At 45.2% G+C, this 143,144-nt stretch overlaps 2 protein-coding genes across 6 annotated transcripts; one reads left to right on the plus strand and one right to left on the minus strand.

Annotated features, from left to right (window-relative positions):
* The first annotated feature begins 3,670 nt into the window (after nucleotides 1-3,670).
* PRKAR1A (protein kinase cAMP-dependent type I regulatory subunit alpha) lies at nucleotides 3,671-25,123 on the plus strand. 2 transcript variants are annotated; one of them, XM_045984272.1, is made up of 11 exons: nucleotides 3,671-3,823; nucleotides 7,101-7,283; nucleotides 12,400-12,570; nucleotides 13,394-13,485; nucleotides 13,688-13,749; nucleotides 17,421-17,467; nucleotides 18,388-18,546; nucleotides 19,812-19,872; nucleotides 21,018-21,139; nucleotides 22,253-22,334; nucleotides 22,622-25,123. In XM_045984272.1, the coding sequence occupies exons 2-11, from the start codon at nucleotides 7,107-7,109 to the stop codon at nucleotides 22,792-22,794; spliced, it is 1,146 nt and encodes a 381-aa protein (XP_045840228.1). In that variant the 5' UTR covers nucleotides 3,671-3,823; nucleotides 7,101-7,106; the 3' UTR covers nucleotides 22,795-25,123. The 2 variants fall into 2 exon arrangements, with proteins under 2 accessions (XP_045840228.1, XP_045840227.1); XM_045984271.1 differs by lacking the exon at nucleotides 3,671-3,823 and adding an exon at nucleotides 4,032-4,188.
* On the minus strand, nucleotides 21,025-76,324 carry FAM20A (FAM20A golgi associated secretory pathway pseudokinase). 4 transcript variants are annotated; one of them, XM_045984269.1, is made up of 11 exons: nucleotides 75,271-76,324; nucleotides 38,598-38,782; nucleotides 37,814-37,864; nucleotides 36,390-36,468; nucleotides 34,367-34,459; nucleotides 33,461-33,576; nucleotides 32,739-32,919; nucleotides 32,136-32,245; nucleotides 31,677-31,758; nucleotides 31,227-31,286; nucleotides 21,025-21,161 (listed from the first exon to the last, which is right to left on the minus strand). In XM_045984269.1, exons 1-11 carry the CDS (start codon nucleotides 75,663-75,665, stop codon nucleotides 21,134-21,136), a joined length of 1,380 nt encoding a protein of 459 aa, XP_045840225.1. In that variant the 5' UTR covers nucleotides 75,666-76,324; the 3' UTR covers nucleotides 21,025-21,133. The 4 variants fall into 4 exon arrangements, with proteins under 4 accessions (XP_045840225.1, XP_045840223.1, XP_045840226.1 ...); XM_045984267.1 differs by lacking the exon at nucleotides 21,025-21,161 and adding an exon at nucleotides 28,574-29,819; XM_045984270.1 differs by lacking the exons at nucleotides 21,025-21,161; nucleotides 75,271-76,324 and adding exons at nucleotides 28,574-29,819; nucleotides 39,231-39,374.
* Between the last annotated feature and the right edge of the window lie 66,820 nt (nucleotides 76,325-143,144).

Below are 143,144 nucleotides of genomic sequence, written 5' to 3' on the forward strand. Positions count from 1 at the left end.
GGACCCACCCCTGTTTTTGTTAAGCCCCATATTCATGACCTATTGATATAAAGTTAACATTAGTTAAAAATAACATAGGCATAGGAGATGGATGTCCAGAGGAAGAATATTTAGAAAAGAGACAAACGGGTATCTGGGCCAGACTTGATTCATGCTTATGATTAATTTTACATGTCAAGTTGGCTAGTCCCTGGTGCCCAATTTTTGGTTAGATGTGAGTCTGGGTGTTGTTGAGAAGGTATTTAAGGTATTTTCCAGATATGATTAACCTTTAAATGATAGACTTTAAGGAAAGCAGTTTACCTTCCGTACCATGGGCGGGCCTCACCCAATCAGTTGAAGGTCTTTAAATGAAAAGATTGAGGCTCACTGAGGAAGGAGTTTGGCCTCCAGGCTGCCTTGACACTCAAGGCTGAAACAGCAAGTTCCCGGGGGGTTTCTATCCTGCTGGCATACCCTGCAGACATTGGATTTGCCAGCCCCCCACTATTACCTGAGCCAATTCCTTACAATAAATCTCTGTACCTTACTTAATACAACTCTCTCTCTCTCTTTCTCTCTGTCTCTCATTGAAATTCATGGATTTAAATGCACTACTTTGGATAAAGCTATGTTTTGGATGAAGCTGTTTTCACTTGGAAAACTCTTTCTTATTAGACCCAGGATTGCCACTCTTCTGGTTTAGTGATTCATTATTTTCAATTAATGCTCAAGGTAAACACCCCTCCTGAGTTTACATAAGCATTTGTCAGTGAGAAAAGCAGGAAGACTTGGCATTTGAATGCTTGCTGGATTGGGGTTATGTTTGAAATCACGACCTTGGGTTCTTTCAGAAGCACAAATACTCAGCCCTCCTGTGTACTACAAATAGGAATTTTTTAGTCTGAAAAGTTCTCCTTGGAGATCTGAACTATGTGGATCTGTCCTGAGCCACTGGAAACTAAGCATAAGAAACAGGAAGAAATGGGCTGCCAAAATATTCCTTCCTTCTACGTATGGGCTTTCTCGGTTCTACTGCTGCTTCCTGAATGGACCACTGATATTTATTTTTTTTTAAAGATTATTTATTTATTTATTTGACACAGAGAGAGATCACAAGTAGGTAGAGAGGCAGGCAGAGAGAGAGGAGGAAGCAGGCTCCCTGCAGAGCAGAGAGCCCGATGCGGGGCTCGATCCCAGGACCCTGAGATCATGACCCGAGCCGAAGGCAGCGGCCCAATCCACTGAGCCACCCAGGCGCCCCTTTATTTTGCTTTTAAAATTGTTTGCAATCATTTCGCAAACATTGTAATGGCAACTAATGGGTTTTTCTCTTTTTAAAGAGAAAAGTCACTGCCTTAGAAACTGATTTTGTTGTGTTTTCCAGGGACACAGGCCAAAGGAAAGGCTGACAGACCTTGGAATCAAGGGCAAAAGGCCTCTGGAGGAGGGAAAGTGGCACAGAAACTATGGTGGGACAAGTGTCACTTCCGAAGTGTAATTTACAAGTTGTTACTCTCCCAGCCTCGCGGCGTCACTGAAAGAGCATTTGCACGATTTGGAAACCACGGATGCTGTTTGGTTTTTCAGGACAGCTGTCTCCGTGACCTCTCCCCAGGCTCAACTATCTACTGCCCGTTTCCCTTTCTGTCTTTTAAAGCCCCAGCATCTGAGGATTTGGCAGCTTGAACAAGGTTGAGCACCACTGACACAGGAAATGGTCCATGGCTGGACTGGTGCCTGAATGCAGCTGAATGGGGACACACACCCATGCCTTAGCAAGGAAGCAGCTGTCACTCAAAGCACTCAGCGGCTCAATGTCACCAGCTTGCTCATTTCCCTGTTCGAAGTGTCTTGACTGTCTTAGGAAGGTAACAGTAATGGTGGGACGCAAGATAGCTCGAGCTTCGCCTTGTAGTTTGGGTGGCTCTTTGGGTGGAAGAGAAGAACGTGGGAGGTACACTTACACTTCTTCGTTGTATCCCACACTGCGCTGGGCAGTTAATCGTCTATGATCTGCAAAGGCTAAGATCCTTGCCGGGGCGTGAGCCACAATAGCTGTGCGGTCTTGGGCATGTCACTGCACTTCTCTTGGCCTCATTTTCCTTCTGCAGCACAAGCAACAGCACCTGTACCACTGAGTTATTATGAGGACTAAGGTAATTATCACGTGTGAAGCACTTAGGGCAGTGCTGGGAACACGTGTGCCATTATTAGCTTTCTTGGTTAATTTCAACACAGCCCTGCTCATTCATTTAAGATTGGGGAAACTGAGGCTCATGGAGATTAAGTCAGTTGCCGGAGATGGTAAAGCCTGCAACCAACCTCAGATTTATCTGCCTGCGGTGTTTTCTTCTCATAACATGACTGGGCCTGCTCAGTGCTATCGAATTCCCTCTCCTGCCTGCCAGCTCAGCGTTCAGTTTATTAAGCCGTTCTCTGTACCGACAAGGGTGAAATCCTATATGACTGAAGCTCTGTCTTTAATCTCCCATTCCACCCATCCCTGGTGAAAGGCCAGTGGTCACCCAGTGGGGGCCCTGCGGGGGAGGAAGACACTTTCCTTCTACATTTCCCTCCTCAGCAGCCCTTTCTGATGGTGCCTATGCTGCCTACGATTTTCTGAAAGCAGGAGTAGCCGTAACTGAATAAAAGACATATTCTGATGAGCAGCACCCTTCCTTATCAGCCTGGTGGATTTAGGAGAGCAGATGGCCCAAACCAGAACACACACACACAAAACACAAAAATAAATAAAAAGTAATAAGCAGAGGCGAAATTAATTTTCATACTATTTAACCTAGTCTATCCAAAAGATTACCATTTCAACCTGGAATCCATACAAAAATTATTGAGATCTTTGTATATATTGTGTCAAGTGTTAAATCCACTGTATTTTACACATAACAGCCCTAGAGCTATATACCATGTGAATACAACAGGTACCAGACACAAGGATACGTGCTCTCCAAGGGCCTTCTTTATCCATTTACGGATTTTATGTCTAAAACTGCCTCCTGCTCCCCCTTCCTTTCTCTCCGGGCAGATACCCCGATGGAAAACATGGCTGAAGCGGTAAAGGAGCCGCCTTTTCAGCCCCCTCGAATCCGAATCATCCTTGATGAGTGGTTTTTGCAGGCAGCTGGGATTTCTCGTGGGTTCACAGAGGGGGGTGCGCCTATCTGCTCCCCTTGTACGGGTCACCATGCCGGGTCAGGCGTCAGGATGGGGGCAGTTTGGGTTCTAAAGTACCCTGACAAGTCCTTTGCAGTGTCTCGGGCCCACAGGGACGGCGAGGCCTCCACTGGCCACAGCACCCCGGAGGGGAGAGCGGCCCGATCGGCCAAGCGGACACTTGGCAGGGCTCGGATTTCCTGGACCGGATGGCGGGCCCGAGCCCGGAGGCGGGCGAGGAGAAGGCCGGGCACAGGATGCGCGGCAGGACGTGCGCATCCTGGGCACCCGCCCGCGCTCGGCCTGCGGCGCAGCTGCCGCAGATCCGCCGGGGCCGCCGCCTCCTCCGGGGCCTGGGAACGGCAGGAATCTCTCCCCCACCCCGGCCCCGCGTCCTCCCCCTGCAGGGGCCGCCGGGCGGAGTCGCCCACCTGTCATCCGAGACGCCCCACGTGGGTCGGCCCGGCTTGGGGGGAGGGGCGGGGGTTGAAAAGGGAGGGAGAGACGGAGGCAGAGGCGGCGAGGGAGGAAGGCCGGAGCGAGAGCGGGGCGGAGTGAGGCGTGGAGGCGAGGGGCCGGGGAGAGCCGGGGGCTCCCGACAGCCGCACCGAGAAGGGGCGAAGAGCAGAAGGAGGGATAAAGGGGACCTGCGGCGTCCAGGGCGGAACTGGTAAGGGGGCAGCGCCGGGCTGGAGAGAGTGGAAAGGATGAGAGGCGACCGAGAGGAAAGGGCTGAGAACAGGGACGAGGTTAGAGGAAAAGAAGAGCAGAAGAACGCTTCTAGGGCGTGGAGGGCCGGAAGGGGAGCTCGGGCCGCCGTGCCTTTAAGGTTGCCAAGGCGACGGCTCTGGCCAGAGCGAGGCGCATTGACGTCAGCAGCCGAGCGCTGATTGGCTGCGGCAGGGTCGTTTCCGGTGGAGCCGCCGCCGAGCCGCTATCGCAGAGTAGACCTGGGCTGGGAGGGAAGCGCTGGGACAGCTCAGCTAGCCGCAGCCTCGCACCCGCTGCCCCGTGTCCACCGCCGCCCGTCCCCAGGTGAGTGGTGTCGCTGGGGAGCCCCGACGCGCCCCGCTTCGCCGCCCCGCCACCCGTTCGGGGGCGCTGGACCGATCCAAGATGGCGTCACGGGGAGCGACCTGCAGGGGGACGGCCGCACCCCCTGCCCCTTCCCGGCCCCGGCGGGCGCCTCCCCGCAGGCCTCACACCCCGGGCCGCGCCCCCGGCCCCAGTCCGCGGCCCCGAAACCCCCAGGCCGCCGGGGCTACTCCGGTGCCGGGCTCACCGCCGCCCAGGCCGTGCGCCCTCCCCGCCCTCCCCGCCCTCCCCGCGCTCAGCGGCGCTCGGCCCCCGGCCCTCTGCGGCCATCGCGCCCCTGACGCCTCCGCCCCCGCGCGCAGCGGCCTCTTCGCTCGCCCTCCCCCATTTCCTGAAGGACATCAGTTCGATTTTACTGGAATCCGCCATCGTTTTCCCCGGCCCTGCTGGCTGGTCTTGAGACTCGGCTGTCGTCGTTTTTCTTTCTAGCGTCTCCTTGTCATCTCCAGCAGGGGCTTCGCCTCGCCTTCGTGCGATTCCACCCCCATCCCACCCCCACCCCCGTGATTTTAGCCTGCCTCCTAAATTTCTTTTCGTCCCTGTTCATCTCCCCTTTCCCGATCTACTCCTCCCTCCCCCCACCGTTCCCCCGTCTTTTCGCCATTGTGGCCTTCGCACTAGAGGAGGATGAAGGAAGGATAGGCCTCCCTTCGTTTTGTAGCCATGACTGTGGCAGGAGTGAAATGAAGGGCACTCTGCTGTCCTTCCTCTCGAAAATAAGTACGTGGTACCTCTTAACCCCTGCGGCGCAGTGCAGGTGTGACACCAAACCGCTGCTCTGAGAGATTCTCGAGAGACTGGTCTTTCTGACCAGAGGAAAGAAAAGAGAACAGGTCCTGGGGATGACCCAGAGGAGGTGTTCCTGGCAGGTCTGAGGGGCCGCGGTCTGAATCAGCACGTTTCTCGAAAGTGTGCTAGGTATTTCCTCGCGTGAAATCCCTCTGCAGCTGATTTGTATCGCAATTGAATTTACCAAAGAAAAGATCTGAGTTGTTTTCTTATGAGTAGATAGAACGCAGTGAAAGTTTCAAAGTAGTTAAGTAATTTTTTGGGGGTGGGGGAGAAGCTAAAGTGTTGGGCTCTTTAGTTTTATGAACAAGTACGGAGTTCGTCTAGGTATATTCGGTTAGAAGTATTAAGTCTGTTAAATTTGGATTAAGGGGTTCACGTGATGACTGCGTTAATCTGGGGGCATTTTTTGTTAAGGTGCTGCCTTAAGAAACTAATGTGTTCTTTTTTTAATACTTTAATTCTGTTTCAAACAAAAAGCCAGTTTCACTTCTTAGACACGGTTCTCTCATTTCTACCAGCCCAAAACCTGATCTTTGAACGGTTTCTCTGATCAGTTGAATAAATGTATTGGTATTCCTGAAATATGGCAGTATTTTGAAGCATAAGAGATCTGATTCATCATTGTTCTTGTTGGGCTTTGGTATGTGAAATGCAGAAAATTCTACTGAAGTGGATTATCAATTCATAGGATTGTCTGACCTGGAAAAGTGTCTGGTATAAATCCAAAGTAAATGAACCTTTTTTTTTTTTTTTGATTGTATATTTTTGAAGTAGCATGATTCTTTTTCTGTGGCTTTTAGTTTAGATGCTTGTCAGGGAGCTACAGACTTTCTCATAGTCTTTTAGTCTGTTACCACCTTTATCATGAAAGTTGTCAAAACAAAAATTAACAGTATAGCACTTCGGCTTTTGACTCTGGTATTTTATATCTTTTTTCTTTCAAATTTACAATTCATCTCTGATTTGGAGTGCATTGTATTTCGAAAAGACTGATTCGTATTGAATTCAGTTAGGGGGAGAGGACCTCACTTTTATTTTCTAATCTCAGTTGCTTAATAATTAGAAGTTGGAAGGAAGATAATTTATGACTGTTAAATTATTATGTTTTTAATTCCAGGGTAAAGTCTGCTGCTCACTATTCTAATTTCAACTTATTTTACTTTACATCAAGGTAGTTTGAATCCTCTAAAATTCATTAAATGAAGTTTATCTGTTGAATCTTCATGGAAATTTAAAATTTAACCTATTCTAGCATTTTTCTGTCCAGCTGAAGAAAATGTTTTGATATTTACCCGTCCAAATCTTTTATGATTTACTTGGTAAGGTTTTTTTGTTTGCTTTGTTTTGATTATTTATTTATTTATTTTGTCCTGTTAAGGATTTTTTTTCTCTTACCAGTGTGTTAGTGTGCTGTTATTTAGGGCTGGAATTTTATAGAAGAGTCTGGAATAAAAGGCTGCTTTTAAAACTCATTGGGGGTTCCTTTTGTGTTTTAAAAATTTTTGATTACGCTAGTAGTTGGCTAATCAGATCCTTTGCTCCAGTGGTTTGCTGGGTGACAGTGGGACACTCCCCCCAGGATAGGAAGTACACACAGCGAATATCAGATGCTCTTCATTGTGCTTACTTGCTTTCACTTGGAGCTGGCTTGTGTGCCCTTGTAATTCTCTGTCCTGTTTACCATTTACACACTTCCTACGTCATCATGATTTCTTTTGCAGGGGGAGAATTGAATGAAATTCCCTTAAGGGCCTCACTCCTCAGCAGTTCACCTCTGCAGGGGATAGTGGCTCATACTTCTTCCCAAGAGCTCAGGTTCTTGCCTTTTACTGTTGCTGCCTGCAGAACCTAAGTGAACCCCTTCTTTGGGAGAATGCTGTTTTCCTACGTATTTTCGTATTTTATTTCTGAGCCCCCACTTCCATGTTTGAAAAAAAATCTTCTTAGAAAAAAAAGTCCTTGTGAATCAGTTGGCTGATGAATTTATTAAGCCAAAGGCCAAATCGGCATTTGCTCTTTATAAATAGTTCACACAAGCATATGCGTTTTTTTCCTCGTAGAGAACCATGGCGTCTGGCAGCACCGCCGCCAGCGAGGAGGAGCGCAGCCTCCGGGAATGCGAGCTCTATGTCCAGAAGCACAACATTCAGGCGCTGCTCAAGGATTCTATTGTGCAGTTGTGCACTGCCCGACCCGAGAGACCCATGGCATTCCTCAGGGAATACTTTGAGAGGCTGGAGAAGGTAAAAATAAATGGGGGGAGAAGATGACCCTGGCAATTGTTAAGCTCGATGCTGTAGAATGTCGCTAGTCTGTACCATTTGGCAGAAAAGGAATTCTGGCCGAATAAGAAATCTTAAAACAGAATTTGCAAAAAGAAATGCAGTTAAGGCATTTGTAGTGACTTTTAACTTTGTGATCAGTAGAATTTATCAGAAAACAAACCCATATGCTAAGCTTCGTTGGGTAACAGAGGGCTTCTGCACATAGTTCCTTGTAACTATTTTAATCCATAAAATTGATTAAAATAACTAATTAGATACAGTTGATCAGAAGTAGCAGTTGTATGACAAGAAATTCTACAGTACTTGAAAGCAGTGAATGCAGCAAAACAAGTAAACCAGGTAAACCTTATCTCACCTTTTAAAACCAATGTAATGAAGCATTTGAGTCCAGTTTTTGACTGATACATCAGAAATTCTGAATTAGAGATGTCCATATTAGTACAGATACCAATTTATCTCAGACGAGTCCGCTCTAAGGCAGAGATGTTAAGATTGGTGGTTGTCAGAATTTTACTTTATTTACGGTTTCGGTCAGGACGTGATTCCTCTTGAAAAAAAAAATTAATTCAGTTTTTATTCTTTGTTCATCCTCATTGTGTGTCTGTCACTGTGACCTAAGCATATAGTCTATGCTTTTCTAAGCAAAATGATAATCAAGAGCAATGCTTTAATTCACTTCCCTTAAGAAATGATGAAAGAGAAAGTCTGGGTAGTTTGATTTGTTTTTTTGTGAATCAGCGAGATGAGTTCACAGGTTTTCTTATACATATTGAAGTTTTGATGTGGTTCATAATAATTATGAACCAATTGAGATGCATTTCTTGGTATATGATCATTAATTATCTAATTGTATCATAGAAATGTTTGTAATACATCCGTTCTGTTTGGAGAATCTTTTAAGTAGCATACTTTATTACTGAAAGAATCTGTTTATACTAGGATTTAAAAAATGTTTGGGTAGCTCCCTGATCAGACGTTTGCTAATGTTTTCTTGAAAAGCTGTTTGTTAAAATTGGTGTTTAGTACCATGATTAAAATAATTAACAACAAAAAACAACTATTCAGACCCCGTAAATGTAGCCTTGCTGTCTTAGAATTGTGGTAGAAAGTCTGGTTTTCTCCTTTTTAAGCAATTTCCAAATAGTTGGTGAAATCCTGTAGAGCCAGGCTGCAGTGGGCGTTCCCTGTTTTGAAACAAAGTGTGTTCCTGGAGATCTGGTTCTGAAATGGGTCACTGTAAGGTGATCCCTCTTTGCTTCGGACATCAATAGAAACCATTAAATGAGGGAATGAAGTTGGTGAGACATTAAGTGTGTGTCTTTTTATAGGGAGTGTTGAATGTGTGGTGCTAGTTTCAAAGCCTGGGCTTACCATAGCGCTGTTTAAGCACTAACCAGCAGGGAAAGCAAGAAACTGTTATTAAATAGTTTTTTTGCACATGGGATTTTTAGATTTAACATGTTTTGTTTGGCTTCTCTACCTTTTAACAAAAGTCAGAGCTGAACACGCTTTCCTGTAACTCAAGGGTCTTGATTCACTCGCACACATTCCTTTAGCTGGGCTTGAATGTTGCTATCTGGGCTTTCAAGCAACCAGATTTTAAGCTTTTCAGCAGATCATTGTTCTGTACATTAGGTGTTAGGTTTATAGGTCTGAAAATATACAGTCCCGTTCTTGGCCCCTCCTTTCCTGTGTTAGCCATGGCTCATGGACCCTCAGCTACTGAATAAGAAATGTGCCAAAAAAGTCACAGTTGGTCCATTGAAAGTGTCTGCATTTTGCTTCAGGCTTTCTCCTGGAATTTAAATTCTCATTTCCTCATATATTGGCACCTTACCTGTCTGATAGATCAGAGGAATTTTAATAGCTGTGTCCACTGAGTGTCTCCTGTGGGCCGGGTACTGTCTGAAGTGCTTTGCATACACACACACTCATTATTTCAAATGTGTGAGGTAGGTGATCACCACCATTTTGAGAGGTAGCAGGTAAAACTAAGAAAGGAAGTAATGTGGCTGTGGTCTTGCAGTGTAGAGTTGGACCTTGTGGCAGCATACAGCCCCCCCCCCCCCCCGCCGTTTCAATGGCTCACTACAAAAGACCTTATTTCTGTATCATGTGTAGCCCTTCTGGGCTCAGCCCATCTTGCCTTCTTGACTCCACAGGTCTTGTTCTGGGGCTGAGTGGAAGGAGCAGTCGCTCTATAGAGCACGCTGTTGTCAAGGCAGGGAAGGACCAGAAGCTCGAGGGGGCAGACCATAGAAGGGGACACAGTGTGGCATGTCCGCTTATATTCCATGGCCAAGGCAAGTCATATGGCCAAGCCCCAAGTCCATTTGGAAGTTTATTTCATCTACAGGGTAGAGTGGAATGGCAATGGCAGAGAGGAAACAAGTAATTGTTGAGAACATGTTAAGTGAGTATTGAGGGGAGTGTGAACTTAGAACTCTAGAACTTCAGAAGGGCCAGTATCTAGTTTGTTTTGTTTTTTGTTTTTTTATTGCTTTTGTTTTAATAAGTGGGACAACTAAAGAGGGAAGAGACTGACAGCCAAATGACAACAGCAAGGAAAAGGATATAAAATTGAAAATTTTATACTTGAAAATTATTTTAAAAATTCACTTAGGTGTAGTTCCAAATGAGATGTTATTTGTGTAATTTTTCATGAAATTTTTATGAAATGCCAATGCCTGGTTTTGGGGGGTAGAATGTGTTTTACTTATGGTCTTAAACTAAATTTGGGGAAACTGGATTTTTACAGCTATAGCTATAGTTTTAGAGTATGAAATGGGAAAACCTTACTGGTGTTGGCATCACCAGCATGTGAAAATGAAGTGAGTTTTCTGAAAAATGTATTTTAATATATTGGTTACATATTTGCACATGGTTCAGAATTTTACAGGCACAAATAGGATGGAATATATGCAGTGTACTGCCTTTTCTATTTAACTGTGTTAACTTGGCATATAATATGTGAGATATGTTTTATATGTGTACAAATTTTACATTATTATATAATAATATATAAAATATTTTAAAAAGTCTCCTTCCCACTCCATTGTCTTCTTTGAATGCAGCCAGTTTTCCATAGATTATATAAAGGCATTTACCTACAAATTCAGTTATAAAAGAGCTGCTTACTTTCCCAACAGGTGCATGGCATTCCATTGTATGGGTAGACTATAGTTTATTTAATCACTCCACTGAAGATCATTTTGTTTCCACTGTTTTACTATTATAAACAATGATACGATGAATAACTTTGTATGTATCTATCCATATCTTGAAATAAATTTCCAGAAGTAGAATTAATGGATTATTTGGTCAAAAAGTAAACTCCGGCATGCCTGGGTGGCTTAATCGGTTAAGTGTCTGCCTTCAGCTCAGGTCATGATTCCAGGAACCTGGGATTGAGCGCTGCATCAGGCTTCTGATCAGTGGAGAGCCTCCCTCTCCCTGTCCCTCAGCCTTTCCTCTCTGCTTGTGTGGCCACGCGTGCGCTTGCTCTCTATAAATAAAAATAAATAAATATCTTTTAAAAAAAGAAGTAAATGCATTTGTAATTAAGTAGACAAACATATTAAATGTTTTATTATATCTTTTTCTTACGGTGGTTTCTTTTTTTTTAATTTGAAAATTAGGAAGTCCAGAGAAAAGAGAAAAATAAATCCAAACCTTCCTTCCAGAAAAGAATAAAAATCAGGCATGATTCTACTAATAGAAACTAACATCATTAATACCTTAATGGTTATCATCCTAGACTTTGTTGCTGCATGTTTAAGTTCTTTTCTTTGTCTTGATGCCTAAAGCAGGACTAAATACCATGTAGGAGAAAAAGTAAGCATCTTAATTTCTTTTATTATTATTATTAAGTTTTTTAAAAAAGACTATTAGAGTGCGTGTATACAAACCAGGGGAGGGGCAGAGAGAAAGGGGAACCAAATTTGTGGCTGAGCAGGGAGCCCACATGAGGGGCTCGGCCTCACAACCCAGAGGTTATGACCTGAACCCAAACCAAGAGTCTGATGCTTAACTGAGAACTGAGGCACCCTTCTTTTAATTTAAAAGAAATTAAAAAAAATTTTTTTTATCAAAACATTTCCTGAAATTATCAGTGAATGCTAATAAGTTCATTTAGAATTTGTGGTTTAGAAATACTGAAGAATGAGTTAAGTGAATGAGAGTATAGTTGAGAACATAGTCTTATTTATATGAGGCATAATAACTCATTCTTTATTGCGGAGTTAAGAGGAATTTCTAAGCCCTGGATCTGGAAAAATAAGAATGTTAGAGTTTATTTCAGTTTTTATATGAATTGGTTTAATGATTTTGAACACAAGTAAACTTCTCTTGGTTTTAATTTGTCATAAACTCTGATAATAAAAAAGGCTTCCAGTTCTCTAGGAGAAGTATTGGTAGATCTGATCTTATTTAAATTCTTAGTTACCATCACATCATTTCATTGTTTGTTTCTCTTTGAGACTCCTACAAGAATATAAATTCCACAGGCTTAGGACTCTCTGCTGTTGGTTTTGACTCTTTTCCTAGCATAGACTTGACATGGCAGATCTAGAGACTCCTTGCTAGTTAATGAAGTAACCCGGTAACCCCAATGTTCTTGTATCACCTTGCTGTAGCTTAGTGGTTGTTTCTAGGTAATTTGCTTCTAGTGTGTGTGTGTGTGTATGTTTGGGGGGGTTCATGCGTCATGCTGTCTGTAGCAGCGTACAAAACCCCCAAGATTTTGTTTTCAGTTTTGTTACTATTGTGTACATTACAAAGCCTTGTTGTCAATCTGTTACCATAACAAGTGTCTCATTTTTTATTTGTGGGTTGTGTCTGTATTAATGGCTTTTCATTAAAAAGTATAGTATCTGTCACTGTCTGAGGAAACAGTATAGTCCTTTCAGAGTATCTCTTTTCAAACTTGACTCACTGTTTTTGCATTTGGAATTGGCATTTCCCCCTTTCACATCGGAGGTTGGTTCTTACTGGGATAGGAGAATACCAGATTTACATCCTGAACGACCTCGTTTTATAAACCAGCAATTTAAAAAATTTTTTTTTTTTTTTTCAGGAGGAGGCAAAACAGATTCAGAATCTGCAGAAAGCAAGCTCCCGTGCGGATTCGAGGGAGGATGAAATCTCTCCTCCTCCACCCAACCCAGTGGTTAAGGGCCGGAGGCGCCGCGGTGCTATCAGCGCGGAAGTGTACACGGAGGAAGATGCTGCATCCTACGTTAGAAAGGTAGGCTTGCCGCCCACGCCCTGGGGAGGCTTGTCCAGGACCCCGCGGTAGTCAGCTGACCTCTGTGGGTGAATGCAAAAACTGTTTTGAAGAGTAAAGCGCGGACAGGATGGGCTGTTCTTCACCCTTCACAGTTCTTGGGAACTGGCGAACAGGCTTGCTGTAATAACGTGCCATCTGAGCAAGGGACTAACAGTGATGGTCAAACAGTGAGTAATGGCATTTGGGGGGTTTTCCTGTCCACGTGAGGTTGCAGCAGCAGAAGCAGGCAGTGCTCTTTTTTCCTCTGGAGTCCTGGTTTGTTCTTTGACATCCTGTAATTCATGTTGTGACTTTTAACCTTTTATCCTCTAAGTTTCATCCTTTTGACTCTTTTTAGAGTTAGCCATCCATTTTGAGTTACGGTGTTAAATGGGGAAGAGAATTGTGCTGGCATGAGGCTTACGAAGCTGGTAGTACATGATCATGGTTAAGAAATGGCTATAGGTATCCTAAAATGCGTAGTGTTGCCTCAGAATAGTGACCTTGGTTAAGGTGCCGATGGTTTGTTTATTTGTTGACTGGAACCCAAACATCAGCCTTTAAATACAGGCTTGGTTGTAGGCAAGGGGATTAATTAGTCAATATTTATTGAGTACTTTAATATTGAATAAAGTATTGAGTGCTTTATAGATCAAAGATACTACAAGTGTGTAAAATATTTAGCACAAAGCGGTCTTGTTTAAATACTGTAATGTATCTTGACATTCAGTTGAAATGCGTGTTCAAACATGCTCTGCTTTTGATTTATGGAATTGTTACTGGACCTTCTATTCTTTTCTAGGTTATACCAAAAGATTATAAGACGATGGCTGCTTTGGCCAAAGCCATTGAGAAGAATGTGCTCTTTTCTCATCTTGATGATAATGAGAGAAGGTACGTGCAGGTTCTTGGTTATTTCAGTACAGTTGTGGCCCCACACTACTCGCATCATTGTTGCAAGTTTTAAGACTCTTAATAATTGTTTTCCTGAGGACAGTCCAGGTTGAAAAGCTGGGTGCTTTAAGTCTAAAGTTAATGTTTGCAATCCGTAGAAGACGCAGATGGGCTGTAACTTGAGGCCTTCTCTCTCTTGCAGTGATATTTTTGATGCCATGTTTCCGGTTTCCTTTATTGCTGGAGAGACTGTTATTCAGCAAGGTAAGGGCTGCTGCTCTGTGTCCTCTAGTGCTGCGGGAAGTTTGTGTTCCTCCTTCAGTCTACCATTTTCTTCTGTCTTAATACTACTGGATTTTCCTATTTCTTTTTCTTTCTTTCCCTTTTTTTTTCCTGTGAGTATAGTTGACACAGTGTTATTTTAGTTTCAGGTGTACAAATTAGTGGTTTGACAAGTTTATACATGATGCTGTGTTTACCGCATTTATAGTATCATCTGTCCCTTTATCGGTGTTACAGTATTGTTGGTTGTATTCCTTATGCCGTGTCTTTTATTCCTATGATTTATTCATTCCATAACTGGAAGCCTGTACCTCCCACTCCCCTTCACCCATCTGCCCAACTCCCCACCGCCTTTCTCTTCTGGCAGCCATCAGTTTGTTCTCTGTATTTAAAGGCCTGATTCTGCTTTTTGATTGTTTATTCATTTGTAGGTGTGTGTTTTTGCTGTTGGTTTTTTCTTTTTTTAAGATTCCACTTAGGAGTTAAATCATACGGCATTTGTCTTTCTCAGTCTGACTTACTTTCCTTAGCATAGTACTCTTTGGGTCCATCCATGTTGTTTAAAATGGCACCATCTCATCCATTTTTATGGTTGTGTAGTATTTCATTGTGTATATACACCAAGTTTTCCTTGTCCATTCATCTATTGATGGACGCTTTGGTTACTTCCGTATCTTGGTTATTGTAAATAATGCTACAGTAAACAATAGGGGTCCATTTATCTTTTCAAATTAGTGTTTTCATTTTTTTCTGGTTAATACCCAATAGTGGGATTATTGGATCATATGGTATTTCTATTTTTAGTTTTTTCTTTTTTAAGATTTTATTTATTTATTTATTCATCAGAGAGAGAGATTGAGAGTACACGAGTGAGTATACAAGCAGGCAGAGGCGGAGAGAGAAGCAGGCTCCCTGCCAAGCAAGGAGCCCGAAGGACCCTGGGATCATGACCTGAGCTGAAGGCAGCAGCTTAACTGACTGAGCCACCCAGGCATCCCTAATTTTTTGAGAAACTTCCATACCTTTTCCACAGTGGCTGTGCCAATTTATGAGGGCTCCTTTCTCTCTGCATCCTCCCCAGCACTTCTTATTTCTTGTCATTTTGATTTTAGCTATTATAACTGGTATTAGGTGAAACTTCATTGTGGTTTTGATTTGTATTTCCCTGTTGATTAGTGATGTTGAACATCTTTTCATGAGTCTGTTGGTCATGTATGTATCTTTGGGGAAATGTCTGTTCAGATCCCCTACCCCATTTTTTAATCAGATTGTATCTTTTTTGGTGTGGAGTTTATAAGTTCGTAATGTATTTCAGATATTAACCCTTTATTGGATATATGATTTGCACATATCTTCTCCTGTTTGGTAGATTGTTTTTTTGTTAGTGGTTTCCTTTGCTGTGCAAAAGCTTTTTATTTTGATGTAGTCCCTTGCTTTAGGAGACATACCTAGAAAAATGTTGCTATAGCCAATGTTAGAGAAATTACTGCCTGTGTTACGCTCTCTTAAAGTATTTTTATGGTTTCAGGTCTCAAATTTAGGTCTTTAATCCATTTTGTGTTTATTTTTGTGTATGGTGTAAGAAAATGGTCCACTTTCATTCTTTTCCATGTAGCTGTCCAGTTTTCCCAGATCATTTTTTGAAGAACCTGTCCTTCCCCCAGTATATACTCTCACTTCATCATAGATTAGTTGGTCATATACTTGCGGGTTTGTTTCTGGGCTCTCTCTTCTGTTCCATTGATAGATGTGTCCCTTTTTTTGCTCTACTATACTATTTGGATCACTACAGCTTTGGAGTGTATCTTGGAATCTGTCTGGTATTGTGATACCTCCAACTTTGTTTTTTTTCCTCAGGATTGCTTTGGTTATTTGGGATTTTCTGTGGTTCCATACAGATTTTAGTATTACTTGTTCTAGTTTTGTGAAGAATGCTGTGTTGTATTTTGATAGGCATTGTATTGAGGCTGTAGATTGCTTTGGGTAGTAGGGACAGTTTAACAACATAACTCTTCCAGTCTATGATGAAATATCTTTATTATTGTCATCTTCAATTTCATTCATTAGTGTTTTATAGTTTTTGGGGTATAGATCTTTCACCTCTTTGGTTTATTCCTTGGTATTTTATTCTTTTTTGGTGCAATTATAGATAGTGTTTTTAAAATTTCTCTTCCTGCTTTGTTATTAGTGTATAGAAAGGCTATTTCTGGCTTTTAATTTTGTAATCTGCCACTTTACTGAATTCATTTATTACTTCTAATAGTTTTCTGTTGGTGTCTTTAGGATTTTCTATGTATAATATTGTGTCATCTGCAAATAGTGACAGTTTAAACTTCTTTACCCATATGGATGCCTCATTTCTTTTTCTTGTCTGATTGCTGTGGCTAGGACTTCCAGTACTGTGTTAAAAAAAAGTGGTGAGAGTGGACATCCTTGTCGTGTTCCTGACCTTAGAGGGAAAGCTCTCAGTTTTTCACCATTGAGTGTGATTGTTAGCTTAGCTGTTCATATATGGCTTTTCATATATGGCCTTTAATGTATTGAGGTATGTTCCCTGTAAAGTTCATACCTCCTCAAACTATTCCAAAAAGTAGAAGAGGAAGAAAAGCTTCCAAATACATGCTATAAGGCCAGCATTACCCTGATATCAGAACCAGACAAAAGACACCACAAAAAAAAAGAACTATAGTCCAATCTCACCGAGAATGTAGTTGCAGAAATCCTAAACAAAGTAATAGCGTTAAGCAATACATTAAAAAGACCGTTCAGCACAATCAGGTGGATTTATTCTGTGGATGTGAGGATGGGTCAGTATTCACAAGTCAATCACTATTATACCCCACATCAGCAAAATGATAAAAGTCATATGATCAAACTAAGTGATCCTGTTATTTTAAGTTAAAATCCTTTGAACTAAAAGGTACAGTTTCCCTAAAAGACTACTATTTTTCTAATATCTGATACAGTTTTGTTTATACTAACTCTTAAAAAATATTCTTCATTTTAATTTTGAATGTCGTGTGGGATTTCAGAACCATATGTCTTTCATATATTCTTTATATTCATTATTCATTATTCAGCAATTACAGAGTGGAGTAAAGTCGGAAGTAGCAAAGCATTTGCATTCTTACTCACACAGCCCATCTGTTTGTAAGGTTCTGGGCCTTCTCCTGATTCTTAACCTTTTTGCCCTGTATACGGACATGGATCTAACCTTATGGGTATCTGCCTGTCCCCCTCCCCACCCCAGCCTTTTAAAATGCCTTTTAAAATTTATTCTTGAATATTTTCATTACGGGTCTCCATAATCCATGTCTTTCCCAGGTTAGTGACAGTCTGATGTTTTCTTACTTTCTGAGTTGTTTCTTGTTTTGTTGTTACAAATGACGTAGCAATTAAAATATTTGTACACCTGTAGCTTTTTTTTCCCCCAGAGATATTCTTCACTAGGAGATGACTAAAAATATTGATCAGTTTTATGGCTTTAAAAACATATTGCTGGACTTTATTTCCCCTGAAAGGTTATGTTAATTTATAACACACTTTTTCTCATCACTTGTATAAATTTATTTATTATTTTACATTAATTTGATAGTTCTGATATATGTTTCTTTAATTTATATTGTACATCTGACATTTTTACTCTCTTTTAGGTGACGAAGGTGATAACTTCTATGTGATTGATCAAGGAGAGATGGATGTAAGATTTAATAATAGCAAAAATATATTGATTATTGTAGAAGTTAATGTGTTGATATTTATTACTATTAAGAGTTTCTGAAGGTCTTGTATAACTCTTATATGTCAAATTCCATCAACATCTTTTGCTAAATATTTTAATGACACAGAGAAACTTTAAACTACTGAAGATACTTTCTTTAGCTAGACATTAGGTTTTTTATTATTTTTTTTGGAGAGAGAAAGCATGCACGCATGCTTGAGAGTTGGGGGAGGAGGAGGGGCAGAGGGAGAGAGAGACTCTTAAGCAGACTGCATGCCCAGCACCGATGCGGAGCTCTGTCTCACAACCCTGAGATCATGACCTGACCAGAGCTCAGGAGTCAGACGTTGAACCAGCAGCCACCCAGGCGCCTCTTGGTTTAAATCCTGCTGGAGTCACAGTTGAGGTGTTTGTGTGTGCTCTGTGGTAAGACAGATGGGGGAGTCTCAGTCCTACGTGGTCATTAGCTCTGAGACTTGGTACAGCTTTCTCGAGTCTGTGAGTCTTGTTTACAGGTGAGACGCGGGTAATGCCAGCACTGCTGTCGGGGGTCATTGGACAGTCCAGTGTCTCCTGCAGGTGAGGTGCTTAGCACAGTCACGTGACACAGCACTCTGAGCGTACGTGGTGGTTAACGCGGTTTGCCTTTTTGTCCTGGTCTTCCCTGTGGGGACCTTTTTCTTATCTGGTAATTAAACCAGGTAATTCACAGACACTCTGGGTTTATTTAATTCACCATCAAGCAGCAGCTGCTTTGCTGTGCTTTCTCAAAAACATATATTCTATTCTTTGAAACAAAGTTCAAGATTCTGTGCCCTTAGAAAGTTTTGTGGATTTTTAATAGTCCTCTGTTTGGTGTGTATGTGGAAAAAACTCACTCTTTGTCATTTGTGTTTTAGGTCTATGTCAACAATGAATGGGCAACCAGTGTTGGGGAAGGAGGGAGCTTTGGGGAACTTGCTTTGATCTATGGAACACCTAGAGCCGCCACTGTCAAAGCAAAGACAAATGTGAAATTGTGGGGAATTGACCGAGACAGCTATAGAAGAATCCTCATGGTGAGACAGCATGGATTTTCGAGTGCAATTTAGGATTTCAGTCTATGTAACTGATGTTTCAGTAATATCACCAGATCTTGTAGAACGAATGTCTGGCCAGAAAAAGGATAGGAAACAATTGTGTACAGTTGTGTATTTGTAATGGCAGGTCCCGTTTAGAAGTCTGTCCATTTGCCGAACTTCACTTTATCTTTGCACTGAGATAGCTTGATACGTGTTACTTCTAAGTGCATAAAGTGACTTAAAGCCAGTCAGAAGTAATCCGTCTCCCTGAACTGCGGGTGGGTTATCTGTAGTGCAGATGTCCCCTTTCACTGAAAGAGTAAACAAAATAATAAAACCACTGGAACATTCTGCTGATGTAGGCAGACTTTTTGAGAACTTCTCAGTGGATTTATAGAGTAGCTGTAGATTTAAGTGCCAGCTAATGGCATGAGTCCTCTTGAGTGATTTCCGTAAATTTGCGCAGTGCCTGTCTGGCTGTTTGACAATATGCACTTGGATGTATTCTGAACACTTTGTGTCTTTGGGGAATGTGTATAGACAGTTAAATATATACGTGTGTGACGACATTACAGAGGGCTGTGTTTCCCTCTCACCTTCCCCCAGGTGTATCTAACCTCATAGATAAGACAGCTGGGTTAGGTTGGGTGACGGCACTGTTTTTGGCGGGAGGTCTAGAAGTGGTAGCGGTTTTATGTCCTCACTTCTGTGGAGGGTTGGGTTGTGGGGAAGAACCCTGGGCTGGAAATATGTTCAGCTATAGTCACACATATAACTTGTTTTTTTTTTTTTTTAAAGAACTGATTGTTTATTTGGCATTTCACTAATTGGTGATTTTAGGCGCTTCTTTAGCCATATGCCTGACGTTATACTTTTTTTTGAGGAGGGGAGTGATGACGGGTAAGGAACAGGTAGAGAGAGAATCCCAAGCAGGCTCCATGCCCAGCACACAAAGCCTGACCTGGGACTCGATCTCACAACCCAACATTATGACCTGAACCAAAATCAGGAGTCGGACTCAACTGAGCCACCCAGGTCCCCCAGCTTGGTGTTACTTTGAAGAATGAGTTACTGAGCTTTTTATTGAGCTGAACAGAGGGTTTACCATCACCAACCAGAAGAAAAATAGTCATGTATCAAGAAGCAACAGCAAGTGTTGACTATTTTTTTAAAGTTTACTTAGTACTCAATATTTATTAACTCACAGCATTATGTGATAATTAACACATTTTTTAGATGACTTTTATTTTTTTCGTTTATAGGGAAGCACTCTGAGAAAGCGGAAGATGTATGAGGAGTTTCTTAGTAAAGTATCTATTTTAGGTGAGTTTTGGAAGATTGCACAGAGAATCAGTAAATTGAAGTGTTGGTGATAGTTAAGAAGAACCTATAGCATTTCATAAAAACTGCTCTGGTTATCAAGTCCCCTTTTTTTTTGCTAATAGTAATGAAAAACACGTGGGATACAAAGTTGGAAGTTTGACTAAGTTAGAAGTAATTTTACAGCGTATTTAATTTGCTAGTATATGACAAACCTCTTAATTAGAAATGGTGGGCCTGAGAAAAGCTTCCTGGAATTGTGTGCTCCACATTCGTCTGGGAGAGGCAGAGAGGCTAAAAGTGTCCTCCTTTGACAGTGGACACTGGTAGTCGTTCCCCCTGCGATGTCTGTCTCCCTCGCTCCATTGGTGAGTTTATTGATAGATTCAGGACAGTGAGTATTGCTAAGAATGCCTTTTCCCTGTAGAAAGATTAGGTGCTGTTTTTTGGCTTTTCTCTGAAAAAGTGCTAGAAGTGTGGTGAGGTTTAAAGCAGGTTAACTCAAGATAATTGTGTATATTTTCTTTGTGGCCTTAGGATGTGGTTACAACTTGTTCTTTCCTGGGAGGGGGGGGAGGGTGCTGGTTCTTAGGTAATAGTCTTCTGTCATTGTTTTGTTAGAGCAAATGGACTTTTCCCCTTATTTTTCCTTTCTCCGAAACGATTTCATTTACTTAGTGACTTGGGTTTCAGTTTGGCCTTTGAGAACTAATATTACTGTCAGTTCTCCTTGTTGGCTTCATAAGTAAATTCAGCTTGGGATTTAAATAGATAAGTTATTTCCGTGAACCTTTGGAATAGTACAGTTGATGATACTCTCACTTCTGGGTCTTGTAGGTTAGATTTGCATTGATGGTGTTCATTAGGAAGACTTCATGATTACATTTTTCTAACTCCTTTACCATTGAGTGCAGTTGATACAAATGAAAATGGCCACTGGACTACCGAAGTAAGGGTCTGAGGGTTGTCTATAAGTAAGAGGAGGATCTGTCTGAGATTTGAGGTAATTGAAGAGAGGTGCCGTGTTTAATCTGTAACACTGGGATATTGAATGGGCATGGCTGTTCCATTGATTCTCTTTGTAGTTTATTTTTTGACATTTTTAGCAGTGACAGTGTGGAGAAATTCTTTTGATTCTTGCCTTTCAGAATCTCTGGACAAGTGGGAACGTCTCACGGTAGCTGATGCACTGGAACCCGTTCAGTTTGAAGATGGGCAGAAGATTGTGGTGCAGGGAGAGCCAGGGGATGAGTTCTTCATTATTTTAGAGGTAAAGGCATCTGTGTTTGATGCTTTAAAGAAAAAAAAAGAAAAGAAAAATAGTATAGCATAAGACAGAAAAAACGGCTTAATTCTGATTTATAGTTTGATTTTTTTAAAAGAATACCTGACAGTTTTATTTAAAAATTATCTTTCACTTTGAACTGGTACTGTATGGTTTTCTCCCAGGTTACTGCATTTTATTTTCTTTATTAATTTTTTAAAAGATTTTTAAAAATTTTTTTGAGGGGGGGAGCCTGATGTGGGGCTCCATCCCAGGACCCTGGGATCATGACCTGAGCTGAAGGCAGACACCTAACGGACTGAGCCACCCAGGTGCCCAAGTCTCCCCATTTTAAATGAGTTTGAGTCAGAATTCTGGAAGGGCTTTTCATGAAGTAATAGCTAAATTCTGGCCTACTCAGTCCTTATGCAAGCTAGACGAAACTCAACCATGTAGCTTAACTCTTAAGGATCTGTACCATCCTTGTTAAAATCCTGTGTCTGGGCTGTTTGGCAAATAAGGATTAAAGGCAAGTATTTCAGTTGTAATAGTTACTATGTTTTATATCTTCACAATTCATGGAAATGTGTAACAGTTGCTCTTGTCTGCCAAGCAGAACCAAAGAGCAGATTTTCCGTGAAAGTGGCTCAGTGGGCGCTAACTGGGTAATTCAGGAGCCACACTCGTTCTCTGAAGGGCCGGTTGGGAAGTCTTCGAGGCTTTTGTGAACCTTCGGGTTTGTGGTGCAAAGACTCAGCTCTTGTCATAGTGCAAAAGTGACACAGACGGTGTGTAAATGAATGGGTGTAACGTGTTATTTATAAGAACTGAACTGGAGTCTGGCCCTCTGGCTGCAGTTTGCTAACCTGAGTCTGAGCCCTCTGGGTTCGTCCGTGTGATGAGGAGACCCTCCCAGCGGGGGCTGCTGGGTGGATGGGGCTTGACAGCTCCTGGTGTGACTTTTCGCAGTCGTCTTTTATATGGACGGGAAGATTGAAATCACTGCTGAATCCTTTTTTTGGATTCTTAAAATCTTTTTAACAAAGTCGCCCAGATTGCGTTGGATATCGTCACCGTGGTTTTAAAGTATTTGTTTTGCTGTTGGCGACTGTACTGTAGGGTTCAGCTGCTGTGCTGCAACGTCGGTCAGAAAACGAAGAGTTCGTCGAAGTGGGAAGACTGGGGCCTTCTGATTATTTTGGTATGTGGATTTCCTTGAACGCGGTATGTAGTTAAGTCCCTTTCTCCCAACGTTTATTTTTTAATTGCAGTCTCTCAGAGAGATTTTGGAGTGCCTGCCTTTAACCTGTTAATTCTCAAGTTACTGATTGTCTCCTGTCTACCAGGTTTTTTACTTTTTTTTTTTTTAAGTGCAGATGTGTGGTTTGTCCTAATTTACTGAGTTATTAAGACGGATAAGCCTTGCTTTCTCACTGCCGTCGTCTCCTGTCGATGCTCACCGGCCCCTGTGTCTTCTCCCCTCGCCAGGTGAGATCGCGCTCCTGATGAACCGCCCTCGCGCCGCCACGGTGGTGGCTCGTGGCCCTCTGAAGTGCGTGAAGCTGGACCGACCCAGATTCGAACGTGTTCTCGGCCCGTGCTCAGATATCCTCAAACGAAACATCCAGCAGTACAACAGTTTTGTGTCTCTGTCTGTCTGAGATCGGCCTCCTGTGCCTCCCTTTCCTCCTCCCTCCTGGTCCGGGCTTCACCCCTGCAGACTGCTTTCTCTTCCTCTTCGCAGCGCCACGTGGCCGCTGGTACCGCAGCTTCTCGTCTGTTTCTATTCAAAGTTGCTTTTATTGCACCGTTTTTAATTTGGAGCATTGATCGAATGCTCAGGCACAGTTAAATAAATAGAAAGAGTTCTGTGGAGACCTCGCTGTTACCGCTTCTCTGTGTGCAGTGTTAGTGTTCCACCTAGGCAGCGCGCGCCCTGCTTTCCGGTGAGGGTGCATCCCTGCGCCGCGCGGAGTACCGTAGAGTAATGGTGTCCCAGTGCAAGATTTGTTTTTTTAAGTGACGTGATTTTCCAGCTATCATACGCATATTTTAGACTGTGGCCATGTATGCTGTGTTTCTTTATAGAATAAATGATTTCTCATTAAGCTCTGAGGATTAGGAAAAACAGATCTAGACAAATCTTAGTATAGTAGAAAGACATCTGCCTGTGTTTAAACTAGTTTAAGGGTGGATAAGTGCCCATTTTTGCTAGTTATCGGATGGATAATGGTCCGTTGAGTTTTGTTTTTGTTTTTTTTCTCTGAAACAGAATTTTTGTCAAGCTCATCCGCCTGGTTTTGTTTGTCTCTTGTTAGTGTTCCCTCCAATTCTAAATGTGTGGGTGTGGCTATCTGTGCCTGCCTTTGGAGTTTGAAACCAAATCATAGACTGCAAATACTGAGTTGTGATTTAACTGCGTCTGCCTCAGCTCAAAAATTGCGATTAGACCTTTATCCAGCTAGTGCCAAATATTGATCACCAGATGCTGAATCAGGAGTAAGAATTTGAGGTCTACAGTCTAGGTTAACTTAGAGCTTTGGCTGAATGTATGATGTCCTTCAGTTGGCTCCAGGATTCTCTTCTGTGCTCCCTGAACGCTGGCTGCCAGAGACGGAGTCGGCTGGGAGTAGACAGGACAGATGGAACAGACGTCCCAATAGAAGAATGGAGGTGATGTTGGGAAAGGAGAAATGCCAGGGGGACAAAGTTCAGTGTTGGGGACTCTGTCCCACTAACTTCATTGGGACACGAGATTTGGGAAGGGTTTTATTTTGGTTTTCCCTTTTTATGTCCGCTAGAATTTGTGGTGGGTTGGGGGCGGGGGCGGGGGTGGGTGTGTCTGTGTTGTTTCAGAGTGGTCTACAAGGCCATCCTGCTGAAAAGGTCTGCTTTTCTATTTAGCGTTTATTTTCTCTGGCAAACTTTTTTTGTAAAAACCTTGTGTTTTGAGTCTTAATTGTTTTCCAGTATTTTCCAGCCTTATCATCCTTATACGTTACATTATTCCATGTGCACCAATGATACCCAGCAGTTTATTTTTATTATTGTTGATTTTTTTTTAAACAAAATTTCACCGTTCTGTAATGTTAGGCACTTTTATTTTCATTGTGATTTATATATAATGTAGGGGTTATATTTGGGAGTGACTGCAAGCATTTATTTCCATTTGTGTGCAACTGGCTCTGATTATTAATCCTCTTTCCTACCCTGTCCTGGGTCATTTAAATTGGTCATGATAGATTTGTTTCATAGGTTTGAACAGTTTTATGTTGTTAGTAAGTTTGGAGTATAGATCTGGGAAAGAGGTTTTATTTACATTTTAGTGTGAGGTAGAAAGCCACCTTATTACAAATTCTTTTATGTTTCAAAATAATCTATATTAAATGAGGGTTTTCTGACCTGTACTTTGTGTTTAGCTACCTTTTTCTATTTAAAAAATTAAAAATAAAAGTTATGTTCTTACTAGCTTAAAGCTTGATTTGATCTTTGTTTAAATGCCAAAATTGTACTTAAATGAATTATTTAGAATGCCATAAATTTGCACAGTTCTCATATGTGTATATAATCATGTTCATGTATATTTAGATACATTTAATGCTTTCTAAATGAGTTTTGCTCTTAAATCATTTGGCTTGCTGTTTACTCCCTTTTGTAGTTTTTAATCTAAGGAATTTTAAGTCTAAATTTAAAAATTAATCACATTTAAAGCTTTCTCTTTGTGCAATCTAAGAAAATGTGAGAAATCACAATTGGCGTAGTTTGTCTTAGTTGATATTCAGGGCTTTAGAAGTCATTATTTCTGGGCGTGGTGAGTAAATTTAAGAGATCTACTGCTCTAGAAAGTATAGATGGCCAAAGGACCATTTTGTATCGTTTCCTGGTTACTAGTCTGATTATACTGTGTGTGCTAATATACTCTATTCTTTTTGTTATAGATTGTCTTAACGGTAGGTGAAGTAATAAAAAAGATTAATTTAAATCCTTAAATGAATCAGTTTTTCTTCCCCTTTTCTTTCTTGTCTTCTTCCCCTTCACCCCCAGAAACTTTGAATCTTATGGACAAGAATGAAAATCAAGAGTGAATTATGGGGTTAGTGTTTTGAAAGAATGTCTGTTTTCAGTGTTTTCCAATCCATTCCAAAGAATGAATCTCAGATCCTTACTAAAGTGTGATTGAGTTGAAGCAGATCTGTTTACTGAGTAATGGAAGGAAAAGATTAAATCAAAAGCCAAAAGAGTGCCTTTTTATTCCAGATGGACTGGTTCTCTGGTCTCAGAACTTTCCCAGACTTCGTGGGAGATGTCATTTCTGGATCAGCATACTCTGTGGTTTAAAATTTAATACACGCCTTTGGGTATTTAGGTCTGTTTACTTATGTATATTTTACATTCATGAATCTTACTTCTGATAGTCCTCATATTTCTGAGATGATTAAGTTTTACTCACTAGTTTGTTGGTATTCATTCCTTCATATCCAGTGAAGTTGGAGGTGTGTCATATTCTAGAACATTCTTTAATTTGTGCTGCTTTGTAACAGATGTACTTTTGTCCGGATTCAGTAGCCCCTTCCCTTAGCCCCACTGGAGGGGAACATTGAGAGTCACCACAGAATGTAACTGAGGAGAACGTCCTCAGATTGACTGTACTGGTTCTAATTTCATTCTCCTAGAACTCTGGCTCACATGGAGTTGTTTTTTGTTTTTTAATGACTTAAATATTGACATTTATTTATTTATTTTTAATATTGACATTTTAAAATTGAAGTAGCATGGTGTTCATTTCCTTAGTACTGCTTTATCTCCATAACCACAAATTAATAACTGAACCTTTTTGTATTTTTGTTCTGCCCAGGCAGCGTATTTCTAAATGGGCTAGGACACCATCGAGAGGCAGTGGCCAGAATACCATTTAATGTGTCCCCCAAAGTCATATCAGACCCCTGTCAGTGAAGGCTGCAGCTAGGAGATTCTGAAAGGGAGTCTTAAATCTCCCTTCTAACCCTGTGCAGCTTTCACGTAGAAATCAATATTGTGTGTGCATTTAATGTTAGAATTTGTTAACATTGAGTTCAGAGCTGTGATTTCATCTTGAGTCGACCTAAACCTCAAACCCCTAATGAGTTTAATTTTTTCGTTTTGTGACAATTTCTGCCAATTTAGCTCAAGTAGCTTTGTGATTCTCAAAGTCACCACTAGATGGAGAGTGTTTGTTTTTATCATCTTGGTGAATGTGAAAGGAGTTACAGTTCATCCTCCTCATTCATGGTGTTGTCTTTGCGAATTCTGTGAATTTGTCTACCTGCTAAAATTTATTAGTAACCCCCAGATCAGTACTCTGGAGCACTTTCCCGGTTTTCCCAGATGTGGGCGGAGTGCCAGAGACTTTGATTCTCCTGACATGACATGCGCGTGTCTGTCTGCGCTCCAAACAGCGCCGCTCTGCCCTCTGCTTCCGGCGCTCCTGCTGCTGTCGCGTGTCCGCCTCACGGTCTGTCTGGTGCTACGCCAGCATTTTTGCACTTTCTGTTGGTGATGTCAGTACTTAAAGTGGCCCCCGAGTGTCATCTAAAGTGCTGGCTAGTGTTCCTAAGGTCAAGGAGGCCATGATCTGTGTCTTATAGAGAAAGTAAGTGTAGTAAGTAGCTTCTTTTAAGGCCTGAGTTATGTTGGCTTCAAGGTCAGTGTCTAAATCAGCAGTACGTAGTGTCGTGTCTTGAACACACCGTAACACCTCAGACAAGGTTATGTACTGATTTATGGACAGAATTTAACTAGAGTCTCTCCTGAACCTCAACCCTGTATTTCCTGTAGGCGGACTAATCTGGTTCTGTCTCCACTAATCTGGTGTCGGTGGTGACTTCACAAAACCGCCACGAGTAAGAGAACCCACCTGCACTTTTTACAGTCTTCAAACTCAGATCGTCCTCCTGGCTTTTGGGCGGGCACAGCTGAGTTCCTTCATACCCCTTTCCCTACCAGTTTTTGTACTGACCATTCCCTTTCACTTTTCATTTCATTGTCAGTAGTAACGTGAAAAGTCTTATAAAGAGGAGAATTTTTATGTGATGGGCAGTTGAACGGCGGTCCAGAATGGAAATGTTGGAAGAACCCGATAGTTCTAAGAAAGGAGTCTTTTGTCTCCCGGCATTTTTAACAAATGATAGAGTCTTAATCTTTGCATTATTGAAAAATAATGGAGTATTTAAGTAAAAAATTAGGTAACTCGGTACCTTACACATTGTGGTCAAACTCCGTTCTATTACTCTTTGCAAAATACGCCACAGTGTTTACTCTAGGCCATGTGAAAGCCAGTGCCTTGTCCTCCAAGTGGCTGGATTTGAGACAGAGCCGTGGCTTACCTTCCTGTCGTTAGGCTCAGCGGTTGACACCCCAGGCCACTCTGTGCCGTTCTTTGAACATCTCTGCCTGAATCTTTTTCTGCCATCCCTCTGTGCAATTACCTGGTCTCTCCACCCGAAGACAATAGCGTCTGGAAGTAGGAGACCGTTCCCGGAGTGGGAAGCCCTGATTCAGCGGCAGAGCCCGCAGGTGATGGAAGTCTCGAGGGGAAGGTTCTACCAAAGGGTTGAGTTTTTTTTGTTTGTTTGTTTTGTTTTTATATAAACCAACATAACTTCACAGACTGATTGACGTGCTGTTGGGTTTTTGTAGCACAGTGGAAAGAAAACTTGAGCGTACGCTTAAATCATTAAGTTGTGCGATTTTGTGAGACCGTTTTTTCTGTGAACCTTGGAGGTCAGGGACTCGCTGTGTGTGGTGGGGAGGCTGGGAGGGCTGTCTGCCGGCACCTGGGAGGGCTCCGCGGAGGGCACTGGCGTTACTGTCCTGGAGTTGTAGGATCAGCGGTAATGCACCAGGGATGTGGGGTACCACCTGGGTCAGAAAGACTCGTGTCACTTTCCAGGGTTTAGAGGACCTCTCTGCTCCCTGACCTGGCAGCCCCCTGCCTCACGCTTCTAGAATTTGAGCTGCTGGCCTTTAATGGGGAAGTGGATGTGCTGAAAGCAACAATTTTTACTGGTTGACTGACGAGTCACTCCAGAGTATGAAGACATTCCTATCATTTGGGTTTTCTGACATGAATCACAGGATAAGAAACAAAGCCTCCTATGAAAGGTGTCTCAGTTGCTGGCAGGTCAGTAGGGAGAAGGCGAGAGGGGATGGGATCCCTGATGTGTCCGTTTTTAAGGGAGGCTTCAAAAGTCAACTTGAAGGACGTCTGGCTGGCTAAGTTGGTGAAGCATCTGCCTTCGGCTCAGGTCATGATGCCGGGGTCCTGGGATCAAGTCCCCCAGTGGGCTCCCTGCTCAGTGGGGAGGCTCCTCTCTCTCCCTCTGGCCCAGCTCGTGCTCTTTCTTTTGCTCACTCTCAAATAAATAAAATCTTAAAAAAAAAAAAAAAGTCAACTTGAGTCCTTTTTTGATAAAGCAGCTGAGGGGAGGGACATCTAGAGTGTCAGACCTCTTCAGAGAGCCTCCTGCTGCTTTTGGGGGCAGGTGGGTGACCGTTCCAGGAACTTAGGGGAAAGAGGATTGTGGTGGGTGGGCAGTGGGAGGCCCTGGCTTTTCTCCTGCCCGAGTCCAGGCTCATGCACCTGCTGGGCCCATTCTGCTGTTCCACCTTCAAGACTACTGGTTTTCCCTCCGGTACAGTTCTTTCTCTTGTTGCTGGAGGCTAAATCTGACATTGTTGTTTTGGTTGGTATTTAAATATTCTTCAGATTGAGAAAACATCCCTTTCCGGATATTCTGAGCAAATTCCTCTGTTATTTTTACCCCTTGTAACAATGTTTCCAAGAAATTACTTTTGGACGGTCAAGGGATTACTGTATTCAGCTGGGCCACAGTGACTGGGGCAGAAATAGAAAGGGTGAAGTCTACTTTGGACCAGTTTGAGAGCTACCATATTTAGATTTTTTTTTTTTTTTTTTTTTTTTGTCTGCTCCTGAGATGCCAAATGTTTTATCTGGGTCAGAAATTATCCTTGTAAAAAAATTAAAAAAAAAAAAAAAAAAGAAAGAAAGAAATTATCCTTGTAGATACAATAAGGATCTGGAGGTCAGCTAGGCGTCCATGGTGTCCTTTAATTTTATTTGTTTTACTCTTTCCTGGGACAAGGCTTCCAAACCTTCCAAGCCCAACTCTTATCCAGATTTCCCAGTGGACTCAGGACATGGTCTGTAGCCTTGATGAAACAGTACTTTCTGGGAAAGAGGGAGCCAGGGAGGAAGTTCAGTGGATCCCTCTTGCTGTTGTGAAATTATCCCAGCGCTCTCTCTACCTCTTCCAGAGCTCCTGACCCAGCCCCTCACTGACGGGGCTGCGAGGCAGCAGCGGTCCGCACCCGAGTACATGGTTGGCTCCGGGGTAGTTCCTGAGGTCTGGCTTCACCCCGCCCTTAGCTTGTCAAGTTAGCCTGGCTAGAGTCTGGGGCAGACTGTTGTGCTGGGTCAGTGGCTATGACATTCTGCTCTCCGTGGGCCTCCACGCACCCCTCCACTGTCTGCAGGATGATTTGGAGTCTCCGGTCCAGGGCCAGAAGGTGGGGCTCTGTGAGGACGGGGCTGAGCTGGTCTTCTAGCAAAGACTCCCGCATCACGTCACTGAGTCTGTATTCGGCCTGGGCCAGCAGCTGCAGGTGCAAAAGCGTTTTCTTTTTGATCCTGGAAGGACAGAGCCATCGGAGGCAAATGAGTAAATGTGAACAGAAGAGCTTGCCTGAACTTCTTCCCCCACAAACGGCTGTCGTAGCTGATGTTCTGGGAGCCTTCTCCCCCAGTGTCTTCTCAAGCACATGTTATTGAAAACCAGGGAAAGGAAATAAGTGACAGTTAACGACATTTGAGGGAGATTTAAAGCCACCGAGAGAAGTTTCTCGTAGGCGAGATTATGAAGAGGTTTGCCATCTCAAAAGCCATAGGCACCCTCAGCCCAAGTTGTTTCTTGCCAGTTTTATATTTCCCTGTGCCAGACTCTTAGAGGGATGGAGATGGGGTGGAGCCAATCTCGACTTTAAGATTTTGATTTCTTTTTTGAGACTCTGACTTGCACTCAGATCTGTAGCAGCGTAAGTGTCCGACTTGTCATCTACAACCACTGCCTAGCCTACTTGTAGCGGCGGGGCGCTGGAGGGAGGCACTTTAAATGAAGCAAAGAAGCGGATAAAGAACATGCTTTGCTCAAGACTTTTCCAGCTGGAAATGAATGAGGCGGTTTTGCTGGGCGTGCATCCCGTATTTCCAGTTAGCTCTGGAAGCCGCAGCTGAGCAGGCGGACCCATTCGCCAGCCTGACTCCCGACACCAGAGAGGTGTAGAAGTGGGCTAGACGTTCTCTAGAGCATGGAGGCCACGCTAAGTCCAAGTACTTCCTTTCAATCTGACATGAGTTTATAGGGCTTTTTAAAGATTTTTTTTTATTTTTTTAAAGATTTATTTTAGACGGGGAGGGGCAGAGGGAGAGAGTCTTAAGGAGACTGTGCACTGAGTCCAACGTGGGACTCGATCCCACAAATCCGAGATCACGATCCGAGCCAAAACCAAGAGTCAGACATTGAGTGGACTCTGCCACCTGGGCGCCTCTAAGGATTTTATTTTTAAGGGATCTGTGTACCCAGCATGGGGCTCGAACCCATGACCTGTGGTCAAGGGTTGCCCACTGTACTGACTGAGCCTGCCAGATGCCCCCAGTTTATGGGACTGTAATCAGGATTTTACTCGGATGGTGAACAAGTGGTATTTATGAGCTGCTCTGAGTGCTGAGCAAAACAGAGCTCTGATGAGTCGTGTCGGAGACAGTCAGCCTCTGCAAGGGTGAGCTCTTTTCTGGGTGGGTTCAAGATACAAGTTAGCGACTGAAGGGTTTAAAAGATGAGGTCCTCATTCATCCTGTGCGGCCCGATGGAAGAGGGAGGTGTTGCTGGGGAAAATTCTGTAGGTGGACAAGGAATGAGGTCATGCCTGTCTCCCTGCCCCCTGGGGTCCTAGACCAATGAACTAGAGGACCTCTGGAGCCTAGTTGCAAGTGGGATGAAGGGCACAGTTGCCACCTGCCCTGGCACTGGGAACTCACCTGCAGCACTGGGACAGCGGCGACAGGATGGAGAGTTCGTCCTGGGAGTGTCGTCCAAACCTGGAAGGGGAGACGGGCTTTCAGGGTAATCCCCTTGCCTCTACACACCTTCCTCCGAATGGTTTCCTCTCTCCTCTACCTCAGCCTTGTTCTGACTCACAGCGGGGGTAAAATGCCAGGGGTCAGCCCCCTTGTCCTCAATCAGCTCCCCAAAGCCGCTGTGCAAAGAGGCTACCACCAGGCATCATTCGTTCAGGACTGAACCACAGAGTGAAAATGTGGAAAACTGTCTGTCTGACTAGCAGTCTCAGGAGAATCCACCGTTACTTGGCAGAGATCCGGAAAAAAGGGAATGGGACCGTGAAAGGGCCTCATCCTCGTGGGCTTCCAGTTGGCCCCGAGCAGCCGCACCCGGGCCACGGCGGGGGACAGCGGTGTTGGGACACTTACCCTCTGGCATTGTCAAGGTGAATGAGGAACCCATCATCCCCGAATTTGGTGAACATCTCGTAATGGTGCCGGTCCATGTTTCCTGCAAAGGAGGGCAGGTACGTCTGATCTCTCCATGCTCCCCGGGCCCGGAGGCCTGTTCGCAGTTGAGTTGGGAGTCTGAACCCAGGGCCCTACGCCGTTTCCCACGGTTATTAGTGATGGTGCAGCGGGAGAGCAGATAATCCCCCATGTGGATGCGTTTCCCACTGCGTGCCCGCCTTCTGAGTGAGGTCCTTTCTAGAGAGGGGAACGTGTTAACCTTTGTCTCCTGGGACCCCCACCGCTTCTGAGGCTGTGGGCCATGCAAGGTTGCACAGGTCTCATGGTCCAGGCTCGAGCTCATGGCCCAAGGTCACGGCGAATCCCAGCCCCACAGCCGAGGCCGCTGCCGCCCAGCGCCGGAGCGTGGGGACCTACCTATCAGGAAGTCGAAGATGGCCATGTCGATGATGTTGAGGAGGCGGTTGCTGCTGTTGTACGGGTAGATCTGCTTCACGGTGTCGCAGTAGAGGGGATTGACCTCCCACCTGAGGGGGAGAAGAAGTCCTGGGGCTGGAAAAGCCAAGATGGCAAGGTGTTGGGGGCCCTCCTCACACCTCCCTGCACCGCCCCCTGAAACCCTGCCTCCCTGATCCCGACTCGGGGGCCTGGGCTTCCCAGGGTTTACTCAGGTGGAGCAGGTGTCCCTCCTGCGGGCCCCCCACTGCTTCCCTGTACTACAGCAAGCGTGACGCTGTGTTTTCATGATCGGCCTGCTTGTCTGACCGTCCCCCTAGGCTGGGGACGCTTGTCTCCATACCCCCAGCACGTGGGAGGCTGTTTGTAACTGAATGCGTGAACCAAAGGGGGAGAACAGACACCGCCGGCCCTAGGATCGGTGTGAGATCAGGAAATGACTGGGGCTTGGGGGTCCACGAGCCAGGCTGGCGGCAAGGCCTCGGTGCAGGGGTGCAGCTCCTCTCCGGGACCAGACAGCCGGGCCGTGGGTGTGGCATCGTGGCCGGGGTGGGGGCAACTCACTCCTCTTTCCCTGCCAGCGAGTAGGATCGGATCCAGGGGTTGGGCACCGACAACCTGGGGGCCAGGTTGAGGGACGGCAGGAACGCGGAGAGGGAGCCCTCCAGCAGGTGGGGGTTGCCGCAGACGGCGTATTCAGTCTTGCACATGTACGGGCACTTGGCAAAGAAACACACGTTGCTGGCTGGACGGGAGGAGAGAGAGAGAAGGAATAAGAGAAGGAGCCAATGCCATGTTCCTGTCCCCACCCCACACCCCGGGAAAGTCCTCCAGGAGGGAAGGGAAGGCCTCAACTCACAGCTCGGGCACAAGCAGCAAGGAGAAGACAGTATTGCCCTCCCAGATGTCGGGGCTTGCCAGTGCTCTTAAACTGAGCATCCTGGTACCGATTTTTCTCATGTCTCGGAGCAGAGAAAGTGTTGGCCCCAGCCTCCCATCCGGATGATGAGAATGCTGTGCTCGCCTGGGTGACATCTGAGTCTGGGGGAGCCGGCCTTGTCCACGCCCACACAGGCTACATGGCGTCTCACCTGCGACCCTTTCCCATTCCCAGTTCATCCGGTGTGACGCTCGGGTGGGCCGGGGTGGGAGAGTCTGACGGCAGCATAGACCCCCCCCCCCCCCCGCAATGAGGGCTGGCAGGTGCTCAGATCACTGGGAACGCATCGGTGGCCACAGGGGCCGACCCTCCTACACCCAAAATGTCGCTCGGGCCAGTACTCTACCTGGAGACACGAAGAAAACACTCTGCAGGATTTCATTCTTGGTGACCTCTAGGATTTCCTTGGTGACATTGACTAGCCTCCCCACCGTGGGTGGCACCCGTCGGAAGTCCAGAATCCTGAAGGAGAAAGAGCTCTCTTCACGTCGGGGGATCGTTGGAGGGTTGGATGGTCGCCCCTTAGAAATGGATGGGCGTTCCTGACCACCCCCAGCCCAGGGCGCCCTGCAGTTCTGAGCTGACGGTGCCCAGGGCAAGCCTGTGTCTAAGGGGCTGGGAGCAGGGGTGGCAAAGGAACCCCGATTCCAGCCAGCCTCCTGGACAAGCCTTCCCTACAGTCCATGCTATGTTCAAGGTCAGAGCTCTTCATACATCACTGGGCGTACGAGTGAGCTGGGCTCTCCTTCACGTGCAGGCTCTGATTCAGACCGGCCAGGGTGAGCCCCAGCTTCTGGATTTCTGAAAAGTTCCTGGGGTGGGGCCCCGGCTGCCGGTCCTTGGAACACACCGTGAGGAGCCACAACGGGCACATGGGAGGGGAGGAAGTTGAGGAAGGTGCTTTCACCTTTGGGGGCAAGGGGATCTATGGGAGTGGAAGCATTCTCCCTGTTCCCAATCAGGAAACTAGAGCGAAGGGCAAGGTCAGGTCCGAGGTGGCAGCCTGAGCAGCCTGGCAGGGTGGTTAGCTTTCTTCTGGGTCATTCTTTTCACTACATGAGAGGCCTGGTGTTTTTCAAACATGAGGTTGAACGGGAGATGTGTTGAGTTCAAAGGCATCACTAAGGTTCGTGAGGAAGACAGGATGCGGGAAGGAAGAAACGCCAGGGAGATCCCACCTGAGGTTCTGCCCAGCGCCCGTCGGGCCGTTGGCCCTCGAGGTCAACGCCATGCCCCTGGGGCCCAACCCTACCTGTCCAGGTGGAAAGCTGCGATCTCAGCATTGTGTCTCTGAAAGTCGATGAAGTAGAAGAAGTCGGCGGGTGTCTCCTCATCTCGCTGCTGTCTGGAAGGAAGGGAGGACTCACGTCCTGGACCCAGACTTGGTCGGGAGCCTGAGCCGAGAGCTGAGAAGCATGACCGGAGGGAGAGGAAAACAGCCTTTCATGCTTTCAGTGTCCATGTGTGCCTGATGGAACGACCCGCCAGGGACAGCCATTGGCTCCCATGGCTGGGAGAAGATTCTCGGGGTTCCTGCAAGACCCGGTCCTGCAGATGCTCCCCAGACCATGTCTCTCCTCTGAGCCACTTTCGGGGACAGTGGCTTATCCTTTTAAAGGGTAGGTTAGTTGGGAAAATACACAGACATTCCTGGGCAGGTGTAGACAGAAGAGAAGCACCTTCTGGCCAACCAAAGGGGCAGAGACCCAGACGTCCAGAGTTAGAGGTGGGGGAGGAGGTGGGCCCTTTCTAGAAGGGAAAGCTTCCTAGGGATGCAGTTTAATACAGCTGATATTTGAAGACCAGAAGTGGTCCAGGTCTTAGGGTGACGGGGTGAAAAAAGGAGCCTGTCCCTTCGGAGCAGCCTCAGCTGGGTCCCGAGAGTGAGCCCAGCCGGAGGCTCGAGGGAGGCTGGTTCAGAGGATATTTATTTATACACATTTTAAAATCGCTAATGGATTCCTGAAAAGCACCAGGCCTGCCCGAGTGCGACGGGGCTGCTGGGTATGAATGTTCAAAAAGGTGCCTCCCAATTCTTCAGGGCAGCGTGGCCTCTGGCCCTGAGCTTGACTTGCTGTGAACACCCGTGCAAGAGAGATCAGCCCTGGGGGACAGCGTGAGGACTGCAGAAGCAACTCAGATGTAAATACGCATAATGTTGCCCAAAGCTGTAAACGGCTCCAGCGGTTGAAACAGTGACGTGCACTTTGCCAGAAAACACACGTCCTGGAAACCCCGGCGAGGCGCTGCCAAAGCAGGTGTCCTGTTTTTAAAAGGTGCGGCCACCTTGGAAGGACAGGCCTCCGTGTGCCGGCGTGCCCCTCTTCTGCCCGGTGCTGGGGCAGCAAGGAGCATGTCCACGGGGCCCCATCTGCACGTTTGAACTCCTGAATTCCATCCATGAGAATCCACCATCTCTCTGGCACCTTCCAGAATTTTCTAAAACATCATTTCCCCGTTTCTGTATGGCCCACCTACATGGGACTTCAAATTTGAAAATCATTTTTACATCAGGGCTTCTCAGGCTTTGACAAGGGTTGATGCATTTCTTAGTGTCTCTGGTCCGTAGATTACATGAAAAATACGATCTCTACTTATGGCCATAGTTTATATTATCCAAAGATAAACTTGTACTTTCCCTTTTTAATAAGGGACACTTGTTTGTTTTTTGTTTTTGTTTTTACTTTAAATGACGTATAGGAAAAAAATGCATATGCTTTTCCAAGAAATATTTTAAAATGATGCTTTTTGGCTTTGGATGAAATTTTATACAAAGGCAGATTAAAGTTTGTGTTATGGCCCCAGGATAGACAAAAGGGCTTCTATGACCCAATGCTGGAAATTTTTGTATTCTATCCAGAGAGAAAACCAGTTGGTTTGGACAGTCTCTGCAGGTCGTTTGTAAGTGACGAGGTAGAGAAGGAGGAGGGGCCGGAACTTCCGGTCCTCTCCCACACATAAAACTGGCCAGTGTGAGTGGTTTTCCTGCCCACATATGAAAAAGGACAGTAAAGCTCCCCGCCGTATCATTAGCTCTAAGTTTTAATAAAAATCATTGCCATCCTAAGGAGCCAGATAAGAATGTTCCACAGAGAATACAGCCCCCGGATCTGGTGAGGGGTGGCGACTGGGTGAATGTGTAGATTTATTATTGTTTTTATGCCTGAATGTAAGAGGAGGTCCCCTCCCCAGTCTGCCCACATTCACTGACTTTTGGTCCGATTCCCTCCCGGCTGCCGCAGCTGGACGCGGAGGTGAGGAAGGCGGTCACTTACCTCATGGGTTTGAACATGGCCTTCCCGAAGTCTGAGAACCTCAGAACCAGCTTGAGGTGGACCCCGCTGGGTTTCACAACTGTGAGGGGGGAGAAGGGAGAGTGAACACTGTCTCTGAGCCTAACCTCAAGGCTGCGACCTTTTGGTCCTTCAAAAAACAAAACAAAACAAGACACCAGCTGCTTTCTTCTTTTTCTTATGGGAAGAGGGTAAACGCTGCAGGTTTCCCGAGATAGACCCTCATTGAAAACCCTAAATGATGTTTTCCTGAGAAGAACTGGTATCACCCGCTCTGTGCTTCCCAGGGACCCCTATGGATTCTGATTCTGCACCTGTTACATGGCGTTGGACTCGTTTATCTGCATCTCTCTCTAGTTCCGACCGCACACCTGGGCCGGGGCAGGGTTTGGGGACTGACTCACCTGTGGTGCCCCTTCCTCACCCCACACTCAGCCCTGCCTCCTGACACCTTGTGTTCTGGCTGCTTCACTCGCTTTGCCCCGTCCTGGCCTTGCTGTGAGCCCCTCGAGGGTTGGGACAACACCTTACTCACCTTTGTGTTCTGTAAAATGGCAAGTGGTGGGCAGGTGCTAAGCCAAAGCAAAGGGAAGCCCCGGGCCCTACAAACGCTCTTTCGAAACCTTACCATCACGGCACATACGGGAATTTCTATGTGTGATCAGTGTATTGAAGTAAATGGATGAGGTTACTCATCACGGGCAGTGACTTGCCAATGGGTGTCACTGTCCAGGCCTGGCCTGGCCACTCTGAGGGCTGAGGGGCTTTGTGTCCAGGCACAACTGTACTCGACTCATGGCACCTGGGAGCTGCTCTATCTCCTGCCTGTCTTTCTGATTCTATTCTAGTCATCCTTTACCCCAGTGGGTCTCAACTTCAGCTGCGTTGGACTCACCTGGAGGGCTTCAGAATTCTGATGCCTGGACCCACTGAGCTAAGACCTCCTAAGGTGCAGGACAGTCCTCAGTACTTTCTAAAGATCTCGAGGTAATTCTAGAATGTGGCCAGCTTGGGAACTGCTTCCCAGGGCAACTGCTTCTGAAACCTACAAATGTCCTCCAACCCCTTGAGGATTTGTTTAAAATCCAGGTTCTGATTTGGAACATCGGAGTGGGGACTGAGATTTTTCATTCCTAATAAGTTCCCCAATGATGCTGATGATGAAGGAGACCACATGCTTTCCAGCAGGGCCCTAGGAATAGCCCCTTCCGAATGCCTTTTCTTTTGTGTGGGTGGAGAGAAATGTCCAGTTCTTAGAGACTGGGCAGAGAGACTCATGCTCCTTCAGCTTCCGACCAAGACCACCACAGAGTGAATGGCGGGTTCCTCATGTTGCCGCCAGGTCCCGGGCTTCACAGGGCTGTGGTGGTGAGGGGGCTGGACAGAGGCAGGGTTGGGCCACTTACTCTGGGTGCAGTCACATGCCCCAAGCAAGGCCTTCTCGTCCTGACTGTAATCTGCAAAGGAAGAGAAGGGAGTGAGAATGTCCAGCCTTGCTCCTAGGAGAGCTCACCACACAGGACCCTTGACTCTGGTTCAGACCACAGAAGGGGAGATGGTGAGGCAGCCTGGGGCCCTTATCCATTCAACAGGGGATGGCTGGGGCCCCCAGCTGGCTGCAGCCTCCACCCTGCTCCATCCCAGGCTCCATGCCCTCTAACCCTTCAGTAGATGCTCCAGCAGCTCCTGGTGTGTGATTGAGGCCAGTCTGGTCCTTGTCAGTAACTAGGCTGTTGGAGTGCTTGAGAACACAGACGTGGGACGGTAAGACTGTGTTTGAATCCCAGTACCACCACTGGGTCTCTGGCTAGGTTGCTCAACCTCTCTGAGCCTCAGTTTCCCCACCTATAAAATGGCCATGATACTATCTATGTCATATTGTGATTGTATAAAAGAGAGTTTCCAGGTTCTTGAGAAGCTCACAATAAATTGTAGCAACCACCATCCTTAATGTGTACAGAAACGCTTTCTTCTGGCTCTCGGATGCGGTGGTGATGAGATTAGAGTGATAAGATCTCATTCAAAGGGAAAAAGATCAGGGTCTGTTTTTCTTCTTATGGTCCTACCACATGTCAGAGCCAACCCTTTACTATTTCACCCTAGAATAGGGTGAAATATTAAAGATGAGATGGTTTATGCAGCTTCTCTGGGAGAAAGTTAGTGCATCCCGCCTGACCCAGTGCGTCTCACCAGCACTGATGGTGGGAAAGTGCGTCATGTCCTGGAGGAGTTGGCTGACGACAGGACTGGACCGGGAGTACAGCCCCTGGCGGCTGATCCCCAGGTGGAACTGGACCCAGCTGGCCTCGAGTCGGAGCTGCAGGGGAGCGTCATTGGAGGTGAGGTTGAGCTGCTCTTTGTACATCTTGTGTCGTCTGAAAGAGCAGGGAGAGTTTTGTTTTGTTTCCATCGGGGCTATAAGAAATGCAAAGGCTTGCCAAAGCCCCTTGTATGGACTGTCTATTCATTCTTTCATTCATTCAACAACAGTAGTCAGCACTTACTTGGCACCTGGCTTTATGCTGAGCTTAGGTATGAGGCTCAAAACAGGCATATGTCTCCGTTGCCCTCAAAGGGTTTATAATCTAGTGAGTACAAAAGGCTCGTAGATGCACAATGCCATCCACAAATACATAAATACCTAACTACAAACCATGACCAATTCATCAGAAGAAAAGGGCAGATGGCTAAGAGTAAAATTAGGGACCTCATATAATCTGGCATCTGGATCTCTTTGTGCACTTTTCCATGAAAATGTCTGTTTCTTATACTTCCCACTATTTTCTGACCTATGGAGTGAGGAGATGGGGGACAGAAAGGTACCTGGTGAGAAGGAAGTGGTTGGAGGGTGAGGATCCCTTCAGTAGCGCTGGAAGCCAAGTAGATTAAACAGTAAGTCATATAGGAAAAGAAGAATCCATTAGCCATTTACTGTGTGTCCTGCTCAAGAGCCTTTTCTGCTGGGGTACAAAGAAAAAAGTAAGAAAACAACACCAGGGCTGTATAGAGGCTAAGAGTCTAGTTTGGGAGACAAGTTGTAGTCTCTGAAATCGTCAGAGCAAAATATAAGGCGGTTGTAGTTGATGGCTAGATAGGTCATTCAGACCAAAACACCCCAACATTTTGGAGAAGGCGACGATGCCTACACGATGAAGTGGTCAGATGAAGACAACCATAGAGGAAGGTGGGCTTCAGCTGGGTCCTAAAGAATGGGTGGTGTTTCGATGGAATGGGGTGTTACGAGGGTACTCCTGGGCGGGGGATGGTATGAGTGCCGGGAGAGGCTGGCAGGGGACTGATGTACGTGAGAATCAGAGAGGCAGGTGGGGTAAGTAGGCGATTGAATAGAAACATGGAGGTCTCCTGGAAGGCAGAGCAGGTGAGCGTGATGTCATCTGGCGAGATAAAGCTGACTGTAGGGCAGGTGGGCTTGTGGGGGGAGGGAATGGGTGGGTGTTCCTATCCAGCTGTGTTTCCCAAACTGGTACCTTGCCTCTGAGGTCTGTGATGGGATTGAGGTAGTGTTTTTTTTTTTTTTTGTTTGTTTGTTTGTTTGTTTTTGCTATAATTTTTGAATTCTGAATCTATCATTTTGAATTCTGCTAAGCATAAAGTATCTCATAATACCACCAAGTCATTGTTGACTCATTGTTTTGTAAATGTTTAATTAGATATGAATTCGTTTGGTTTTGGGAGTTTTCTTTTTCGAGCCAATACGTTTTCTTTGTTCAGGTCTTGGAGCATTTTAAAAGCTCTTGTGTATTTTCGGCACTGTGTCCATGTTGCTAATGGATAAAGACCCCCAGTCTGCTGTCTCCATCGGCTCAGGACGCCCAAGCCAAACACCACTTCCCCAGGGAGCTTCAACACCAGCCACTGATTTTCTCACCCTCCTGGAGGCTGACGGTCCAAGATCAAAGTGTGGCCGAGTTTGGTTTCTTCTGGGACCTCCCTCTCGGGCTCGCAGACAGCTGTCTTCTTTCTTGTCTCCTCACGTGGCCTTTTCTGGGGTGTCACTCCCTCTTCTTATAAGGATGCTAGTCTTATTGGTTTCAGGCCCATTCTACGTAGGAATCTTAGGGGAACACTTGCTCACCCACAAGCTTTGCTGGTAGTCACTGGGAGGGTCCACTCCAGAAGACTTTCCTCAACCCAGTCCAGGGGGTCAGGAGAGAGAAGATCTGGGATGGCAACTGTACATCGCTGAGGTTCCTGACCTGAACACATTTCCGCCCATGTATGGAATTTGATGAGACTCATTGCTGTCAGGCAGGGCTGCATACTTCCATTCTCTCTTGAATCAGCTTCTCTGGGGTTCAGAGAAGTACTTGGTAGTAGTCTGCTCGGGCTGCCATAACAAAATACTACAGATCCAGTGGCTTAAACAACAGACATTGATTCCTAGTAGTTGTGCAGACTGGGAGGTCCAAGATCAAGGTGTGAGCAGATTTGGTTCTACAGGAGGGTTTACTTCCTGGCTTGTGGATGGCCACCTTCTCACAGGGTCCTCACGTGGAGACCGAAGCAGCTCTCTTGCTTTTCTGATAAGGATACTAATCCCATCATGGATCCCTACCCTCCTGACCTCATCTAAACCTAATTATTTTCCAAAGACCCCACCTCCAAATACCATCGCATTCTGAGGTTAGGGTTTTGACATAAGAATTTGGTGGTGGGAGCAGAGAGGAAGGGAGGACTCATAAGTATTCAGGCCATGAAAAGATGAGCCTGTTTTTCCACCCTTCACTCATCTGTAGAGAACACTTACTTAACATGCGAGGGAGAACAGACTCCCCATCGAAAGGGGACAGCTGCTATTAAGTTTCGGCTAACAGTAGTCATGCCTTGTCAGGGCTCATTCATTTATCCATTCATCAAATATTTGTTGACTGCTAGACACTGATCTCCATCCTGGAGCTAGGGCTGTGTACAAAACAAACTCTGTGTTGTCATGAAACTTACGTTTCCTGGGAAATCATTTATTCTGAGTGTTCAAGAGAAGCTGGAAATCCAGATCTTGGTCAGACTGTAGAATCTTCCTTTTTAAAGCACGTTGACTTAAATCTAAAAACACCCTGTATCGGCTGCCTATACACACAAAGGAAACAAAACCAGTATCTTGACGAGATTCCTACACTCCCACGTTCATTGCGGTATTATTCCCAACAGACGTGGAAGGGACTTACTTGTCTCCCAGTGGATAAGTGGATAAAGGAAACACGGTATATATACAAAGGAATATTATTCAGCCTTTACAAAGTAGAGAATCCTGCCATTTGCAACATTGTGAATGAACCTGGAGGACATTATGCTAAGTGAAATAAGCCAGACACAGAAAGACAGACACAGCATGACCTCACTCACATATGGAATCTAAAACGGTCCAGGTCACAGCTGTAGAGAGTAGGATGGTGGTTGCCAGGGTGGGGGCTGAGAGGAAGGGGAGATGGGGAGCCATTTATTGGTCAAAGGGTACAAAGATTCCATTACACAGCATGAATGCCTTCTGGAGATCTAACATATAGTAGTGTCACTACAATTAACAATACGGTATTATATGCTTGAATTATGTAAGAGAGTAGATTTTTAGCGTTCTCCGTACACGCACGGTCACTACGTAAAGTGATGGATATGTTAATTAGCTTGATGGTGGTAAATTATTTCGCAATCAATCCAAGTGTTAAGTGTATCAGGATATTGGGTTGTACACCTTGCAAACAGACAGCTATTGTCAATTGTACCCCCGTAAATCTGGAACAACAACAAAATAGCCACTCATTCATGTTCCATTCCCTGTGCTGTTAAGGCAGACTCTAATGTGATCTGAGTCAATGCAGGGACATATTAAGACACATGTGGTTCTGAGGAAGTCTGTGCACAGAGGCGACAAGGTAAGGCAAGGCAAGGGAACTCTCTCTTAAGTCTTTGGTCTCCAAGAGCAGAAGAGAGACATACGGCGGAGACTTCCTTCTCCCAAGTCAGCGAGCCCATGGCAGCCATCCAGCTAGGGGTGGGGAAAGATTTGAGCTCTCGGTATCGTTCTTTAAAATGACACACTGTTGAACTGCTTTTATGAAAATCAGGGGAAAGGACAACTTGTTGACCAGGTCTGTAGGGCTCTTGCCAACTTTTCCTTACGTTATTAACATTTATTTTTATTTTAACAGCGAGTCGGGCCAGGCTCTTGTTCCCAAGCCTACTTTGAGGTTAAAGCTAAGTGACGGTTAACCTCTCTTGGGAGTCTGGTGGAAAGATCGTACAGTCCCGAGCTAAGCCAGTCACCCTGAACTAGAGCAGTGCCCAAAGCAAGTTAGGAGGAGAAAGAGGCATTGGGGAGGAGCTGGCTTTTGGCAGAAGGGGTTGGGGGGTGGGGGAGGTTCTCTTAAGCGGCGCTCTGAGCTGATGAATTCCAGCTACAGCGGCAGTCTGGGATACAGCATCCAAAGGAAAAAAGACACATGTGGCAAATTGAGTGTCGCTTCTGGATGAGGGCAAATTGCTCTTCAAGGCATTCGCGTTTACTGCGAGGCGGGGGACACATGACTCTCCGGCTAGCTGTTCTGCCCTTGCCGGAGCCAGCGTGACAACCTTGGGGAGAGGGTGGGGAGGAGAGAGAAAGGTATCAGGTACCCTTCCTCCTGGCTTTTTTTTTTTTTTTAATGGTTACGATAGAGCTGTCAAGACTAATTTATTTCCGGTTAGAAACTTTGTGTGCCCTTGGTTCCTTGGGGACAACCAGAAGGGCGTGCTGGACCTGGCTTGGACGGGGAGCTCGGGATTGGAACTGGTGGGAGCTTTGACACCATGGCAATTGGCAGATGTGACCTACCAGGGTTTAAAAGTATAAAAGTGTTGAACATAGAATTTACCCACTTTCTTTCCTGTTTGCGATACTTAAAAAAAAAAAAAAGTAGTTTTCTAAAAGAGCAGCTCGATAGGGCAATGGTAAATACCATTATGTTGGGGGCGCCTGGGTGGCTCAGTTGCTGAAGTGTCTACCTTCAACTCAGGTCATGATCCCGGGGTCCTGGGATCGAGTCCCGCATCGGGCTCCTTGCTCAGCGGGGAGCATGCTTCTCCCTCTCCCTCTGCCCCTCCTCCCTGCCTGTGTTTGCGCTCTCTTTCAAATGAATAAATAAAATCTTAAGAAAAATACCACAATGTTGTTAAAAAGCTATGTGTATGTGTGTGTGTATACATATATCTCTCCCTCTCTCTCTAGTTTGAGGGCCTGGGTACAGCCGCCATGTTTGGATCATCTCATCGGGATAAGTCCCCTTCTTCTTGGGGGGTGGGTTGGGTTTCCACCACTTGCCCTTTGAAAGCCACAGATCCCGCCCCTATGTATTGCATGCTTGCTCTGGCTTTGGGAGATGGGGTCAGGTTCCCTGTACATCGTCCGCACACACTATAGAAGATAGAGCCTGGTCACCTGACCCCCAGGTTCCAGTCAGGACTCTGGAATTCATTCCTCATGCCCACAGTTATTAGGGACATTTTTTTTTAAAAACTGTAAACAAAACCACTTCCCCAATTCCATCTTATATGTGGATGATCTGATAAGTGCCTTTCTCAGAACCCTTATTACTCAATGCCTAGTTAAACCCTTGCTTCATTTCCAGACTCCGTTCTTGGCTTGCTTGCTTGGTTGTTTTCTCGATAACCTTAAGTCCCTTCCTAACGATGCTTCCCAGACTTCCAGCCCACTGGGACAGAAACCTTCAGCCGCAGAACTCCTTCAAGCACCATCTCCAATGCCCTCATCTCCAGAGTAAACATTTCCTTGACTTTCCCAAATAAACAATAAACATAAGAGCAAAACGCGAGGCCTGAACTGCTGGGTAATACTGACAATGGGAAAGTTCTCTCCCTGCTGGAGTGAGATGAGTGCGTCCCTCAGACATCAGCACAGTGAAGCAGACCAGCAGCTAATCTGCAGTGCGACAATAGAAAAGGACAGAGACTTTTGTGTCATGAGGACCTGGTCCTGCCTCTTACCTGCAGAGTGAGTGACCTTGAGGACCCGGCTATACCCACAGGACCTCCTGTGAGCCTATGACCAGTGCATGAGAGACCTATTCTCATCCCCAATTCACAAATGAGAAGACTGAGAACAGGGCATGGCCTTAAAAAAAAAAAAAAGTAGTTTAAGCCCTGTGAGCCTCAGTTTACCTATTGTGGAAAATGGGCATGCTGCATTGAGCCTCACTGTGTTGTAAGAATGAAGTGTAGTAGCTATCCAGCCACAGAGAAGGCATTAAAGAATGGTTGCTTTTCTAAATGATTATTATTACTGTTTATAAAGACTGGAGATCAGGAGTGTAGGTTTTCAAAAATCCAGCTGTAGTGGGTAAGTAGAAACAGCAGCTTTGCAAGCCAGAACGAAGTCCTTGGAACGTCCTACGGGCAATGGAAGGACCTCTAGGTCATCTATTGTATTAGACACCGCCAGGGGCACGCTCTTGCCCATCTTTGAGGTCAGGGACCATCCATGACACCTCAGAATTCCTCTGTACTTTGCAGTCTTGGGGTACAAACGGAGCCCCAGCCAATGCACCTTGGAGGCATTAAGGCGATACATTGTGTTCTGTCTTCTGAGTGTTCAGGCAGGTCTGGCCTTGGGACATTGAGCTCAGTGGAAGCCTGGATCCGCCTTTGCTTGCCGGCAGGTGGGGAGACGACATGTGGAGGGTGCCAACCTCCCCTGTTTGTTCTGAGATCCTGAGGGCACAGCCACCTGGGGCGGGGGGGGGGGCGGCGGTGTGGGCGCGGCATTCATTAGCCAGGTGCTGAGGGTGGGTCAGGCAAGGAAGGGAGACAGCTGTGACTCAGAGGACTCAGGGAGGATCTGGAAGGTTCTCCGCGGCTTGGGTGAAGTCCCCACGCTCCCAGTCACTGACCCCATGGCTTCAGATCTGAAAAACCTTCCTGGTGCCTAAAGTTCCTCGTCTGGAGGAAATGGAAGAAATAGAATTCACCACCTTGACCTCCGCCAAAAGGCATAGATGCCTCGATTATGTTTACAGAGACCCCGTGGGTTGGGGTCAAGTGCTTCTGGGATAATTTTGGCACCAGGCCATACAAATGCAAATAATACTTTCTTTTGGCCGCTGCAGTGGAGAAGCCAGGGCGACACCAGAAGGGAAATTTGAGGCCCTTGTTTATTCTCCAAAAGCAAAGAGCAAGCTATTTGTCCTCAAATTTACCACTGGCAAAGCCCAGGCTTCTGAGTCCTTTCCCCTCCAATTCATTTCCAAAACCTATAATGTTACCTCCACAGCCTCTAAAATTTCCCTTTTCTACCTGCTGCCCATGCCAGCGCAGCCCTCGGACCTCTGGGATGTCCTCTCCCCTGATACTCGTCACTCTGTCTCCCCCCTGCCCTCCGTGGCGCCCTCACAGTCAGACGGACAGTAAAACACAGCTCCAAGTGTGTGTCTCCCTACTAAATCCTCCCCCTAGGTCTTTACTGAATCCTTCCCAGCCTTCTGGGCCAACCCCCCGCCCCTCCCGTGGAACTTCCTCTTTGAAGCTTTTCCAGTCCAGCCACCGGATATGATCTCTCTTTCTCGTGCCCACAAATGTCCACTCAACTCCCATTTCTTCTGCTGCTCTTGCCATCTTCTGGGTAATGGTGATTTAGACACATTTCTCATTCCTTCTAGCACATCGCGGACGGGGGGCAATGCCTTGTTCGTCTTTATGTCCCTTCCGAAACACAGCATAGCCCCTTGCCCATGGAGGACACTTCACATTTATTATGGATAGAAGTCAGAAGCTCTCAGCTACCACCAACACGAGCTATGCCTTGAGTATATTTCTGGGGTTAACATGCTGTAACATGTTTCAGGGATTCGATGTCTCTAGTTCGAAATGAATCTGGTCTTTCCTAGATTATTTTACCCCAACTGTCCACAAAGAAAACTTTCTAACTAAGGGAACTCCATAGGAGTGGGGCAGGGACATCCCGGAGTTAGGGAGGGTAACTAGCAGAAAGGTGAGTGAGGAGAAAAAAAAAAAGGAAAGAAAGTTGAGTGAGGAAGGGACATCTCTTCCTGAGTTTCAACATCACAGCATCATTCATAACTAAGACCGGGCATATGGGGATCTCTCTCTGTTTTTAGCTTAATTGGGCCGAACTAACTTCCAAACAATTTTTAAAAATGTATTTATTTGAGAGAGAGACAGAGAGAGAGCAGGGAAAAGGGCAGAAAGAGAGAAAATCTCAAGCCAACATCATGCTGAGCACAGAGCTCAATCCCAGGACCCCAAGATCATAACCTGAGCTGAAATCAAGAGTCGGAATCTTAACCAACAGAGCCATTCAGGCGCCCCTTCCGAAGAATTTAATGCAAACTCATTTTGAAGGTCCTGGAGAGAGCACATACATGTCTTTTGATGGATGCTTTGAAAGGCTGATTCTCCAGAAGAAGTTCGATATCCCAAGACATAAAAATGAATGGGTGGTACAAATGATGTTTTCCTGGTGTTTAGAATTTTAGGGAGCTCGCTGGGGTTTCCCCGACCTTTCTGGTCTCTTGGTCTGGTTCCCACTCAGCCTTCCTTGATCCATCATGAAGTGCTAGAATTCCAGAAGGCTCTGTTCTGGTTCTCTCCCTCTAGCCCCACCTTTGATATCCTTGTACCCACACCCATAGCTTTACTTCCCACTCGTATGCCGAGGGCTTCCAAATTCCTACCTCCAGCCCTTTGAGCTGTTGGCCCCTACATCCAGCTGCGTATTTCTATAAAGGACCAGACAGCAGATATCTTGGGCTTGCCAGGCCATGCTGTCTCTGTCTCGACTATACAGCTCTGCCACTGTAGCGTGAAAGGAGCCTCGAACAAGGCAGAGACGAATGGGGGAAGCTGCATTCCAGTACTTACTCTATTGATGAAAACAGGTGGCCACGGGCCAGTTCGGGTCTGCGGGGTGTCGCTTGACAAGGCTGGTTTTAAAAGCATCTACAGTCCACAAGTTCAAACCAAACTTGTGCTCTTCCCTCCAGCCCGGGTCCACCGCTGTGGTTTCTACCCCCAAGGGCTGCCTGTCAGGGGGAAGCTGACCCTGGGCTTTGGGTTTCCGAGTGGACGATGGGCTAAGGAGACGGCTTGCTGGAAAAGCAGCGGAAGGTGCGTGGGAAGCAGGACGGGGGAGGAAGAAGCCAGACAAAGGGGTGATTTTAGGGGAAGTCCCCTCCATCCATCAGCCTCCATCCGAGGCTGGCATGGGCTCTGCAGCTTGTTATATTCTAGAAGCTTGTCCTACAGTGAGAGGCGAGGGAGCCAGGCTTTTGTGCTCTTAACCCGGGTCAGTCACTTGCTCCCAGGGCAAGAGATTGTAGGGTAGTGAGGCAGCCAGAACAAAGCACCACAAACTTGGCAGCTGAAAACAACAGAAATGTATTCTTCCATATTCTGGAGGCCAGAAGTCCAAAATCAAAATATCGGCATAGCGGGTGCCTGGGAGCAGCCAATTCTTGATTTTGGCGCAGGTCATGATCTCAGGCTCCTGAGATGGAGCCCTGAATCAGGCTCCAGTCTCCGTGGAGGGGGGAAGTTTGCTTGAAGTTCTCTTTCCCCCTCTCCCTCGACCGTCCCCTGTCCTCTCTCTCTTTCTCTCTAAAGTAAGTCTTAAAAAAAAAATAGGGGCGCCTGGGTGGCTCAGTGGGTTAAAGCCTCTGCCTTCAGCTCAGGTCATGATCCCAGGGTCCTGGGTTCGAGCCCCACATCGGGCTCTCTGCTTGGCAGGGAGCCTGCTTCCTCCTCTCTCTCTGCCTGCCTCTCTGCCTGCTTATGATCTCTGTCTGTCAAATAAATAAATAAAATCTTTAAAAAAAAATATTGGCAGGACTGCACTTCTTCTGAAGGCTCAAGGGATGAAGGCTTCCTGTCTCTTCCAGCTGTTGGTGCCTGCAGATGCTCCTTGGCCTGTGGCCACATCGCACCAGTCTCTGTGGTCACGTGGCCTCCTCTTCTCTCTTCCAAGGACACTTGTGACAGCTTGTTGGGCTCAATTCAGATAATCCAGGATTAGCTCCTCATCTCAGAATCCTTAACTTAATCACATCTTTGCAAAGATCTGTTTTCCAAATAAGGGAGCATTCAAAGATTCTAGGGATTTGGTGTGGCTATCTTTTGGGAGCTATTTTTTTTTCTACCTCATGCAAAGAATGAAACTCTCAGGGACTTCTGGTCCCTCCTAAGGGTGAGGCTGGAAGCAAAGCGTGCAGGAGCTGGAGGTTGGGTGCAAAGCCGGAAGGGGTCCAGCTCTCTGGACTACACCGCTGTCCATCTGGATGAGCCAGACTCCTAGGAACCATTCTAGACATTTCCCTCTCCCTCCCCACAATGTCTACTCCATCACTAAGTCATATAGACTTGGGGCAAAATGCTGACATGTGTTTTTGAATGTGGAAGGTAAGTATTTCTTCTGGTCTCACTATAATAAATGTGCTCATAAAACCCATTACGTAGAATGGGGCATTTCTGTCGTTCCTGAGTATCATGGCTTACTTTTTCTTTTTATAGATTTTATTTATTTATTGAGAGAGAACGAGAGAACAGGGGAGGGTCAGGGAGAGGGAGAGAGAGAGAGAGAATCCCAAGCAGACTCCCCAGCCGGCATGGAGCCCAATGCGGGGCTCGATCTCATGACCCTGAGATCATGCATGACCTGAGCTGAAATCAAGAGTCAGACACTTAACCAACTGAGCCACTCAGGGGCCCCATGGCTTCCTTTTTCATTGTTGTAGTTAGCAAAGAATCCTGAATTCTTTATAATTAAGAAGAAATAAAAGTCAATAGCTCTTGAAATCAAAATGATTGTTTTTCAGAATGCAAGCTCATGCCGTCAGCCTCCTGCCCAGAAGCATTCTGTGTCTCCCTACTGCTGTTTGATAAGCTTCTTTACCGTTGCCACAAGCCTGTGTTGGCCCATGGGATAGCTACGAGCCGCAGGAGGCTGTTTAAATTGAAACGAACTAAAATGAAATAAAATTAAGCATGTGGTTCCTTGGCCACATTTCAACTGCTCAGTAGCCACACGTGACTAGTGGCTACTTCTGTGGATGGCACAGATCATAGAACATTTTCAACACCGTGGAAAGTTTTATCAGATGACATTGGTCTAAAGCCTGCTTCTCTACTCCAGCCACGAGGGTACTGATCCATCCTGCCGCAGGGACTTGGAACATGCTATTTCCTCTATCTGGGGCACTGGTTCATTCCCTCTTTTCCCAAATCCTTCTCATCTGGCTGCCAGCTCAAGCCTTCCTTCCTTGAAGGTCAGCATTGACCCACGTCGGGTCCCACATCGCCACCTCCGTGTTCCATTGCATAATATCTTCTCCTTCGTTCACGTCACTCTTACAATTTCACACTTGTTTCTGTTGATCAGACCCAAGCACCACAGAAGTAGTGTTTCTCTGTTTTCTTCTTGACACTGGTCCTGAGCATTTGGCATGTAAGAGGGGCTTAAGAGATCTTTGTGGAGTGAGTGGAAGTACTCCGTGGCTCACACGGAGTGGGTGCACAGCTCTAAAAGGAACTACTTGCTGTATTTTTCTGGAAAGGCAGTTAGCAGAAATCACAAGCGTATTCACGGCAAGCTGATCTGCATGCTTCTTTTTGGATATCCCATGTTTGCCAGAACATTGAAATCTCCAGTCATTCTACCTGCCCTCCTTCCTTCTTAATAACTGTGTCATCTTTCGAATTTCCTGCTTCTCCTGCATCAGGACAGACTGAGCTGATCTTGGGAAATAACCTCCGTCCTTTCTGCTGAAATAAGTCTCTCCTTGGCGTCTGGACGCAGAATCCCTTCCAGAAGCAGTACAACGATGCCAAGCCCGCTCGAACGTAGCTATTTCATTGGTGGACCACCCAATTTATATTTGGGCTAAATTCGGTGGTTATGAAGCTGTTATGAGAAATGACACTCCCTCCGCCATGAAAGCTCGCACTGAGGTACCCTGCAGAGGAATCTGGTGAGAGTCCATTAATTATTTTCTAATGACTTGAATCCCTGTTCATTTCCTGGAGCTGTTACTTCCTGAGCAATTCTAGAAGGTGCTGTACCAGGTGCAGAGGCGTAACGAGGTTCCCTCCCTATCCCATCACCTATGCTAGGATGGATGGTATTCGAGCGTTCGTGGAGCCCTGGCCATCTGCACCCAGATCCTGAACAGAGGGAGGAAGGTGGGAATGGGGTGTCAGCCCCCCAGGCAAAACCCTCTCTGTTGGAAACTCAGGGTAGTGGTCCCTTTGCTCCAGCCTCAGAAGAGAGACTGAGCAGGAGTCACTGAGCAGGAGTGAAATATTTCAGAGTCACATTGTTTTCTTCCCAACTAAGAAGCTCTACGTTTCTCAAGGGGAAGGATCCGCCTTGGATTTCTTTTGCTTCCGCCTCAGTATTTGGCAAAGTGCTGTGCACACAGTAAATGCTCTATAAATAATGATTCCAAGACGTCTGAACACGTTTCCTGCTGCAAAGACGCTGTCAGGCTCCAAAACACTAGGATCAAAACTTGGTAGGGGGATTTCTTGAACATGGGAATTGCACTGGGTTTTGCTCTTGGTTAGAGCAGAATTCCGAAGGCTGGTTTTCCTCGTTTTATGAATTTCCAAAAGCACGCCATGAGGAAGAAAATTTAAAAAGCATTATAGTGAGCCTCGATGGGGCTTGGTTTTCCATTTAAATCTGTGCACCTGCTTGGTCCATATGTCTGTTTCAGGATTCTTATCCTTGACACTGGCCTTAGAAAGAACATTTATTCGGAGTTGTTTATTGTGGTGGTAATGAGACTGGAACATGCTTCTTTGGATTGTTCCGTATCTCCGGTGACCAAGAAGGATCCAAGTTTAGTGGGGCCTGACATTTACATATTTGGAGGACCATTTTTTAAGAAAGAGAGTACAAAATTATGAATACAACATTAGGCACAAGAGTGTCTGTTTAAAATGAGACGAGATATCAACAGATTAAGAGTGTCTTGAGGACTTTCTTCTGAGATGCCATATTTACCTCAAAATACGTCTTGACTTGGACCAGGCTCTCTCCCTAACTGGCTTTCCTCCACACCCTATGGCTCCCAGCACCCACAGGGGAATTCGGGAAGCCTGGGCTGAAGCTTTATCCGCATCCTGGTAAATCTGCCTCGGACAGGCCGGTATGCAAATCACAATCCAGAAATAATTACTTAGCGCCTAGCACGTCACTTTCAAGCACATTATCTTAGGGCAGGCTTTAGGGGCTTTATCTACCTGGACCTTCTGGATCCCCTTGGCCAGGAGCTGAGTGTGAGACCGTCAGAACGATGGCATCGAGCAGAAGTGACTGAGGCCAAAAAGGGCGTGGCCTTTCGGAAATGGCTTTTTCTGTTCACCATTCGCATGGACTTTATTCCTGAGACCCAAGCTTTGAGCTCCTGCTGGTGGCCTGTGCTCTCCATAGAATTATGTAGAATGACCAGTCTTCAGCAGACTGCTTGACTCACCGTCCAAAGCCTGTGGTTCCTCATACACAGGTCATGGGCTGCTGACTGATGTCTCCCCACCACTGGGTCGCATGGGTTCAAAGAGCACATTTCCCATTTCTTCCCTTTCTACTCATCCTCCTCCTGATCCATTCATCTCTGTGCCCTTGAGGCCAAGGGAAGCCTACGGGAACTGTGATGCAATAGTAGTGGTCGGGAGCCTCAGACCCCAAGGTGACTTCCCCAAGTGCTCCTCATGTCCTTGATTTATTTCCCAAGACAGACAAGCGCTCACCCCCGGAGTCTGTCCTCCAGCTTGGAAAAAGCATCTGATTCCATTAGCTCGTGGATCAAAGCGTGATTTTTAGGGGTAGGTGATGGATGGTGATGCTGCTGTGTCTGTCCATTAAGAATGAGTTTGCAAATCCAGAGAGAGGGGACTGGAGAGGCAGGTCCCGCGTCCTGAGTCCTGGCTCTACCACTCACAGCTGTGTGACCTGTGGCAAGTTACCTGACCTCTCTGTGCCTCCCTCCATCTGAAAAGTAGTGATGGCAAATGTACCCTCCTTATGTGACTTTAGTGAAGATTAAATAAATTCATTGTTATTTATGTGAGTTATTATTACTGTGATTTCTGGGACTCCATTATCACAGGGCTCTATATGCCTCATGCTGGTGAGGAAGGAGAGCGGTGAAGAATTCTGCACAACAGCTGCTTAATTTCCCAGTTCCCTGAGTTCTGCTCACGAGGGTGAAAGCAAGAGCTCTATTCTACATTCCCTAGGATGGCTCCCGCGGTAGGCTGAGCAATGGCTCCCCCCAAGGATGCCTAATCTTGGAACCTGTGAACATTTTCCTCTATGACCAAAGGGACTTGCAGATGTGATTAAGTTGGGGATCCGGAGAGGGGGCGATGATCCTGGGTTGCCTGCCTATCATCACAGTATCCTTATAAGACGGACACACAGGGGGAGAGATGCAGAGAGGAGGCAGCGGCAAGGTGACCGCAGGGGCAGTGAGCAGAGTGAAGGGACCTGGGATTACCAGAAGCCGGAAGTGGCGGCAAATGAGTGCCCCCCCCCCCCCCCCCCGAGCCTTAGGAGAGAACGTGACCTTGCCTGCACGTTGACTTTGCACTCTGGCCTTCCGGAAAGTAAGAAAATAAATTTCTGGTGTTTTAAGCCACCCAGTTTGCGGTCATCTGTTTTGGCAGCTCTAGCAGAAGCGGTCGCAGGCAGGTACAGCCAACGGAGCCGACAGAAACCACCAGCCACGGAGTGATTCTTGGCCCCACGGTTCCTGAGAGCAAGTCCAAAAGGCGTTCCCCTAAGGAAGCCCCTTTCCCACGCCCGAGAGCTGGCCCTGGGGGAGGGGACTGCTAATAGGCTGGAGAAAGGTAATGCTTCTCCATTCCATCCCTGATTCTGAAACCCGGCTGCGCACTAAACTCCTTCAACAGATCTGGCCAGACCAGGAAACAAGCTCCCACAAGCACTTGAGAGCCCAATGACAGGCAACAGGAGGTGTTCAGCCTGATCCAAACCCGGGCTGCTGCGCCCTTCCCCTATGGCTCCCGAGATCCAGCCCCTCACACCTGTCGCCAGCGCCCTTCGCTCCCCCTGGTGCTCATCCACCATACGGTGGTCCACAGTGAGCACAAGGAGGCTCTTGCTCTGGGCCAGGTACTCCCCAAGCCCTGGCTCATTCCTCATCACAACTACCCGATTATGAAGGAGGCAGGTCCACCGTTGGCCCATTTCATAGGTGAGGAGACCGACCTGAGTTAGGGATCTGTGTGGAGCTGCCTCAAGGTCACCGGCCTGGTGAGCATTCGCTGCAGAACAGGGACAGAAATCTCAGCGACTACCTCCTGAGGACACCTCCTCACCACCCCTCTGGAGGTCTGTCATCTCCCCGGCCATTGACAACCCTCTCGCTCCTTGTACTGGGGCTCTGAGCAAGGATCGCTGATGACTCCCCAGGCTCCTCCCCAGGGAGAGAGATCCATAGCCCCATGCATGCAACCAGGAGGCCCATCCAAGTGGAGATGGCATCACTATGCATAGCCTTCGCACTCGGGGCGGGTAACCACGAAAGACATTAGCTACATGCAGCTGGGCAGGTAGGCATGAAATGACTTGCTTAACTGAGGTGGACATCTAAGCTAAAATAAGAAACCCTCCGTCCTCATGCTCCCAAGTGTGAAAAAAATAAAGATCTTATCAAAGTGGCTAGACTTATCCATTTCGTGCAAACCCTGTTGATTTTGCTTCACAGAATGGGCTAGACACCCGTGGCAATGAGGAGGAACATTCCAGGAGCTGAGACAGTGACCTCAGCAGGAAACCTGCTTCTCGATCTTCATAACAACTTTAAGACCGATCGCCCAAGATGTGAGTAGACTGGACACTCTGGAGAGGAAAGTAAGAGCCATCCCCGGTCTCCGGGTCCCCCAGACTCAAGTCCGGGAACGCGCAGATCCCTTCCAGCTGGTCTACGTTTCCCAGATTCTAAGCCTGCGCTAAGCACCAGCATGACTTACATCCATCACTTGTAGCTCAAAAAGAAATTTAGAAAGAGCCGCACACTGAAACCTCTCTGGGCAAGTCACAGTGGTGGGAGGACAGGAAAGGCTCTGGGAAGTCCTGCAGCCAACCCTCCCGTCCCAAGAGCCCTTCCTGTTCATAGCACATGTTGGCACCTCCTGGACTCCATGGTGCACACGACACATTTGGGAAACATTAAAGATTCATACTGGACCAAGGAACCCCTTCACCCAACCATGATGTAATGATTCATAGAACTGGGGTCCCACAGCTGTTCGTCCATTTTTTCCATAGGACTGCTGCCTCTGGCGAAGACCAAGAGCTTCCCAACAAGAGGCCACTTCACTCCCCGGGGCTGGTGATACTTGGAGAACTTTTTGCAGTGGAGGTGGCGGGGGCAGTGCTCAGGGAAGTGCTTGAACTCCTTTCGGTACATAGAAAAGCCGAGCGCAACGGAAAATCAGCCCGAAACGCCGGGAGTGCTGACGCAGAGTGACCCCGGACTGCAGCCACAGAATCACAAGCAGACAAGATGCTTAATCCTCTGACCATGACCTGAAAATCACTGGGATGGGTTCTGGACTCTGTGCAATTGAATATTTTCCGTAGACAGTGTACAAGTCTTCCTCCAGGCCTCCCACATTCGTCCAGTATCTTCTGCGCAGCAAAAATTAAAAATGTTTCTAAATGGTTTAAAAAAAGAAATGCTGAATGGGAGTCAGAACGTCCGGAGCTGTCAGACTTATCCCAGCTTCGCAAGCCCGTGGCTAAAATGCTAACACACCTGTCCCCCGCAAGAGGTGCAGATCTGTTGAAATGTCATCATTTTGGTTCTTCCCATCTTCCCATTGTGCGGTCCCCAGATAAACAGAGAGATGCCTCATGTACACACACATAGGACGCATGCATAAACGTTACACCCACGCACACACACACTGTTAACAAATGATACCGACATTGGGCAGATGAGGGTCTTTTCTCTCCTGGACTGTTTTCCTGACTGCAGAAGACAGAAACGAGGTCTAGTGGCCATCCTTGGAGTGGACCCAGAAAAAGAGGAACCTTAAAAAGCCACACCCGGGGTCCTCTGATAATCAAAGTTCAATCAGAACATATGTACGTTCAAAAAATGTTTGAGCTTTCCCTGAAGGTCTGGTACACAGGCAAGGGCATTTGAAGGACAGAAAGGTCTGAATGCAGGGAGATCGTAATGTAGGGGGTTGTAATTGGGGGTTAGCCGGGTTGGGGGGGGTACATAATTTCATGGTTTGTGGGCCAGTTTCCTTGTGGCTCAGCCACGGATGGAATTCTTTCCAGTCCTTGGTCTGGCGACCTAGCTTGAGTTAGGGCTCATTTGCATGGCATTCTTTTTTCCATTGGGTTTACAAACTGAGAGAGAGAGTGATTGTAGACCTTGGCCTGTTTTCCTCCTCTGCACGAGCAATGACCCATGTGGTAGGATAATTTATTGAGATATTTTTGTGGGTTTTTTTTTTTTTTTGTTCTTGTGGAATTTTTCCCATCTCTGTTCTGAGGAGGTAGCTGGGCTTTTGAGTTTCCCTGTCCCCAAGGCTGTTTATGACCGAGGACCACGCAGGCAAACTTTAGACAGGCTACCCCTCTCCTTCTCTGGCTTTTTTCATTTTTGGTTTTCGGAAAGCCTGAACTCCATGAAGGGATACGCTGGGCAGGGGAGTTTGACAGACTGTGGGATGTGCCTACCGAAGCATCAACTATTAAGGGAAGTAGGCAGATTCCACAAACTGCTTAGGAAAGGGAAGTTGGCTGGGGGGTGTGTGTCTGGTCTGTTTCCTGGGGGCCACCCAGGGTGGCAGAAAGTGACTGCATGGTGTGCCTAGGAAGGTATGTTTCAGGTACCAGAAACCCACGCCAGCAAATAGTCCTGAGCTTATGTTTGAGCTTGGCACAGACCCAACAGAGTCCCCCCGCCCCGACCCCCCAGCCACCTGCAGAAGCCCAGGTGACAAACATGAACTAGGGGGCCTCCTCTCTTGTTCTGTCACCTGTGACCTTAAGCATGTCCCCCCAGCATGAAGGGGTTTGGGAAAAAGGGCTCCCGTGATGACTTTGAGTAAATAAATGTCCAACCAACCTAACAGGAAAGGGGGCTTAGAGTTTCATCTGACTGGGTTCCTCAGAAAAAGAAATCCATGTCCTGTTTCTTTCACCCCTGTGTTGGGGAACTAGAGGCAGGTTCTGCTGGAATCACAGGGTCATCCCGAGATCTCCGTGGCTTCCCACAACAGAGGCTTCTTTCTTACTCCTGCTACTTGTTTCGTGAAGGTCACAGCATGCTTCAGAGACCTGGCCTTGGGGATATGCCAAGATCCCAGCAGGTGGCCTTCCAAGGCCATCAGGCTCAGGTAAGAGAGGCCCTGGAGCGTTCGCTACTGGCCAGGAAGTGACGTAGGTCATGTCTACTCTCCTGCCACTGGCTAGAACTGGTCCTATGGCCTCGCCTGGCTGCCGGGGGGCTGGGACACAAGGGGAGTATGTGGATGCTGGTGCCTTGCTCTCGTGGTATTAGCTCACATAGGATGTGTCTTTATTGAGTGTTACTAACTTGCGTTTGTGAAGAGCTTATTAGACATGGATTGTGGGGGTCCTTTACGTGGATTGTCTTATTCTAGCTCCCCCAAGCCCTGTGAATCGATCATCCCTCCAGTCTCTGGATGGGGAAATGAAGGCCCACAAAGGGGCATAACAACGTGGTAAACGGAAAAGATGAAGGAACAGCCTGGGTGTCTAACCCGAGCCTTTTCTGCTCTTCCCCAGAGTCGGCAGGGAAAGTGATGCTTTGTCAAGGACTTACTTAGCCAACCAATGGGCCCCCATAAAGATCAGGGAGAGGGTGGCCAGAACGCCAGGCACACGGGCTTATCTGTCCGCTGTTGGGAAAGCAACGACAGTATCAAGATTTCAGTGAGACTTTGCCGAATGGTCTGATTTCTCAACACAAACTCGTTTCTCTCTGGCTGAAACACAATCACTTCCCCCTCTCCGAGCTGGGTTCATGCTATGTTGCAACAGACCACTCGCTTGTTTTCACTCGGGGCTGACTGGTCCCCCACCCCAACCTGACCTCCTGGGATCACTGCTCTGGCTCAGCGGTTGAGTAAGACCTACCCAGCATGATAGGGGCGTCTGAGCTGGAGGGGACCCAAAGCAGAGGAGACCTGAATCACAAGGGGGCAGATCGGCGACCGTCCCTGGAGCTGCTGTGATTAAACCCAAGCCTGGAATTAGAACATGGGGGAGGGATTTGACCATCACTGATTTTTCCCCCTGATGATAAAAGCAAACATTTTTTTTTGTGGCGTAAATATATCACGAACAGGTCTAGAACGCATCACAATGGATGAGTTGAGCTATTTTTACAGCTTTTGGTGCTTACCACCAACTTGCCCTCTGGGAAGCCCACACGATCTGTGTGTCCATGGCTGAGGGCTGGGAGCCTTTCAGCCTAGCCCACCCCAGACTGCGATGCAAGGGGTCACTCTGAGAACATAGCCCCCAGGCCTCCTGCTCTCGACTCTCATTTCAGCTACGCTGCCAGGACCGGACCTCAGATAGGAAGCGAAGTTCAAGCCAGTGTTGAATTTCTGCCTTGGAAACCCAGTTTCTGGTGTAACCTCACCCCACTGAGCCTTTCTCCTCCACCGAAGATGCGTACAATAATAGTACCTCTCTTACGGGGTTGTTGTGAGGATTAAGTGAGATAGTTTGGGAAGGAGGCAGCGCGTGCCTCGCCCCCCCCCTCCCCCCCCGCCGGAGTAAGGACTTCTCAGGTGTCAGCTAGGACCACCATCACCGACCCGCCGGAGGCTTTGTTGCAAGGGAAAGGTCTGCAGGGAGCAGAGAACAGCCCATTTAATTGGCTTAAGAAATGCTTGTGGAAAGAGAAAAGAAGAAAAAAAAAATAAAGTCATTTCTGGAATCTGCAGGATTCCTGTCATTTCAAGTCATGTCAGTGGGCAAACATTAGTTGACCCGTTTTTACTCCAAAGCGTGTGTGTGTGGGGCGGGAAGCGATGTGATCTCTGAAAGAGGTAAGCTAATGGCACCGGGACCCGGTTCCGTGTTCTGTCCGTCCGCAAGCACTAGGTGTCCGACGTCCGGGTGACCGTGGAGAAATTATCCATGCATTTTCTGTCTCCGGAAGCACCAGATGTGGCCAAGGCAAGCCAGGGTGCTGGCTGGGCTGGAGGCCCTGGTGCTCTTCCCGTGGCCGTGGGACCCGGCCAAGCCTGCTGCTGCTTCAACTGAGAATCCCACGTAACTGGATAAGGCTCGCGACGGACCCGTGGCAAGTCACCCACATCGAACATAGAAGAATAACCAGTGAGCGGTCCTTCCCCTGTTGGAGACTCAGTGTCGTATGTATGCACCAGGCACCATGGTCAAGGCATTATGTATGTGACCTCACTCTGCCCTCCAATGCCCTCGGGGTGGGTATTCCAGGCCACACTGCTGACGAGGACACCAGGTCTCCAGAAGACAGGCCTCGGGCCTCTGGCGACTCGTGGCAGAGCCAGGATTTCAACCCCGAACTGCCTGCTCACAGGGCCTCTGAAGTACTCTTTTTCTCATTCATGCACGAAACACTTATGAAGCACCTACTGTGTACAAACCAGCCTTTTAGATACCGGCTTACGTTGCCAAAGACACAAGCAAGCCTCCACCCTTCTCCATCCCAGAGCCTTCTGGGATGACCATAACAGATGACCACAAGTTTGGGGGCTTTCCAGAAATTGAGTGTTCTCGCCGCTCTGGAGTCCGGGAGTTTGACAGCGAGGTGTCAGTAAGTCTCTGCTCCTTCGGGGGGGCGGGGGTGCTGCAGGAGGAGAATCAATTCTTCGCTTCTTCCGGCTTCTCGTGGTTGTTGGCGTTTTCTGCTTTCTGCTTTCTTGCTCACGCTGTCTCCTCTTCTGTGTCTATTCTCCCTGTTTTTCCTTAAAACGACACTTGTTTTATCCATTCATCTGTTGATGGACATCTAGGTTCTTTCCATAGTTTGGCTATTGTAGACATTGCTGCTATAAACATTGGGGTGCAGGTGTCCCTTCGGATCACTACATTTGTATCTTTTGGGTAAATACCCAGTAGTGCGATTGCTGGGTCGTAGGGTAGCTCTAGCTGTGGTATATATATATACTAAGGAATACTATGCAGTCATCAAAAGAAATGAAATCTTGCCATTTGCAATGACGTGGATGGAACTAGAGGGTATCATGCTTAGTGAAATAAGTCAATCAGAGAAGGACAACTACCATATGATCTCCCTGATATGAGGAAGTGGAGATGCAACGTGGGGGATTTGAGGGGTAGGAGAATAAATGAAACAAGATGGGATCGGGAGGGTGACAAACCATAAGTGACTCTTAATGTCACAAAACAGACTGAGGGTGGCCGGGGGGAGGGGGGGTAGGGAGAGGGTGGCTGGGTGATGGACATTGGGGAGGGTATGTGCTGTGGTGAGTTCTGTGAAGTGTGTAAACCTGGCGATTCACAGACCTGTACTCCTGGGGCTAATAATTCATTATATATTTATAAAAAAATTATATATAAAAAAAGGAAAATGTAAGAACATATACAAGTTCTAACAGATTGTTATCATTCAGATAAAGTAAAAAAGTGTGAGAATTAAAAAAAAAAAAGGACACTTGTTTTAGGATTAGGATACACCCAGATTATCCAGGATGATTTCCTCGTCTCCAGATCCTTCACGTAATGGCATCTACAAAGACTTTTTTTCCTTTTCCAAGTATACCCATGACAGATTCAGGGGATGAGGATGTGAACGTATCCATTCAGTTCAGTACAATCCTTAAAAAGCTTGTGACCTAGTGAGGTTAAATGCTGAGATTATCAATAAGCAAGAAGGTGTTAAGTCCTGTTAAGAGTCCGGATGAAAACGATGCAAGAGCCAGCAAATGAGGCCCTGGGACCCCTTTAGGTCACGGGGACAGGAAAGCCCCCTGTGGGTGGGAAGCGCTGAAAGGAGACCTGAAGGGCAAGAAGGAGCCAGCTGGTAACCGTTCTGGCCCATCTGCTTGATTTTTTTTTTGTAATACATAATGAATAACTGATGTTTTTGGCTGAGTGGATCCCGCCAGGGAAGTCAGGAAGAAGCATTTTCATAGATGCAGATAAAATAGTTTTCCTCATCACAGATTACAAGTAACCTTAACAGATCACTAGCTCTACTATTGCCAGAAGGAAGGGCGGCAGCACGATCGTCGTACATCCAAGCTCATCATTTCTGGCTGACCTCCTCAGACCAGATTTACAGCTCATAACAGAACAGAAGGCCACCTCATTCGGTTACATTTTGCAATGAGTTTAACCCGCAGGAGCCCTCACTAAATTCTCCTGCTCAGATTTGGCATTTCGTGGTGGCTTTGTTGATGGTTTTTTAATATCGAAGGTGGGCATTTGGTTATAATGTCTTTCACTATTTTTCCAGCCCCCAATTTTGCAGTCGCATGCCACGGCATATGGCTGGGTGGTCTTGATTACCCTTTGACCCACCTGTCGTAGCAGCTCCAGAAGGATTGTGTGAGGAGGATCCAGGTCGCCCTTGGACCTTTGGCTGCTCGCGGGACAGAGGTCGGTGGCTTTGAATCCACTCACGCATCCCGTTGGACCATGCAACCTTCCTGCAGAGCCTTCCGTTCCGACTTCCAGGTTTAGCCAACTGCCTCGTCTCCCTCTCTGCGCTGAATGATAACCCTGAGAAGCGCCCTCCACGAGCTCCCGGGCAATTTATCCTAAATATAATGCCCGTCAACATCGATCAGAAGCTCTGCTGTGGGCTCTGCTGGGTGGCTTGGCCGGTGAAGCGTCCGCCTTCCGCTCAGGTCATGATCCCGTGGTCATGGGATCGAGTCCCACTTTGGGCTCCCTGCTCAGCGGGGAGCCTGCTTCTCCCTCTCCCTCTGCCCCCATTCCCCCACCCTGCTGGCACTCTCCCTTGCCACTCTCTCAAATAAATAAATAAATATATTTTTTTAAAAAGCAGCTCTGTTAAAACAGCAGGCTTGTTGGGAGGCTGCCCAAAGGAGGTGCCTTTCACTTGTTTCTCTGGAACCTCAACGCTGTCAATTTTCTCCTTTGATAAGACAGGCCAGCAGTCCTGCGAGCTGGGCCTGGGCCGCACAGGGCCCGCGGGGTCATGGCCATATGGACTTGCTGCGGGACACGGCGCCGCTTGGTCTGGGGAAGGTGGAGGCTCTGATCCTTCTATCACATGGTGTCCTCTGAGGTGCAGGACGTGAGGGAGGAGGAGAACAGGAAATTTCCAGGAATCCCTGTGTCCTTCCTGGGCCATGGGCTAGCTCTTGCCCTAGAGACACGACTAGTGGTTCTCCTGAGCACAGCTAACCCGGGGGCAGGCAGGTTTTCACAGAGGGGTTCTGAGACATTCTTCCCTCTAGGCCCCATGGATCTTCTTTTCCCTTTGACTTGTTTTGCTCAACTATTTTATATTTATTTTACCATGAGACATATCATAATTGTCTTCATGATATATTTAAAAGATTATCTACTATATGATGTTTTATTTTTAAAAGTTTTTTTACAGGGGCGCCTGGGTGGCTCAGTGGGTTAAAGCCTCTGCCTTCAGCTCAGGTCATGATCCTAGGGTCCTGGGATCGAGCCCCGCATCGGGCTCTCTGTTTAGTGAGGAGCCTGCTTCCGCCCCTCTCTCTCTGCCTACTTGTGATCTCTGTCTGTCAAATAAATAAAATCTTAAAAAAAAATTTTTTTTTTTTACAATAAAACCATGGTCACTCACCGCCTTTGTATTCATAACAGAACGGGACTGCAGTGGCCTGCAGGGTGGTCTCCCAAAAGACCTCATGTCCACAACCTAATCCCTGGGACCTGTGAACGGGACCTTATTTGGAAATAGAGTCTGTGCAGATGGAACAAAGTTAAGGATTTTGAGAGGAGATGGTCTTGGATCATCCACGGGCGCCCCAGATCCAATGGCACGTGTCCTTCCAGGAGAGACACAGGAAGCAGAGAAGACCCACGTGCACAGAGACAGAAGAGGAGGTGAAGGGACCATGAAGGCAGGGTTGAGAGTGATGTGGCCACAAATCAGAGAACGCTGGTGGCCACGACGAGTTGGAGGAGACAAAGAACTGGTTCCCCCGGGCAGAGCCTCTGGACAGAGCACTGCGCCCTCTGCCAAGTGACCCCTGCGTTTCCGAGTCAGCCTCCAGAATCGCGAAAGAATACATTTGTTACAGGAGCCCTAGGACACGAATTCCCTTCTCAGAACTTGCTCAGGAAGCGCTAACATCCAGTGGCTTAGCGATGTGACTTCCCGAGGAGTGGCAGATCGATCTCTCCAAGTGTTCCCTGCCAAGGGGCCCGGGCCACTGAGCGACGCGGTGTGTGCATGAAAATCCGTCCTTGACGGTCTATTTCACTTCCTGACAGCAAACTCTCCTAGACGACCTCCTTTCTCACTCTGACATTATGACGACACAAATCGTGATGATGATGATAAACACGGCACATACATTTCCCCCTGTGCTGCTTTGAGACCATTGCACTCAGGGGGTTTTTGCAACTTTCAGCGGCGGGTTTTCCAGAAGGCGTGGCCTCTGAGGGTCGCGGTATAAGACAGCACTTTTCTGCCCAGGGGTCCTACACGGAGTCCGCGGCCCGAGGCCGGTGCCTAGGATACTACTTTATATTCAAAGACAGACTGCCTGGGTGTCTTTCCACGGGGACACTCGGCCAGCCTCTTACTGGCTGTAAAGACCCATCCTTTTCTACGGTGAACTAATTACAGACTACTGAAAAGAGCTTCAAGAAGGGACGCCTGGGTGGGTCAGTTGGTTAAGCGTCTGCCTTCGGCTCAGGTCTTGACCCCAGGGTCCTGGGATCGAGTCCTGCATCGGGCTCTCTGCTCAGTTTGGAGCCTCTTGTCCCTCTCCCTCTGCCACTCCCCCTGCTTATCTGCTCCTGCTCTCTCTGTCAAATAAATAAATAAAATCTTAACAAATAAATAAAAGAGTTTCAAGAAGTAGAAAGGATTCTACACATTCATGCCGCTAATCATATTAACAGTTATTCTCAGAAATGCCCTAGAGATAAATGAACGGATAATGGTCTTTGGAAATTTTCTTATAAAATACAGACTCTTGTCTTCCTCTCTCTCTGCCTGCCTCTCTGCCTACTTGTGATCTCTGTCAAATAAAAAATAAATAAAATCTTTAAAAAATATAGACTCTTGATACACCTGAGAGGTGGAAACAAATTTTCATCGTTGTTCTAAATATTACGTTGGTTCATAGGAAAGGAAGTGTTTAAAAATTTGCAAAGCAAGGAACACCTGGGTGGCTCAGTCGGTGAAGCATCTGCCTTCAGCTCAGGGTAGGGGATAGAACCCCTAACTGGGCTCCTTGTTCAGCGAGGAGACTGTTTCTCCCTCTCCCCCTGCCCCTCCCCCTGCTTGTGCGCTCACTCGCTCTCTCTCTGACAAATAAATAAATAAAATCTTAAAAAAATTTACAAAACAAGTTTTAAACACCTGGTGAGATGCTGCTGTGCCCTCGATCCATTCAATCAGAGTGTCCATAGTTTTGGGGATGATTAGGACCATCGTGGGGGGCTGCAGGGAGACAGAGAGCTCAGTATCCGCTTCGGACCTCAAAAATGGTCTCCAGAACAAGGGGAGCTTCAACGTCTGTCCATAAACAGGTCTGAATGAAGAGCAAAACAAGCCCTTGACTGTAAGTGGGGATGGAGGCTGTGTCGTCTGGGACCAAGGGGGTTTTCAAGGGCTTGGAAAGGGAGGCCCAGAGGATTCATAAAGCCGGAAGAAATGTGCTGGGAGGTGGGGATCATTTCAGCGATGACTGCCGGTGCCCCAGGAGCTGAGGTGGAGGCAGGCCCAAGCCAGCAGATCAGCCATCACGTCTCCCCAGCAGCTGGCCTCTGTATTCATCTGCTCCGGCTGCTGTAATGGAACTCCTCAGACTGGTGTGGCTTAAACAACAGATGTTTATTTCTCACAGTTCTGGAGGCTAGAAGTCCAAGGTCAAGGTGTCAGCGGATGTGGTTTCTCCCAAGGCCTATCTCCATGGCTTGAAGGGGGCCGCCTTCTCCCTGTGTCCTCACAGGACCTTCTCTCTGTGCATAGGTATCCCTCCTGTCTCTCTGTCTTCCTTCAAGGACACGGGGCACAGTGGCTTAAGGCGCCACCCTTGTGGCCTCATTTAACCTTAATCTTAATCATCCAGTTTCCCAAACACAGTCACGTCCTGAGGTGTACTGCAGGTTGGAACTGGAATGTACGACTTTTGCGGGAACATGATTCAGTCCATAGCGGCGTCATTCGATTTTGGGGGGGTTATGTTAGACGTCTTTCTCACTGACATATGGGGCAGGTTCTTGTCACTTAGAGTCACCGGCTCACTGCCTGATAACTCACCAGCAAAGGGGACCTGCTCTGAGCCCTGCTCAGGGGAACAGTACTAAGTTATTAGACTACCTCTTCTCCGGTGGCTGGGAGACCTGAATCTCCCCAGATGGCCTTTGATGTATCTAAGCAGAAGTGACACTTCGGAAGCTCTAGGCAGGACTTCCAGGGGCTGTGCACACGTCTCCTCTCTCTTGATAACCTGCTACCACCATGTGACGGAGCCTGGACTAGCTGACTGGGGGATGACAGGCCATGGACAGCCCCAGTCATCTCAGCCAAGGTCCCAAACAGGGAACCGCAAGGAAGAGAGCACATCCAGGATCAGTAGAACATATAGAGCAGCGGACCACGGAGGTCTCAGGGAGCCCAGCAGAGACCAGGAGAAGGCTTAGCTGAGCCCAGCCCAAATGCTGACTTGCAGAATCATGAGCGAATAAATGTTTCTTGTCATTGTTTTTCTTCTTCTTCTTCTTCTTTTTTTAATGGTTCTTGTTTTAAGTCGCTGCATTTTGGAATGATTTGTTGTGCAGCAAAGCAAGCCCTAAAAGGGGCTCTCTCATGCTCAAGTAGCCAGAAGCATTGGCAAAGCTGTGATGGGAGGCAGGGTTGTTAGCAAGCGCGATGCTCTCATTACTGCCAACAACTGGGTGGGGGGGGGGGGGCAGGGGCAGGGAGCTCGGGTTCTAGGCACATCAATTTGAGAGAAAAGCATAAAAGACATTTACTCTATTTCCACACATTCCAAATCAATGGTTTCAAAAAAATTTATGGAAGTGGAACCTTCCTTACAAAAGAAATCTTACACGGTATTGCCAAAAAAGAAGCAATATTTATAATTTATCATTAGAAGTCTACTGGGGTAAAATATGTAAACTTATTTTTAAAAGCTAATCAATAAAAAGGAGAGGGATAGGGGCGCCTTGGTGGCTCAGTGGATTAAGCCGCTGCCTTTGGCTCAGGTCATGATCTCAGGGTCCTGGGATCGAGCCCCGCATCGGGATCTCTGCTCCGCAGGGAGCCTGCTTCCTCCTCTCTCTCTCTGCCTTCCTCTCTGCCTACTTGTGATCTCTCTCTCTGTCAAATAAATAAATAAAATCTTTAAAAAAAAATAAAAAAAAATGAGAGGGATAACAGGATTATAAACTCAGGCACTCAAACTTGGGGGTAATGGAAGACAGACATCATCTTCTTTCAGAACCTGATTAATTTCTAACACCTTATTTTGGTAACAGTACAAAAAATCGTGATACACACACAGATTTTAGCAGCGCACCGTGCAATCTCAGAATACTCCTCAATTAAACAAAGATCGAGAAAACCATCTGTCCCCCCACGAACAACCTACCACAGGCTCAGTGGGCTGTCATATGCAAAACACAATCGGTGTGCGTTTTCTCATCTTAAGATCATCTTGAAGTACACTCTTTCAAGATGAAAATTAATCAATCATTTGCAGAACCGGAGGAACGCCTCCCAAAACCCTAGAAGTTCATGGAGCGTATGGAAAATGCCCCATATTTTCGCTCTGACAGACTTTGAAGAAGAAATCTTGGTCGAAAATGCGCTATGCTTGGAAAACAGAGCAGCAAGGAGCCTTCAGGGACCACAACTCAACCCTCTTTATTTCTGAAGGAAGGCAGGATCGACACACTGGTGTCTTGGCTTTAAGTGGAATGTCTTGTCGGGAGACAGAGAATGAGTCCATGAATGCACAGGGCCCACATCAGTTTCTTCCTTGGGCTCCCGTGAAGGGAGTAAGGTTGATTTAAGCCCAAATACAAAGATGTCTCGGTTCTTGGGAAGATTTTAATGGTTGGTATAAAAAGTCTGCACGTGTTAGGAATATGTTATGAATGAATTTGGTTTTATTTTTTATTATGATTTTTAAAAGATTTATTTATTTATTTGAGAGAGAGTGAGAGAGAGAGAGACAGCAGAGCACGAGAGAGCAAACATCAGCTGGGGTGGAGGGGGGTGAAAAGCAGAAGGAGAGGCAGAGGGAGAGGGAGAAGCAGACTCCCCGCTGAGCAAGGAACCCCCATGCGGGACTCCATCCCAGGACCCTGGGATCATGACCTGAGCCAAAGGCAGATGGACGCCTGACCTACTGAACCACCCAGGAGCCCCCACATTTGGTTTTTAAAAGCCTTAATTAAAACTCCAGAACAGTGTGTGCAGGAGTCAGAAAGTGCCTTACGCTTAAGCTGAGACCCTTTCCAGCATCACTGGTCAGGGTACTTCCTCCAGGACCCCTGCCCCCTGTCCACCCAGCGTCACTCTGGGGGACTGCCCTTCCCCACACTGAGCCACCAGACTGACAGGTGTTTCCAATAGCTCTGCCTCCCTGACGTCAGTGATTGGTTGAGGCGTGGGCAGCCCCCTCAAAGGTGGGCCCATCACAATCTTCTACAGGGGGCTGTTTTCTCAGAACGGGCCCATCGGTATTTCTGCTCAGACTCTTTCTTTTTGGAAATTGAAGAAGCCCTTTTCTGTCTGGTCCTAGGATGGACTGTCGGGACACGAAGCTGCAGGAGGGGATCCAAAGTGGGGAGACAGAAAGCACGGCTGCCCTTGCTGAGTTTTGATTACTGGAGTCTCAACATTTTCTTTTCCAGCTCGCATTGCTTTGAGTTGGGTCTCTGTCACTTGAAACCAAAGTGTACTTTCCAAAGATAATAATAAGCATTTGCACAGAATGCAAATTCGGTGTCAAATTTAAGGGAAACACAGACTTCATCACTTGAACTCAGTGGGGTCCAGGGACCCCGTTAAAAATCCCCTGCAGCGGAACAGCGGTTAATAAAGGGGCTTGATTTGACGGTGGAGCTGCCGTTGGTCCTTCTTCAGCATCTCGGACGGCTCCGAGGGGCGCAGGATGCGTAAAAAGCAGCTACAGGCTGTACATCATTCTTAGAGCGAAAAACGTGAGCTGAGCTGTTAAGTGCAGATAAATACATTATTGCTACAGAATTTGCAACTGTTCAGCCATGGAAGAAAATGAGTCAGAAAGAGAAAACTCCCATTTGAACTGATGAAACAGAGACCCCGTGGGCCACTTGGATCGGCCAGGAGAGACCACTGGTCCCCGCGTTTAGACTCTCCATTGCCCTCAGCATCATCAGACCTATTTCCCTGCGACCCACGAAGCTTGCCCTTTGTGCAAACAGCACGTTTGCTCTCTGAGCTCTGTGCGTGGCTTCCGGGGGCCAGACGCACTGATGTTCTCCTGCCAGCAGAGATCTCCTCTAACCCACCAACGTCTTCCAAGTTTTCTAAAATTCCACCTCTTCCCCGGCCAGCCTCTTTTAACAGCCCGGCTTCTCAGTCCACGGGACCCTGTGCCAACACTCCTTAAGCTTTTTCTTTTACTCGCCATATTTTGCTGAGTTTTATTACAGGTTCCTGGCTGATTCTCCGCTCTTCTCGATTCCCCGTGGCTTCCCAAATGGAACGGGTCTGTTACTCGGGGATCCAATAAATTAGACATTTTCCTGACTCTTAACTTTGCCTCTTGCCCAAGCCAAATTCTACTGGCCGCCCCCAGGGCTTGGCCTCTGAAGTCCCGGACGCCAGCATCTCCCCAGCTCTCAAACTCAGTCTGTCCTGATTTCACATTTCAACCCCAGGACATTCTGCCAAGGGACAGGGCACGAAAAGAGGGACGCCTTTTTGGTTTTGTTTTCTCCTCGCTGTGGCTTCTGTGAGGCGTGGCTCTGTGTGCGCCTCTAACAACAGGCTCACAGTTGCTCCACGGCCTCGAAAATTCTGTCCCACTCAAGTGGCAGCCGTGGAGAGTGGTACCCCAACTCGGCTTTCTGCCCCATGCAAGCCTGCTTCGGCGGAACCCACGGGCTCTTGTCAGCCTTGCGCTTAACGAATAATCACAAGAAAAACACACGTCAGCATCTGCCAAGGGGCAGCGCCAGGAACGCTTTGGCGAAGTCAGGGTCTCGGTGCTTCCCACGTGCTTTCATGCAAGACTTCTTGGCTGCTCTTCCTCAGAGAACAGGAAGCTAAGGAAATTCTCTCTTCCTGGCACCTGATGCCTTCTCAACTTTCCTTCAGGGCTTTTTTTTTTTTCCCCAAAGGTTTTTATTTATTTATTTGACACACAGAGAGAGAGAGATCACAAGTAGGCAGAGCAGCAGGCAGAGAGAGATGGGAAGCAGGCTCCCCACTGAGCAGAGAGCCTGATGCGGGGCTCAATCCCAGGATCCTGAGATCATGACCTGAGCCAAAGGCAGAGGCTTAATCCACTGAGCCACCCAGATTCGGCCCCCCTCCCCGCCCTTTTAAAATTGACTTTATTTAAGGTATTGCAATGAAGAGAACACCCAGCCCGGATCCAAATTTTAGGATCTCTCAGTAGGGTGGTTTTGTCTTAGACCTCTATAGGGAGGGGTAGGAAGTTACAGGTGGGGTGATTTTGCAGTCGGTGTTGTTTTGGTTCGAGGCCTTTTCTTTATGGGATGCAACAGGCCATTTCCTAACAGCCCCCAATACTGATGTTGTCTGTTCCCAATTATTTGCTCGCAGTATTTCCTCTGATTCCGCCCCCTCCCCCCGCCCCAGGGCGGGGGGATCCCATGGGAAACCAGAAGACTACGCGCAAACTGGGGGCTTTTCATGCCAGGAGCAACAGAAGCATGCTGTTCACTCTCACAGGCAGCTACAGTCATAAAAAATAATATGGTGCTCTAAGGGGAGGGTGTGTATAGTCAGGGAGGGACCAGAGCGTCTGGAGGTAGGTCGGAAAAGCCTTTCCAGAAGAGGGAAAGGCAGGGCCTATGGATGTCAAAGGATGCATAGCAGAGGAGCCAATGGTTGGGGCCCGCATTCTGGATCCAGACCCTCTGGGTCCAAAGCCCACGTGAGGTTTGCTGGTGGCGTGACTGTGGAAGGTAAGGTGAGCAAGTTCCCAGTTTCTTCTATGAAACGGAACAAGCAACCCTACTGTATTTGTTTGCTACAGCTGTGTAACCAACTATCATGATCCTTACTGGCTTAAAGTCGCGCCCATCTGTTAGCCCACGGAGTTGGAGTTCAGCTGTGTTCTCCGTGCTGGCTCTGCAGGGTTGGTGTTCAGCTGTCGACCAGGCTGAGTTCTTGTCCGGAGACTCGGGCAAAATCTGCTTCTGAGCTCATTCTTGTTGTTGGCAGAATTCATTTCCTTGTGGTTTTGGTTTTCCTCCCTGTTTCCCTGCAGGCCATCGCCTGAGGACCAATCTTAACCCCTAAGTATCCCCTGCCATGTGGTCCCCTCCATCATCAAGTTGGCAATGGTCCATCAGACCCGTATCATACTCTGAATCTCTGATTCTCTTTTCTTCCATCAGCTGGAGAAAACTCCCTCCTTTTTTATCCTTTTTAATTAATTTATTTATTTGAGAGAGAGAGCGAATGTGTGTGTGCACCAGCTTGGGGAGGGGCAGAGGGAGAAGGAGAGAGAATCCTCAAGCAGACTCCATGCCGAGCAGAAAGCCCAATGTGGGGCTCGATCCCAGGACCCTGAGATCATGACCTGAGCCCAATCTTCAACTGACTGAGCCACTCAGGTGCTCCAAAGCTCCCCCCTTTTAAAGTGCTGCTGTGATCAGGTCAGGCATACTTGGATAATCTCTCTATCTCAAGGTCAACCTATTGGGGACCTTAATTACACCTGTAAAATTCTTTAGAGCAGTACGCAGGTTAGCACTTGGTTGAATAATGAAGACAAGTGTGTGTATACCAGGGCTGGGGACCTAATGGGGCCATCTTGCAATTCTGTCCACCGTATGCATTTCCTTCTAAGGAAACTGTAAAGCTCAAGTTAGCAAGTTTCTGTGAAGTACCGGGGCCAGATCAAGCATGTTTCAGGTAAGGGGATTGTGTGCAAATTGTTAGGCAGTTGAGTTCCCAGGACTGATGAGAACTTTGCACAGTGAAAAGAGAGTGTTAGGGGCTGGGAACAAGGGAACAGCTAACAAACGTCCTCCCGTGTTTGACCAAAGGGCTTCATTTTAATATATCTGGACACAAGAAGTACCTGTACTCCTCGGACGAACACCACATAAGTCTTTGCTGCAGTCATGGTGGTAAAGACCGGGCTCTGGAAGGCAGAAGGAGGGACCCGAAAACGGCCTCTGGATCAGCCCTCTCAGAAACCATCTGTTTGGAGTTTGTGGCTCTGAGGAGAGTGGAGAGGTTTCCTCCAGCTACAAGTCCAGGGATGCAGAAACCACCAAAATAATAGGTTTTCCCAAATCAGTCAAGCAAAGCCCTAATTGGAAAAGAGAGATGGAAGTCAGGGTCCCTACTCCCTCTGCTAACCACACACAGGTCTGGTGGAGGTCCATGTGCTGCCCAAAGGAGGCCGTTTCCTTTCTTAGCCCGGCGGGTATCACTGATGGAAGAATCGGACACGGGTCCAAGATCCTGGTGATTCTGGGAGAAAGGCAAGAGGCCACCATCCAGAAGGAACAAGCTGGACATGTAGCTGCTTTGCAAGTTGAGTTGCCCACTCCCGATCTATGTTCCATAGGGTCTGGGGCCGGCTTGAGACCAGCAGGAAGGAGACAAAGGGGCAGGTGAGGGAGAGACCGAGGGGGTGAGAATGAAGAGATTGTATTTTTCATTCCGCAGATGCCATGGTGGGAAGAAGCTTGGCCTTCAAACCCCCCTAGACCAACAGGTTCTCACTTCCAGCTGACTTCTTTTTCATCACCCCTGGCTCCTTTTCTCCTCCCTTCCCCTCCCCCACCCCGCCACCCCTCCTCTATCTGCCCTGCCTGCTGGATCTTCTCAAAGCTTCCCCAGAAAGACTTGAGCCAATTTACTCCCCTTAAACAACTGTCATCTTTGAAAAGCTGCCCAGTCTCTTTGCTGTGATTTTCAAAGGGAAACTTGGGGCTAGGCTTGCTTTCGGTGACAGCACGTACGTAGGTAGGAGGAGAGGGAAAGACAGGTGCTTCCTGTCCCCGGGCCGGTGGGAAAAACACAGATACACACATCCAGGCTTCTGAGAAATGCTGACGCTGTAATTGTAGGAAAAGACACCCTTCCCCATACCTGAGGAAACGTCAAGGAAGAAAAGCAGAGAGTAGGGAATTTGTGTTTGTGTGCTAGCTGATGGAGTTTCGACACTGGTGGGGTTGGAGGGGGATGACCTTGTTTGACCTTGCCTGTCATGATCAGAGGGTTACAGAGGGACCAACCAAAGATACGTGGGCAAGGGGCCAGGCCAAGCTGGCCACTTGTGACATGTCAAAGGACAGATGTTGTCTGGTTTGGGCAGCTGTCAGCAGAGAAGAAACCCACCAGCCCACCGGCCCAGGAAGCCGCATGTCTAGGAGGTAGAGGAGAGCAACAAGGTGAGCGGTTACCTGTGCCCCAGGTAAGCCCTGCCTTCCGGCCTCGTCTGGCTGGTTGGTGTCTGGCCTGAAGTCCTGCAGACAACACTCTCCTCACTCCTCCCACACTCTTGGCTTTTCGCTATTCAAGACAGGTGCCAAAGGGGTCATCGTGCCTGAAGGAGCTGGAGTTGCCTCCCTCGTTGTGATCAGCAACCAATGACCCGACAGAAACACTTTCCTGATTGCATTTTTAGCTTGGATTGTGCCACACTTAGTTCCGTTTTGAGGGAGGAAGGAGAGGACGGGAGGGAGGAACAGAGGGTTGGGGAAGTTTGCAGAACACCCTGAATGTCAGCCCAGGAGACTCTACGGGACACACAGTGTATCTCTTGCATTTGAACTTCACCTGATCTTGACATGCAATTAACAAAGACTGATGGAAAACGGAAACATTCAAAATGATGTCTAAGCTCCACCTTCCACCAAAATCAAAAAGGAATGTGCTGGAAGAAAAAAAGAAAAAACCAAACAAACAAACAAACTAGGTCATTCCCTACCTTCTGTTGATAATGAGCTCACATTGTTAGAAAGCTACCTTCCAACTTCATAGCATGACTTATTAGCATGGTGGTTAAGAAAAAAATACATTACTCAGACTAACGGTCACTTCTGGGCAAGGGATGAAGAATGCTGATTTGGCTTCTCTCACTACCTGAAAGCTTCTCTCACTACCTGAAAGATGGCTTGCTGCTACAATTATTTTGGATAGCAGTTAATGGTAGGTAATTATTGGCACGGCGGCATCCGTATAGGTCTATAACTCTCTAGTTTTTAAATACTGGCTGGCTTGCGGCTGTAAACAAGGAGGGCTTGTCCGTGCAAGAGAGACACAACTAGTAATGTCATTCGCTGTTTCTTCCTTTGCTGTCTGTTCTAAGGATTTGCTTGCACAGAACTCTGGAGCCTTCCTTGGCCCGGGGTAGCCAGAGAAGCACACAGTCGCATGTGTGTGGACTTCATCAAAACTTTCACGTGCTTTCTAGTCATCAGCGCACTCTCTGGCTTCAGGTAATGAGTTACTCTCTCTGACAACAGAACTCTGGGCGTCCTTCAAATTCACACTGGCCACTGAGTCCTCCACGTTCGTTCCTAACCCTGACGTACGTAACAGGGCGTAGGCTTATAGGACATAGGCTTATTAGAATCCTCCCGCTGACGTTTGCCATACAGGTCTGGTGAAGGCAGGTGTTCTTTGCAATCCGAGGTCAAGTTTCAACCCTCGAGAATGCAGCTTCCTCTCCTGCTTCAGCCCACAAACCTCGCTTGAGGTCTGGAGGTAGGAAAAGGAAGAGGAAAAGAAATATCCCAGCTGTTGCATTTCAACCAACCACGCGAAACTACCCTGTGAGCTCCGAAGACAGCAAGGTCAGCAGCCCCCATTGGTCGATCCTCTGTTAAATGACCAAAATCATTTCTGTCCAGGAAATGTGTTTTTGTGACACATGATGGCGTAGAAATCAAGCTCAAAAATCGATGGTGGGAAATGTCAGTGAGAAAGATTTTTGTGTTTCTGCCAAAAATATTCTCCCGGACTTTCCTTCAAGATCCGGAGGAACATAAGGAAGTGCAAGGCCACAGAAAGGAGAATACATGAATGCTGATTACGAAAGCAAACGACTTCGCCCACAGTCCCCTCATTCTGGAACCTTCCACAGATATGTAGACGATTTTCTAAGGGCAAAATTTCCTAGTCCATTGATCCTGACGCCCACATTATTGATGAAATCAAGGTAATGTTGAATATGACAGTGTCTGAGAAACACTCTCAAATTGCCTTTTTATTACACCCAATTAGCAATGAAACGGAGAACCAGCTCTTTTCTAATCTAAAGTCATCAGCCACGGAGCTGCAAAATTCACCACAGCGATTTCAGCCAAGGGCTCCCCATTTCATCCCCTTTTGCTTTCTGAAAGTCCTCCCTCCCCCAAGCCCCAGCCAGCCTTAGCGCTAACAGAGTAACGAGCAAACAGTTAAATTGAGCTAGCCCTGGGCAGCCACTGAGATTTATGGTCTACCCATCCTCCGCAGGGACTATAAAACCCTCTGATGACATCTCATTTTGAAATCTCTTGCAGTAAGTAAAGTCATGGGTGTGGTTCAAAATGAACTCTGGATGCCAGTGATATTTAGACAAGTCTGTACTTCGAAACAGAGTTCCAGCTCATATGAAGGTCTCTGTCATTACCCCCATCTCAGTATTGACTATGCCTCCCACTCCAAACCATCCCCCTTCCTGCCCTTTTACAAATTCATCTTCTTAAGAGAATCCTAAATAGGTTTCGCCTCCCTCCCCCTCGACCCCCAGCTACATTTTGCTTTGGATTTTTAAAAATTCCCAGGTAGCTTTCTACTTCCTCTGTGAAAGCATCAAATCTCAGATCCGTGTCAGCCCAAATTACCCCAATGCTAAAACCACCTTCAAGTTAGAGCACTGGCCAGAGGGACAAGCCGGGTTTTAAATAGAACAGGTCTGTGACCAGGTCAGGAAACTAACCGTTTACTTTCCGCCCCAGCTGACCTTTTGTAATCTCTGACCCGGGCAGAGGAGTAAGTTAAGAGAAAGAGCTGGGTTTTCAGGGAGTAGCATTGCTTTCTGGAAGGCGCCCAGGTCCAAAGCGGAGTGCGGAATTCGAACCAGCTCTGGAGTTGCTCTATTTGGGAACCTTTTCCGGAACACCCGAGTTCAGCAGCGGCTTCCCACATCAGGACAAGGAGAAAGGGGAGACAACGGCCCAGGACAGTGCAGCGGGACTAAGGAGTGAACAGGGAGCTGGAGGGGAGAGTCTAAGAGCATTTCTCCCCTGTGGGGCTACACTGAAACTTTCTCCCCCCGAGATGCACTCGGGGCTGGACTCTGCCGTCCGCCAACAGCTGGTGGGGTCCGGGCAGGGAACACTAGCCGCGCCGGGCGCCCAGCGGGAGCTCCGAGCGGGGGCGGTGGGGCGGGGCAGCGCGCGCGGGGGGCGCCGGGCGCCCGGGGTCCTCACCTGTTCCAGCGGGCCACCTTCCTCCGGTAGTACCGCAGCGCCTCCTGGCTGGCTAGGAGCGAGTCCTCGGGCCCGAGGAGCGGCGGTTCCTCCGGGACGCGGTACAGCGGGTGGGCGAAGAGGGCCTGCAGCTTGGAGCCGCGGCCGCCGTGCCGCTCAGCGCCGGGCCGGGCTCGGGAAAAGTTGCGCGCGGCGCCGCGGGGGTTCGGGGAGGCGGCGGCCGCGGAGTCCGGGGCGGGGGACAAGGCGCGCCGGGCGCACGGGCAGCCCCGCGGGTCCTCCCGGGGCCGCAGCTGGCGCCGCACCTGGGGCCAGAGGTGGAAGTAGAGGTCGGCGGAGAGCAGCGCGCCCAGCAGCAGCAGGGTCAGCAGGCGGTCCCGGCGCAGCCCGGGCATGGCCCCGCCGGGGCGCGCGGGCGTCTCCGGGGACCCGGGCGGGCGCTGGGCGCCGAGGGTCGGCCGGGGTCGACGGGGCCGGCGTGCTCACCGCGCGGGATTGCCCCCCCCTTGGAGGGGTGTCGCCCCTGAACTTGGGGACCCGCGGCGTGGGGGCTCGCGGTGCTGGCGGGCGTCCCTGCTCCGCGCTGAGTGGAGACCAGAGGATGGTGCCTCTGGGCCCCTGTCTCTGCACCTTCTCTCCCGGCGCCGCCCGCCCGGGAGCCCGCTGCAGGGAAGGTCTGGGGGGCGCGGGTGCCTGCTGCCCCCCGCGGGCGCACGGGCGGCGGGGCCGGGGGCGGTGGCGAGCGGGAGCTCCCGGAGCGGGCGGCGGCGCTCGCCTCCCAGAGGAGGAAGGCGGCTGCGGAGCCTGGGGCGTCTCTCCAGAGGATGCTGTCGCTGGGCGGCTGCGGCGACCGTTCCCGCGGCTCCTTTCGCGGATGGCGGGGACGCCCGTGCCCCCGGCTGCTCCGGACGAGCTCGTCTGCGCGCGCGAGTCCTCGAGGCAGAGGTGACGCCGGGCCTCCCCCGCCTGGCCCCGCGCCCGCCCCTCCGCCCACTCGCAGCTGGCACCTGCCTCTGGCGCAAGCTCGCCAGCCAACTCCGGGCCTCTGCGGGCTCTGCCCTTGCACCTTGTCACCCAGCCGGCACCTCGCGCCCATCCCCCTCGCCCCAGGCCTCCCACATTCCCTGCTCCGGGCTCAGTCCCGGCACTTTCGGGGACTCAGCGAGTGTGTGTGTGTGTGTGTGTGTGCGCGCGCGCGCAACCTTTTATTTTCATTTTCCTTTTTTAGAAAAAAGACAATTCCCCGAAAGTGTTTCTTTAGTAAGATTTGTGATATGTGTGTGCGTGTGTGTGTGTTGTCTGTTACCTTTCCTATCCACCCCCACCCCCACCCCGGGCACACACTAGGTCCACATCACCTACGTGTCCGGTGCCTGGCACCTAGTAGGCACTCGGGAAACACCCACTTAAGGAATAAAAAAGTTTGTTCTTGAAGAATAAGGCACCGATTTTACCTCGAATCTTGGTGACTTCCTGTTTGGAAGGAGTTTGATTCCAACTGTGCCTGCTCTTTACAAAGAGGAAATTTCTCCCGGCACTCAAGGCGGGAGGGGCCACCCGCTGACCCCACTCTGAACTTTTGCATTTAGCTTGGTGTGAAAGTAGTCCACCCAAATGAATCACTGGACGACACATGTTAGACTTTCCCCTGATAGTTGGAGAAGTCATTTATACTCCCCCACCTCATTTCCCTTTTGAGGAAGAGGGAGGGGGAGGGGGCAGGCCAGGCCCGGACTCCTGGCTCCTCCATTTAATGGGGGAGGGCGGAGTGGGGAGGAATTGAAATGCAAGTCTTTTGGGGGAGGCAGCCCCACTGAGCTGAATGTTCCAGAAAACATTCTGACCAGAGAGTCGCCTGCCCAGAGAGTGAAGCTTCCCGTGTATGCCAATCCTATGCTTTAACTGCCTCCTTCCTTTGGCTGGAGTCAGGAATCCTCAGACACACTTTGGCTTGCGGGTTCAGATCAGAGTTCCTTCTCCGGTAGTTCAAGGGAAGAGTCTTTGCTGTTTGCCATACCCTCATCTGTAACTGAATGTAATAATAGGACTGACCCAGTAGGGTTATTGTGTGCTTGGAACACCCCTGAGCATGTGGTAAATAAGTACGTGATATGTTTGCTAGAAATATTATGACTTCTCGGTTTCTGTAGCACACTGGGTTAAGTTAGATACTATTTATGAGCGGAACAAGAGTGATAAAGCGTGGGAAAGGAGGATGTTGGACAGGGACCTCTTTTAGGAGCTTATCATGGCCTAAAAGCTCAGTCCAAGTGAGAAACCCCACATTGATACTCTTGCCATCTACTTCCCTCTCCTGGGTATTGATGTGGGAAACAAAGGCAGAAGAAAAATTGTTAAATTTCCTCACTACCTATAGCCCATTGACCAGTCCTTGAAACAGGCAGAGTGACCTTCCTCTAGGGACTCAACTGCCTCGAAGTTAATACTTTGCTAAGGGCAAAAGGCGATCTTAGCCTGGCTCCCAGGATCCTGTAAGTCTACTTTAACATATCAAATTTCCTTTAGAAATTTCTAAACCCCCCAAGATACATGTTGGCAGTCATTCCCCAAGCATAGGACAGATTGATATACATCGTGACTAAGGTTTTACTAGATAGTAATAAGTGACCTTTTTGCAACAATACCTAACTAGCCCCCTCAAGGTCCTGCAAACCTTGCTTCCAAAATTCCTTAGAGACTTATACTACCCCAGACCCCCTTCCAACTTGAAAGTATATAGTGGGCCACTCTTTGTGACCCCAGTGCAGCTCTTTCTGCCTATAGGTCCTGTCCCTCTGCTTTAATAAAATCACCTTTTTGCATCAAAGATTTCTCAAGAATCCTTTCTTGGCCGTTGGCTTGAAACCTAGTGTTCTTTCCTACATCAGGTATGGTGGCGGGCATTTTTCCGTCTTGTTGCGTGATCCCCTTCGTTTTATCTGGAATCAAATTTCAACTGGTTCCCAGTTTCTGAGAAACTTTGCAACTTCTGATGGTCTGATTAGGCATCATGGCTGGAGAATGAAGAAGTCAGGCGCTGACCAGGGTCACAGCTACACTGGCTCTGTGGCAAGCTGGTGTGCATTTTTCTGGGCTAGCAAAGGACGTGGGTAGGAAGCAATCCCCATCCCACGACTCCAGTTCCCCCCTACTCATGGGGTCATGCTCCCTTAGTGAACTCTGTTGTCTGGCCTCAGCTCAGGAAACAGTATTTCTAACTTGATTAGAAATTATCTTGAGCACTTTTCCTCTGCTTTATCAAGGTCAAGGGCAAAACTGCCCGTGGAAGTCAGATGTTAAGTGTGAATGAGGTTGGGGTGGGAGAGGGGATATCCTAGGGGCAGGATTGGCCAGTCGGATGCGGGGGGCCTCAACGTCCTGTCCTCTTCCGTCTCTCAGAAATGGGTCTTGCCCTTCTGCTCCTGCTCTGACTCTCCTCATCTTGGCCCCTGGCTTCCTCATCTATGTCCCTTCAATCCACATCCAAGTTATCCCCAACCACTGTTGACCGGAGCCTGACATTCTGTGTCAAGCCTCCCCTCGTACATCCATCCCCACCTTTCCGTTCCCACGGGACTTCAATGCAGTCAGAGTCTCCTCATTTCCTGCTCAGAGTCTCGCAAACAGGTTCCTAACTGGCCGCCCAGATTCCAATATGGCCCCATCGCAGTGCCCACCTGTGTGATGATAGAACCAAAATGTTCACCAGAGTGAGCTTTCTAGCACGCTGGTACAACCACGATGTCCTGTTGAAAAGCCCGCATGGCTTCTCATCGCGTCTGGATTTCGCTACTCACTGTGACGTGGCTCTTCATGGTTTGGTTTCTGCCTCCCCTTCCTGCTTCATCACTCAGCTCTCCTACGTCTTTCCGGTTTCAGCCCATAATACTTTCTGCATTTCCCCCAGTGCTTCATGCTCTAGTAGACACGCCTTTATTCAAAAGTTCTTTTGTATTTCCCCACCTGGAGAATGTCTATTGTTTGCCCAAGCTTTGGCCTCATGTCCCACTTTCTCTGATGCTTTTCCTCATGCCTGTTAAGCTCAGTACCGTGTGCTTTCAGGTACCCCCATAGCGCTTTCATTCACTCCTATTAAAGCCTTGACCAGGTCGTGTTTAGCTGTTTGTATGCATTAGAGGTTGAATGACACCCTCCCACCCCACCCTGCAAATTTATATGTTGAAATCGTAACCCTTAATACCTCAGAATGTGATCTTATGTGGAAATAGGGTCATTGCAGATATAATTAGTTAAGATGAGGTCATACCAGATCAGAGCGGGCCCTTAAACCAATATAACTGGTATCCCTGAAAAGAAGGGAAATTTGGACATGGAGCTAGGCACACCAGCCGTTCTCCATGAGAAGATGAGGCCAGAGGTCAGAGACTAGAAACTAGGTAAGAGGCGAGCAGGTTGTTCTCTTACATAGTCCTTGGTAGAGATTATCCCCGTCAACATCTTAATCTCAGACAGTGGCCTCCAGAACCAGGAGACAATACACTTCTGGGTTGTTGTTGTTTTTTTTAAGCTTTTTATTTATTTATTTGACAGACAGAGATCACAAGTAGGCAGAGAGGCAGGCAGAGAGAGAGGAAGGGAAGCAGGCTCCTGGCTGAGCAGAGAGCTGGACGTCAATCCCAGGACCCTGAGATCATGACCTGAGCTGAAGGCAGAGGCTTTAACTCACTGAGCCACCCAAGTGCCCCTACACTTCTGTTTTTTAAGCCCCCAGGTTGTGGTCCTTTGTGATAGCAACCCTAGACACTGACGCAGTACCCGCATCTGCCTTCCTCACTCGAGCACAGAGAGAGGAGCTTCCTTATCTCTGGGCCCGAAGCTCTGAGGACAGGGCCTATCACTTATAGGAGAAGTTTGAACTCAACGAATGCAGGGAAATCTTTGAGGTCAGGGACCCCAGGCTGTCTCTCCAACTGTCGGGTATCACTTAGAACCTGGGACATGGGAAGGGCTTCATTATGGATAAAACATGGTTCCTGCCTTCAAACACCTTTTATGATTATTAGAGGAAAGAGATCTGTCCATACCTACAAGACAATTGAGAAAAAGTCCGAGGCTGTATGCTGGCCTGATGAGGGAATCCGTGCCTTTGCAGGCATTAAGGGAGCAAATGGAAAGGGCACTTGTGTTTCCTTTCAGTCTAGCTAAATATCAAGCTCGTTACTTCCAGGAATTAAATCATAAGAACAACAGAGTCAATATTTAAACACAAGAGTTCCTCAGTCTGTGAAGGTCACACTCTGTTTTTATCTTGCACATGTCTGCATGTTGCTGAACACACAACTAGTTGTTTCTTGTTTGTGTGGTTGGTTTTCCAGGCCGGATTGTAATTCTGAGTACAGGGCCAGCACGCTTTCTTCTTTTTCCTGGATCTCGTGCCTAGCATGGCAACCAGCTGAGAATGAACCCATTCCTGTGGGATCAGTGCTGTTTGTGTGTGTGGGTCTAGGTGTGTTCATGTGTGGGGGGATGATTGTGAAGTGTATTTAAAGTAAAAATCTGGACTTATAAAATCTGGCCCTAGATAAATGTTGGCTGTTGTATTGAATTGGAATAGTTAAGTTTTAGGAATCTTAACGGACCTAGTGACAGGTAAGAGACATGAAATAAAATGTGCTGATTGCCACTGTCTGTGTCTCTAAGAGTTATTGTTACCATACAGATGTGTGGGGGCTGTGCTGCTGTTAACTTCTAGCTGTCTCAGCTATCCCTGAGAGAGGAGGACGGCCACTCGAGTACCGTGAATGGCGGATCCTGAATGCAGTGAGAATAAGAAATGATTTGGTGTCATACCCAGTCTCTTTGAGCTAGAAAGAACAGAACTTTCTTTACGTGACCGAGACATGATGTTTCAATGTAGGCCAGACATTTCTCCCAGGGCAGCCTATGCATCAGAATCACCTGGGTGGGGGAGGGGAATTTTACAAAAATGCAAATTCTAGGGTCACACGCTAGATCTAGTGAATCAGAATCTTTGGAAGAGGGCCCAGGAATGTACAGTTTCGACGAGCTGATTCTTTTTTTTTTTTCATTTTATTTATTTTTTCAGCGTAACAGTATTCATTGTTTTTGCACAACACCCAGTGCTCCATGCAAAACGTGCCCTCCCCATTACCCACCACCTATTCCCCCAACCTCCCACCCCTGACCCTTCAAAACCCTCAGGTTGTTTTTCAGAGTCCATAGTCTCTTATGGTTCGCCTCCCCTTCCAAATTTTTTTTTTTTAATAAACATATAATGTATTTTTATCCCCAGGGGTACAGGTCTGTGAATCGCCAGGTTTACACACTTCACAGCACTCACGATAGCACATACCCTCCCCAATGTCCATAACCCCCCTCCCCCTCTCCCAACCCCACCTCTCCCCAGCAACCCCCAGTTTGTTTTGTGAGATTAAGAGTCATTTATGGTTTGTCTCCCTCCCAATCCCATCTTGTTTCATTTATTCTTCTCCTATCCCCCTAGACAAGCTGATTCTTTTTTTTTTTTTTTTAAAGAGAGCATGAGCAGGGGGGAGGAAGAGAGAGAATCTTTTTTTTTAAATTTAATTTAATTTTATTTATTTGACAGAGAGAGAGAGCACAAGTAGGCAGAGAGGCAGGCAGAGAGAGAGGAGGAAGCAGGCTCCCTGCGGAGCAAAGAGCCCGACGCGGGGCTCGATCTCAGGACTCTGAGATCATGACCCGAGCCGAAGGCAGCGGCTTAATCCACTGAGCCACCCAGGCGCCCTGACAAGCTGATTCTTAACAGCTTATCATTTTCTGTGTGCCCTGAGGTCCCATCCTGATAGACACTGAAGTTGGGGAATCATCGGTTGAGAGGATAATGCTCATGGAACAGGACATCATAGACGCGATTCCACATGACCATCCAACCTGGGTCATGAGGTCGTGAGGGAGCTTCTGGAGAGAGAGTGTTTGGCCCAAGATGAACTAGCTCAGCTACTGCTGCTGGAGAAAACAAATAAGCAACCCCAGTACCAAATGATGGATACGTGGCGTGATCTTGCTGTGTCATGTCTTTGCTTATTAGTACATTTCCTTTGGGAAACTGAATTACCTTCACTGGCCTCAGTTTTCTCATCTGAAACATGAAACACAGAAATGAAAGATCTCTGAGGCCCCATTCAGTTCTTAAAAATGATAATTTTACCACGTTTTCTTGTATTAAGCATATAATGATCAAGGTTTTTTTTTTTTTTTTTTTTTTTTCCACAACCTATTCTCACTATATACCAAATAATTGAGATAGCGAGCCAGCACATTGTGCAGGAAACCCTGAACTGAGAATCAAGCTTAGATTTGGTCCTGGATCAATGACATAAGGGCAAAGTATTTACTGTCTTCATTTTCCTCACATGTGCGATGACTATTTTAAGTTAGACAATTTCAAAATCTCTTTCCAGGATGAATTTCCTCCAGGAACGGTGATGAAATGTCAATGAAAACTGAGAGAATCCATTGCCAGCGGACCTGTTCCAACAGAAACACGAAAAGCAACTTTTTCAGAGGGATGGCAAATACTACCAGAGGGAAACTTAGAGCATCAAGAGTGAAGAAAGAGTAACAGAAATGATAAAAATCTGCTTGAATAGATTAGCAACTTTGTTGCAACTACACAGGAGCAGCCTGAAGGTATCACTTTCAGTGATGGAACAGTTCTGTGTCCCTACTGTGATGGCGGTCCCGTCAATGTGTACCTGTGTTAAAATTCAGAGTTACACATTTGAAAGAGGTCAACTTTTTAAAAATTTAATTATTTATTTTTTAAATTAACATATAATGTATGATTAGCCCCAGGGGTACATGTCTGTGAATCGCCAGGTTTACACAACTTCACAGCACTCACCATAGCACATACCTTCCCCAGTGTCCTTAACCCCATCCTCCTCTTCCTAGAAAAAGTTCAACTTTATTGTCATTTTATTCTTCTAACTCTGTCTTAAAAATAAAATAAAATTTTAAAAAACCCCTTAGCTTGTAAGCATTTATTCAAAAGAATTTTGAATAAATGACTGACTTATGGTAACACAGAATGGCAAAATAGTTAATGGTCTATCCATAGGAGTACGTAAGTAAGTTGTGGTATGCTTATACAATGGGAAACAGCAGTTAACATGAAGGAACTACAACTATATTTTCTGTGCAGGGACACACCTTAAAGTTGTAGAAGGATACGGATACCTTCATATGATATACATATGTGTGTATACAGTGTATCTGTATGTGTGCCTGCAACAGTAGGATACTATTTAGATAGCTTCAAAACTGGTAGAGTAATTCTTGATATTACTTATGGATAAATATATACGTAAAATGATAAAAACACGCATGAGAATGATGAACACAAAATTCAGGTTAGTGGTTACTGGTTATATACGGGATTGAAGTGTGGGGGGGTTATTGCCGGTTATATGTGGGGCTTTAAGAATATCCATAATGATTTATTTCCTTTTTTTTTTTAAAGATTTTATTTATTTATTTGACAGAGAGATCACAAGTAGGCAAAGAGGCAGGCAGAGAGAGAGAAAGGGAAGCAGGCTCCCCGCTGAGCAGAGAGCCCGATGCGGAGCTCGATCCCAGGACCCTGGGATCATGACCTGAGCCGAAGGCAGAGGCTTTAACCCACTGAGCCACCCAGGTGCTCCCATAATGATTATTTCTCAGAAAAAAGAGCCAAAGGATATTTTACAAACTTAAAATTTGACAAAGTTGGGTGGCGCGTACATGGATGCTTGTCGTATTTTCCTTCCACTTCTCTGTATACTTAGAATATTTCATTAAAAACGTGATGTGCCTTGTGGCTTCCTATCCTGGGTCAGTCTACCTTCTTAAAGAGACCCTTGAGCTAAAGAGTTGGGCTTTGATATTGAGGTTAGGCAGGTTAATAAAGGTCAGCAGTCAAGAAATTTGCACTGTTTTCTTTTCAAAGGAGATACACGATAGAGGTCAAAGAATATGTGGAAGGACAGTCTTGACTTAAATGAGCTGTGTGTGTATCTTGAATTAGAAGAAATCCGTACCCTCGTGTGTGTAGCTGCCTTCAGATGAGGTCATTCTTCCAGGTGGTACCCTTGTGTCTGCTCTGTGAGTTCATCCACCAGACTGAATAACAACAGCTGTGTATTCTCTGTTTCAGTTTTACAACACAACGATTTTCAGAAGGCAGGATGTTGGGATTTGGGTGGGGGGGGAGTGATTTTTAGACAATCATGTCTTAAAGTATTTTAATTTTGTCTAATCCACTCCTAATCCACACCATGAATTCACATCCAGTGGGTGAGACAAACATGAAACAAATGAAACCCACATAAATATCTTGTTCTGGTCCAAGTTTAGTCTCAGACCATCAATACAGCTAAAACAAGTAGAAATGACTCCAAATTAACACTGGTCTTAACTCAATAACTTTCGAGAGAGTGGAGTAGTGAGAATCTGGTTTCTGAGCTCCATGATGGTTAGCGTATCTTTCTAAACATCCCGAATGCATGTATCTCTCTTCACAAAGGCCACAGTTTGTGGTCTCATCTTCTCCCTTTCTTCCCGTCCATCTCACACCCTGCAAACTCAAGCCCATTATGCCCGTTCTCTGCTCTTTATTCCATCCACCTTAGTCTTTCCATCGGTAGGGCTGTTCTTGCTGGTTGCCATTTTCCTAGACACTTCCTACACAATTCAGCCCAACAGAGGTCTGCTGGCTGACTGGGTCATTAAGGACTCCTCCCTTCCTCAAAGGAGGATTTCAAATATTTGTAGCACAATATTGTCCTATTGTAGTCCTGTCAGACAAAGAAGGATAAAATTGTCAATTGTGAGAAGTACCATTGCATTATCTCAACTCTCTTCATGCTTTAAAAAAATGTGGAAGCAAAGATGTAAAGTGGAGAAGATGATTAATCACTTTGGAAGCAGGTGGATGACTATAGCCCATCTCTGTGCTGACCTGGTCATGCAGTCTTCTCTCTGGGTCAAAGTCCCACGTGTCATAAGCTTCTACCACGTTCCCCGGATGGCAAGGAAAAGGCAAATGGACCCTGTGGTCTTTATACCCTACCTCTCTTTCTTCCCAACTTTCATGAACTAAAAATTGGAGCTGAGGGTCCAGCTCATGGTTTTACATGCTCTCACAATGAGACAGGGCGTAGAAAGACATGGTCCTTCTATCCTTGAAGATATAGGAACCACAGCGGTCATGGCCCGGCACACATGCTGAGCACTCATTTCTTTTTGGTGTTCTAGGTGCAGCCTTAATGGGATGAGTCTGTGGCCAGGACTGGGGCTTGTGCTTACAGATAGATAAGCCCTCTTCAAAGTTGGTTGTTCAGCTGTGTTAAAGAAAGCCTCAACTCTGACTAGCAGCAGTCATGCGTAGTCAGAGGGAGGGCTCTAAGCACCTTAGTTTCATGATGTATATATATTTAATCACATAAATAATGCATGAATACTTTCCCTTTGTAAAATTTGTGAACAATGTGTAAGATTTTAGAGCAATAAGGAAAAGTCCCCCTTCCTTCTCCCTCTTCTCCTCTTATTCCCTCCCTTGGAAGGTAACCATTGTTGCTCCGATATGACTCCTTCCAACACAACATATACTCACATGGTGTTTCCTCTACCTTGCTAGTAAGCAAAGAAATGCAAATGAAAACAATTGACGAGGGATATTTCTTTCCTATTGTATTTTCTTTGGTGAAAGTGAATGGAAATGTTAGTCGGCTAGGGCTTGGGGAAGGGATTGTAAATCAGAGCAATTGTTCTGGGAGTTAATTTGGTCATGGAAAGGTGTCTAGACTTCATTTCATTTAGGGTCAGAGTCAGGTAGGAGATTGAAAGTGCGCCCGTTATTTAAACAGAGAGATTTAATCCAAAGAATTGGTTAACTAACAAAAGTGGCGAGATGCCTCTAAAGGTTCCAGAAGTAGCCTGTGCAGGAGTCATTACACCCTGGCTAAGGAAGGACTAGAAGGCTGCTCCCATCTACAACTCAAGGTTGAGATTTAAATCTCTTTGAAGGGGGTGCCTGGATGGCTCAGTCCATTAACCATCTGCCTTTGGCTTAGGTCATGATCCCAGCCCTGCGTCGGGCTCCCCACTCAGCGGGGAGTCCGCTTCTCCCTTTGCCTCTCCCCCTTCACCCTGCTTGTGTGCTCTCTCTCTCAAATAAATAAGTAAAATCTTAAAAAAAATAAATGTCTTCAAAGACCGTGTGTCTACCACTGGAAAACTTGGCCATGGGTGGTGAAGAAACTTTCATATCGCAGGCCATACTGATGCGTAGACATGCCCATGGGATGAAGAGAAAGTGCCGAGGCCGTGCCAGAACTGCTTAGAAACCACTGCTGGTGGGGTGTGTGTGTGTGTATACGTGTGTGTGTGTCCTGAGGTTGCGGTTGGAGCTGGGGCTCCCATGCTGCATTAAATAATTGAGGACTGGCACCCCAAAAGGGAGTGTCTTCCTGCCACTACTGCCTTGCCCGGTGCCTTCCACTGACAAAGCCACTGCCAACCCACAGCAGAGAAAGTTTTGCAGGATCCAGCTCCAGGGTCACAAAGCAGGGGAAAGAAGGGTCAGTGTGGAACCAAGAGACAAGAACTGGCAGATTTTGACATCTGAATTCCATTTTTTAAAATTTAAGGGGGATAATTAAAAATGTGCCCAAGTATTTAGTTAAAGAATGATTATTGCAGTATAGGAAAAAAAGGGAAAGCAGCTCAGTCTTCAAATACTGAAAATGGCTTGCGTAAAATAGTGGTTCATCTATAAGATGAAGACATATTCGTTTATAATCATGAAAGATGTTTATATTATTAGGTTAAAAAGTGCATTAATAACAACTTTTATATTGTGGCCCATTAAAATATTTATACATATATTTCCATGTATTCATAAAAAATCTTGGAAAGGTTTGGTATCTTATTCGTCAACTCTTTGGTATGATATCTGGCTCATAGTTGTTTAGTAAATATTTACTGAACAGATGTATTGTTTTAGTTTCCTAGGGCAGCTATAACAAATTGCCATATGCTTGGTAGCTTAAAATATCAGAAGTTTATTCCCACAATTCTGGATACCAGATAGCTGAAATAAAAGGCTATACTCCCTCCAAGGCCCTAGAAAAGTCTTCCTTGTCTCTCCCAGCTTCTGGAGGCTCCAGTACTGCTTGGTCTGTGGTGGTATCTCGCTGCTCTTTGCCTCTGCCTTCACGTGGTCTTCTCCTTTGTCTATGGTTTTCCTCTCTTATAGGAACAATTGTCTTTGGAGTTAGAACCTACCAGGTAATCCGGGATGATTTCATTTTGAGATCCTTAATGTAATTACATTTGTGAAGACACCCCCCCCCCCCCCGCCCCGCCTTTCGACAGAAGGTCGCTTTTGCAGGTTCTGGGCAGATTTATCTTTTGGAGGGTTGGTGAACCAGCAGCATTCAACCCATTACATGTATGAATGAATATATAACATTTTGTAGTGGTTTCCTTGGGTGGTAGGGTTTATGAATAATCTGAATTTTCTTTTCTACTTCTCCTCCTGTTCCTCCTCCTGTTCCTCCTCCTCCTCCTCCTTCTCCTTCTCTCCTTCTCCCTCTCTCCTCCTCCTCCTTCTTCTTCCCCTCCTTCTCCTTCTTTTTGCTTACCAGACTTTTATGACTTTGATGCAAAGATCTTTATATTACTTTTGAAATAAAAAGAAAGTGAAAATGTACTTGGCATATAAAAAGTGAAGAAATACACTGAGAAGTCCTGATTTCATCATCTTAAATATGTGGTTGAACCCATAGTTCACAAACTCCCAAACAGCTATACCCACTTAGTAAAGGAAACAGTAGGAGAAAATAAGCTCTGGAGGAGGGGCAAATTCATCACAGGAGACCTTTGTTCATTGATGCTGGGGCAAAGCTAAAGAGTTCCTAGCTAAAATCCTCACCTCACCTTCTGGGCATTTGAGTTGAGCAAACCTGTGGTCTGTGCAGGACTCACCCTCTCTAGCCACAGACCAAGTCTGGAATCTCCATGCATTGTTCTATTTCAGTGCAGACCTTCCCCTCCTCCTTTTCCTCCTTGTTCTCATGCTCTGATTCATTGACGAATTCCTAGGAAGATGTTGCTCCATTAAAATAGGAAGGTCTGTGACGTCAAAAGGCATTTTAAAAAAAGCTCTCATCTTTTACTGACAAAGGCAATCTTTCCAAAAGGGAAGCAAGGAAAAGAAGCGGGTTTGGGTGTAATTACCTTTTTATTTCTCTTAAAGTTGTAGATGTTTTATTTCCAGCCTCTTTTGAAAAACTCATCTTTTTTTTATTTTTTATTTTTTATCTTAAGCGTAAAAGTTTAAAGCTAGCCTTAAAAATGGTTGAAAAACAAGGGCTGAACTCAAGATTTGAAGTGTCTCCTGGGTAGGAGATTACTTTTCAAAATTCAGGTTAATGAAAAATAATAGTCACCTATTAATGTAAAGAAAAGGAGAGCATTTACTTAACCCTTAAAGCCATTGTCTGAGCTCAGATTAACAGTAGTGACATTAACACATTGAGATGTCAGTTAACGTATTATGAATGAATAATAATGAATGCGTGGATATCTGAAATGTAAGAACGGATCGTTTTTTTTTTCATTATTGAAATATTTTTGTTTTATGTACAAAGAGTTAACATGAAGGTAGGTATTTGGAGATCCACAGTAAAGCATAGATCTTGGATGACCCACTCAAGGAAGTTCACTTAATCCAACTTAATGAACCTGTGTCCTTCGCCTACCAGTGAAAACACTGGCAGCTCACATTGGGACCATATTTCCGGGTCAGACTGTGCTGGTTTGAGCAGATGTGACAAGAATGAGAAACTCGGCTGAATTTTCTTGACTCCAGTAGAGCTGCTGGTGACCATCTTGCTTTCTTGGGACCAATGAGACAAAAAGATGGTAGGATACTAGATTCTAAGAAAATATTTACTATCTGTTAAAGACCAGATAGTAAATATTTTAGCCTTTGTAAGCCAAATAGTCTCTGATGCTATGAGCCAACTCTATCATGGTAGTAGGGAAGCAGCCATTGATAATACATAAACGAAGGCGCATGCTGCATTCATTGGAACATTCCAATAAAACTTTATTTACAAAACCAAGATGTGGGCCAGGTTTACTTCATGGGTAGTAGTTTGCTGACCTCTGAAAGAGGACCTCAGGGAACTGCAGTAATATACCAATCATAGTTGCTTTCCAGAACTGGAGAAAGCAGATTTTTATCTGGTCTGTTGTTTCCTTGTAAGAAGGAAAGGCCAGTATATTGGCAGATCTATGTGCTTTTTGGGAAGATTAATTTGGGTTAAGTGGTGATTGACGCAAAAGGAAGAATGGGAAAATGAGCCTCTGTATTTGTGAAATAAATGGTTTGATTCTCAGAAACAAGAATCTTTTCAGTTAATTCTATTGACAATACTTTTGGCCGTTAAGCCCTGGGAACACGTTTAATACTTGCCTTATAAGTTCAACTTATTATTATTTTAAAAAAATTTTTTCAAGTATGCTCCACACCCAGCATGGAACCCAACCTGGGGCTTGAACTCACAACCCTGAGGTCGGGACCTGAGCTGAGATCGAGTTGGATGCTCAACCAATTGAGTCATCCAAGTGCCCCATAAGTTCATCTTATTAAATAAAGCTTTTGCCATACAGAGTTATGTGTTGAATGATTGTGGCTTATGTCATAATACCTGAGTTGGGAAAATAATCAATAATCACGTACACAAGGGATTTAAAAGGAATCACTTTACCTATGATTTATTCATTCTTGTTCATTGTTTCCTACATAATATTTGATTGCAAGATAAAATTGAAGAGGAGACTAAGACAATAGAAATGAGTAATATTTTGGAGGGATTGTTGATGAAATATGGTTATATTCTGGATTAAAAGTGATAAAAAAAATAAAACAAAACCCAGGGAGGACTGAGCACATTATTTGGAAAGTGAATTGCTCTGAGTAAGAATACTTGTATTTGGTGGCATTTGTTAGTTGAGAAATCCCTTACTTCCTCCATCTTCACTTTGAAATTGGATGATTTAATGCTCATACAACCAAATCAAATAATGCACATTAACTCATGTAGCCTCTTAATGTCCTTTGTACCAGTTGGGTTCTCTTTGATGCAGAAATGCAGAGATAGGTGTGCAAAAGATTTACTGCCCAGAGGGAGCCATCTGACTGCAATGCGGATCTGACAGTCTCTACGAGTCGGGTGAGGAGTTCTGTAGCAAAAAGTGCTTGTTAAGGGAGTTCTGTGTTGGTGGGGATTTGGGGCCATGCATTGCTCAGCCACTGGCAGGAAGTGGTCTTGGCTACCGTTGTTGCCTCACTCAGTTAATGGCTTTAGGAGCTGAGATGGAGCCAACAGCTGGAGGCTGTCAACTAGCCATACAGCTAGGCAGCGAGTCCTTTCTTGAAGGGGGGGGTCTGAGGGGCACATCTCTAGGTTTGACATATTCTTCTAACTTTCTGCCTCTTCCCTTCAAGTCTCATTAGCTGATTTGTCTTTCTCTGCCCTTTGCAACGAGGTTCCCAGAAATCTCTGCTCGTTCCTCCTCTCTCTCTATGCTATAGACCTTTTCTAGAAGATTTCTCCCACTTACCTGACTCTGATAAAGCTTGTTATTCTTACCCATGCCAGGGATTACCTATACATTTATAATAAGTTACAGTTGGGGACATAAAACAGAAAGCTCAAATAACAATGGTTTAAATGTAAAATGAATTTGGATATTCTCAGTCCAGTGGTGGAATGGCGGCTCCCTGTCCAGAAACCCAGGATCCTTCTATCATTCTACCCTGACCTAGTGTATGGCTTCCATATTCAAGATCATATTGTCGTCACTGTGGCTGTTGAGGCTCCAGCTATCTGTCACATCCTTGGTGGGAGAGTGGAAGAGCAGAGAGAACCTACCTCCCGTCTGAGTCATCCAAATTTAGGTGGTTTTTCTGGAAGTCCCTTACAACATTACTATTTAATCTTTGGTTACACCATAGTCACGTGTCTACATCTAGCTACCAGAGAAGGTAGAAATGTAGGGTTTTTGTTTGTTTGTTTGTTGTTTTTTTTACAATTCTAGCCTCTGTAGGAGAGAAAAGCATGCAAGAAGAGGATTGAAATGGATTTTGAGGACCTATTTCCATAGAGTCTTTCACACTCCCAAATAGGTGTTTCCTGATCATAAGTTTCTTCTGAGTTGAAAACATGTATTCTTCTGTCTCTCAGACATTTCCACTTGGATGTCCCCAAAGCAACTCAATCTGAGCATACGTTAAACTGAACTCCATTATATTGACCCACAATAACGATTATGTTTCCTCCTACATAATTATGCTGCTGACGATCTGGTCACCCAGAATCTCTCATTTCATACTCTCCTTTTCTCCTCACTTTCCACGTTCAATCTGTCTCATAGACTTGTGAAAGCTTTCCCAGTTATTTTTCAAATATGTCTTTTCTTCCCCATTGCCATTGCCAGGATCTTGGTTTAGGACCTCATTACTTTTTGGCCAGAGGACTTCTATACTGCTTTATTCATCTCCATCTTGAATCTTCTGATCCATTCTTCATGGCTGTTCAGCCATGAAGCCACTTCGTGGCTGAAGTTGTTTTTGCAAAATGTAAATCTGATCTCATTGCTCCACAGCTTAAAATCTTACACTGTCTACATACAAAGGCCAAATGCTTTAGGAAGGCAGATCTCATGGTCTGGTGACTGCTCTCACTTTGGCTTTATCTCTGGCCACTTCCTGTTATATGTCCTGTGTTTCATCCATGTTGTTTTATACCTATATGCCATTGCAAATTAGCTAGGATAGCTAGACAGCCATAAGCCCCCTTAAGACCTAAATCTTAAGTTCTTGTCTTTCCTTTTCCTAATGCCCCACCCTTCCTTGGGAGCTCTAAGTTAAAACTCATAGTCTTCTGATGATGTTCAAAGGGGTTTTTAATCTTTAGAAAGATTACAAAAGGCTGGCAGGTTTTAGGGGAAAGATGATGAGTTTGGATTTCAACATGTTGCATTAAGCTGCTTATCTGAAACCAAATGGAAATATCTAGAGTTAGGAGATTCTGGGACTGGGAGAGACATTTGGAGATAAGGATTTTGATGAGGTCAGCAAAGACTTCACAATTTGTTCTGTGAGTGTGGCTGAGGTAGAGTTCTGAAGGAATGCTTCAAATTCTTCAAATACTCCAAATGATGTATCTGGCTGCAAAAAATACAAATATAGCCAATAGTTGTTCACGTACACCTAGATCTATTGTTATTCAGGCGTCTGGGTATTTGCTGGATTGGCTTGGCTGTCCGTTGATATCAAGGTAAGAGTCTTGGCTTCTATACTCTTCCCTTGACCTGCTGTCATGGAGGCAAGGTGACATTGCGCAACGGTTGGTGGTCTTATGTGACAATATCCTAAGAAAGAAGGGATGGCCAGGAAGAAATGGTTTTCTCCTTACATGACTCTTTTATAGGAAATACAAGATTTCCCAGAACACCTCAGAGGTCTTTACATTGTCACTGATGAGAAACAGGCCACGTGCCCAACTCTCCACCAATCGCTGTTAAATGGGAACAGTTTGCCATGATTGGACTGAGCTCCCTGTTAGTGGGATAGCAAGTGAGAATGGCAACCACAAGTGCTTGCCACAGAATCTATCAAGACCCAGGACTCGATCACAGTTTTGAGAGGATGAACATGGACCTAAGACTGGAAAAAGACATGTCAATAGGCAGGTGGTGGTGGTCAGGTAGCCCTCTTAACATAAAAAGAGGGGACAGAAAATGGTCAATGATGTCAAATGTAGTGATGACGTCAAGAAGAATGAGTGAACAGAGACTGACGAATGTGACACACAGAAATTATTGGTGAATTTTAGGGTTGGAAGCAGAAAGTCATGGAGTAAATGGAGGAAACCAGTGACATGGACATAGGGGTAGAACGTGTACAATGATGTCAGGTTTTTGATGGTGAGTGGAAGGCAGGTGAGAAGGCAAGGCAGCTAGCGATGGGCAGCAAACAGAGTGAAGAGTGAGAGGTATTTCACAACAGGAAGATCCAGGTTTGTGGGTAGGTGGGTGGGAGGGAGTCAGTGGGGAGAAGAAAATAGAAAGCTTGGAAGAAACGGAAAGCAAGTGATGTCCCAGATGCTATGGAGGATAGAGGCAACAAGTTCACTTTTTAGAGGAAGAGAATCAGAGGGTGGAGGGAAGGATGACAAAAGCTAGTGGATATTTTGAGATGCTGACAAAAGAAATATAAAAGCTTAAAATGGATCTTAGAGAAGCAGGAGGTTTGGTCATCTCTGGAACTTACTGAGGACTCAAAGTGGAGGGTAGATAGAAGGAAGAAATGGGTTAAAAGTGATGGATTGAGGAGAGAAGAGGAGGAGATCTAGAACATCAAGAACTGGGAACAGTTTACAAGTCTAGAACAGAAATTAAAATAGGAAGGAAAAAAAAACAACTCCTAGGAAATTAAATTTGATGACCAAAGGGAAAAGGAAGCCAGAAACCTATAAATTTCCCCGAGAAGGGAAGGATTTATAGATGAAGAAAAATTTGATGTGAAAAATCCATTTTTGGGTTTCCTCAGCTTCCTGATGTTTGTGAAACAATAAATAACGTTTCTCAAAACCCAAATGTTTCAATTTCCTCAGCTGAAAGACGCCATGTTACTGTGATACTATTTATAAAATGAAGCTTTGTTTGTTCAATCTTACTCAGGATGACAAAGCTGAAAATAAGTCTCTGGGACAGAATTCAAGTCCGCTAAATCAAGGACACATCTAAGGTACACATCGTCTGTACCAGACATGAGGCTTTGAGATGACCTAAAATATAATACCCTTTAACCCTTTTAATTGGAAAGAGTTAAAAAATAAACATTAAGAATCAGACAGACGGAGATGAAAATATCACCTTTTCCCCTCATAAACCGCTGTAGCAGAGGGTAGGGGTTAATCTGGTCTGTAGGCTTGTCTACGCTCCCCTGGATCAAACTTGCGTCCCTCTCCCAAGCTGGAGGCCTTCTTCGCTGGAATGGTCCTGCCTCAGTAAACCTCCTAGATGACCAAGAAGACGTGAGAATTCAGTAAGAATACAGGTAAACAGTAGGTGGCTGTTTTCTCAAATCGAAAATGAGCCAACTCAGATCCTTTTGCCAAACTCATGAATCAAGGAAGTCCTCTTCTGCTTCCCTGGAAGGGGGAGTTTTGAGGGGGAAAGAGAGAGCCCTGAGTCTAATTAACGTCTTTCCCACAGAATGCGTATTAAGTATCCCTTCCCAAACAAGGCGCTGTGTTCAGCCAGGGGGTACGAGGGGATAGAAAGTAAGACATGCTCCAGGATTCAAGAACTTACAATCTAGCATGAGAGAGAAGAAATAACCTGGTGGACAGACAGAAACACAGAAACTCGGGAGCTTAGGGCAGGTGGTATTTGGTATAGGGGAAGGGAAGAAGGGAACATGGGAGTTGAAAGGACCCAGAAGGTAAAAGCCCTCACAAGTTTCACTAAGGAGTTTGGTCTTTATGAGACAGGACCTAAGAAGGCAGGGGAAGCTTCTGAGCAGAGGAGTGAAGAAGTGGGGAGGAGAGTATACGGTGGTTGAGAAGGGAGGACAGGCTCAGGGTGAGAGGCAATGAGAACTTGAATGAGGTGTAAATCAAGAGAAATGTTGGAGATAGAAACCACAATGGATGGTTGGATATAGGGTATCAATAGACATGGGACAGTTAAAGTGTCTTCCAAGGCAACGCAGGGAAATGGGGAGACGACAGAGAGTTTGATTTTGTGTATGTTGAGTTGGATAGGTTGGAAAGGTCTGCACTTTTTTAGAAGGGAGTTAGAAATAAACAAAGAAACATACAAGGACAACAATAAATAAATAAATGAAGTGAGCCCTGTCCTGATTACCGGACACAGCAGTAAACATGTCAGATCTTGTCCTCATCCTCTTAGGGCTTACGGTTTGTCCACACCATTTCCCTCTGTGAGTGGCCTCCAACCTCCTCTGGACTCTTTGCCAGGATATCGGGGACTCTCTAAGCAGATGGGCCCAGAAACCAGCCTATGCCCTGCAACTGTCGCAATGCCCTGTCCTGCTCACAGTACCCTGCTCCAGACCATTTGTTCATGCTATCCCCGTGGCCCCAAACCTTGCGCTCCTGAGGGCATCCGTGTCATAGGCAAGGGTACGACTCTGCACCGGGTTTTGTCTGTATGCTGTGTCTCCTGGGCTTGCCAAGTTCCACATTTTCCATCCGGATTTTCACCAATCATGGTTTCCCCCCACCTACACCCCCATGGATTTCCAAGGAACCCAGTGCGGGGGGTGGGGGGCGGCAGCGCAGGCAATCACAGACCTTGTTCCAGTCTCCTTGAGGCTTCCTTTAGCACTTCTTTTCGGTTCATTTGCAACATTTCCTCTTTCAAATGCCTGCTACAAATAGAGAAAGCTCCCATGCCTATGAAGGGAGACAATAATGGGGTATGTTTGTATGTATGTCATGTGCACACTGTTTATGTGCATGCGTGTGCATACACATGCATGCATGCAGGTGTGTTTGTACGTGTGTGTCTGTGCATGTGTGTATATGTGCTGTGCGCGTGTCCACACTTATGTGTGTGTATGTACATATGTATATATGTATATGTGTGTGTATCTGTATGTGTGCATATGTGCGCCTGTGTTATGTCTATCCTAGCAGCAGGCAGATCAAAATACTTGGCTACTCAAGCAATTGCAACAAAGTAGCATGAGTGTGGTGAGCAGAGAGGTAGGGGAGCTGTGGAGGTGGAGGAAAGGGACACTACAAGACTCTAGGACAGAGATTCCCAAGCTTTGTGGGTTCACAAAGTTCTCAGCGTCTTAGTAACCTTTCCTAGAATCATGGGACAAAACAAATACCTAGGAGTTCTGTTTATTTAATGGTCAGGTCCAAAACACTAAGAATTCAGGTCCTAATGATTTGGTAGCTGTTTTTCTTTTTTTAAAATACACATACCTAGAAAACATTTTTATTTTATTCTTAAAAACTATTATAGGGGCACCTGGATGACTCAGTAGGTTAAGCCTTTGCCTTTGACTCAGGTCATGATCTCAGGGTCCTGGGATCAAGCCCCACATAGGGCTCTGCTCAGCAAGGAGCCTGCTCTCCTCTCTCTCTCTCTGCCTGCCTCTGCCTACTTGTGATCTCTCTCTCTCTGTCAAATAAATAAGTAAAATCTTAAAAAAAAACTATTATAATTGGTCCTTGAGCAACATCGGTTTAAACTGCATGGGTCCATTTATATGTAGTTTTTTTTTTTCTAATAAGTTTAAGACTAATTTTTTCTTCCTTATGATTTTCTTACATTTTCTTTTCTCTAGCTTGCTTTATTTTAATAAGACAGTATAGAATATGTATAACATATAAAATACATGCTGATCATTTATGTTCTCAGTAAGGCTTCTAGTCAATAGTAGGTTACAGGTAGTTAAGTTTTTGGAGAATTGGAAGTTAGAGGGAGATTTTTGACTGCGCAGAGGTAAGTGTCCCTGACCCCCATGTTGTTCAAGGGTCAGTTGTTCTTGCTCATGACATATGTGTGCCTATTGGGCTGCACAGCTTCTAGAACCTTGGAATCAGATTGGACACCGTCATTCTCATGAGCCCTCTCCACACTGATTTCCCTGTCGTGGTACTTGCCTTTTTTCGTCACATCAACTGCCCCAAATCCAACTTCTCTCAAATGATGTCACCGAAAGGAATGTAGCGACCTAATGTTGAAACTGCAAAGTGTCTTTAACTAGGAACTCTCAAGGTGTCCAATAGATGTCAACCATCACTGGATTTCCCTTGAAATGTAAAGATACCCCAGAGTTCTCCCTGTGAGTTCTTTACAGAGCCCTGGGGCACCTTGACCCATTAGTGTAGGCGGATCAAGGAAAGCCTCTGGGACCAAAGGAGGTTTGAACCAAGACACTAACCATGAGAAGGAATAGTCCAGGCAAAGGGGTGCTGGTAACAACCTTGCAAGGAGGGCGATGTTTTGTGAGAAGTCTCATTCATGAAGGAATGTGATGACCTTGAACAACTTATCTGCATTTTAGAGTACTTATCCTATCTGATTTTTTTAGAAGATTTTATTTATTTATTTGATAGTCAGAGAGGGAACACAAGCAGAGAGAGTGGGAGAGGGAGAAGCAGGCTCTCCGCTGAGCAGGGAGCCCAATGCAGGACTCGATCCCAGGACCCTGGGATCATGACCTGAGCCAAAGGGAGACACTTAAAGACTGAGCTCCCAGGTGCCCCATCCTATCTGATTTCATACAAAAATACACATTCTTTATAATATATATTATAATTATATTGTGATATAATAGACATTATTTGTTTTATATATTATATAATACATGTAAGTGTAATATATATACACATATATAAATACAGTATACATATGAATATATACTCATATATAGTTGTTTTCTCACTGCTGTGGGGGACAAATAAGGTTGCTCACTGAGCATGAGCCATAGAGGGTGTTCAGCGGAGGCTGCGAATCTTGGATTTGTAGCAGAACTGATTGGCGTAGTTTTAGAATTTCCTCCAGCCGTATTTGGCAGTCTGGGAACAAGAATAGAAAAAAAAAATAAATGGTTGGATTTATTCAGTGTGAGGAATTGGCAAAAGAGATGTGGCAGAGAGTCAAGGGGTCTGAGAATGGGAAGATTTAGAACGCTCACTGTCTTAACCTCAAAACCTGATTTCCACAATGCTTTGGGGAAGATATTGTTGGCAGGGAGGCCCTCTGTGGCTCTTTATCCCTGATTTGTAAAATCCTGTGATGACGTGCCTGGATGTAGGTCTCTTTTTGCTTCTGATGCTGTGCCCTAGTATGGTCTTTCACATGAGAGGCTCTTTTCGCTCTTGTAAATATATGTTTTTCTACTTGCTATTTTCTGTTTGGAACTAGAACTCATGTTCGCATTATTTGGCTGTTGGACCTTCTGGACTGATCTTTTCTCTCACATCTCTTCCCTCTCCACCCAATATTTTTCAACTCCTCATTTCTGTTTTTGTTTTTTCTGGAGAAGAAATTATGATGAACTTTATCTTCAAGTTCATTCATGGAAATTTTTATTTGAGGTATTTTATATTTACTTTTTTGTACTCTGATAAATAAATTCTTGTTTTATGGGTACATCATCTTCTCATAGCTCTCCAAGGATGTTATTTAACATTTAAAAAATCCTGAACTCTCTGTTTTCCTTTCTTCCTTCCTCCCTCCCTCCGTTCCTTCCCTCTCTCTCTCCTTTTCCCAACCTTTCTCCATTCCCTCTGTCTCTGTCTCTTTGTCTCTTTGTCTCTATCTCTGTCCTCCTTCTCTGTTCTTTTTTTTTTTTTTTCATAATTAGCCCAACTTCTCGGCACATTGAGAAATAAGGCAAAAAAGTAATGTAGATGTGAGATCAAAATACCACTTTTGTTAAACTATTGAGCACTTAGGTAGGGAAATGGCTTAGAATGAGAGCCAAGCGGACCTGACTGAACTCCAGAATTGTAGACTTCCCTACGCAGCCATGGGCAATGCTGGACTGAGACAGGCCTCCTCTCATGGTAAGATTTACGTCGGGGAAGAGCAGGAGAAAACACTGTCTCTATTGGACAGACTCTCCTTCAAAAGGGAAGAGTGATGCTGAACAAAGCCTGGCTAGTTCTTCTTCCTCAATTTACCCTTCCTGCTCTGTAGGAGGATCAAGTGAGAGATTGGGAAAGACCAAGCGTGTGTCACATTTCCAATTGGAAGGAGACACCAGAGTTTGGTAAGTTTCCCTGCTAATGTCTCCTTGGAGCAGAGGGTCATTGCCTGGCTTCTGTCCGTCTGTACCTAGGAGAAGGTGGAGCAGATGGAAGTGTTGACTGTTGTGAATATTGCCTTCCATCTCATCTCCAGGATTACTCCTTGTGTCCCCCTCCCACCCTCTGTGATATCAGGTACTCCCGGCTTCTGAGTTTCTCTGAGGTTCTCTCCCCAGTCGTCTGTTTTTGTTCATGGCCGCTGTGCCCTGTTAAAGAAGTTACTCCTGCTTGCTTTCCATTCGGTACAACTTTGTTTTTCTTGGGTATTCCTTCTCCTGGAGTCTTTGCCCTGGAGAAGTTATATTTTTATTCCTTTTTTAAGTAAAGAGGTACACAAAAGCAGAAACTCTGGATTCTTATTCTCACTGTGCCACAAACTAACTCTATGACTTTGGACACTTGTTATAAGGTCTAAACACTATAGTATATGTAAAATGCTCAGATCCATGACTGACACGGTGATAAACATTAGTTTCATCATCATAACTCCATTTTCTTCTTAGTGGAGTTTTGGGAAAGGGAGGGTGTAAATGTGAGTGTTCCCTCGCCATCTTTGTAGGGGGTCTTCATAATTCTCACTTTTATTGGTATTTTGTCCAGATTGTCATTTCTGCGAAGGTGGGGGTCCATGTTTCTCTTTTCCTTTACTGTATCATTGCACTGGGCACACCACAGAGCATGGAGCATTGTGTTCAGACAATATTTGTGAGCAAATTACTGAAAACAGATTCACTCATAGTGCTCTTGTAGGAGGCAGTATTGTGCAGGACATAAGAACAAGAGCTTTTGAATCAGCCTTGTTGAACCTGAATTATTGCTAAGTCATTCACTGGTTGTACAATCTTGGACACGTTCTTAATTTGTCCTGTTCTCAATCTCTTCACCTGTAACATGAGGATAAAAATAGTGCATACCTCCTACAGCTAATATGAGGACCAAAAGAAATAAATTGTGGGAAGCACTTAGCGTAATGCCTAACACACAGTCATCACTCAATAAACACGGGCTGCTGTTACTGTTGTTATTCTAATTGTTTCTTTTCTAATGCCGTCATGGGGCTGGGCACACGTAGACACATCATTTATTGAGTGTCTAGAGTTTGGTGTTTCCTGTACTTAATCCCACAGTAGTGATGAGTGTGGTTTCTAGAGTCCGATGGCCTGGGTTTGAATTCAGGACTCAGCTGAATAATTTTGAGTGAGTTACTTAAGCCTCACTACCAATGTTTGGAGGATGAGGGTAGGCATGAGGCAAACCCCATAAAGCCCTTAGCACATAGCAAGCTCTTAGCACATAGTAAGTACATGCTCAGTAAATGCTAGTGATGATGATGACAGAGAAGGGGGGGATGATGGTGACCGTGATGATGGAGATGGTGATGACTCTGATAATGATGAGGATGACAAGAGCGGTGGTGACGACAACGATGACAATGACCATGTTGACCATGATGCTTATCCTGATTTGGGATACTAGAAGGCAGAGGGGTTGAATATCCATCTGTCTTCCTGACTGTGTCACCCTGGACAAGCTACCTTCTCTCAAATTTCAGCACCCTCATTCGTAAAAATAGCAACCAGTCCATGCGGCCATTGGGAAGCTCGGATGGGACACTATCTATCATTAATTCCGGGATGCATATGTTTCCTAACTTCACGTCTCTGCAACCAGGGATGCACCTTGTGGTTCCTGCCAGATAGGTGAGCGTACGTTTGATATTTTATTCAGCAAGTATTCATCAATGGAGAAATGACCATAGTGCCATCTTTTTTCTTCAAAACAATGACTGATTCATGACATCTAAGAAAGACATTCAGGAGTAGATAAAGTCATGTTATTTATTTATGTTTTCCTCAACTACATGGAGGAGGCTTTCTTATCCCATGCCAAGCAATGCAGTTGAAAGCAGAAAGAATTGTGAAATTCCACAGACACGGATGAAAGACACGTTAAAGCCATGAGAAGCTGCTGTGATTGATTGTAGCAAGATCAAGGCAGCATCAACATCAAAACTTGCAGAATGGGTGTCAGTGTTAAAAGAATAGCCCAGAGGGAGAATTGTTGATCGTGTGAAGGGTGATTTTGTGTGGGGAAAATGTGAACATTGATGACTCTAATTGGAAAACCAATTTAAAACATTCAGACTCCGAATGTTTGATTTCTCTCATATTTTTTTTTCTCATGAAGACACACAATATATGGTAAACAGTTGCTAAATTCTAAGTCTAAAGCAGCTCTTTCAGTAGGTAGACAGTAAAAATTCATCTCCTAAACTTGCCGATGTCTTATTTATTTTAACAGGTGTAGAAAAAAGCGGTATGCCCTTTGGTTGATGGCATTTTAGATTTGATGAAGAACAGTAAAACATGGAGAATTCTCTGCACCGTGCCATAGTTACTGTATTTTTGTCCCATTTTACCCCAATAGGATTTACAAAAATTCAGAAAAAATACATACCAATGGTAGCCAGTATTCAAGAGGTTTCCCAGGGATTTCTGCCTCCTGGCTTTCATGCTCTTATGTGAGTCCCTTCCACATTGAATAGGGCTCGCTTGTGTGGCTAATAGGACATCTCAGCAATGATAGAGCATGGCTTCATAGGCTAGGTCATTCAAACATTGTCGAGTCCGTCTTGTTGGTTTAGATCACTCACTCTGGGAGAAACCAGCTACGGTGTCATTAGGCAGTCCTAAGCAGGGGGTATAATGAGGAGGAAATGAGCCCTTTTGCCAACAGCCTTAGCAGTTATAAATATTTATGTAAATAGTATCATTCTCTTTGTGTGTGTTTCTATAACCCACTTTTTGATACAATAACCTTGTGGATCACTTTCCATGTGAATAAGTAGAGACCATCATTGGGAATGAATGCAAAGTACTCCTTTGTGTGTACCTGTCATATTTTGCTTATCTAAATCCCTACTAATGGACTTTTAAGTGACTTCTAATCTTTCTCTCCTGTAAAGGAGGCAGCAATAAACAGTCTCGTATAATTGCTAGACTTGTGACTGCTGATTGAAAGGTATGCTCATCCACATTTTGATACATGTTGGCAAGGCACCTTCCAGAGGTCTTGCCCATCACTGTTTTATTTTTGTGTAACAAAACTGATCTCTTTATTTTTTGAGTCCTGTTACCTTAAGACCTAGTAGCCATTTGTTTCAAAGACTTGGCATCGCTTTGTGTCATTTTTCTATAATTTGACTAAAAAGACAAAACTTCAACTGGACCACACAGGTTTTTTTATTTCCTTCTTTATTAGCAATAAAGTGACATCTTTTCTTCAGGAGTCAGGTGGTTGAGGTAGGGCTTATTTTGGATAAATCTGTATTTACTATTCTTATTCCTACAAATTATTCATGACTCATTCTTGGAATAAATGCAAAAACAAGCACATAGAGAGAGAGAGAAATTAAAACAAAACAAAACAAAACAAAACTCATGTTCTTCAATGGGCTCTCTACCATCGATTCTACCCCAGGGGTGTTTGGATTTATGACTCTGGTGTGTACCCTTCTGTTCATTTTCTTTTGTATTTACCTATATGACATGTGTATAGATAGACACATAGTTCTATTGTGTGTTGGCTTTCATCGAAATGTGATCCTCATATATATTTTGCAGAGTACTTTTTCCACCCAGTACTATGACATGGTGGCCTCTGACAGTTTCTTTCTTCTTCATTTCCAGACTTAACCTCATTCCCCTTAACGGATATGGAGTATCTCATAGCATGGGTGTACCATAGATTATTGAACCATTTCCAGCTGATGGACAGTTAGGCTGTTCCCCTAGTAAAAAAGATAACACAGTCAGCAACTTTGTACACATGTCTCTTTGGGGGACTCTTTCCCTAGGAGAGACAATAGAAGTGGAATTATTTCATCAAAGGAGAAACATATTTGAAATATAGTTGCATTGATATCAGTGTTTCTCCACCATTTTTTCATTATTACCCTCCACTAAGAGGAAATTAATTTAAACAAAATTAGTAAATTTAGGATGCTTGGGCGGTTCAGTTGGTTAAGCATCTGCCTTCAGTTCAGGTCATGATCCCATGGTTCTGGGGCCAGTCCTACATCTGGTTCCTTGCTCAGTGGGAAGCCTGCTTCTCCCTCTCCCTCTGCAGCTCCCCCTGCTTGTGCTCTCTCTATCTGTCTCCTTCTGCCAAATAAATAAATAAATCTTCAAAAAAACCCTAAATTAATAAATTAATGACTTAGATGAATGAAAATAAAAATAAATTAAACTTCTTCCTGATGAGACAAATCAAGAGCCAAAGAATAAGACTTTGTGGGGGTAGAGTTGAACATTGTAGCATCTAAGATATTTTTTGCTCCAAGAACCACTTTAGCCCTCTTAAGGGCAAGATTGCCCTTGCTGAGAATGCACGATTTGGATAAACACAAGCGGACAACTTTTTGGTTGGGTGAACCTATCGAGAAGACATCTCTTTTTTGAGGGGGCTGTGAGATGCCACATTTAGGTCTTAAACTCTTACGGCAGTTAGCACTTGGGGCTTGCTGGAACTCTTAAAAAATATTTACCGAATTGATCCAAATGTTGACAACACAACGTCTAAGAGCTCATCATCTTTGCCATAAAGCACAGCAGAGAGACGCTACTTAATTTATTCTCCTTCTTCAGCCACTAATCGATATGGTCAAGAATCACTAGAATATAGAGGGAAAACACACAAAAAGAAATAATTGGGCTCCAGGCTGTCACTCCTGGGAGCTTGCTCACGCATTCCTTTTGTAGTAGCTTTGCATGTTTAAGGAGAATGGAATCTGGCCCAGGAGGCTCGTCCTTTGAAATGCGCTTTGCCACAAGTAGGATGGCAGGAAAGCCAAGCCCTCACTTTGGTTCTGTGAGAAAAACCTTGATGGCTTTGAGGGAAATTGGGGTCCTTCAACATTGGGAAGCTGCAACACAAGAGTCATGACATTTAGAAATAATTACTCCTAGCTCTGGAGTGTGAACCTAACAATCATACTGATATGAAAGGAAGGGGGGCTTTAAACCATCACAGGAAGAAGACAGAAGTCATTAGCAGGGAGGCTTGGGATAGGGGCACAGACACAGCTGCTATCTCTCTGTGTGTGTGTGTGTGTGTGTGAGTGGGGTGGTGGCGGGAAGGGAGGGAAAGGAGGCTTATGCCTCTGTGAGAAAAGCTGTATTCTCATCTCTCTGCCCTACACCGGCTGTGTTATCTTGGGCAAAATGCTTGGGGACTCTGGTCCCCAGCTGAGCTGGAGGAGCTAGGAGCCGAAAGGTTTTGCTCAAATCACTTGGGTGGAGAGATTTAATGTCAAAACATTTAGAACTGCAGCTGAGAGCTAATAAAATGCTAATGTCGGAATGAGGAGGCTTCCTGGAGTTGTAAGGAACGTTTTTATGCATCTGTGAATGTTTTTATTTCCATAGTTATGGTTTCACTTTAATGTGGATTAGAAAAAAAAAATACAAGCACATCAAACTACTGATTTCACAGACAGTATTTATTGCTTAGGATGTAGCTTTTAAAAAACAAATTTGTTGTAAATTGATTTAAGTAAAAATAATATGTAAGGGTTGTATATGGCATTTTTTTTTTTTGGAAGAGTGAAGATGCTTCTGGAATGAATAAAGTTTGGGAGCGGTGATTTATGCCGTTCCCCTCTTCCCCTGGCTACACTAGCCACCCTTCAGCGTGCACCTGTCAGAAGCGGTTAAAATCATTCACTGTGTCTTCTGTAGGTGAAAAGGAAGAACATGGAAGAAAATTTCCAAGATGAATTTCAGCGCCCTTGTTAGAAACCCAAAACGCAAAAACACTTCTTAAAAATAGTAAAAGCTACCATCTGAGGGTGCACCAGGCCGAGCGCTATTCTAAATGTTTTATGTATGTGGTTTCATCGAATCCTTAAAACCTCCCTGCGAACTCAATTCCATTTTGATTATCACTGTCCCCATTGTACAGATGAGGAAATTGAGGCCCAGAGAGCTCTTTGCTTAAGGGTCTGGAGCTAATAAGGAAAGAGGGCAAGATGTGAACTCAGGCGGACGAGCCCCGGAGCCTGCCCTGTTCTCCATGCTCATGATATGATTCGACACACATTATATATATGATTCCACATGCTCCCACCATGAGACATCCTTCTTGCTGGAGCAGTTGGGACCTCATTTTTTTTTTTAATACTTTATATTTTTAGAGAAATTTTAGGTTTAAAGCAAACTGAGAGGAAGGCGCAGAGATTTCTCATAACCCCATAACTCCCCTCCCCCCGACCCCACCACTTCCCCAAAGCCTGCCCTCTCATCACCTCCCTAAAGGGGTCCGTTTGTTACACCTGAAATATCCACAGTGACGCATCATTATCATCCAGAATCCATAGTTTACCTTTGGGTTCATTCTTGGTGGTGTGCGTTCATGGGTTTGGCCAAATGTTTAATGACACATTGTCCTCATGATAATATCACAAAGACTACTCTCACGGTCCTCGAGATCGTCTCAGGCATTTTCGCCCCGCCTTGAGGTGGGGCCCAAGATTCAGCATCTCTAACAAGCTCCGGTGACGTTGTTACGGCAGTCCTTGGACCGCACTTGGAATAGAAAGAACCTTCTGTTTTTGCAGGAGGCATGGTTCCTGTCCCTTCTTCACTTACACTGTCTCCGTGGCATCAGCTGAGCTCAGCCTGTGCATGAAGCTGGATACAAATTCATGGCAGGGAAACATGATATTTGGCAATCGATGGGGATCCAGATTTAGCACATATGCATATGCGTCTATGGATTTCTCCTTCCTTCGTTCGTTGGCTAAAAAGGGATCATTTTTAGCGTCTCTCCAAGAGAAAAGCCAACAATGGCCTCAGATCCACAGGGCACAAAGGCGTAGCCCTCTCTTTTTAGGGAAAAAGCGTTCCTAAGACATTTGGAGAGGGTTCAGCATTGGTCTTGCGCTGCAAACTGGGTTTTTAACTTTATGTAACACTTTGGCCCTTTTCCTAAGTGGAAGTGTTTCGAAATTGTTTGACGTCCCTGCTCTGGGATGTCTATAAAGAGACAAATTGTCCTTTCATATGAGCTGACTTGGCAGGAGAGCGTGGCCTGTCCCTCCTGCTGTCCAGAAATCACCTAAACCTGTGGCCTGTAACCTCCTCCTTTTTGATCGTTTCCCAGGGTTCACATGGAGACCGGATTCTGCCGGTAATGCTCCCTTGGTTTGCCTTCAACTGTAGGAAATTATCGTAGGTGTAACTGTCAGCCCAGGATCCTCAGTGTATGAGAAGAACAACTTATATTTTTGAAATTCAGTCTCATTTCCATTTCAAGCCCCCATGTCACTAGAGTGGAAAACATTTAATTGCAGTTTTCTTCCTATTTCTTCCTATTCTGGGACTGGATTTAAATGTGGGGGAGCTCGATGTCTGATGATCTTAGCTACTCTTTCATGTACTCTCTTTAGATATATATTTTAAAGATTTTTATTTATTTACTTGAGAGAGAGAGAGAGAGAGAGAGAGAGAGAGAGAGAGAGAGAACACAGTCGGGGAGAGGAGCAGAAGGAGAGGGACAAGCAAGACTCCTCTCGGAGCAGGGAACCAGGACCTGGGGCTCAGTCCCAGGATCCCAGGACCATGATCTGAGCTGAAGGCAGACGCTTAACCGGCTGAGCCACCGAGACACACCAGTGTACTCTTTTTATAAGGGTGTTAGATGAGACATCTGCCACCCATTCTGGTCCACCCTCATTGGCCCGAGCATGTCACCATAGAGACTTTCTTGTTCCCATTCGTATGCTTCCTACATGGCTTTACTTGCGTTCAAGATTTCCAACAAATATTTTATCTAAGCTGAGAAACCTTTCTAGGCCTAGACTTTTGAAACATTAGAGCCAGGAAAATATTATTTTTCCCTACTTTTGAAATTCAGTCTAATTTCCCTTTCAAACCTCCATGTCACTAGAGTGGAAAACATTTTTTAAATTTTTTTAAAAGATTTTATTTATTTATTTGACAGACAGATTACAAGTAGGCAGAGAAGCAGGCAGAGAGAGAGAGAGGAGGAAGCAGGCTCCCCTCTGAGCAGAGAGCCTGATGCCGGGCTCTATCATGACCTGAGCCGAAGGCAGAGGCTTTAACCCACTGAGCCATCCAGGCGCCCCTAGAGTGGAAAACATTTAATTGCCGTTTTCTTCCTATTTCTCATTCCTATTTCTTCATTTACATCATCCCCTGAACCAATAATCATGCTGTGGAAAAAAAAAAATTGGAAGCAGGGCCACCAAAGAGAAAACATGGGTTCAATTTGAAACAGATGAACTTGCTACAAAATGTTATGCCCTAGATGAATGCCGTGGATCTAGGTGTGGTTTGTTTGTTTTTTTTTTTCCAGTTCTTTTTCCACCCTGGACATGTTTTAGTGATGCCATCATTCCCCTAAAAGTGAATCTTCATATTTTTTCTTCTCTATTCTGGTTCACACAGTGTCTGCCCAAAGAAGTGTAGAGTCCCAAGTGGAGGGTGATACGGAGCTGGAGAAGGAAGGAGGGTAGCAGAGCACACCTGAGAACTTTGTAGGCTCATGGCTTGGAAAATGCAGGTGATCCTGATCGGCCCAGCTAGGGGAGTTTGCAGCAAGGGTGATGAAGTAGTGGTCATTAACCAGTGATTGAGATAATACCAGTAGCAAATTTGCCTCACTGTGTATTATAGGGTGGTTAAGGATAATGACTTTGGAGTGAAAAAAACCTACATTTGATTTCTGGTCCTGGCACTTCTTATAAAGTTAACTTTGAACAAGCTACTCTACGTTGTCGCTTTTTAAAATGCTGGTAATAGGAGTATGTGGTAGGACTGTGAATGTTTGAATGAGACGCCCTAATGCATGCTTGGAGCCTGGTATAATGAGTGCCTGGCCTTTTGCAAGCACAGAATAAATGGTAACATAATAGAATCGTACACATTGGGTTGGTTTTCTGAAAATTTCCTCTGTTTAGTTATCTTCTAGGAGATCCTTTGTGTGGTCCTTATTTATGAAGATGGAAAAAAAACTAAGAGGGACAAAGATCTCTATCGAACTATGCTTAAGGTCTTTAAGTAGGCATAACCACTGATGGGGATTTGCCATCGTTCCCTCTACCATAGAAATTATGGTGCTAACACACTTTATTTTGAACACGTTGATTTAGAAAACCTAAGACCCTGGTTTTAATATACAAGACTTGATGCGACTTGTGAAATATTCCCAAATGCTTGTTGTGGGAAGACTAGGTTAGGCCATACTTCTAGAATCACAGCTGGAATCATAACCAAAAAGTAAGACACATGGTTTGTAGTTGGCAAAGGAAAGGATATTTTTCACCCAAATCATGGAGCTCATTTACATGAATTGAGGCTGGATATTTATAAGCTGCAAAGTTATAGACGGTTTTCCAAAAGTCCATGAGCAGGGACTGGTAAAATTTCTAGTGCTCTAAACTGAGTCTTATCATTACCAAGCTCTTGTATATGGATGAGTCTCAGTCTGTTGTCACTAGCATGGTTTTTGGGCCTCCCCTCCAAATATCTAGACTCCTTTTATCCAGGAACAATGACAAACATATATCAGCCTCTGAGTTCCAACAGATCGGTTGCTAATCTGTCACCCAGCTAATCTCCTGGGATGTCTCCATGGAGGCCCTCTTCCTGTGTATAGTCCCTCCTCTACTTTTTATATGTTCTTCTACCGCTGTTTTTTTTTCTTTCTAGCCTACTCTCAGAAAAAAAACAAAACAAACATCATAGAGATTGACCAGTATCATCTGGTATGGCTGAAGATATATCTTTATGGAGTCATATAATAAAATTTACCTCTTTCCAAACTTCTTGATTTTTTTTCTAAGATTTTATTCATCCATTTGAAAGAGAGAGAGCACAAGCAGGTGGAGGGGCAGAGAGAGAGGGAAAAGCAGGTGATATAAGAATTGTAAGTTTGGGGGTGCTTGCGTGGCTCAGTGGGTTAACCCTCTGCCTTCAGCTCAGGTCGTGATCTCAGGGTCTAGGATCGAGTCCCGCATCAGGCTCTCTGCTCAGTGGGCTCTCTGCTCAGCGGGGAGCCTGCTTTATTAATTTGACAGAGAGAAAGATCACAAGTAGACAGAGAGGCAGGCAGAGAGAGGGGAAGGGAAGCAGGCTCCCTGCTGAGCAGAGAGCCCAATGCGGGACTCGATCCCAGGACCCTGGGATCATGACCTGAGCCAAAGGCAGATGCTTAACCCACTGAGCCACCCAGGTGCCCAATAAATAAAATCTTAAAAAAAAAGAATTCTAAGTTTGTATGCAGTCAGTAATATGTCATCAAAATATATAAGGCAGTACAATTTTCATGATAAAAAATAAAATATAATGCGGTTGAAAACTATATGTATAGGCAAATATGGACAGAACTACAACTGTATTGGAAGATTTTAGCATATCTGTCTCGGTGGCTGATAAAATAAATGAATAAAGAAAACCAGCATCCATATACAAAATTTGAAAAACACAATTAAAGTTGATCTAAGGACTTGTACATAACATGTAGTCAACAACTAGAGAATACAGATTTATTTCAAGTGCACAGTAAAAATTGTATGTGGAAACATAGAGGAAGTCTCATCAAATTTAAGAGTGCAAATCAATGTTTGACTTCTAAACAAAGTTTAGAAAAGTTAAAAATCAAGAACAACCAATGATGCTGAAATAACTAGACAGGTGTATCCAAGAAGTGAACTCCACCCTGCACATCACATCGTATATAAAAATTAATTTAAAGTAAATCTTAGACCTATCAGTAAGAGCTAAAGCTATAAAATTCTAGAAGAATCCATGGAAGAAAATCTTCATGTTCTTAGGGTAAGCAAAGATTTCTTAGGATAAAAAGTGTGCTAATCATAAAATAAATGAATATATTAGACTTCATCAAAATTAAAAATTTTAATTCAAAAGGCAATGTTAAGAAAATGAAGAGGCAGACCATAGACTCAGAAAAAATATTGGCAATGCTTACATATGACTAATGATTTATGTCAAGAATAAAGGACTCTATATAGCTCAATGATAAAAGGGCAATAACCCAATAAAATTGGGCAAAAGATTTGAATGGATACTTTATAAAAGATACTGTAATGGTAAAAAAAGCAATGAAATGATGTTAAACATCCTTAGTCATAGATAAATGCAAATTAAGACCACTAGGATGGCTAAAATTAAAAAGGTTAACACCAGCAAATGTTGGTGGGGATGTGGAAAATTTAGAACCTAATTTATCACTGCTGGGATGTAAACTTGTAGAAACTCTTTCCAAAAAAGTTAGACAGTTTCCTTTCTCTCTTTTTCTTTTCTTTTTTAATTGAATTTTTTTCCCTTTGTCTTTTTCACTCCTCCCCCCACCCTCCTCCCTTCTGGCAACCAACAATTTGTTCTCTGTATTAAAGGGTCTGTTTGATTGTTTCTTTTTTCTTTGTTCATTTGTTTTGTGTCTTAAATTCCACATATAAGTGAAATCATGTGGTATTTGTCTTTCTCTGATTTTACTTAGCATTATACCCTCCACGCCTACCCATGTTGTCGCAAATGGCAAGATCTCATTCTTTTTTTATAGTTGAGTAATAACCCTCTTTATATATATCATATTTTCTATATTCATTCTTCTATGGTGGATACTTGGGGTGCTTTCATGTCTTGGCTATTATAAACAATGTTACAATAAACATAGGGGTGCATATATCTCTCTGAATTAGTGTTATTGTTTTTTGGGTATAAATATCCAGTAGTAGAATTACTGGATTATATAGTAATTCTATTTTTAATTTTTCGAGGAACCTCCATATTGTCTTCCATAGTGGCTATACCAATTTGCATCCCTACCAAAGAGTCCACAGGATTCATTTTTCTCTGCATCCTTGCTAAGCCTTATTTCTTACGTTTTTTATGTTAGCCATTCTGACAGGTATAACATGACATCTCATTGTGGTTTTGATTTACATTTCCCTGATGATTAGTGATGTTGAATATCTTTACAGGTAACTGTTAGCCATCTCTATGTCTTCTTTGGAAAAATGTCTATGTAGGACCTCTGCCCATTTTTTTTTCCCATTTTATTTATTTTTTCAGCGTAACAGTATTCATTCTTTTTGCACAACACCCAGTGCTCCATGCAAAACGTGCCCTCCCCATTACCCACCACCTGTTCCCCCAACCTCCCACCCCTGACCCTTCAAAACCCTCAGGTTGTTTTTCAGAGTCCATAGAATCTTATGGTTCGCCTCCCCTTCCAAATTTTTTTTTTTTTAATAAACATATAATGTATTTTTATCCCCAGGGGTACAGGTCTGTGAATCGCCAGGTTTACACACTTCACAGCACTTACGATAGCACTTACCCTCCCCAATGTCCATAGCCCCCCCCAATCCCACCTCCCCCCAGCAACCCCCAGTTTGTTTTGTGAGATTAAGAGTCATTTATGGTTTGTCTCCCTCCCAATCCCATCTTGTTTCATTTATTCTTCTCCTATCCCCCGACCCCCCCCATGTTGCTTCTCCATGTCCTCATATCAGGGAGATCATATGATAGTTGTCTTTCTCCGATTGACTTATTTCACTAAGCATGATACGCTCTAGTTCCATCCACGTCGTCGCAAATGGCAAGATTTCATTTCTTTTGATGGCTGCATAGTATTCCATTGTGTATATATACCACATCTTCTTTATCCATTCATCTGTTGATGGACATCTAGGTTCTTTCCATAGTCTGGCTATTGTAGACATTGCTGCTATAAACATTCGGGTACACGTGCCCCTTCGGATCACTATGTTTGTATCTTTAGGGTAAATACCCAGTAGTGCAATTGCTGGGTCATAGGGTAGTTCTATTTTCAACATTTTGAGGAACCTCCATGCTATTTTCCAGAGTGGTTGCACCAGCTTGCATTCCCACCAACAGTGGAAGAGGGTTCCCCTTTCTCCACATCCTCGCCAGCATCTGTCATTTCCTGACTTGTTAATTTTAGCCATTCTGACTGGTGTGAGGTGATATCTCATTGTGGTTTTGATTTGTATTTCCCTGATGCCGAGTGACGTGGAGCACTTTTTCATGTGTCTGTTGGCCATCTGGATGTCTTCTTTGCAGAAATGTCTGTTCATGTCCTCTGCCCATTTCTTGATTGGATTGTTTGTTCTTTGGGTGTTGAGTTTGCTAAGTTCCTTATAGATTTTGGATACTAGCCCTTTATCTGATATGTCGTTTGCAAATATCTTCTCCCATTCTGTCAGTTGTCTTTTGGTTTTGTTAACTGTTTCCTTTGCTGTGCAAAAGCTTTTGATCTTGATGAAATCCCAATAGTTCATTTTTGCCCTTGCTTCCCTTGCCTTTGCCGTTGTTCCTAGGAAGATGTTGCTACGGCTGAGGTCGAAGAGGTTGCTGCCTGCATTCTCCTCAAGGATTTTGATGGATTCCTTTCTCACATTGAGGTCCTTCATCCATTTGGAGTCTATTTTAGTGTGTGGTGTAAGGAAGTGGTCCAATTTCATTTTTCTGCATGTGGCTGTCCAATATTCCCAGCACCATTTATTGAAGAGGCTGTCTTTTTTCCATTGGACATTCTTTCCGGCTTTGTCGAAGATTAGTTGACCATAGAGTTGAGGGTCGATTTCTGGGCTCTCTATTCTGTTCCACTGATCTATGTGTCTGTTTTTGTGCCAGTACCATGCTGTCTTGATGATGACAGCTTTGTAATAGAGCTTGAAGTCCGGAATTGTGATGCCACCAACTTTGGCTTTCTTTTTCAATATTCCTTTGGCTATTCGAGGTCTTTTCTGGTTCCATATAAATTTTAGGATTATTTGTTCCATTTCTTTGAAAAAAAATGGATGGTATTTTGATAGGGATTGCATTAAATGTGTAGATTGCTTTAGGTAGCATGGACATTTTCACAATATTTATTCTTCCAATCCAGGAGCATGGAACATTTTTCCATTTTTTTGTGTCTTCCTCAATTTCTTTCATGAGTACTTTATAATTTTCTGTGTATAGATTCTTAGTCTCTTTGGTTAGGTTTATTCCTAGGTATCTTATAGTTTTGGGTACAATTGTAAATGGGATTGACTCCTTAATTTCTCTTTCTTCAGTCTTGTTGTTGGTGTACAGAAATGCAACTGATTTCTGTGCATTGATTTTATATCCTGACACTTTACTGAATTCCTGTACAAGTTCTAGCAGTTTTGGAGTGGAGTCTTTTGGGTTTTCACATATAGTATCATATCATCTGCGAAGAGTGATAGTTTGACTTCTTCTTTACCAATTTGGATGCCTTTAATTTCTTTTTGTTGTCTGATTGCTGAGGCTAGGACTTCTAGTACTATGTTGAATAGCAGTGGTGATAATGGACATCCCTGCCGTGTTCCTGACCTTAACGGAAAAGCTTTCAGTTTTTCTCCATTGAGAATGATATTTGCGGTGGGTTTTTCATAGATGGCTTTGATAATATTGAGGTATGTGCCCTCTATCCCCACACTTTGAAGAGTTTTGATCAGGAAGGGATGCTGTACTTTGTCAAATGCTTTTTCAGCATCTATTGAGAGTATCATATGGTTCTTGTTCTTTCTTTTATTAATGTGTTCTATCACATTGATTGATTTGCGGATGTTGAACCAACCCTGCAGCCCTGGAATAAATCCCACTTGATCGTGGTGAATAATCCTTTTAATGTACTGTTAAATCCTATTGGCTAGTATTTTGGCGAGAATTTTTGCGTCTGTGTTCATCAAGGATATTGGTCTGTAGTTCTCTTTTTTGGTGGGATCCTTGTCTGGTTTTGGGATCAAGGTGATGCTGGCCTCATAAAATGAGTTTGGAAGTTTTCCTTCCATTTCTATTTTTTGGAACAGTTTCAGGAGAATAGGAATTAGTTCTTCTTTAAATGTTTGGTAGAATTCCCCTGGGAAGCCGTCTGGCCCTGGGCTTTTGTTTGTTTGGAGATTTTTGATGACTGTTTCAATCTCCTTACTGGTTATGGGCCTGTTCAGGTTTTCTATTTCTTCCTGGTTCAGTTGTGGTAGTTTATATGTCTCTAGGAATGCATCCATTTCTTCCAGATTGTCAAATTTGTTGGCGTAGAGTTGCTCATAGTATGTTTTTATAATTGTATTTCTTTGGTGTTAGTTGTGATCTCTCCTCTTTCATTCATGATTTTATTTATTTGGGTCCTTTCTCTTTTCTTTTTGATGAGTCTGGCCAGGGGTTTATCAATCTTATTGATTCTTTCAAAGAACCAGCTCCTAGTTTCGTTGATTTTTTCTATTGTTTTTTTGGTTTCTATTTCATTGATTTCTGCTCTGATCTTTATGATTTCTCTTCTCCTGCTGGGTTTAGGGTTTCTTTCTTGTTCTTTCTCCAGCTCCTTTACGTGTAGGGTTAGGTTGTGTACTTGAGACCTTTCTTGTTTCTTGAGAAAGGCTTGTACCGCTATATATTTTCCTCTCAGGACTGCCTTTGCTGTGTCCCACAGATTTTGAACCATTGTGTTTTCATTATCATTTGTTTCCATGAATTTTTTCAATTATTCTTTAATTTCCTGGTTGACCCATTCATTCTTTAGAAGGATGCTGTTTAGTCTCCATGTATTTGGGTTCTTTCCAGCTTTCCTCTTGTAATTGAGTTCTAGCTTCAGAGCATTGTGGTCTGAAAATATACAGGGGATGATCCTAATCTTTTGATACCTGTTGAGACCTGATTTGTGACCCAGGATGTGATCTATTCTGGAGAAGGTTCCATGTGCACTAGAGAAGAATGTGTATTCTGTTGCTTTGGGATGAAATGTTCTGAATATATCTGTGATGTCCATCTGGTCCAGTGTGTCATTTAAGGCCTTTATTTCCTTGTTGATCTTTTGCTTGGATGATCTGTCCATTTCAGTGAGGGGAGTGTTAAAGTCCCCTACTATTATTGTATTATTATTGATGTGTTTCTTTGATTTTGTTATTAATTGGTTGATATAGTTGGCTGCTCCTATGTTAGGGGCATAGATATTTAAAATTGTTAGATCTTCTTGTTGGACAGACCCTTTGAGTAGGATATAGTGTCCTTCCTCATCTCTTATTATAGTCTTTGGCTTAAAATCTAATTGATCTGCTATAAGGATTGCCACCCCAGCTTTCTTCTGATGGCCACTAGCATGGTAAATTGTTTTCCACCCCCTCACTTTAAATCTGGAGGTGTCTTCGCGTCTAAAATGAGTTTCTTGTAGGCAACATATAGATGGGTTTTGTTTTTTTATGCATTCTGATACCCTGTGTCTTTTGATTGGGGCATTTAGCCCATTAACATTCAGGGTAACTATTGAGAGATATGAATTTAGTGCCATTATTAGCCTGTAAGGTGACTGTTACTGTATATTGTCTCTGTGCCTTTCTGATCTACTACTTTTAGGCTCTCTCTTTGCTTAGAGGACCCCTTTCAATATTTCCTGTAGAACTGGTTTGCTGTTTGCAAATTCTTTCAGTTTTTGTTTGTCCTGGAAGCTTTTGTTCTCCTTCTATTTTCAATGATAGCCTAGCTGGATAGAGTATTTTTGGCTGCATGTTTTTCTCATTTAGTGCTCTGAATATATCATGCCAGCTCTTCCTGGCCTGCCAGGTCTCTGTGGATAAGTCTGCTGCCAATCTAATAGTTTTACCATTGTATGTTACAGACTTCTTTTCCCGGGCTGCTTTCAGGATTTTCTCTTTGTCACTAAGACTTGTAAATTTTACTATTAGGTGATGGGGTGTACCTGTTCTTGTTGACTTTGAGGGGGGTTCTCTGCATCTCCTGGATTTTGATGCTTGTTCCCTTTGCCATATTAGGGAAATTCTCTCCAATAATTCTCTCCAAGAGACCTTCTGCTCCCCTCTCTATTTCTTCTTCTTCTGGAATCCCAATTATTCTAATGTGGTTTCGTCTTATGGTGTCACTTATCTCTCGAATTCTCCCCTCATGGTCCAATAGCTGTTTGTCCCTCTTTTGCTCGGCTTCTTTATTCTCTGTCATTTGGTCTTCTATATCACTAATTCTTTCTTCTGCCTCATTGATCCTAGCAGTGAGAGCCTCCATTTTTGATTGCACCTCATTAATAGCTTTTTTGATTTCTATTTGGTTAGATTTTAGTTCTTTAATTTCTCCAGAAAAGGCTTTAATATCTCCAGAGAGGGTTTCTCTAATATCTTCCATGCCTTTTTTGAGCCCGGCTAGAATGTTCAGAATCGTCATTCTGAACTCTTGATCTGACATAGTACCAATGTCTGTGTTGATTAGGTCCCTAGCCTTCGGTACTGTCTCTTGTTCTTTTGTTTGTGGTGATTTTTTCCGCCTTGTCATTTTGTCCAGATAAGAGGATATGAAGGAGCAAATAAACTACTAAAAGTGTGGCAAAGACCCCAGAAAAATGCGCTGTAACCAAATCAGAAGACACCCCTAATTGTGGGGGGGAGAAAGGGGATAAAAACAGGTTCTGGAAAAAAAAAAAAAAAAAGGAAAAAAAAAGAAAAAAATTTAAAAAATAAAACAAATAAAAAAATATAAAAAAGAAAGAAAAAATATATATATTTAGATGAACTAGTCAAAAAACTTTAAAAAAGAAAAGGGTAAAAGTTTTAAAAAATTTAGCAGAAGAAGAAAAAAGAAAAAAGAAAAAAAATTGAAAAAAGAAAAAAAAAATTGAAGTAGCCGCAAGACTAAAGAATCATGGGGAGAAAGCCATGAGTTCCGTGCTTTGCTTTCTCCTCCTCTGGAATTGCTCTGCTGTCTTAGGAATTGAACCTGCTTTCTCCTTGATAGATGAACTTCGTCCTGGCTGGATATTTTGTTGATCTTCTGGGGGAGGGGCCTGTTGTAGTGACTCTCAAGTGTCTTTGCCCGAGGCGGGATTGCACCGCCCTTACCGGCGGCCGGACTAAGTAATTGGCTCGGGTTCGCTTTTGGGAGCTTCTGTTCCCTGAACGCTTTCCGTAGAGTTCCGGAGGACGGGAATGAAAATGGCAGCCTCCCAGTCTCCAGCCCGGAGGAGCCGAGAGCCTGGGGCCCCCCTCCTCAGTGCACCCCCAGAGGACAGCACCCAATCACTCCCTTATCCCCAGCCTCTAGCAGCGTTCCGAGCTCACCCAGCCCGCGACCAGTTCAAGGTAACCCCGAGCTGAGAGTTCAATCCTCGGCTCTGTCTCTGCAGCCGGCTTCTCCGTTCTAATACCTGCGAGCTCTCCGACACTCCGACACCCCCGATCCTTCTGTGACCCTGTGGGGCCTGGGGCCACGCTGACCCCACGTGGGCTTCACCCTGGTTTAGCCTCTGGAGCAATGTCCCTCAGTGGAACAGACTTTTAAAAGTCCTGATTTTGTGCTCTGTTGCTCCGCCGCTTGCCGGGAGCCGGCCCCTCCCCCCGCAGTCTATCTTCCCGTCGTTTTAGATTCACTTCTCCGCCAGTCCTACCTTTCAGAAAGTGGTTGATTTTCTGTTTCTAGAGTTGCTGTTCTTCTTCTCTTCGCTCTCCCGTTGGATTTGTAGGTGTTTGCAATGTTTAGATAAGCTATCGAGCTGATCTCCTGCTACCTGATGTAGTCTCAGGCTGCTACTTCTCCGCCATCTTGACTCCTCCCCCACTCTGCCCATTTTTTAAATAGATTTTTTTTTTTTGGTGTTGAGTTGTATAAGTTCTTTATATATTTTAGATATTAAGTTTCTTATAAAGTTTATACATTTTTCATAGGAATCAGAAGTTTCATTCCTAGGTATGTTCATAAAATAAATGAAAACATACATCCACAAAAAGGACTGGACTGGAGATCTTCCTTGACTTATGATGGAGTTATATGCCAATAAAGTCATTGTAAGTTGAAAATATCATTAAGTCGAGAAAGATACCTAACTTACTGAATATCATAGCTTAGCCTAGCCTACCTAAACATGCTCAGAACACTTGCTGGGCAAAGTCATCTAACATAAAACCTATTTTAGATCATGTAACTTACTGAATACTGTACCGAGAATGAAAAACAGAATGGGCATGGAGGATAGAATGGTTGTCCATGTATCAGTTGTTTGCCTTTCTGACTCCTGGGTTGATAGATTGCTGCAGCTCACAGTCACCACTCAGTATCACAGAGTAGATCAGACCTTATATTGCTAACCTGAGGAAAGACCCAAATTCAAAATCCAAAGGACAGTTTCTCTTGAATACGTATCACTTTTGCATCATGGTAAAGTCTAAAAACCAAAAGTCGAACCACCATAAGTCTGGGACCCTCTGTACAGAGAGATGTTTATTGTAATTTTATTTATAAGAACAAAAACGTGGACACAACCCACATGCTCGTCGGTGAATGGGCAGATTGTGACATGTCCATTCAATAAAATATTCCTTCAGCAATAAAAAGAAACAAGCTACTGATCCATGTAACAACATGCCTGTGTCTTGAGAACATTACGATGCCTGACAGAAGGTCAAGGGTGTGTGACTTTATCCATGTGAAATCCTCTGGCGGATGACACTCATCTTGTAGTGACTGAAAGCAGTTTAGCAGTTGTCTGGGGCTGAGGGTAGAGGCAGAGAATTTTCGAGTGAAGAAAATGGTCTCTATCTTAATTGTGGTGGAGGTTATGTCAGTGTTGACATTTTTCAAAACTTAGTAAACTATATATTAAAATGTGTCCGTTATATGGGAGGCAACTATACCTAAATAAAATTGATTTAAAAAGGAAAAAATCAGGGGCGCCTGGGTAGCTCAGTGGGTTAAAGCCTCTGCCTTCGGCTCAGGTCATGATCCCAGGGTCCTGGGATTGAGCCCCGCATCGGGCTTTCTGCTCAGCGGGGAGCCTGCTTCTCCCTCTCTCTCTGCCTGCCTCTCTGCCTACTTGTGATCTCTGTCTGTCAAATAAATAAATTAAAAAAAAATTAAATTAAATTTAAAAAAAAAGGAAAAAATCAATAGCAAAAATATTCAGAAATGTGCTTCTAAGTAAACCATGGGAAGAAGAGGTTACAGAAATAGAGTAGTAGGGATCATTAAAAAAAAAAAAAATCACTGTTCATATGGAACCTAATTTTTCATGGAGTTCTAGGATAAACTCGTGTAAATTTAGTGGGAAATAAGATTGTTTCCAAATTATCACTGTTGTTGTTGAGGTGGGACAAAACTTCCAGCGATGTAAATAATTGGAGAGAGGTTCTGGTAGAGTTCTAAATGGTTGAACCACGCATCAACCGTAGTCTGGGCTGGAGCACCCATATCACGTCTCTTTGTTTTAAGCTATAGACGCCTCTCACTGAGATTATAGCTCTATCAGAACAGGCACGTTATAGATCCTCCATAACACTTTGCATTTCACCCATGGGGTGTACAACGTTGTGGGGTGTTCCCATTCCCTGGCTTCCAGGAAGTAGGGAGAGGGAATATTTGACTCAACTCCAAATGATGGGCAATACTGACCTTTGGAGAGAAGAAAGCTACATTCAAGGTATCAAAGAACCCCCTGCAAAGGTTTGCCCTAATGATGCTATATCCGTAAAATTTGCCTCTCCTTCAATTCATGTTTCTAAAAAACACGCAACACCAGAGAAATGCCTGTGAAAGAATGCTAAGTAAAAAAAAAAAAAAAGCAGGTTACGAAATTCGATAGACACCTTCATAACAACTGTATATAAAGCAGATGGATAAGAAAATGGATGGGAAAAATGTAGCAAATTCTTAACCCTAGTAGAGCTGGGGTAGTAGGATTCAGGGTGAAATATATTTTCGTTCTCCGATTTTTTACCAAAACAAAGGAAATTCGAATGCATCAATTCTGTTCAATGGCAGGGCCCACTTCCTCCCTTTCAGAAATGCCTGTTTGCGAGGCAAGGTGGGAGGGAAGATTGAGTGTGTTGACTTTTGACAGACGGGAAGGACTGAAATTCACCATTTGCTTTTCAATCTTTAAGTACACAATCAAATCATACAAAGGTAAACAGCAGGCATCCTTTCCAGCCTTGAGTCTCAGAAGAGAGGTACCAAGAACTCTTCTTCCCAAATTCCCTCTCTCACTGACCTGCCATGACCCAGAGATTTCAGGGCTGTGGCCGGGAACAGGGTTCTGGTCTGGAGCAGAAAAAAATGGGAAGGCCATAAACCCTAAGGGAGCACAGGAGCAGGGAATGAGTAGGATTTTCTCATGAGATAACTTCTTGCCCAGAACCAAGAAGGAAATCAGCAAGACCATACACCCTGATAACTCAGTCTGCCATGGGCTTGGACACATCCTGTCCACGACAGCCCAAAGGAAGCTTGGACTTCAGACTTAGATAAACGTGGGAGGAGAACCATTTGACCTTGGACAAGTTACTTACCTTCGCTGACCCTCAGCGTGCCCCTTGAAAAAGGTGGGGAGTAAGAGCTATCAATATTTTCCAGACTTTTTTTTTTTTTTCTGATGTTTTAAAACATCAGAATCTCACTCAGGCCAACTTGGGCACACAATGGAGAATTTATTTGATGGCTGCTGGAGTGTCCTCTAACCGAAGAAGAAAAAGAAGGAGGAATAGAAAGCTGCCAGCAAGCCAGAAAACGATGATGTCTCCTTTCCTTTCTTACTTTTCTCTTTCTCCTGTCTTCATACTTCCACCCCACCCTCCAGGCCGGCTTCTGAGCTAATTATGGGGGCGGGTGGGTGGGAGGATTTCTGTATAAACTTGGCTGTGAAAGTGGTTATTTTAAAAATACTTGCTTGGGGACTTTCCGTGTTGGTGACACAGGTCCTCAGAATTGTCTCTTGTATTGACTAAAGTGCTACAGTTTCTGCTTCCTGTCTTGGCTGCTACGAAAGGCTGCCTGAAGGGCCTAGAAACAGCCATGCCATGTTTTCCACTGCATCAAAGTGGGCTGTTGGTCTAGGATGTGATGTGTCCGTGTCCTTCTTCTGCACGTTGTTTTGTCCTCCACAAGCTGGTTTTGTTGGGTTGTGAAATTTCAACAGCTGGTGAAGAGTGAGGGGAGTAGATGAGAAAGCCCGCTCCACTTTTTTTTTTTTTAACTTGCACAACAGTGGAGGAAACTGTTCATCACGCGGACTAATGTTTTGTGAATTAATATACCCCATTCTTCATAGGCATGATTGCAAAGAGATTGACCAGAGTGGAGAGAGATCGAGAGAGACTAAAGCCAGAAATACTAACAGATTGATTTTCATCTTACCTCTATGGATAAATTCTGCTCCTGAGTCAGGACATGCGCCCATGAAATATAAAATTCCCACTTTTAATAACTATAAAGAAGGTCATTCTACTGTTTCGTAGTTAAAATTGACAGCCTTAGGGTGCCTGGGTGGCTCAGTGGGTTAAAGCCTCTGCCTTTCGCTCGGGTCATGATCCCAGGGTCCTGGGATCGAGCCCTGCATCGGGCTCTCTGCTTGGCAGGGAGCCTGCTTCCTCCTCCTCTCTCTCTCTGCCTGCCTCTCTCCCTACTTGTGATCTCTATCTGTCAAATAAATAAATAAAATCTTTAAAAAAAAATTGACAGCCTTGATCCACAGAGTGGCTGGCCTTTTCCAAGTTCCAAGAAGAGACACTGACTGGACCAGCTTGGGAAAGCTGCCCCTTTCTAGACCCATCATCTGGGGCCAGATCATGCAAAATGGCTTCTAAGGGTTCACCACTTCTGGATAAGGGGCACAGCGACAGGGGCATAGGAGACTGGACCTCCCCTTTGTGAAGCATCTGCCCCACATCCTCAGGAGGTGAAGACTGGATTTACATTAAAACTCCAGCGCCATGTTTGAGATGAAACAAAATGAGCATGTTTCCTTTCCTGAAGCATGCATGGCCCCGTTTCCTAAGAGCTCAGAATGACGAACCAATTCTTGGTTCTGCTGATGTCTCTGTGCCAGGGCGAGGTAAAATGGTACTTGTTTCTAAGCACCCAAAGAAACTATTGAAGTAAGCAAGTAGCTGTCAGGGGTATCTTTTAATTTTTATTTTATTCACGAAATACTCACTCCTGGTACTATTTCAGGTCTACACAGAGCTGAAGTTCGACCTCCCAGGTTATTTCGAGAATCCTCACGGTAGTCCTTTGGAAAGGGGGGACATCATAATCCCCATGTTGCAAACATGTTCAGTGGCACTCAGGGGAGGTCACCTTGGAAACTTGTCCAAGGTGACGTGAATTAGGGGTGCAATTTCACTCAGGTCCCGACATTCCTAGCCTAATGTCATGTTCGCTAGACAAGGCAGGGTCCTTTCTGGAGTTTCACACTCGTCAATAGCTCCAGACATTTATTTCAGCAGAACTTGGTGTCTGTTCAAACTTGGCAAGGTTCGTTCAGTCCATAATGACTGTTTGTGTGGGCTAGGTGTATGGGTCCTGCCCTGAGTTTAGCTTAGGGGGCAGCTTCAGGATTATAATATTGTTGAATAAATAGTTCTAGGGCTGTTTAATTTATTTTATCCTAAATCCTACTTAGAAAATATATAGAGTATTTTAAATTAGATCAGAGAGAAGGGAAACTCAAAAACTTTCCTACCCTTCGACCAAGCATTTTACTTGAAGATGTTTCTAATTTTTTCACCAGTATAAACAACTTTGCAGTGAACTTTTTTTCCCCTTCTTCCTACACACATCTTTGTAGTACTGTTTCTGGTATTTTCTGAGGATAGATTCTTAGAAATGGAATTTGGGGGACACCTGGGTGGCTGAGAGGGTTAAGCCTCTGCCTTCGACTTAGGTCATGATCTCAGGATCCTGGGATCGAGCCCCGCATCGGGCTCTCTGCTTGGCAGGGAGCCTGCTTCCCCCTCTTTCTCTGCCTACTTGTGACCTCTGTCAAATAAATAAATAAAATCTTAAAAAAAAAAAGAAATGGAATTTTGGATTTCAGGTATATGGGATAATTAACCAATTAATTAACCAACTAATTAATTGATTAATTTGCCAATTAATTAATATTTAAGGGTTTGCAATCATAGCAGCAGTATGAGAGTGTGTTTGGTCTTGCTTTCTTGCTGGCGGTGGATATTATCAACATCTGTTAAATATTTGCTGTAATAATTTTGATCTCTTTAGAGTTTAAATGAGGTGTAGCTTATTTTCATGTTTGCTCATGATTTGTGTTTCTTTTCCTATAGTCTGTTCTTACCCTTCACCTAGTTTTGTTTGTTTCCTGTTGAGATGTTTGCCCATTTCTTATTGATTTGCAGTAACTCTATATTTGATACTATTTCTTTATCCATTGTAACAGCCGAAAATATTTTCTTCCGGACACTATTGGTCTGTTTGTTTTTAACCTTGTTTTTGGTGCCGTTTATGGTGTAGATTTTCTATTGTGTTGTCAAATCTATCAGATCTGTTCATTTACACCTTCTCAGTATTATATCTTGCTTAGGCAGGCTTTCTTAGCCACAAATCAACAAAAATATCTTTCTGGTTTTTGTTTTCTAATGCTTTTGTAGTTTATCTTTCAGTATGTAATTTATCTGGAATTTGTTTTTGTGTATGGCATGAGGGAGGGATCTGTTTTTTTTTTTCAAAACAGAAAATCTTGACACAATTATTAAATACTGTTTCTTTTTCTCTTCACTTTAAAAAATGCTACATCATCTACAATATGCTCACATATCCGTTCTTCTGTTTCTGGGCCGAAAATAATTGATTCTAATATGTAAGTGTCATCCAGTCAGGATTAGGCAGATTTGCAGTTCCCGAATATCAAAACCAAACTACTTTTCTTGAAAGGAATAGTCCTATCTCAACTCTGAGAATGCGTTTGCCACTCAGATCTTCAGCATTTATGGCTGATTTTCTTTCTTCTGCTGCATGCTGTTCTGTATTGCTCCTGAAACATCTTACCGTGTGAAGAGGCCTGATTTCTCTGATAGGCGGTGGCAGGTCTGGTAGCTTTACCTCTTGCATGTTCCCCACGATCCTTCGGTTTTATGTGGAGCCCTGAACTTAGCCAGTTTCAACAGACTTTGCCTTTGGATTATTCTTTGGGCCTTGTTTTTGTTCGCTTCCAGGAGAAATCATAATATCCTGGGTTCTTAGAAGTGGGAAGGAGTCATAGGTCCTCGGAAGCACGTAAAAGTTCCCACTCCTAACACTTCTGACCTTTTGGCTTCAGGGTTAGCCCTAGAATCCGATTTTTTTTTTTAAGATTTTATTTATTTATTTGACAGACAGAGATCACAAGGAGGCAGAGAGGCAGGCAGAGAGAGAGAGGAGGAAGCAGGCTCCCCGCTGAGCAGAGAGCCCGATGTGGGGCTCGATCCCAGGACTCTGGGATCACGACCCGAGCCAAAGGCAGAGGCTTTAACCCACTGAGCCACCCAGGCGCTCCTAGAATCTGAATTTTTTAAACACTAGGCCTTTGCTCTTCCTGTTAACTAATCTCTCATTTGTAAATAAGGTGATACTTGGACAACCAGACTGTGAGAACAAAACCTCTGATGTGGCAAATGATTTTCCAGTGCTGCTGTTTCTAGTTTCCTAACAAGAGATGCTACAAATAAACTCCTGAGTCTTCCTATTCCAAAGATTCATTGGACATTTACTTCAATGCAATAAACTGGAGATCTCCTAACAAAACAGAACCAGCAAAGCCAAGAAAAGAAAGAAAAGAAAAATCTCAAAGCACTAGATTGTGAAACTTCTCTGTTGAGTGTCTTGTATCCTTTCAGAATAAAGGAGGATTAGGCATGACACCTTCACAAGTCTCCTCTGAAAGCGCCATCAGAAGAAAGATTCCAATGCTAACATCAGTCTGTTGCCGTGGAAGCTGACCCAGAAGGAACCACTGCTTCCTTTTTCACCACCATCTCTTCTGGAAATTATTAAGAGATAGATGCCAGAGACAAGAACTTGAGAAAATGCCAGGAGTTTGCTTGATCTGGTTCTTTAGAGATGCAAATGTGCAAAAGGAATTACGAACACGATGGATGGAATGATAATATTTTATCCTGTCATCTCTGCATCAGGGCTTAATTGGGTCTTGCTTAAAAAAAAAAAGACAAATGGGTGCTCTGTTTTTCAAGAGGAGAGGAGACATCTAGATCTTTTACTTCTGATAATTCAAGTCCAGACTCCACAAATTCGTTCATTTATAAAGGATTCCATTTCTCAATGCCAATGTATAGACGGTCCCCTACTTAATGATTGTTCAACTTAATGACTGTTTTTTTTTTTTTTTGACTTTCCAATAGTGTAAAAGAAGAATACATTCGGTAGAAACTGTACATCAAATTTTGAATTTTGATCTTTTCCCAGGCTAGTGGTAAGCGATACCAAAAGTGATCTCAAGTTTTTTCCTTTGGCTCTTTTAAAGAGAGGTGCCTGCTGTAGGTTGAATTGTGTCCTCCCCATCCACAAAATTCAAACGTTGAAGTCCTAACCTCCAGAACTTCAGAACGTGACCTTATTTAGAAGTAGGGTCATTGCAGATATTGTTACTTAGGATGAGCTTAGATTGGAGTGGCCCACACACACGGAGAAGGCCGCATGAAGATGAAGGCTGAGATCAGGGTGATGCACAGAAACAAAGAATTGGCAAAAATTTCCAGCAAGCCCCCAGAGGCTAAGAGGGAGGCATAGAATGGATTCTCCTTCTCAGCCCTCAGAAGAAACCAACCCTTTCAACCTTGATCTTAGTCTTCTGTCTTCCAGAACTGTGAAAGAATACATTTCCTTTATTTAAAGCCCCCTTGTGTTTGGTGCTTTCTCATGGCAACCCCAGAAAACTAATACAGGGTTAAATTTACTTTCTTGGAAAGTAGTTGATTTTTCAGGTATGGGTGGTTGAACCAGAGGAATCAGCTTTGAGGCTGGGTCATTGGAGATAAGTGATAAAGCCTGATTTACAATCTGATTTAATTAAAAGCAAATTTTATTCAACACTTCCTCTGGAAACACCCATACTGGATGCTCAAGGGGGCTTTAAAGGTAAGACACGGATCACCTCCTTAAAGAGCAGTCTAAGAAGGGATAGGAAAGCATAAGAAAAGCAGATATAGCTCCATAAAATAGTCCTGTAAGAAAGGTCCAAATGCTCCTGGACTTAAGCATAACAAATTATGTTGGGATGATTAAGACAAGTTTTTCTTTCTTTTCTTTTCTTTCTTTCTTTTTTTTTTTTTTAAGAAGAGATCATATTTGAACTAGTCTTTAAACATTGGTAAAATTTTGATGGGTAGAAATTGTTGGGAGAAGAAGGGGAGAAAGTAGTGGGAGAAAATTTCAAAGTTGTTTTATTCTGTTGTAAACCCGAATTGTGGGGATTTGAAAATATGATGTTTATAAAGTCCCATTTATGGCAAAATTTTGGAATTATTCTTATTCCTCAAGTTACAAGCATAGCTTGTTGTATAATTTCTAAATGGGTAAGACTGAATGGATAGTAAACTGTGTTCAGATTGTTACTAAATGTAGATGCCTCTTTTACCAGTAAAGCCAATTATTCACTCTTCCATGTCGTTACTGTAATTATTCCAGAAACCAATCTGTTGTTTGTACAGTTTGGAAATTCTATGATTGTGGCAATTATTATGCTGCTATTTTAACACTTACAATTATTAATAATGTACAATCTTTAGGTGTTATATAACAATATTATCTAAACTTTTATTATGTGCTGGTGCTAAGCCCAATACGGAAAAATGTGCCTAAAAAAAAGATCGATAACTTTGCAGCTATGTTAGATGTGGGAAAATGCTCCAAAGACAACGGCACAGGGGTTATCATACACAATAAGGGTAATTTAGAAGAATTCTCTCTGCAGAACATGAGAGCTAATGTTGAAAAAAACCAAAACAAGTGGGTACACCTTAGGTTCACAAAAACTCTGTAATTGGACAAAATAATGAGGGAACATGGAAAAACGGATAGCTACCCATCTGAAAGAATAGTTTTGCTTGTAGCTTTATGTGTTCAGAGAATATATACTCCAAACTTTGTAGGTGTTCCCACAGGATAATTACTCCTGAGATACACGAACTGAAGAAACACCCTCCTTTTGCAAAATAGGACTGCCTCTAGCCAAGAAGGTCCACCAGGGTGGGCGGCAGTAAGGGTGGAAAAGCTCAATGAGCTAGAGAAAAGACGAGTGGTTTAGCTTGGTGGGAGCATGGAGGAGCAGGAGTTGGACTGGAAAAGGGTCTGAGGAGCACCCATGGACTGCCTCCATCTCCCAGGTAAAGCAGGCAGTGGGGCAACGACTGAAGGATTTGAGCAGGGCAGTTGTGTTGTATCTGAAAAGGTCGATGCTCACCAAAGCTGAACATTAAGTGAATGATTCCTCAGAGCCATCTTGTAGAACGTTATCACTACCTACACGGGGCAGATATCATGTGAGATGTACCCAGGTCCTGAGATTCAACACAGGTGTGCTCATCACATTCCTCTCCCACCAAGATAGAGTATGTCATGTCCCCCACCCCTGCCTTTGGCAGAAGGAGACATGACAGGTACTTGCTCCTGATTCCTGGAGTCTCCGAATTCTAGGTAATCTGGGAAAGCAGCTCTGAAAGGCTTTGGGTTCATATAAATGGCAGCTCTTTTTCTTTCTTTTTTTTTTCGGGTACATTGCTGGCAGAATCACACAGCTGTTCACTGAATCAAAGATCAACTTGTGAGATTAGTTTTTACTGGTGGTGTAGGGTTAATTGCTTCTGTAAAACATCTGCTGCATAATTAGAAAACAAAGATTCCTTTGCCCCGACTGAGTGTAATTACTTTTGGCTACCAGAGGGAAATTTTCGGGATCATCATCAAAATGCAATGAGGATTATTTGCAGGGGGATTTTTCTTCTCTATTTTATTCTTTCTAGAAAAGTAGCGAGGAGACTGTAGGAAGATCTGTGTTTATTACTGCTTTATAAAAGGCTGTAAAAAAATAAAGCAAAACTCCCCAATTGGTGTAGGCTTAGTAATACAGTTGAAGCAGACCCCAGTGAATTAAATTCAGTCAATTCAAAGACATTTCATTTTGGCAGGAAGTGAGAACATATCGGAGTTAGGGGTTTTTCCAACCAAGTCCATAAATAGTGGTAATTCTAGGGCATCATTTGCCCCTTTGAGTTTAAGATCTGTTCTGGCAAAACATGACTATTTTGGATGCCTCGGGCTTGCTCTCTTTTGCAGTTCAGGTCCGTATCCTATGGTTGCAGCCTGGCTATGATTCCATCTCTCTAACAGAGGGCTACTGTCATGTTTGATTGTTGGCTGTCTCTCTCTCCTTCTCCATGTGTCCCTTCCACCATACTCACCACCTCATGCCTCTGCCCCTTGAACTCTCCATTCTTCCTACATTTCTCCCTTCATCATAACCAGGCCCTGACCTGACTCTCTTCATTCAGTCTTGTGAGCTTCTCAGTCTCAACCCTACTCTGCTTTCCCTAGTTTCCTAAATGCATCCCCTTCAGATTTTTCATTTCTGCCTTGTAAGTTTCCCAAAGCAGATTCCCTCCTGGAGCTAGTGTAATAAGTTGAAGGACATTTGTTCCTCTCTCTTTACTCTTCCAAAGTCCTTGTCCTATGCAGGGCACTCTTCCCCTGACCAGGAATGCTGGTCAATACATGTTCCTTCCCAGGGGACTTCATCCTTTTCTTTCCATTACCTTCTATTTGTGGGAATTTGCAGGGCGTATCCTAGTCTTCTGAGTTCCAGATCCATGTAGTCAACCAACTGAATAGTTCCTCTTTGATGCTGTATTTTTTCTTAAGGCTTCTATACAAATTTCAGCCAAATGGCTGAAAACAATAGAATTTGTTAGATAACATAGTGATGTTAGAATTACTTTTTTTGGTAAAAACATTAGCTTTTCAGCTATCATGAGGATTGTTATGAATGAGCTCTCACTGGAAAAAGGAAAAAGTATTTGGGTTGTGTGTGTTGGCAAACATGGTTTGGAGGTGCCCCTTATCATGAGCAAGGTATGAGAAGCTTGCAAGGTGGTAGCCTATTCTCCTAGAGTGAGCATCTGAGGCCGGGTCCTTGAGTGATCTTGTGTTCAGCCTCTAACTCTTAGGCGGTTCTGGGTTCCTGAATCCAACTGAGAGTAGTTGAGTGGAGCTTCTGGAAGGTTGTGGTGATTGTCTTGGTCAAAACTTTTCTAATTAAGGTGGTGTTCATAGCTCCCAAAAGGCAGAGAGCTGGGACTTCATTTAAATCTATAACACAGATTGCATGACCTGTTTTGTCTCTGCTTGCCAATAAGTGTTGAATAAATGTCCATGCAGGAGGGAGAATTTGGTCTGACATTTTCTTTCCTTAGACCTAATAGGAAGGTTGGAAAAGAATAGCTAAACCTTCCCCACTCTAAATTTTAGCATCTCTCATTACCTACAGAAGGAACTTAGAAGTGTGTGAAACCCTTAGGTCAGCTCACAACATAAGTACATGTAAAAATAATAGACAACTTCAGCCATCAAATTATGAATTGAAACAGACTTCAAACAGACAAGTATGAAGTTCTTTATTTGGACAACTTAGAGTTGTTGCTCGAAAGGAAAATGTCTTTTAAGCTCCTGGAAATATCTAGTGGAAGGTGGAAAAGTAGGAATTGAAAGATTAGCTGATGGCCGCATTAAAAGCCAAGAGGGCAAGGATACAGACGCCCACTCTGGGGAGACAGCTGTGGTTGAGCTGGAGCCCTTTTGAATCCAAGGGTCATGATGAGAAGACTCGTTGGGAAAAACGTGTTCCATCGCAATTATCTTTGCCCATAAGGATTTATGACTTATTTGCTTCCCTCTCTTTAAAAATTTTTATGTAAATTCAATTTAGTTAACATGTAGTGTATTATTAGGTTCAAGGTAGAGTTTAGTGATTCATCAGTTGCATGTAACAGCTGGTGGTCATTACATCACGTGCCCTCCTTGATGCCCATCACCCAGTTATCCCATTCTCCCACCACTTCCCCTCCAGCAATGCTTGGTTTGTTTCCTATGATTAACTCTCTTATGTTTGCCTCCCTCTCTGTTTTTTTTTTTTTTTTAAAGATTTTCATTTATTTGAGAGAGAGAGAGAGCGCACAAAGTGGTGGGGGGAGAGGTACAGGCAGAGGGAAAGGGAGAAGCAAACTCCTCACTGAGCAGGGAGCCTGACACGGGGCTTGATCCCAGGACCTTGGGATCACGACTTGAGCTGAAGGCAGCCACTTAACCGACTGAGCCACCCGGGTGAGCCTCCCTCTCTGTTTTTATCTTATTTAGTTTTTCTTTCCCTTTCTATGTTCATCCGTCTTATTTCTTAAATTCCACATTTTAGTGAAATCACGTGATATTTGTTTTTCTCTGATTGACTTAATTCACTTAGCATATTACACTCTAGTTCCATCCATGTCATTGCAAATGGCAGGATTTCTTTCCTTTTGATGGCTGAGTAATATTCTACATATAAGGAAAAAATATATATATATCATATTTGCTTCTCTTAAATCATGACCAGACAAGGGCCAGATACCAGCAAGGCCACGACAGCAGTGACTACCAAATAGTAGGACAATGTGGTTAAGGACAGACCCTTCTTCTTTTTTTTTTTTTTAATTAATTAATTAATTTTTATTTTTTTATTTACAGCATAACAGTGTTCATTGTTTTGGCATCACACTCAGTGCTCCATGCAGTACTTGCCCTCCCTATTACCCACCACCTGGTTCCTCAACCTCCCACCCCACCCCCCACCCCCCGCCGCCCCTTCATAACCCTCTGGTTGTTTTTCAGAGTCCATAGTCTCTCATGGTTCATCTCCCCTTCCAGTTTCCCTCAACTCCCTCTCCTCTCCATCTCACCATGTCCTCCATGTTATTTGTTATGCTCCACAAATAAGTGAGACCATATGATACTTGACTCTCTCTGCTTGACTTATTTCGCTCAGCATAATTTCTTCCAGTCCCGAAGGACAGACCCTTCTGGTGTGAGGAAACAGCAGTTAGCGGTCAAGCCCTGCCTTGTCATTGTCTTCTTGCTCTGCATTCCCTCTGGTTTGAGATGCAAGGTTGGTGTCTTGGGGACCAAAAAGCAAACAGCAAACAACTCCCAAGAGGAGATTTTATTCTGGGGTGAACATTGTCTCAACTAACAAAATATTTCACTGTGTATTTTAATCTCTGGACAGGACAATGGTAAGAATGAAAAGTGGATCAATGAGAGAAGGATATGCCTTCCACTCCTCCTTCCCTACTTTCATTTTTAAATGTTGTTAATCGGATCCCACATTGACTTCCTTTCATGGCAAGGCAAGCTGCTTTATTTCTTATTCAGTCATCACAGCATACTGATCTGTTCCTTGGCTTCTGGATGGATGGTGTTTGCAACCTCACAGGGACATGAAGACAGAGAAAGAAAGAAGAAAGAAAGACAAATTGGCTAGTCCAGAGAGGAAAGGGCTAGGGACAATATGGTTTTGAAAAACTGAAAGGAATAGCTGGTGAACCTTCCTGAAGGCTATGGCTCTTCGTTTTCCAGATGCTAACTTCTCTACCTTAAAAAGAGGCACAGAGAGAATCATCCCAGCTGGGAAGTAAACCAGCTGGCTGGTGAAATAGCAATGATGTATGCATTGGCTCATCTCCTTTCCTGCTCTGTGGCAGGGCCTGACATCTTTATACATGGCATAATAGCTCTGGAAACCCAGAGCACCTTTCTGTGAAATGCTCCCAGGCCATCCCAATATTTCCAGAGTTTGGAGATCCAGGACTACTTTTTTATTTCGCTACTTCCTTATTTATTTTATTGAGGTATAGTGGCCATAGAACCTGACTTTCAAGTGTACAACATATGTTCGATATTTGTACATATTATGAAGGGATCACCACAGTAAGTCTAGCTAACATCTGTCACCATACAGAGTTACAATTTTTTCTTGTGATGACGACTTTTGAGATCTACTCTCTTAGCAACTTTAAAATATGCAATACAATATTAACTATGGTCATTATGCTGTATGTTAGATCACCATGACTTAATTATTTTATAACTGGAAGCTTGTGTGTTTTTACTTCTTCATCTATTTCTTCCATCCCTCATCCCTTGCCTCTGGCAACCACCAATCTGTTCTCTGTATCTACAGACTTGGGTTTTTGTTGTTGTTGGTTTTTTAAAAATTCCACATGTAAGTGAGATCATATGGTATTTTTCTCTGTGTGACATTTCCCTTAGCAAAATGCCCTCAAGGTTCTTGCATGTTATTGCAGTAGCAAGATTTCATTCTTTTCTCTCTTTCTCTCTTTTTTTTTTTAGAGAGAGATTGAGAGTGCAAGTGGGGGGATAGGAACAGAGGGAGAGGGAGAGGGAGAGAATCTCAAGCAGACTCCACGCACAGCACAGAGCCCAACGTGGGGCTCATCTCACAACCCTGAGATCATGACCCGAGCTGAAATCAAGAGTCGGATGCTTGACTGACTGAGCCACCCAGGCGCCCCAAGATTTCATTCTTTTTTATGGCTAAGTAGTATTGCATTATGTGTATATCTTTATCCATCTTTGTCCCTCGATTGTTGTAGGTTGTTTCCATAATTTGGCTATCGTGAATAACTGCAATGAACATAGAGGTACCTATATCTTCTTAAATTAGTGTTTTCATTTTCTTAGATAAATACCCAGAAGTGAAATTAGTGTCTTATCTGGTAGTTCTAATTTTTTAAAATTAAAGTATAATTAACATACAGTGTTATATTAGCTTCAGGTGTACAATACAACAATTCAATATTTCTGCACATTTCTCAGTGCTCACCATGATAAACATGTTCTTAATCCCCTTTGTCTGTCTCACTCATTGTTAGTTCTATTTTTAATTTGTTGAAGAGCTGCCCTACTGTTTCCACAGTGGCTGGATCATTTTACATGCCTTCCAAAAATGCATGAAATTTCCAGTTTCTTTACATCCTCATTCCTACCACTTACTATCTTCTGGGTTCTGTTTTTGTTTGTTGTTTGTTTGTTTGTTAATAGTAGTTGAACTAATGGATGTGAGGTAGAGAGCGAATACATTTGAAAGTAGTTTTTTTCTCTACTGGACGCCCTGATGATGATATTTTTTTTTTTTACCTGTGTGAGTATGAATAAGGATACTTCTCCAACCTACCCTTTCGTGTCTGACTCTGGTGCTATTGTTATATGAAGACTAGGCAGGCGGATCCAAGCAGAAAGACACCATCAGGTGCCTGTGGCATGAGAAAATGGGAAAGAATCAAGCAGAGCACATCTTATGGGAGCAAGGGAAAGTTCAGTGCAAGAGAAAATGGGAAAGAATCAAGCAGAGCACATCTCACGGGAGCAAGGGAAAGTTCAGTGCAAGTGTGGACAAGGCCCGGCTGAGCTGGTGAATGCTTCATGGTAGACTGGCCAAATTATATCCCTTGGACTGAGATCCTCATTAAAGGCCTACACCTCAGAGACATTTTGGCTGACCGAGGTGCATCATTATGAAGACCAGGCATGATAACAGTAATTTAAATGAAATTGAAAGAGCGGTCTAAATGAGAACAGGTACTCATGTTTCAACCACTCTCAAGAAGTCTCCATGGGATGAAGAAAATCCACTGGAGGAATAATGAGCAAAATCATCTTTTGAAGGTGACCTTTACCAGCCGTGGTGAGCAAGGTTGAGAAACAGGGAGCTCATTCCACATCTTGAAGGGTTCTGTTGTTTTCTTTTAAGTCATGCCAGTACAGAACCATTTTCGGCAGCAGCTTGGTCTACCCTGTGACTCGGTCACGTTCTGTCAGAGCTTTGCATCCAATGCTTACCTTGTCTTTGCTAGTGTAGCTAAGGGGCCACCTAGTCCCCCACAAGGGGAGCTGCAGAACCACTCTCTTGGGGAATCCTCGATGGAGAATGTAGCATATTTCCCTGCACCTGTCCCTAACTGTGCCTCACTGCTGTCTTTCATAACCTCTGTACCCATCAGGGTGACGGTAAGCTTCTTGGGAGAAAGGGAGGGATCATTTTCTTGCTGCACTTTATGACACCCAACAGAGGAAATGCACAGCATAGGTGTGGGAGTTTGGCTGACTTGTGGTAAAAAATAAACATGGTTTCCTGTTTGCCTCTTATTTTCATTCCTAAGTGATGAGGAGTTGCTGGTACTTCCTGCCAGGACGAGCATTTTATGCAAGCAAAGAAGGTGTCATTTGGGGACCAAAAAGTATCCATAAGAGCAACCTTGCAAAATTCGTCACCTTTCACTCACCAGTATCATTGCTTAGAGTAATACTGAGTATCTTAAACTGGGCAAGATCATTGTGTTACTTGGAGGGTTGGAAGAGTGACACCTGGAAGCATTATAATTTTCTCATGCATCTGACTGGCTTGAAGCCATACCAAGGCAAGAGAATAATCAGCTGTCCATTCGTCCATCTCCACCCATCCATCCACCCAACCTCCATCCATTTTTCAGTTGCCTTTTTACTCCCAACTAATTTTACACAATCTAAGATTGATCTCACCGGTCTTGTGACTTTTTAATAATTCCACGTGTACGTACCAGCTTTCCCAGTGAGATTGCAAGCTCCCAAGTGAAGGGAGAACATCTAATATTCTCATCAGCATGTAAAGCAAAAGGCCAGGTGCCTAACAGGTGTACAACATATCGTGTTAAAACTGAACGAGACCCGGGAGCTGATCACCCCCCACCTCCCCTGGCAGGAAAAAGACCTCCAAACCAAGCCCTCCTCCTCTTTCTCTGAAAGACTGCTGCGGCATGGCTGTTTTCAGACTGATTTACAGGATGGGCAAGACTGCCTCAATTACTCAAAACACACAATGCTACCTTAGGAAAACGCCTGCCAAATGCAGGAGAGTCTGCTGACATCCACTTTTTGTTCTTGGAGCTTTCAAACCTCCTGTCTGCCCTCTGCCACGGCACATTTGCTTCTGAGTCACCTGGAGGGCTCACTGGCATCATCGATGGTCTCTGGTAACAGCTGCTGTGTTGGTGCAAAACCACACTTGGTGTCCAAAGCCTGGGTGCCATCTTTCATTGTCATTCCTCCAGTTTTTAGCCATTCAATGAGTAGCCTTTGAGTACCAAGCATCGGACTGGGCACAGGAGAATACAGAGGACACTAACCCATAATCACCACTTTTTAGGAGAGCAGAGCCCTCAAGATGGACAACAGATGACAACAATTCATTGTGATAAACATCGTTAACAGTGGAACAAAATAGAAAGGAGCTAATTCCATCTGGAAGCCAGGGGGAGGCTTTGCCAAGGTTACTTTCCCGTTGAGTCCTGAAGACAAGTGGGAGGCCCCCAGGGGAGGAGGAGAGGCAGGACAGTGGTGGCCGAGGGGATCTGTACGCACAGAAGCAGATGAGTGGAAGAGTCCAGGATACCCGGCAGGAAGATGCAGTTGGGCGTGAGTTGAGGAGCGTGGGTGTGAGGAGGTGGAGCTCAAAGGAGGTGGAGGGGGGGAACCACGGGCGGGGAGGCTGGAACAGGTACAGAAGGGCTGTGAGTGGGTGGTGTGTTGAGGATCTGGGCTCTTGTTGATAGACAACGGGGAGTCATTGGTGGAGTGGGGAGACAGAATCACATTTGTGCCCAGAAAAATCTAATGAGAGAATGGCTAGAGAGCTATTGTAAGCGTAGAGAAGGAATGATGAGCATAAATTTAAGATAGAAGAGGGAGGCTGGAGATGAGGGACATACTTAGTCTGAAAGATGCTTAGGAGGTTGGAGCCATTGGTGGGACACACACACACACACACACACACACACACACACGTTAAGATTGACTCCAAGATCCCAGTTCCAACAGCTTGGCAGCTTTATTAAATGAGATGGGGAATGTGGGAGAGATTGAAGATGTTGGAGACAGTGTGATGTTTTGGACTGGATGTGCTGAACTACACACACCCAGGCAAGCCTGGAACTCGTAGAGGGAGGGACAAACGTACAAAGGGTATCCTTTCGGGGCCATAGAACTCGGCACTTGGCTCACAGATCACAACTTTAAGGTACCATGGGAAGCTCTCTCTTCTTGGGCATTGGATTGGCTTGGGCGCGAGTGTGTCACTGAAATGTTCTAACAGCCTGACCTTATGCAAGCTGAGCCACAGCTCCCAGCCTGCTCACACATCTGAAAGGTGGAGGATTTTTACACCCATCCGTGGTGTTGATATATGGATCCACAGTGCTGTGGTGATGTGCTGAGACCCAGGAGACCCTCTGCAAACACTGTAATCAGCACAGGGCAGAGTTCTGAAAAGACCGTACTAAGCACTTGAGTGGACTTGGTGCAAATCTAGTTACAACCAAATTCTCAATAATTTAAAGAAAAATCCAGAAGATCCTTCTGGTTCCTAAGCTAGGTGCAGGGTTTCCAAAGCCCTATTTCCTTGAGAAAGGCTGCTGCTTCTCAAGGACACCAGGCCCTGACATTCAGCTCGTGGGTTCCCTTTCCTGGCATTCCAGAAAAACAAGTGTCAGAAAAAAAAAAAACAAAAAACAATGCAAAAAGAATGAATACTGTTACGCTGAAAAAATAAATAAAATGGGAAAAAAAAAACAAAAAAAAAACCAAAACCCAAAGCCTACTGTCCACACAGCAGTCTTCTGCGACTTCTGCAACCATTCAGTTACATGGCTATTCACGACACGCAGATTATAGGGTTATTTAGCTAAAGGCTCTGTGGCTCGACCAGATAAAACTAAATAAAAAAGAAACATGCAAACGTTGGACGTTTTCGGAGCATATGGCAGCAGTTAACTTCTAGTCAGAAAGAAATAGGAACAAAACAAAACAACCGTGAGGGTTTTTTTTTTTTTTTTTTTTTTTCCTGTTTTGTTTTGCTTCTCAAGGATGTGGATTATCTGGGACCCAGGAGTGCTTAGAAGGAACAGCCTTGTTTGGAAATACCTTGTATGAATCAGAAGGATAGAAGGGCAGGATTCTTGCAGTGTTTATGTGGGCCTTGTTTGGGTGGCTGTTGTCAGGCCTGTGTTCGGAACTTATGTCGGGTGGTGGTCTAAATAAATATCTTGAGGCCAACCTGGGCAAGTAAACCTATTCCAACAAATGGCCACCATGTACTCGGTTGCCAAAGCCAGAAACCTACAAGTTATTTTGGAAATAGATGCCTCACCGGTGGCATCTACTCAAACATCAAGTATTGCCAGGGTACCCCAGACTGGGCTTCTGACCCATGGCTGTCTCTCCACATCTTCTGCCTCCCTCCTGGACTGGGACATCATATCCCTAGCCTGGACCATGGCATTGGTCCCCCAGTTAGAGTCTCTTGTCTCTGATTCTCTGGTTCTCTCCATATGGTAACTGGGGTCATCCTTTTAATAGGCAAAAACCATATGACTCTCTTGTGATTGAAACCCTTCACTGGATTCCCACTCTCCTGGAGGTGTGGTTGAGCCTTTGCTGTGGCTTCTGAGGCCCCGCCCAACACCTGACCCCTATTCCCCCTTGCCTGGCCCCATGCTACCCCCTTTGCTGTCTCCCACTCCAGCCACATGGATCCCCGTCTCAGTTTCCCAAAAGCATTGTGCTCACTCCCCGTCAGGACTCCATAAGAACCGTTCCCATGCCCGGGAGATGCCTCTGTTGTGGCTGACTCATCTTGACCTCACTTTAAATGTCACTTCTTCAGAGAAGCCTTCCCTGATTTTCCCAGGAAAATCTAGTCCTCCCCGCCAGTATGCCACACAGGATCCTGCATTTTCTGGTGGTGATCCCTCATGGAGCACACTAGATTGCCACTCCTTGCTGGTCTCTCCTTCCCACTACCTGTCAGGCCCTTTTGTGTGAGGAACAGAGACCATATCTGTTTTGTTCCCTGGGGTAGCCCTGGACAGTGCCTGGGACACTGTAGGGACTCACTCAAACATTTGCCAGATGAATGAATGGGCCAGAGATACAGGTACTTGCCAGCCAATGTGAGGGCATCCCCGGGGAAGAGGCTCTGGGGGCTCCCTCCCCACGTGCACCGGGGAGGGCCCATTCTCACAGCCAGCTTGAGCAGGGGACAGTCAGAGTAGAGACTGCATCAGACCCAGCACAGTGATGACTGCCATGTTCTGGACCTCAGAGCTGGGTGGGGGTGGGATGTGCAGGCAATGGGCTTCGGAGGGGCGATAGGGAGGTAGACTTGAGGGCTCCGTGCAAACAGGGATTGTCATGCTCACGGTCAATGCCCAGGGTCCGAGCTCAGAGGGCCTCGTCTCCGCTCTTCCTCACTCCCTATCCCCCTGCTTCCCTCCCCTATCAGTCACCCTTAGGATCCAGAATCCTGTGCAAATGTAAACCCCCAGGGATGGGAAAGGACCTCTCTCCGGATTACCAACGGTGACCACACATTCTCCCCAGCCCAGGCAAGCCCAGTCCTTCCTACGAGCTTTGCAGATTTCCTCTTCTTCCGGCCACCTCGAAGCACGCGGGAGGGTTTCCGAAGGCACCCATCTCTTACTCTATCCAGTGACGTCGTGGAGGTCATGATGGCAAAGCAGACAGAGAAGTTTAATGAACAGACGACAAAAAACGACAGTGGCTAGAGTCTCAAATGAAAAGTGCCCCTGAAACGCAAAACTGGAACGAATCCCATTTATTTGGAATTCCCAGGCTGGCTTCCTCCTTGTAAATCTCCAACCGCAGCAGCTTTCCTCCACCGGGCAGTGCCTCCCAGACCAGGTTCCAGACACCTGGTGGGGCTGTGGGGCGGCCTGGGGGCACCACTCCTCCTAGCAGAAGACTTTTTTTTCACGTTCAGGGAGAGAAATACGGTGTCAGAGAGAAAGGCGGAGTTCCCAGGTGGCCATGAGGGTGCATTCGTTGGCTACGGGTTTGCTATGGTGGGGTTTGCTGCCCCAATCCTATCCCTCACCCTTCCTCTCGAATTCCCTGCACGCGGGCACGCGCATGTCTGTGCGCACACAGGAACCCCCACCCCACGAGCACCTTCACACACACGCATGCGTAAATGTGAATACACACGCACCTGCACACACACCCACACACACCTGTGGGCACATGCGCTCACCCACACACACCTACACACACACACACACACACACACGAGTCTGGATTTGAGACTTAGCATCAAGCTTCGGAGAAGATAAGGAAAAAAGAGACAGCGTCCACCTCGTTCTCACTATGTCCCAGGCCCTTCCTCCGCCTCGCCCTGGTGAGAGGCTCATCCTGGTCTCCCCTCCTCACCTGAGAAGGGCCAAGGGCATGTCGGGTGGGGAGCTCAGCGAGCTGCAGGGCTCCAGCACCCCATTCTATAACAAGGCTAAAAACGAGCGAGTAAGCATTTCCTGGCTGCAGGAGTCCCAAACCGGAGAAAACGCTGACCCCTAGTTCTCTTCCCCCTCCAGGGAGCAGGGAGGGGCAGGCGGGCTCACTGAGGAGGGAACCCCAACAAAAGGCCCCTCGGTTTTATGGACCCTGAGTCAGAGGGGAGGGGTCGGGGGCTGGGAGCAGGAAAGTACTGGGGACTGAGGCCGGTGGGAAAATGTCAAGGTTTTATCCCTCGCTCTGCCCCCGCAGAAGCTCCAAGGAAGGGCCCTTTCTCCACAAGGCCCCTGGCAAACAGACCCAGGAATGAAGGTGCCCTGCTAGGGCTCCAAATGTGAGACAAGCATGGGGCCACAGGGTCCTGAGTCCAACTGCGATTCCCGGTCTGTGGTCGGGCCTGAAAAGTCACACCAAGGATCCAGACTGCTCAGCGTCCCCCGCATCTTGCCCCAGTCCCGGTGGAGAGGGGCAGAGCTTGTCCTCAAACCGACCTTAAGCTTCTCACCATCCCAGGAGCCTGCTCCCCATCCCCCTGCCTTCCTCCTAACTTCCCCACTTCTGGAAGCGCCCACCGCCAAAGGCCCAGCGGCTCCCTTGCGGGGTTCTCCCCGTGGAACCCCCCCACCCCCCTCAGCTGCCGGGAGGTGGGGGCCCTCACTTGTACGTCAGAGCCTCAGAAGGCAGCAGCCAAGATGGAAAGACGTTATCTCCGAGCAGTGGCAGATGAATCCACCGGCGTTTGTCAGAGAGGCCTGGGTGACGTTATCAAGACAGCTCAGAAAAGAGCAAAGATCCCAGAAACCGCAGGGCAGAATGGGTAAGAATGCCTGTGCTGCTCTGAGCAAGCGTGGAATGGAGATGACGGCTCCTTGGGGCTGTGGGGCAGAGGACAAGCCTGGGAGGGCGTGTCCAGGCTCTAGAGGGTGCTGGTCTCTGCCTGTACAGAGAGAAGGCAGGTATGTGATGTCACCGTTAGACTTTCCTGGATCTTAATAATAGGGGGTTATCCGAGTGGAACAATAGTGTGGATTAAATGAGCTAACTCCACAAAAGCTTTGAACACAGGGCCTGGAACGAAGTGATTACGCAGCATATGCTGGTCAGTGCGATCCTTATTACTTCTCACGTACGAATCTTGCCTTGCTCGAAGCTGAGAGCGGAAGAAAGCTTTGTCTACGTAAATCTTGCTTTGTGTATTAATGGGTTCCTGCAAAGCTGTATATGAATCGGATGTATTGCTGGTTGTGAATTAAATTGATGGTTTTTCCTTTTAATGCTGGAGCACGTGGCTCAGGGTTGGAAATGCTCTTTCTGGGTCTCAGGCTTTCGGTGGCTTCCATTGTGATCGTACAGAGCTTTTCTCTGCTTCAGTCTGGGTGGAAGGCTACACCATGTTTAAAAGAAAACATGCCCAGGTTGGATAGTGCTGATGTTAAGCCCTCACTGGAACCCCTACAGAGCTTAGCCTTTGGGACAGAATCCTCTCCCTGAAAGAAGCAGCTGGTGGGCAGGAGTGGCTCACAGAATAAAAGGAGAGAAAGCTAGAAGCTTAGACACAAACTGCCAGATTAGGCACAAGATATGCAGGAGGGTTTCTTTTTCTTTTCTTTTTTTTTTTTAATAATATTAACTTAAAAAAAAAACATTGTATTTGTTTATTTGAGAGAGAGAGAGAGAGAGACAGTGCGAGAGAGCATGAGAGGGGAGAAGGTCAGAGGGAGAAGCAGACTCCCCATGGAGCTGGAAGCCCGATGTGGGACTTGATTCCTGAACTCCGGGATCATGACCTGAGCTGAAAGCAGTCGCTTAAGCAACTGAAACATCCAGGCACCCCTGCAGGAGGGTTTCTTAACACAGATGGCCCATTAGCCTGCAGGCAGGTAGTGATGGGGGCAGCATTAGACAGCTCTCTACCATAGGTTCTTCTAGAAAAGGAACTGGATAAGTTCCTGACTCCATATGTAGCCCAAGGGCTGTGCTAAGGACTTTGCATTTTCTCATTTCATCCCCCTGATGAGAGCCAGTGTTTTCAACATTATGGCTGTTTTACAGAAGAGGAAGTCAAGGCTCAGGGACGTTAAGCCCCAGATCCCTTGGCCAATGGATAATGGAGCCATGACTCAAATGCTACAGGATTCCAAAACCCACATCCCCAGCACGAGATCCCCAGAACCCCGTCCATGCGGAGGAGGTAGAACAAGGACCCTGCCCCCCTGGACTTCCTTTGCTGGTAATTTCATCTCTAAGAAGGTAGATGAAACCCACAGAGAGGTCTTCCACTTGGGACTTAAGCCAGAGACTGGCTGGGAACACAAGAGTGAGGGCAGCTTTGGGAGACAGTGACCACTGGGTAAGGATACCACAATGGTGAGAGCGTAGGTACTGGAGCACTATCTCCTGGGTCCAAATTCTGCTTCTGTGACTTATTAGCTCTGTTCTCCTCTTTGGAAGGTGGGCATAATAGTAGTATCCACTTTATAGTGAGCTTGCAGAAAGCAGATGAATTGATACACTTAGTATACAGTAAGTATTAGTATGCAAAAAATTTTGACCATTAGTTTATTGTTACTTGAGTTAATTTTTGTAATGGAAGATTTAGATGGACATAATCATAGACTCAAGACCTTACAGAAAAAAAATTTAAAAGCCTGAGGTCAGCAAAGCAGGTACCTTTGCCAGAAATTATAAAGGGGAATCTGGATTAAGACAGCTCAGCAAACTTTTCCTGTAAAGGGCCAGATAGTAAATATTTTCAGCTTTGGGTCTCTGTTGCAACTAGTCAACTCTGCTATTGTAACAATAAAGCAGCAGTGGACAATATGTAAACAAATGGGCATGTCTGTTCTCCAATAAAACTTTATTTATAGAAACATGAGGGAAGCCGATTTGGCCAGAGAACCACAATTTGTGGATCCCTGGCTCAAGCAAAATGGGAAACACTAAAATATAAAATTCTGCCTGTGTAATTGTAAATGATGTCAGTAAAATGAAAAGCAAGCAGGCAATTAATCAACAGCTACAAAGGGAGTTGTTTGCCTCAGACTGAAAGAGGACATGTTCACAAATGACATACCTGAGGGTTAGTATCCAAAATATATAAAGAACTTATACAACTCAACACCCCCCCCCCAAATAATCCAATTAAAAATGGGTGGAAGAAATGAACCGACATTTCTCCAAAGAAGACATCCAGATGGCCAACAGACAAGAAAAGATGCTTATCATCACTCATCATCAGGGAAAAAGCAAATCAAAACTACAAGGAGATGTCCTCTCATACCTCTCAGAATGGCTAAAATCAAAAACACAAGAAACAAGTGTTGGCGAGGATGTGGGAAAAGGGAACCCTCATGTACTGTTGGTGGGAATGCAAACTGGTGCAGCCACTGTGGAAAACAGTGTGGAGGTTCCTCAAAAAATTAAGAATAGAACTACCCTATTATCCAGTAATCACACTACTGGGTATTTACCCCCCAAATACAAAAACACTAATTCAATGGGATACATGAACCACTATGTTTATAGTATTAGATACAATAGCCAAATTAGGGAAGCAACCCAAGTGTCCTTCCATAGATGAATGGATAAAGAGGAGATATATGTACATATCCACCTGGATGTCATCTTTGGAGAAATGGAATATTACACAGCCATCAAAAGAATGAAATCTTGCCATTTGTAATGGCATGGATAGAGCTAGAGTGTATAATGCTAAGCAAAATAAGTGAGAGAAAAACAAGTACCATATGACTTCACT

The sequence above is a fragment of the Meles meles genome, chromosome 18 (genome assembly GCF_922984935.1).
Source record: "Meles meles chromosome 18, mMelMel3.1 paternal haplotype, whole genome shotgun sequence".
Classification (NCBI taxonomy): domain Eukaryota; kingdom Metazoa; phylum Chordata; class Mammalia; order Carnivora; family Mustelidae; genus Meles; species Meles meles.

Excerpts from the sequence above, each read along its gene's own strand:
- FAM20A (XM_045984267.1), bottom strand. The coding sequence starts at position 75,665 with ATGCCCGGGCTGCGCCGGGACCGCCTGCTGACCCTGCTGCTGCTGGGC. Across the intron at positions 36,469-37,813 it reads GGCATGTGACTGCACCCAGA|TTGTGAAACCCAGCGGGGTC; the intron begins GTAAGTGGCCCA and ends CCCCCCTCACAG. Across the intron at positions 32,920-33,460 it reads TGTTTTCTTCGTGTCTCCAG|CCAGCAACGTGTGTTTCTTT; the intron begins GTAGAGTACTGG and ends CCTCCCGTCCAG.
- PRKAR1A (XM_045984272.1), top strand. The coding sequence starts at position 7,107 with ATGGCGTCTGGCAGCACCGCCGCCAGCGAGGAGGAGCGCAGCCTCCGG. Across the intron at positions 13,486-13,687 it reads CTTGATGATAATGAGAGAAG|TGATATTTTTGATGCCATGT; the intron begins GTACGTGCAGGT and ends TCTCTCTTGCAG. Across the intron at positions 13,750-17,420 it reads AGAGACTGTTATTCAGCAAG|GTGACGAAGGTGATAACTTC; the intron begins GTAAGGGCTGCT and ends ACTCTCTTTTAG.